The 144179-nt window shown below is 42.7% G+C and overlaps 1 protein-coding gene across 1 annotated transcript; it reads left to right on the top strand.

Annotated features, from left to right (window-relative positions):
- Positions 1–23771: 23771 nt before the first annotated feature.
- Positions 23772–135266, top strand: fto (FTO alpha-ketoglutarate dependent dioxygenase). The gene is made up of 11 exons (XM_026378333.1): positions 23772–23873; positions 43093–43170; positions 43262–44297; positions 46564–46689; positions 50077–50156; positions 50606–50749; positions 56266–56385; positions 72484–72608; positions 130684–130824; positions 131320–134262; positions 134846–135266. The coding sequence occupies exons 1-10, from the start codon at positions 23796–23798 to the stop codon at positions 131324–131326; spliced, it is 1935 nt and encodes a 644-aa protein (XP_026234118.1). The 5' UTR covers positions 23772–23795; the 3' UTR covers positions 131327–134262; positions 134846–135266.
- Positions 135267–144179: the final 8913 nt, after the last annotated feature.

The following is a 144179-nucleotide window of genomic DNA, read 5'->3' as shown; positions in this document are numbered from 1 at the left end:
TTAAGGATTTTGTAGCAAGGTTTATGCATCGGTTCTGTGAGTATGCATTATAGATTATATGTGTTCTCATGTAGCTCCTGCAGGAAGAGTAGATAATAAGTTTAGATGTATTAATTTAGAACATACCATGCATTGCTAAGTGCAACTCTGTTCCTATCCATATTTAAAGGAGTGCTACTGCTATGGCACTAATAAAACACTAACAACAGGTGATATCCTAACTTTTAGTTCCTCGAATAAGTTTCTCCAACTTTAGAGAGCTACCCCGAGAGCCACCGAAGACATTACGCAACAGGTTGAATGGCCAGCTGCTATTAAAGCAGATTAAACCGAATTAGCCTGTGTATTACCAGGATCTGGCAACAACCCCACAGGTTATAGGTTATCTGTGCAAAGACCGTATTGCAACCCACACCACTAGTTGTGTTTTCTTATGAGACATGACACTGATTTCAAAAGGTTGTAGTAATTTAGGTGACACAGAATAAAGCTCAGCATGATGGAACGACGTATGTAGGAGTTTGTTGTGTATTCTCTTGTTCAGAAAGAGCTCATTCTAAACACCGAATCACTGCTGTTTCTTAAACCAAGCCCGACCTTGTTCAACCTTTATCTAATAGGTCCAATATGCGTGTTGCATATTGTGCTGTGCTGCTATGGGTCATGACATAAATGACCTTCAAACCACTTCCAAACACAAATGCTTTATACACTCATTGACTAAGGCATTATAATCAACAACTTATTGGTTTATAGGATAAATTGTTGCTCAGATGACGAAATGAAGTATTGCATCCAATTCAAATATATTCATAGCTAATCTCGACAATGGAAATAGTGTTTACGAGACTGGAGAGAGAGAAACACTGTAATTAGACTGATAATTTACTAATCATCCCTTATAAAATGTGAAAACCATGACAGAGCTCACTCAATCTGTGCCCAATATTATGTATCAGATGCAGCTGCATGCTTTGAATAAACTATAATTCGGTGAAAAAAAAAGCATTTGCTCGCATAACTGATATTCACTGTACCATTACTGAGATGCAGGCAAGGCCACTCTTTTACTTTATGATGCAGATGTTTATCAGAAATGAGTCACTGCTCCTTGGCACTAGAAAGCAGCGCTGTGATGTACCGGCGTTATTGTCTCGTTGCCAGATGCGGCGGTCTCAGTTTAATGTTTTCATGACAACTGTTAAATCTCTGCGAAGCCACAGTGTTAGCATATCCCCAAGGTCAGCTGCAGACCACCGCTCCACAGTTTTCCACACAGGGAGTCACTTTCAAGATGTTTCTGTTTCATCATGAAATAAGATATCGAGTATTCAGTGCCTAACCTTGATCTGCTTGCCCACAGATCTGACAATAGGATGAACAGAATATCTGGAGAGAGAACCACTACCATGAAACCATCAAGAATATGTTTCTTTATTTTGGGGAATTTTAGATTGTATTAAAGTTTTTTTTAAATGTGTTTTCAAGATATTACATGATAAGATTAACACAGTGTTATTCTAATGTACCATGTGTTGATATACAGTGTGATATCTCCAAATGTAATATATCTTAGGTCAGGGGTATCTCACTGATTTACAACTTATCACTTCATGACTTCAAAAGGTTTTTCCTCAGCACTTTTTTTTTTACAATAACTGCAAAACAGCATGTTCACTACCACGTCATTACTGCTGCATCACATGTGCACCAAGTGATGTGCTATAAATCTGCTGTGCGTCGTGGTTCCAGATAGCATATCGATTCAAACACCACAAATCTGGGTGGCAGGAAGTATTCGAAACATTGTTAAGAGAGAGGTTTAATACGTCTATTTTCGCTAATTTGACACAGGCTGGAAAAGTGGTAAGAAAGGAAAGTAGTGACACAGGTGATGTCACTGTAGTCAAATAAAAAGATGAGCTGTCTCCCAGTCAGTGAGTTTAAAGGCACATAATGCACTAATTTTAATTGTGTGCTTTAAATCTTAATAAATTGGCAAGAACCTAGAAGCCAGCTCTTGTAATATTTCATCTAAGAAGTCGCATACATTCACAAACTTTAAATCACAAATGTTTTTTTGGATGAATACACTGCATGTCGCCATGTAGCAACTGGAAACTAATACACTCACACATTGTTTTCCTGCGCTGCAAGGTACAAGGAGTTGTAAACTAAGGAAACGATGACAGTGCTGGGAATATTGCTGTAAGTGAAAATCTATAAAAACAAACAAACTATAAAAGTACATGTTGCCATGTTGTCAGTGTTCCTAGAAGATGTTGGATGTACATGGAACAGGATATACAAAGGAACAGGAACCAGAAGCTCCAGAGGTCACTGGGGGAGCAGTGACAACATGCCACTCACCAAATCATCTCTAGTCTCTCTAATGTAAAAATTAACCATCCTCTTTATGCCGACCACAGTGGATTTGAGAGTGGCTGGGCTACATGGTTGTGCGATGCTTCCTTCGTAATTCAATAAAGATCAGTTTCACTGCAGAGAGTGCTGGCGTCAAGGAAGGGATATCTTTAGAGCAACACGACGCACAATCAAGTGCAAATGCTGGAGCTTGCTGAAAGGTTTCGATTTTGGTTGTCATGCGCTCTGTGTTAGACTTGAGGGTTGAGAGCATTTGGTCCGTCGCCTAATACGTTCGTGTTGGCACTCACCTTCTCACCAGAATGGGTGCCAGATGTTTTTTTTTTTTTTTTAAGCATGGTGACTCGCAGGGCCCGCGTGCTGCTCCAAAAAACCACCAGCAATGTACAAGCAAACTGGCACCATTTAATGAGTCATACAATTGCTTCAAAGTGAAATTACATCCATTTAAACCTGTCTTACACATCACCCAAAGAGGCACCGAAAAAAAGTGTCTACCTTCAATTTATAGCCGAATGAAAACCGCAAAGACAAAAGTGGGACATGTGCAAGTTATTATAGATACACTACATTCTCAGTGATGAGAGCAGCATGTATAAAACAGGGGGGGGGGGGGAAGGAGGGTGGCATAATCTTTGCCTGGCATATTTGTATGATACCAGACTTTGAAATGGAAAAATCAAGGGAAAAGCTTTTTAAAACAAAATGTGAGTTTTCTTGCAGTCTCCATACGACCAGACACGGTACCTAATCATCATTTCAGCTGTTGGTTCAGGCCATCAAAGGCTCTGTGCTCGATTACTGTATCACAGGTGATCACAGAAGAGTCAGCACACATGCTTGTTGAATAAAAGCAGCCCAGCAAAGAATACAGTGTGAGCTGCTGACAGAGTACAAAGAGGGCAGATTGCTTTGGCATGTAAGGCCTACGCTCACTTATATGTGAATATAGGGCTATAAAGCCTTAATACAACACTTGGGAGTTATGGAAAAAGTTGGTGCAGAGCCTATAGTTAGAGGCACAGGGCCACCGTGTCCTAACAGCTGTCCTCAGCTGTGTGGTTGACTGTAACAGTGGCAACAGCACCCACACTGCAATTGGATTTATCCGAGGTGGTTGTCAAAACCAGAACACAGAAATATACAGCTTAGGGTACTTTCAATAGCCAGTGTGCTTGGGTGTGTGTGTGTGTGTGTTGTGTTTGTGTGTGTGGTGTGGCGGGCCTTGGAACCAGCGTCAAAGACTTTTCCCAGAGGCAGACAACAGGCTACATGAATTTCTATTATTACCAACAGCTGAGCTAACATGTGAGAATACAAATGGGTACAAGGGAGCCAATAAATGTATTTATTATTCACTAAAATGTTGCAAAAAAGTAGACAGAAATAGAAGAGTGGGCTTTTTAGCCATTATAGAATTTGTCACATTACCAAGCAGAGTATAGCACTGGTCTCTCAACAAGTTTATTTCAGTTCAAACGGACTATGTTGCTCCTTCTTGACAAAGGAAATACTCTAATATATGTGCTGCTATGCTTTTGATTCAACTTATTTCCTGAGTCTTGCCGTGCTTTCATGTCAAGCAGCTGGGCAAGTGAGTTGACTTTAAGGCTAATGTCTTCCATCCCTCGGGTTGGTCGTGCAGCCCCCATCACTCCAGGAGAGAAGAGAGAGAGCCGTAGGAAGTAGCACCTGGTTCCCTGGAGCCCCTTTGAGGGCCCTGGATGGAGATCGGCCTGTGCAGTGCTACTCTGAGGGTCTCGGGCAGTGCTCTGCTTCAGCAAGAAGGTTGTTACGAGAACAGTCAGCTGAGAAGATGATCTAACACGAAAGGCACTTAGCAATGACATTTCAAAATCTAGGTGAGAGGTGGGACAACACGGGGAAAACTGTGCAAGTCTGTGTGAGTGTGTGAGTGAAAGAACGTGTTTTGATTGTGCGTCGGGACTACTGGGGTGAAATCAGGTAACCTGTCACTAATAAATCACTGTGTCCCCAGCATATGCTTTACAGACAGCCCATCTTTCTCTGGCTGTTGCTGTAAAACTATCAGCCGCAGGGAGGAAAGTCCGGCCAACACGTTCTGTGAAACACACACACACATATATGACATGCAAGTCGAAAATATTTGATCATGAAGTTGGTACCATAACACACACACAGACGCATGCAAGAACGCACCATGCCTGGCGCATCGACTTCACAGACTGTGTTTCTCTCCCACTGCGTTTAAAGTGGAACCACACCGCGCTGCACCCCCCCCCCCCCCCCACCCCACCCCACCCCATCCGCACATCTGGAGGTGCTGCTGCAGTAGGCCACAGTCCCCTCCTCCTTCTCATCATCGTCCTCGGCCCTATTATAAATCCCATCTTACTGTGTCTGTAATTATTCCACACATGCTTATGCAACAAAGCAGTAGCCAAGCCAAATGACAAACAGACCAGAACTATAAATTAAGACTTATTTCTTACTTTAATGGCTTGCACTCTCATAATTTTTGCCACTAATTCTTGCTGCAAAAAGTGGCAACAGTGCACTTTTTCTTTCCCGTGCATCCCTCTTATTAACAGTAAGACAGGCATGTGTTGAGATAGCAAAAAAAAGAGAAGTTTCCCCTTTGTAAATCATTTTCTGTGAGACAATTAAATAATCAAAGAGCGTTAAAGACGCAGCTACCCGAGCGATGTCGTTATAATTGGTGTTGTGAATCTTCATATACAAATAACGAAAATCAGTCATCTCACTTAAGAAAAGCAGCCAACACAAAAAAAAATTTCTTTGGGTAAATGGAAATAATTTATAATTCTATATCAAGTGTCACTTTCACAATTATGCTCAGTTACAGAACTCTACAGAAATCCTCCTGCTCAGTATTATACCAACCCTGCTCGTGCTATGATGTAAAGGCACTGCTGTATCAGAGAAACGCAGTCTTTTCTGATTGGCTGACGGAGTGAGTCTTCACCTACGACCCTTTGTAGAGTCATGGGCCTCAAAAAAAAAAAAAAAAAAAAATCAGACCTGTTCATTTGTTCTGTTAGAACAAACCTGACATGTGAGAGAGCACAATGAATGGGACATGGAGAGGAGTTCTTCCTTCCTTGTCACTCAGCCGTACCCAGCACTCACTTAATCAAGCAGGCATGTGGCATGGTGTGGCAACTGCCTCGGTGCATAAATACATGTCTTGTGGTTTGCTCTGGTTTAAGACAGGACGGATGTGGCACTAGTGGCAGCCTGTCTCAACTTGTTCCTGGTATGTTTGTTTTGACAGTCAGCTAAGACCCCATGGGCAGGCCCTCCTCGCCCTGGCTGATCCAAAAACATAATATATTTAGTTTTCCGAGACAGAAATAGAAGCCACATTATCCTTTAAATATGGAAAGCTGTTGCCCAGAGAAACATATAAAAAGAAAGTCGTCTAATTTGTTTTTTTTTTTTTTTTATCCCTCTGCCTTCTGGCTTTTTAAAATAGAACAGAGATACTCACACACACACAGACAGTGGAGCCTAGCACACCATATGTACGAGCATTAATCAAATGTTCTTGGGCCTTGCCTTTAGTGCCCGATTCACAGTATCACAAATGTTCTCCAAGCAGCACATCTGTAGAGGATGTCAATAAAGGACTTTGAAATGTACACCGACGCCAACACTCGGTAGACAAGAAAAGGGGGCTTTGAAACAGCTCCCAGTGGAGGTGCTCGCTGAAAGGAAGACCAGCAGGGTATTGAAAAGATGTCCGTTTCCCCAACTTTTTGTATATGTAAATCCACATTCCCCACGGGTTCCGTTTCTCAGCGAAGTATCTATATATGGAGCCACTTTATTACGGACAAATCCTCTTTAATGTTCTTGTCGCTGAAAGAACAGCTGGAGTGGAGATAAAAATGAGGAAGCAATCTGGACCAGCTGTTGAAGTATTAATACAAAAATTAACTACTGTGTGTTGGTTAATTGCTTTCTGCTTAATGTGCTTTCAAAAGCCTTGATTCCTCTTTACTGTTACACAATCGCAACTGCAGTGGGATATCAAGAGGCCTGTGAAATTAAAGATTCCATTTAAAGGAGCAGCCCTCCTTCTCCCCATTCTTCTCACGGCTCAGCGGTCATAATGGACTCATGTGTTGAATAACCAAAATGGTCACATTAGACACCTGCTACTGTGGTCTTGGTAGACACAGATAGGGAACTCTTTTAGACTGCAGCAAACACAAGTGTCGCTCATCCGTCAAGAGCTCATGCAAACATTTCCATAAGTGAGACTATAAGTTTATCGCACCCCGCTCTGCCCCATTCCAGCAATCACACGCCTACACAAGCGGCTGAGTGACGACGAGTGATTTCAAACAGCACAGCTGCTATATTCTCCTTAACTGCCATGCGTTTTATTTGCGTTATTATCTGTTGCCACCTCACTCCTCAGATCCACGCTGACTGAGGCCACATGGAAGCAGTTAAGAACGACGTGTCCCTTCACAGAAAACAAAGAGATTTTTTTTTTTTTTTCTGCTTCTAAAGGAGTCACTGCTCTCCTCCTCGGGGGCCCCATACATGTACGGGTCATGTCTCCAGCACATTTAATTCCATGCTGTAAAAACATTAATCAGAGCCAGATGAAGTGGGAAAAATTCGAAGACATTATGTTTTTATGGATAATTTGAGGTTATTTATGCAGGGTAAATAAGAAAATAACAAGCCCCAGACAGCAGTGCAGAGGACACTGGTTGCTGGACATTTATTCACTGCAATTACACTGCAATTACTCCAGGACTGAGCACTAATCTTTCTAAACTGTGTAAACTCCACATGGATAGATAGATAGATAGATAGATAGATAGATAGATAGATAGATAGATAGACAGATAGATAGATAGATAGATAGATAGATAGATAGATAGATAGACAGATAGATAGATAGATAGATAGATAGATAGATAGATAGATAGATAGATAGACAGATAGACAGATAGATAGATAGATAGATAGACAGATAGATAGATAGATAGATAGATAGATAGATAGATAGATAGACATGCTTCAAACCCAAATAGTTTCCATTGTTGTCCATTAGATGGCTTACTTGTACTACAAACTCCCCGCATATTCGTAAGGACGGGGGCTCATGGTTCACGATCAGGCCACGGTCCACATCTTCCAGGAAAACAATGCTGGATAAGAGCACTGTGTGACATATGAGAGGTCAGAGAGAGGCCTGCCACCGCAGAGCAAGAGCCAAGAGAAGAGAAAAGGGGGCAAGCCAATTTGACACACATTACTGGTCTTTCTCTCTCTCTCACTCTCTCTCTCTCACAATCTATTGTACTCATATGTTTGGCCCTGTAACTGTACGTCATGTACACACAAACACACAATGATCAGAAAATACTACTGGTAAGCTGCTGTGATGTGTATTTGTGAAGCTGTGTAAACTAGCACAACAATAAACAGAACTAAGAAAGTACTAAATCAGTCCTTTTTGTGCTGCTGCTGCTGCTGCTGCTGATATTAAGAATAGTCGATTAAGAAAAGTTAAGAATGTGTTAGACGCGAGGTGGATAGATAATAAAAATCTGTTTTGTATGTTCATCCCTGCATCGCGATTAAAATTATGCTAAGATAAAGAAGAATCCTAACCTCATCCCAATCACAGCCTTATCATACAGCACATTGCAACACTCCCCTCCTCCCCTCGGCTTTGATGTCACATGCATTGTGAACCCGGAGTGTGCATCTCTGTTCCAGCAACGCCACCTCAAACTGTCATTTAAGTGCATGTCCTCAGGTGGAAAATGACTTCTGTGTGTGTGTGTGGGGGGGGAGCTTCTCCAATGATAACATGGATTTGCTCTAAAACGCGTCGCTCCTCTCGGAGCGTCATGAATAAGTAAACGTTGACGAAAATCCTTCGCGTCTTCATTATTTTTCCTAATGCTTTTGCTTTTAAGATGCATATTGAGCAAGGCATGCATAAAACATCTTCTTTCTCCCCTTTTTCTGCCACCGCAGTGAACGATGGAGGAAACCCGTGCTCACAAAAACCTCTTTACGGCAAAAAAAAAAAAAAGGAACCAGATGAACAAACAAAACAAGTAAGTCTAAAAGTGTCCTAGGCCCAGTGCCGAGGCCTAAAACACGGCTCTCTCCTTCCGTTTAACCGGGGATTTCTGTATGAATAGTACTGGCGTCCCCAGAGTTTATCTTGGTTGAATGAACTCCATGTGATCTTTTAATTCATCCAATTGTCACTGCTGCCCTGGAAAACAGGGTTGTAATTTTGGCCCCGGCATTGATAAGTTTTTCACTTAGCATTGAGAGGATTAAATCAATTATGTTGATTCTGTATTTACTGCTTGCATGCCCACAGTCGTTTGTAATTAGCTTATTGCTTTTGATCTGATGTAATGTGATGAAATGCCTTGAAGCAGCTCTGGGAGTCAGCTTGGCTGGAGCGACCGGGGTGGGCGCCACATCCAGGTCCCCCCCCCACCCCTACCCCCACCCCCCCACTGCCCCCCGAAGCCTGTCCGATTGTCCAAGCCTGATGAGAGGAGGGGACCGGCGGGGAGGGGGGCGCGGAGGGCGGTTCGACTCGCGTGAGCAGCCGCAGACACAGAGGCAGTGAGATCGGTGTCAGAGTGGAGGGAGGGACCACCCGCCGAGATCGCAGCATCTTCCAAACCCTCAGAGTTATTACCCTCAGAGGCCTTTCCTTCACATGCATGTGTAATTACACCCCATCCAGCCCGGCCCCACCCCAACCCCCCCCCGCGAGAGCTCTCACAACACCTGATACCTGCAGGTAGAGCGCCACAGGGGGGCCTTTGCAGTGATAAGGCTCCAAGGCCTGAGGGTCTGCTTAGAGTAACTAGTATTCAACTTTGACCACCCACATCAATCAAAGAACCCGTAACACAGAGACTGATCATCTGTTTTGCTGAGAAAGAGCTGTTTATTCATGGAAAGCTAATTGTTCCACCTAGCCACTGTTCTGCATCCAAGACTTCACTACAAAGCACAACAGATGCAGGATTGGATTAGAAATAGTCCAATATATTTGGACTTGCCTGAAGGACTGGATGTTGCCTGACAGTTTAAGGATAGAGAATCCTTTTCATGTTAATTCTGTCAAGCTTCTGGTGAACAGACGGATGAAGTTTTTGGCTTACCTAATACAAGAATGAGCTGGACCTCAGTTAAACGCTGAGTTTCAAGTGCTGCCCATCTTTTCTCAAAGAGGAGCGGCTCCAGCATGACTTCCATTCAAACTCCCCCCGATGGAACCCCTCCCAAATCACCCCCTCTACCACCCCCTTCTCTTCCTTTCCCAAACGGGTGAAACAGACCCATGGTGCACTGCAGACTGTTCTGTTTATGAAAGAGGTCAGGGTGCCACATATGGCCAGCGCATTAAAATACACACAGCTCCTGCTGCGGCTGCTAAAAATGTATTGCGGCTGTCTGTACATGCAGGAATAAAATAAACTCTGAATGTTTCAGCAAGCAGTGCTGAGAATTTAATGATTGAGTATTTGAAACTATGGTCACATTGTACATGAAGAAGCAGAAAAAAAGTACACGTCTTTAAAAGTCCAAAGATATTGGGTTAGACGTCAGCAATATACAGAGAGTTGTTTGAGTTGGCAGGAGGGGATGCGCAGATTTGCCCGGGATAAGTGTGTGTCACACGCCATCTGAGAGGATAGCAGGGCCACAGTAAGCCATAGGAAACTAGTGGTGAAACTAAACACATGCAATGACAGCCACAGGCGGTTCAGGCGAGCCAAGGAGTCTTAGCTCCTAAAAGACTGGCCTGAGGGGAGAGGGAGCGATGCTACTGATAAGTGGAGTAAAACAGCAGAAAATATGGATTCTTTCCTCTTCAAAGAAAACCATTATCCACCCATCCATTGGCTGTACCCGGTGATCCTTGAGGGTCGCACGGGCGCTCCAGCCCATCCCAGCTGACACTGGGCAAGAGGTGATGGGAACACCCTGGATAAGTTACAGAAGCAATCTCATGTGCATCACTGAAGTCTGATTATTTTCCATGGAACTGTGTCGCCCATTTCTCTTGGAACACCTCTGATTCTCTAACAGATTTGTGGCTTTTATGTTTCACCCCCTCAGTAAATAGACTGCACTTAATGAGACAGAGGTTGGAGATTACACTGAAGATCGTGTGGGCATCGTGCTTGTCGTGCTTTTTATGATCCTCACTCCTTCAATAGTCTCCTCTGACACGATTTCTGACACGGCGCACTGGTGCAGGCGCCAAAAACAATGTGAGGAAAAGGTCAAGGCAGAATCGTGGCATGTCGCTGGGTGTTGTTCTTGTTTTTTTAATAACTATCACGCCTTGTGACTGGTTGCAGAGTCCTAACAGTGTACGGTTGCATGTCTGATTCACGCAAATAGCCAATCCATCCATCGCTGTAGAGATACGCCTACTTGGTCCAACTGGCTGCCGCTTCCAGACACTGTGGTGAAAAAGATCAAATTCATATTCCTAATTATAGTCCGTGATTAAAGTGCTTTTTATTTCATAGAATTTATTAAATTACTAAAGTTTGCCAGACAGCAAAAAACTAAACAAAAAAAAGCTTTAAATGCAAGTGAGGCGCCAGTAAGTGTGAATCCAAGTTCAAGAGGGCATCGCTGGGTGCAGTGTTGGGTGTTGCTCTCTGACACCCTGTCTTTATGAGATCAGGCCAGGCTTTGAATAAGCTGCTGTGACCTGTGGCGGGAACACTGTCCACCTCTCAGCTCTGTGATCCCGTCTTACACCTAACAGTTGTGGTTGAAAACCAACCATAATTCCATCTCCTGCTGTGCAATGAAAAACCTCCCCCACTGCTCTTCGTATTTTTTCCATTTGCAGGGTCATGTGCTAGCAAAGCATTGTGGGAAGAGAAGGGTGACTGAGGTGGAGGAGGAGGAGAAAAAGTTTAGGGATGTGGGTTGGGAGGGGGGGGTTTGCTAATAAAAAAAGAATAAAAACATGTGTAATGAGAAAACATGTGGTGTGTAACTATTGGAAGTCATCAACAACAGAAAATAATAATTAAAGTGCAAGATGAAGAAAAAAAAAACTGAAGCTGTCTTTTCGTGGCTGAGAGACCACTGTCATCATGTCTCAGGAATTAGGCAAACATATGCTGGTCTGCTGCTGTTGAAACCGAGGCGCCTCGCTCAGGCTGCGGTTTGGGAACATGAAAGGCTTTGTGGGATGAGCAGGAGGACTGGCCCTAATTCAGGGCCTCATTGCCAGGGAAGCTGGCAGCAAACTCCGATTGTGGGACAGGGAAAGGAATTTGGTTACATATTCCAGCGAGGACCGCAGCTCCAAACAAACTGAAGCAACAGGCTGCTGAGCAAACCATTCTGTCCGCATTCAAACCTCATCTCTTGCGAGAGGAGGTTCGGGGCCGAGGGACTCGCTCCCACCTGACTGATCCCAAGAGGAGGGAGAACGTGGGGGAACAGGAATGTAGAAGGTCGAGCCCAGACTTGAACTTGTAACCTTTCTTACCTGCTGAGATCAATCCCATTGCAGAGGATGCTGGCAGCAGACTAGTTTATTTGGATGGCGTGTTGTGGAAAACAGAGTAGGCCTTGTGCTGTTTTATTGCAGCCAATTAAAGTCTTAAACTCGATATCTATCTTTGACACAATGCACAGAGGTCAACCAGAGATGTTCAAGGGAAACACTTAACAGGTCTCAATAACCCGCAGGCTGCAGAACTCACTGGGTTAAACTCAGCGTGCCTCCATGGTAACTAGATCTGATGTGAGTCTTTTTTTTTTTCTGGCATTTTCAGACAAGCAGGGATTAGATTAATCATGTCTCCGTTCAGAGTACATATGATTATGGTTGACTGTTTACAAGTTTTCTCAGAAGTGCTCTCCATGCCAGGACATAGTGGTAGCACTCAGAGCCTGAAACTCATTCATGCATGTGGTGGTCTTGTTTCAGACCAAGCTACAGTGAAAAATCATTCATTTTTTGACAGTGGAAAATACACATGTGAGGCAACATTGGATTTTCACCTCCTTGTTAGCATTTATTTAACTTCTTGGACTTCCAGCTGGCTTTGTAATGTGAAGTATGCGAAAGTGATTTATTGCAGTTCAGTGACATCTGAAAAGTGTTGATGCTCTTAACTCCGAGCAGATTCACTCAAATGCAAAATCAATTACTTGCAATATTACTTAAGTTTATTTGTCTCTCAGGAGGAGATGTAGTTTGAAGAGACGTTAAGTGTCACTGTCGGTATCGTGCCCGACCAGTGGGAGGCAGCACAGACTGGAGGATGATAGAAGTGCACAGTATAATCTCTTTGCATGCGTGTATGCACAGAGGGTGAGTCACTTAAGCGGTTGAAAGTGACCGTATCACACATCTGGGGTGCAGACCCAAGTGGCCAGTGGCAGAGGAGAGGATCAGGATTGGTGGCCAGGGGAAGAGGTGACATGTGGCACGCAGAGGAGAGAGCAGACCGCATTCAGTTTCTGTCTGTAATCCTCTGCCTGAGAGAAATGTTTGGTTATGGTTAAAGGCACTGTTGTCCCACATTTTCATCCACTTCTAATTACAACATAGCTGAGGCTCCGTGGCAGCCAGCGTAACTGTTGTTGTTGTTGTTGCTGTTTGTTGACATTACATAGTCCTCCCCCACAACACACTTGTCACACGCACACTTTGAGACACATACAATCCAGACCAAGTCATTTACACCCATGTGAAACACCACTGCACACGCACAGACATGCACACAGGAGCACACATGGCGTATTTGAGGACCCTCAAACTCACACACACACACACACACACACACACACACACACACACACACACACATACGAGCGCTAGTGGCAGATTTTATGCGCAAACAAACTCACATCCGTCCACCGGGTGATCAACATAGTTGAGTGGTAACCATTGCCGAGCCCAATATAGAGACACAAATCTGTTTGGTGCCACTGGGAGATTAGTGCAACCACAGTTAAAACCAAAAAACACTATGTAGACATTTTGGTGGACGGGATATCACAACTTGTACATATGTGAGAAAAGTTCAGTGCGGTGAAGACGAGCGAGTCAGTTATTCACCACATACTAATTGTACAATGCAAATAAGTTACCTGTACTATGTAGCCAATTCAAAAAAGTCAAATGTAGCATAATCTGCTCTGCAGGATACACTATTGAGATCAATCCAGATGATGAACCCACTTTAAAATTTTTTTTTAATGGAATTTGGTCTAAAAGTCATTGCCAAAGGCTCATTATGTGCATTCATTACCCGCTAAGTTACAACACACACTCTGAACAACAAGTAGATGTCTCGATGACACTGACACTATCAGGACCAAAGCTACAGCTGCAAGTCTGTCTAAATACATACTGTACAGTACACGCCACAATTTCTCAGTCTGTAATTTAATGTTTGCAATTAAAAACTCCTGTGCTGTCTCTCGCAGCACATAATTTACTGAATCAACGTCTTTAAATCAAGCATTTCCTTCTGTGACAGACTTGTGTCTCCCGGAGGAATTTGCCATTCCAAACCACAGTCTGCAATCCCCACGTTGTTTTCACTCCCAATCACACACTTTATCTCCAATTGCTGACTAATTACCAAGAGCAAAGCGTTATGGGAAAGGCCCCAAAAATGGCAGTCTGATGTTTTTGTGGTTCAGCATTTGAATTGTTGCTTCTCTTTTGCTTTTTTTTATTTATAGTGTGTGTTTTAATTTAATTTACAGTGTGTGAAACTGGGGTCAGATGTGAGATGGGTTAAAAAAGGGTCAGCCTTTTTTTTTTTTTTTTGTCAGAAAGAGTCGCTGATGCACAGGCAATGAATATTCACAAAATGTAAAGTGAATACAAACACCGGGGGCTAGATTGTCCCTTTAGCATGGCTCACTTAGTGTTAGAGTAAGCTAACCAATGTAAATACGCAGCTCAATGAAGCAAATACTGTATCTGTGGAGCAGTGTAGCACAAGAGGTGTAGTCTTGGTGAGGTGGGAAAGCGTCTGTCTTAGGCTTGAAACAAAGAAATACTAAAATCCGGCTATTCTCAAGAACAAAACTGTGAAGCACAAGTTGGGAGATTTGCACGACACAGCACCCTACCCAACAGTGGGGAAAACTGTGTAACAAAGTGAACCATTGATTGGCATTATCAATCACGCTTTTTTCCTTTGTGATCTCAGACGGCGTGGATGAAGTAATCTGACGACATGCCATATCTCAGTTGATGTGCGTGCGAAACACCTGAGGTGACTGACTCATATAGAGGTACTGTTTGGTGTGACATGTACGATTCTCCGGAGAGAAAAGAGATGGGGGGGGGGGGGAGTGCTTAATGCCTCTGTTCATGATGAAGCAGCAAATTATGGAGACAGGGTGTGTCATCTCATTCTCTGCTCCTTTCATCATAATCTCCCCCACCACGTTCAGAGGAACACTCACTGGAGGCCATCAGCCCCAAACCACAGCCTTGAACATCACACAGACATCTACCTATGGCCTAGTTCAACAGTTCACTATTTAGACAGTTTGAGGATTTGAAGTCACCATCCTAAAGTTGGAGGTTTGTAAAGAAAGTCAACTGTCGTGTAATTGGAGTCCATGTGTTGATGGGATGTTGGCTACATGTGCGAGTTTCTGACCACTCGTACATTAGTGTCACCTCTGCTGTGCAGCTGCTGTTTCCTGCACTAAGTGACAACTGACAGACTGGATACAAGATATATATATATATCTCATACATACACAAAGGCACATGCTGGAAACACAGACATGATGTTGCACTTTATTTTGTTGCATATCTACACAGATACAGGTAGCAGAGCGAGGAGGGTGTGGGGGCTTACATGACAGCCTGACATGGATACACTGACAGGACAGCAAATTTTCTATTGCTAGTTCTCTTCAATTTAACCTAGTGATCTAGAGAACTTGTTTTTTTAATGGCCATTTGTTCTTTTTTTATCATCTTTCTTCCAAAAATGTGCTATTAACTGATGACTTTCACTATTGTTGTCATCGCATGTGTAATACACTACAAAGACCAGCCTACAGCTGCAGGTTGTCACAATTAGGGCTCGGTGAGAGGACTAGGCTAAACTAAACTTTTAAATCCAAGCTGACAAATAAAATATGACAAAAAAAGCAATTTTTACACACAAAATCACCTGTATGGACATGTGCATGCCAAAAAACCCTAATAACTTATTTAGAGTGTAGTTAAAGTTTTATGAGTAGTAGTAATTTTAGGGATGTGCAGAACCAGTGGTTCCAAGTGAGGCAGGACGTGTTAGGTAGGATGTGGATTTGAATTAAACATTTGAAAATACTGCCGTAGACTTCCATGTCTACTGTCATTTAGAGCTATGGGTGTAAACATTTAGGTGAGTTGTGCAGACATACAGTGGCAGAAAAAGTATGTGAACCTTTTGGAATTTCATGGTATCTGTATTAATTTGAATAAATATATAAAATGTGATCTGATCTTCATCTAAGTTAAAAGTATTAACAAATAAATAACAAATGTAATGTGCCTAAGATAATAACACAAAAAATTCCCATCTTTTATGTCTGTGCAGTCAGGTGTTAGCATTAGTTAAGAAACTAGACTAAGACTAAGACTAGAGCTATTTTGACTGACAAAACCCACTCTAACTTTTTGAATTTGCTCTGAAGAATACTCTTATGTGATCCATGCCTCACCAAAAGAAGCCTTCAGAGGATTTATGATCAAGAATAGTTGATTTACATAAAGCTGGAAAGAGTTACAAAGTGATGTGGAAGACTTGAGAAACTCACCAGGCTACAGACACATCTCCAAATGGAGACACTTTGGGACTGTGGCTACTCTACTCTCAGTACAGCCTCTGTCAGTGTAACTACTACAACTATATGACTGCCAGGTAAATGTACAAAATATCATTTCTTTCTAGAACAGGGTGAAATACTAGTATAAAGTAGCATAATAGAAAAAACCCAGAACTGTAATTGTACAAAGTACAGTACTGTAGTACATATACTTACAGCCGAGCATAAAACAAAAAGCTTTTTCCACTTTCTTTGTGTGCAACAGTACCTTTAGAGTGTAGCCTGAAGCTTGGCCACCATCCATTACAACAAAATTGTTGCCTGATTTTAACATAATTATATTTCTGCTGCTTTGATTCCAGTCTAAAGTAATAAAACACTTCTAACCCAAACCCCAAAATCTATCCACAACTTCAATTAAAGTTAAAAGTGCAGTTGTTTTATGATAAGAGCTGCAGGGTCTGTAGCCACCGAGCCCTACCACCTGCTTCTGATTGGCTAGTGGCATGTTATTTTCCCCTCACACGTACCCCAGCATGCACTGGGGTTTATTTATTAGGAATAAAAAAAAGGAGTCACTAATCTGTGTTCGGTTCAGACAGCGGGCTCCCCCTACACACTCGCACACTCAAACACACACACACACACACACACATCTGCGTACCAGCTGAGCAGGGAGCAGTCGCACTGTTAGGCTTTCACATATCAAAGAGCCTGGGGTGCTTTGGCACCGCTGGGATAGTTGTCCTTTTTATAAAAAGACAAACAAGCAAAGGGCTTGGGATGCGGTCCAGAGCTGCTTTTGACACCGTGTTGAAATGGGGGACTTGGCACTGTGGCATATAGGATCTACATGTCTAAAAAAGCTGTGGAGTTTTCTTCTTGACGTTGCCAGTCGCTTGTCCTCCGCCTATAGCAAGAAAATTCAAATCCTGTCTGTTAATGTGCCTTTCTGTGCCTTTCTGTCAGAGGTACATGGAAAGTGTTACTTCTAGGTGTGTGGTACTTCTGTGATATATGAAGTGCATATTTTCCAGGGTCAGGATGTTAGTCTGACACAGTGACATCACCAAAACATTGGTAATTACACAAACAGAGCGTAGTGAACGCCTGAGAGATTATCAATTGACCGGCATTATAAATTACCCTACACACTGTCACAAGGTCCCCGAGAGACTAACATTCCCCAAAAAGCTTCTTCACATCATTATTTGTTATATTTCAACAGTGGATTTAGTTGTTAATAATGGTAATAATTAAGCTGAGAAGACACAGAGGGATGCGTAAGATGATGAAAATGCATCTTCAAGTGATCTCGCAAGACATCAAATTTAACATGTAGAAACAAATCACAGAGGCCCGATCCATGTACCGCAGCGCAAATACAGAACACTATTTTCAGCAAATGGAAACTAGGCCCATTTAGGATCAAAGCATCTAATGGGTTCTGGATAACCAGAAGCTGCTGTCAGTTTCAGGCCAAACCAAACAGACATGCAAACACATGTGGCACTCCGTCCAAAAGATTTTCAATACTGCTCAGACAATTATAGCGACATTACATCTAATCTGATTCTTCCCCCTTTTACAAACGTATAGCAGCAGCAGCAGCAGCAGCAGCAGCAAGGAACCTCTCAGTCAGGACAGCTGCATGTGTGGAGGAATGACTAACAATGTAGAAAAATGATTTGAGTGTAGGCCCTGTGGCCCAAGTGCTGAATGAAAACAGTTCATCTACCATATTTTGTGGCGATGACGGCTATTTTTCAGACGCTTGCACTCATGTCGTCCTCACTCTGTCTCGAACTGCACCTCCATCCCACCGAGAAAGAGCAAAGGCCTGCGCACCAGCCTGCCATTCATCGGGGTGCGCGGTAATTAGACGTGAAAGTGGGCGCGAAGAGAATGTAAGAAGCTCTGTGTTCGGGACGTTGGGTGTGATTTAAACTTTTCATCAAGTGTAAATGTACCTGTCACCGTAAGCATGATCTGTAATGTCTACTAATTTGGAAGTGAGGAGAAACGTACGTGGATAAATAAACACACTTCAGTGTTCATGTCAGTGGTTCGGCTGACGGGTTCGGTCTGTGAGAACATTTCCCGATCGCTTGCCAAACTTGGGCAGTTTCTTTCATTAACCCAGAGGGGCTTTGATTTGATTTGCACATGAAAAGACCCCTAAGTGCTGTTTCTTTTTCCAGACTGTACTACCAGCATATTTCATGTCATATGTATGAACCTAACAATTACATTTGTACTCTTATGTGCGCCATGTGTCTTCTACCGAATTCAGCGATTGGTCACACAACAAGAGCTAAACCTGCTAACACTGACTCAAGGGGAAAACATGCACATTAAAGAGCAGAAAAGCCCTAATAAAAAAAAAAAGAGGCCTTTAATGTGAAACAGTCCCCATCAAAGAGATCCCTCCCAATATTGTTGAACTCTTACATATCATATTAATGCCATTTCAGCCATTGTTCACTCAGGCTGTGTTTGATCTGCAGGGCTGCTCTAACTCTGGGGTAATAGGAGCGCTAATGAGAGGAGTTGGCACTTTATAAACACTGTCAGGAGCAGGTGGTGCAAAGAGTCACACTGGGTCATTGTGTCCACCTCAGCTGGTCCTGTACAGAACCACTTCTTTCCTTAGATCATGGTAGTATTTTGACAAATCAGCATATTTCATGCAGACCTCTTAACAGACCAGTGAGGGGGATTTTATCATGCTGAAAAAATGTGCGATTAATGTGCAGCACGGTGCTGAGCGACGGGGCACAGGCCCCTTCAGAAAACAGGTCATCTCAGCCTCGACAGAAGATATCCTCTCCTGATAGCTCGAGAGGCCGGGACACACACAGACGACGCGTGCTTCTGTGCGTGAGATTTAAACAGGGGCTCTTTTCTATGTCTAAACCTCCTTTTTAATAGGTTTCTTATAAAAGAGCTTCGGTGATCGTGGTATTCAAATCACGGCAGTAGCACAACGCTTCCTCATTTCGGTGTCTGGAAGTGATCCCAGGCAAGGAGGTGTACCACATCTTAGACTGAGACTGCACGATCTTTCTGATTGCTAAGCAAAAGGGTCTTTCCTTTAGTGCTATACGATCATTTATTGAGGCTTAATCAACACAGTTTGAATGGTGCGTGCTTCTTTAGACATTTAAAAGGAAGGTAAAGAAGACACTATGACCAAAGCAACACTTGACACATCCTGCTATTATTGTGAAAAGTCTTACCAGGAAACATCCTGTTGACATTGATATTAATTTGATTAATTCCCTCTACATAATTAAAGGATTTCAAACCAGCTGGACTCAAGTAATTGCTCGAACACCTATAATTAGTCTGGTACTTGATCATCAAAGTGTTTATTTCACATCTAAAAACCCCATTAACAAAATATAACCATTTTTAATTGGCACGTCTATAATGCCCTCTTCACTGTCATCTGATCTGTTACATATCATAGAGCATGTTGTTGTTTAGCAAGTTCAAGTCTTTCATTTAGCTGAAAGACTGTGATAATAAAAAAACTCTCACAGTGAGGAAACCTATTGTTAATTTTACATATTTTAAAATTTGTGGCTTCAAAGGGAAAATGAACAGCTACACATGGGAGACTTTGCAAAAATCTGCCAGATTACACCCATTTGGCTGCACCAAGCTTTTAATCTTCTCTATCACTATTGTAGTTCCTCTTTTATGCCCTGTAACTAATAGGCCACCGGGTGTGAGCCACACAGGTACCCTGGTGCTACAAAGAAACTGTACAGGAGTGATGTGGGGGTGCTTCAAAGAACCACGGCAAAGGCGGTGGAGTCTATGGAATGGAAAAAGTCAGCAAGCGAAGAAAACCCTCTTCTGAACGAGGACATAATCGTTTGGAGGACTCCAGCACATAACCTAAATAATACATTTCAGGTTTTGATATAACTATTACTGCCTGTGAAGAGCTCTTTGATGTTAATTGAAACCACTGGACAGCAATCTGCTTTATAGCACTGACAAATAACAGTTTCCTAAGGCTAAGCACTGAATCTCAGCAAGCGGAGAAGGCGCATACTTGCTCCATATGCTCATTCGATATAAATAAAAATCAAAAAAGAGCATGCCTTCACGGCGGCGGCACAATATGCTAAGGACAGGCCCCGGACGGAGTTGCGGTGAGTTCAAAATGCTGTTTACAATTCTTAACGGTACCTTCACCAGAGGTCCCGTGTGGTGCAGGCCAAAGCTCAGCTGTATTGTTTTTCAGTTTTCCCAGTAGTTTGCTTTCTCTCTTTCATACAGAAACCACAGTTAACTTGATAATGCAATAATAAAATCTAGGTGGCCCAGTAAAAGCTCGGACATTGGGAAGATATCATTATTCACAAAGAAGTCTGTCTCTTGTATTTATGATTTTTCAGGCCATACAATAGTTTGAAGAATGGGAGAAAGATGATTGCTGGGCTGTGGGCTCTGGTTTTAATACAGACACAACACAATGGTCTCTGTCTTCCTTTACTGTGTGTTAGTACATTCTGGCACTGCGCTCTCCTCATCTTTTATTCGTACCCGGCTTTTTTAGACGCTCATTATATCACAAAAAGAAGCCTTGTCAAAGGGTCATCCGGAGCTGATGCAAGGCACAATAACAGAAAACATGCCCCCATTGTGAAGCGCAAACACATTGGCCAGATCAGCAGAGAGGACTATATGATGATAGAGGAAGTTCAAAGCCATTTTTTTTTCTCTCCCTCCATCCCATATGATACCACATCAGAGCATGTACAGGGATGACCCCGCCTTGTGCTGAACCCCACAGGTCAAACATGAGAGGAGAGGTGCCTGCTTTAGAGCCTGATTCACTGTAGGACAAATGACAGGCGTTGTTGAGGAAGGTAATTGGCTTGTCTCCATGTAAGGAGCCTGCACATTATGATTGTTCGCAGAGCCTTAAATCCGACCGTCAAGCAAAAAACATCCAGTGAACTTTGACATGTTCTGCATCACTGTGATTGACAGTGAGAACGTGTGAGTGATAATTTGACGTGCTAACATAACGTAGTGTTGTGAATTGAGTGGACTGGCAGCGACTTTAAACAGACTCTGACATCACACGAACAAAACGAAACCATATTGTACTAAGGGCGTTCTAAACATTAAAAAGTCACACAATCTGAAAATAACTTGAAACAATAGTTCAACACATGCTTTTTTACTTCACTCGTGCTCAGTTCTGTTACTAGAGTCTCTAGTTTGTCAACAAATTCTGATTCTGAAGTCTCACTAATTAACACATTAAATCTAGATTCTGTTCGTGCTATCTGTACAAATAGTGCAAAAAAGTGCTGATTATACAGTTACAGCTACAGTAACTAGTGCTAGTAACTGCTAACCCCAGCAAAACCACAACCTGTCCATGTTACTCTTCATTTTGTGCACATGACATACAGTATGGCGTGTTAGAGGTGCTGGTAGACATGTTTTGTAACTTTCAGACAGAACCAGGCTGTTTTCCTGTATCTGCTCTGTATGACAAGCTGAACTAGATGCCTGTTGCCTACTGCCCATATATTTATCCATCATCTTATTTTTTCTGTTTTGAAAAAGTGTCCCTTATCCCTGTCCATGCCTGAAACATTCTCACTCTCAAGTGCACATGTAGTGAAATACAATAGCCAATGCATACAGGGCGTATTGTGTACAATTCTGTACCCCAGCTCTGAAATGCTTCCACAAACCTCCATTACTGATACCAAACTATGTGATTTGAATGGTTTATATACTTTGTGAATAATTTAACAAGGCCCACCATGCACATGGGGGTTGTGAAGACTTTAACACCAACACTCAGCAGCCATGCTCCTGCAGGAACTATTGAAAAAGGTAAGTGGCCTGTCTGCCATTAAAGGTCTTTTGCATTATTCTTACTCAAAGGGTCTTAGATTTGACAAACTCAACCACAGAAATTAGGAAGAGAAGCCTCTCTTCCCTCAAATGTTACTCCAGCTATGAAGGTGACTGACAGTGAGAACATGTGAATGATGGTTCAGTGCATCAAAGGAACATAGTTTAATGAGGGATCAGTGTGAAGGGGGTTGAACGAAGGCATATTCTGACATAGATGATTTTTTTTACGGTGTCATAAGATATTTTTTTTCATAATAGTAGCTTTTAAAAAGGCACTAGGCCTACAGTCTAACATATGTTCACGTGAAAAAATACATGCATGCACATGGATCTAGTTTTCACAAAACGTCTGCAAGGATATTTTTCATACATTATCTCCGCTTGGAAGACCAGGACCGAGGACAGGAAATGTAGGTTATAAATAGGAATCAAAAGAACCCCTTCCATTTATTAGTAAGGGATGCCAGAGACACCCACGCTCACTTTGAAAGTGGGAGAGCTTTTGAGCATTTTACAAGACAGGTGAAAGAAACATGTGTGTTAAATCTGTGTTCCCGGCTCACTTGGGTCAGCTCTACCATAAAAGAACAGAGATTACAAAGGAAACTAATGAAGACACTGATCAAAGTCTGTAACGGTAATATGTAGCAGGTGTTTCTGCCCCCTACAATCCTCCCTTACGCCACCCCACCACCACTGCAGCCCCATGCGTGAAGCGCTCTCATGTATTTCACATGTGCTTTGATAAGAACAATGGACAGAACACATTTCACCACTATTCAAAACATGTTATGAGCAATCTGGAGGAATCCTTGGAGGGTACTTAGACTGTGGGTGTTACACAAAGGCAGCCCCATAGACGCTAGTGCATTTACGGTGCCCTTTCATGGTGGGGAGTGAGTTAAAAAAAAAAGGCTGACGTGGTTGAAGCCCACATTGTCAGAAAAGCACCTGGATTTCAGAAGCATGCAAGAGCAGAAAGAAAAGGCTGGCGGGACAGGAACTGGAGAACCTTCAAAGTGTGATCGCTATTTTTACACATAGTTAAAGATGAAAGTGGCAGTGCTTTGTTTTACAAAAAAAAAAGGGGGGAACACATGGGATATCCATGAGGATGAAAAATATTCACGAGGAAGTCTGCTAACAAAAAAAAAGAAAAGAAAATCCTCAAGATTCAAAACATCAGCGTAAATATTTAATACTACAACAACAACAATTACTACTACTACTATTACTACCACTCCAAATAATAGTATTTTTTTATAGATGTTTCTTATTTTTGTGCTTTTTAGGGTTAGTGTTTTTACGTCACAGCCATTTTAATAGAGCTCTAACACTTAAATCAATAAAATCACACTGACAGGCATGTCTGCAACTTGTAGATCTGTACCTGCGCTCAACCTGCGCAGCGCAACATCAAGACCGCGCCGAAGCTGCTTCCGCCGAGAGCGCGCAGCCACTCTGGGATTTGTAGTTCTCACCTTTGCGCGTTTAGCGTCTCCTCCAAGAATTTCCGCACGAAAAACATTTTTACTGGGAATTCATTCCCAGTTTCCGCATCACCGCGACGACACGAGAGGCTGCTCGTGCATGTGCGGCTTCTCATGTGAGAACAGCCTTATACACCATTTAGTCGTGCACTACAATAACCAACGTCGCCCCTAATGAAAGCGAGGCAGTGTAAACACAACTCCAGGAACATGAAAAGATCGGCTGACAGTGAGGGGGAGAAGAGAAGAAAGGTATTGATAGCGTTTTTCTCCGTTAGGTCTGGCATATTTCTAAGACCTGTCGCTCGTTGAATATCTAATGCTCCTTGTGTGGTGCTGCCCGCTGCATTTTGAAGGCTAGAGAGCCGCGAATGTCAGCGCATACCTCACCTTGCCTGTTTCCTTTATTGTGTTTTCCATTTTTCCCCCCAGTCTACCACAATGAAGAATTACAGTTGCATTCAAACGGTGTTTGATCCCGTGAATACACAGCTGAGAAGAGGCTGAGGTTTGCAGTGTAACGTCTTAGCCACACCCCATGTCAAGTGCAAATGCCATATAAATTACAATATGTGGGTTATTTAGGAAGGATGAGGTAAAGTCTTAGCCATCCTGTGGGGTAGTCATTAGGAGTTAATAAAAACAAATAAGACAAAAAAAAATTAAAATAAGAGTGATTTCATTTGGGTTGATATTCTGGTGTGAGGAGACAACATTGATTCAGTTGGTGCTTTGCTTTATAGCAAAGGAACAGCTCAGTGCAACGATGAAAACAAATGTAAAGTTGGTGTGGAGTGTATCACAGGTTTGGCGAGGTGCCAGTCCAGCAGTGTGCAGCTGCTGCAGCCTTTAGAATAAATACAGTGGTCAATAACTGGGGCTCTAATGTAGGCGAGGGGAGAAACCAGAACCTGATGGTTTAATGTTGTGATCACTGAGTAATCCCCTCTTTAAGTATGCCAGCTGGAGAACCTGCTAAGATATAAAACTGATGTGCGCAGGATTACTTTCACATAATGTGGAGAGAGTTGGGTGTGTTTATAACCTGCGTGGACCAATTGGTGTGTGTGTGTATGTGTGTGCTGGTGTGTTAAACTTGTGTTTCGTGCTGACCTGGGCTTAATCAGGCTTTCACATGCTGCATAATTGTAACTTTTGCGGTTTGTTGATATACTAAGGGAATGAAAGGAAAGGACTCGACTGTGCCCTAAAGCATCTGGGGTTGGCCCATAGCCACAGTGTCTGTCTGTCTGCCTTTCTGTCTGTTTCTCCTCTTATCTCCTGACTGACTTGGATGCTGTCTGCTGTGGCACATGTGTTTGGATCATGTTAGACAGCAGTGAAACTATGTAGGACGTGGATCCTCCTGTTTATGAAAGCAGCCATGGCGGCCAGATGAGCGGCTCAGAGAGAGAACTCATTCCAGCTGGCCGTCAGGCAGCCAGGCAGCACTGTGCAGACCTAATGGCTTAGCTTCTTTTCTCTTTAGATAAATAAAAAGATGAGCAAGAGGAACTGTTATCGCAAAGTAACTATATGACTGTAAAGCAGCCAAGGAACCATGAATTTTGGCCAGATTTTATAATATTGGTGGTTGTATAATCATAGAGTTATTATGATAACTAAGAACTTGGATATGATTCTCTTATCCAGTCAGTGATTTTGTCTGCAATGCTGCACAAAGTGAGAGATGCGCTGCGATAGGTCCACTGTCATTCTCAGTTAGTGAATGCAAGCACCAACAAATTAGTGCCAAATGAATACACAATCTCTTTAGACAATCTCAACACAGCAGGTCTGCATCGCATCCTGTCAGGTACAATCTTTTTAGATGAAACAAAATGGGATGTTTGCCTAGCTACTCAGGAAAAATAGCCACTCACAATAATTCACAATTTATTAAGTCAAGTTTTTAAATATAATTTTAGTTTACACACTAGTCAGACTACGAGATGGCTCCATCGGGCATGGTCTGACACAATGTTCTTTGCTGGTTTAAATAGACAAATTGTTTGCTATTTGTATGAGTTTAAGTTCTCAAGTAGCTCCATTTTTATGAGACGCTTCCACAAAGCAACATTCAGCCTCCCTGTGCACGCTAATGAAATGAAAACATTTCATTATGGTTTAACAGTGTTGTCATAACAGTATTGTCCATCATCATCATGGACCCTGTCCCTTAACCTGATGCTCTAATGCTGTCTTTGATTCAAGCTTGCCATTTGGACAGTGATGACAAGTATAAAGTGCTGTGTCGAAACAGGAAGTGTGTGTGTGTGTGTGTGTGTGTGTGTGTGTGTGAGCGGCACACTAAGTAATGATCACACAGGGTCACCAGATGTTGTGAGGTCCTGGGCTCAGCCCAGCTCAGCCCATTGCTTAGATCAGCTTCATTGGTTTACTTGGGTTGTGGCACCTACTGCAAGCTGTTTAGGGTATTTAATTTCTGAACACTCATTAAAATGGTTTGTGTTTCCCTTGGCAATTCTGTAAAATTAACAACCAGCGAGGTAAAAGCTGATTATGTGGCCACACATCCAGACATGGTTAATCAATTCACCCCCACAAAATGTTAGCTGGTGAATTAGTGTAAAGGAAACGATTTATGGTGACTAATGCCGACGTCCTGTCATGTCAGGCCTGGTGTTTTAGCAAGAGGGGGGTGTCATATTCAGCGCATTCAGCAGCTTTGTGCTCCTCCGGCCATCTTTTTCTCCCTTTTAACCCAAGCGACATGCTGCTTGCTCTATTAATGAGCCAATAATGGAGAAATAGTGCTAGGTGCCGACATAAAACGTGGGTATGGATACCTAAGGCATGGTAGCACATAAGCTCCAACAGAGCTAGATTTACACCTAGGAACTGTGTAGAATGGTAGGAACGGGAACACTCGGCATGGGGGCTCTCACAGCTTCATCAGACCCCCGCCGGTCGAGCCATGGAAAAGCCAGGGCCCAGAAAAATACGGCTATGGCAGATAATGATACCATTACACTAATGGAGCTGGCAAATGAAGGAGAACCCAGATGCCCTGCTTTATTACCAGAGGGGGTCATTTCCTCGCTGCATTCCTAATGGCCTGAGCACACAGTATTGATCAGCCTATCATGCTGCTAATCCTGTACAGAATTACTTATTGCTGGCTAGGTGTCGATCCGCCACATGCCCTGCTCTGGCTTTGCCGCTGGGCGGCAACTGTGTGTCCGGCAGGGACCCACTAGGCTGTTTATCTTACTGTGATTTAGGGCCAAGCAGGGATCGTGTCTGGGAGGTCTTCAGTGGTGGGTTGGCCAGTGCAATGTATAAAGAAAGGAGGCAAATGAACCTAACAGCTTTCATTTAATTAAGGAATGGCCAATGATGTGGTTCTTCCCTCTTTATGGCCTCATGGTCACTGTGGAGTAAGGGAAGCTGGGAGTTTGGGTGTTCCCATTAATTGTGTTGTGCTGTAAATAAGAACAAGCAGCTTTTGTGCCATCAACAGCAGCAGAACGCAGGATTTTCACTAGGCCACTGACCTGACTCGATTGCACTGTCGTCTGCATATTTAACTCTACTTCATTCTTGCTTCATTTGGAAGAAATTCATACTCTGAGATTTGTTTATTTAGATCTAACTGTAGTCGATCCACCAGTTTTATTTCTGATTACTGATTACACCAACAATGGTGTAGTGTGTGTGTGTGTATCATCATTACAAATGAATGGTAGCAATGGTAGCAAAGAGCACATTGCCCAGGGCTTGTGACCTGGGCAATCACCTTGGCCTCTTTACTATGCCCTGTATGCATTAGCATCCTTTGGCTATTGGGAGCGTGGCATCATAACATCAGCAGACCCCTCTTGTCACCTCTGGCCTTGGCTAATCAAAGAGTTTACCTTAAGGGTAAGCCCTGTTTGTTAAGGCCACTCCAGTAGCCATAAAGTAGTATTTATATATTTCCATCTGGAACAACCTGTCGTGGCTAGGGAAACTAGCTATTGATCCTGATATTTAGTAATTTCTTTCTCAACGCACCATCAATATTGTGCAAACATCTGTCCACGCGAGGGTTGACCTCAGCCCCGCCCTCTATTTTTTGTTCCCATTGGAGTTCAATGATATACTATTCTGAAAAGTAAAATCAATGAATGAATATGAAGTTTTGGTGTGTAATATAGTGCAAGCCCAAGGGCCCAGGTCTTTCATTGATTTGTTATGTGAGAGTTGGAGGGGGCTGATTAGTCTGCTGCAGAGCTGTTCCCCTACATGTCTTTACTTTGTATTTCCTATTTGATCTTTGGCTCATATATTTGGACTGAAGTGTTTACAGATCGGCTTGGTTAGTCAAGCCTATTTTTAAACCCAGTCAGTCAACATACTAAAACTGTATGCGCATCTTGACTTAGACTGAAGGTAATGAGACATGAGATGCAGCATGTTTCCTGTGATGGGATTGATTGTTGCATGTTTTGCCCACTTTATCAAATTAGTAAATTCACAAATTACAGATGATACAAGTGGTTTGGTTAGCTTCTTAGGATTGTGTGTGAGAGCCCCTGCACATCATTCCCTCACTTCCTATCACCTTTTTATAGCAATCTGTGCTCAGTGCATGACACTGTAAAGGTGCATGGCGACTACATTTGGTTTGCATCTGGAAGGATATCAACTTTTATGGCCCTGCCTGCATTGTCTCAGAGTACATATGTAAGATGACTGAACTCCCATATGGGACTGAGGACCTGTAATCTCACTAAACACCGAATACCAGAAAAAGCCTTATGCTAGGTGTGACTGTGGGATTGAACTCTATAGTGAGTCATAGTAAGGGGGTTGAATGCAGTGGTTTCCTCCAGCCACTCGCTGCCACCCACTCTCTCTGACCGGTTGAATGTGTACAATTATGACATTAAGCAAGATGTGAGTTAGATTTATATCAAAAGCAAAAGCTGAAATATTTTCACAGAATTACCACAGATATGACACAGCATAAAGAATCTTTACACTCATGAAAACAGTTTGAATTCCTCTGAAATTCTAGCAGCCTTACTTTGTGCAATTTCTTCTCTCAAAAAAAAAAAATTGAATACTGATTGTTTAAAAACATGGCGACATAAACCTTATATTGCTGTGTTTAATATTTACTACCTGGATGGTTTCCCCTATGGAAGCAGTCACTAGCATTGTCCAAACAGCCCTTGACAGCTTATGTGTCTGACAGGCCCTACAAAGCACCTCATATTACTGTTGAGGCGTTAGTCACAGATGTCAGTGTATTCGCAAACAAGCCCGCAGTGTGGATCATGCAAACGGGCCGACCAGATCAGCCGTCAGATTCAATAAGATTACATCGAATGTGACCTGCCCAAGTAGGGTTCATCTGTCATGCATGTTTCCTGTCACAAGAGAGACATAGAATAATCAGTTCAATCAATAGATGGTGGTGGCTCATTGGACTGATACTGAATAAACATGGGAATGACCCTCTCACCTCATACACAGAGGCTACAGCCTCCAGGGGATTCATTAGCCACTCGAGGCTATGATCCGGGCAAGTCGTTATTTTCCATTTCTGTTTGTTTGGCATGCTAGTGGCCGTGTGTGTCATTGTGTGTGTGAGACATGGGTTTGCATGTGTCTTTGGAAGTCTGGTTGCATGTGTGTATGCAGATATTCTTTTCTATAGGTGTGTGTGTGCCATGGCTGCTGATGTTGTGAATGCTAAGAGAGCATAACACATACATGATAAAAATGTTCAATGTTCCAACACCAACAATTACAGAGCTAATATTGTAGACTTTTTTTAGTTGAACATGCGAAAATTATAAACAGTATCTAGAATACACCATTGCTGCGCTTCTTGCTGCTAATTTTAGCTAATGCCAATAAAAAAGACTTTACCGCCTAAGGCCACCTGCACAGGACGGAGTCGTCTTCATGCTGTTTATTTGTGAATTTATTTTCCTTTGTAATGACTCACCTTTCCAATAAAGTAAAAGCGCCTACTGCTAGACTATTGCCCGACATCTGGTTTCAATGCAAAGTCTAAAACCTTTCATTTGCAAAAGCTGCAGGAGACCAGGTTCACAAGGCACATTAAATAGTAACTGTTAATTTGTACATCATAAGTTCTTTTCTATAAACATGAGCAATGAGAGTGTGTTAAAATACCTGGCATTTAGGTTATTGCTTTGTAGAGGCTAAACATACAGTAGGAAGTTCCTCTTTTAGCCAGAGCCAAGTTTTTAGCGTTTTTAGCCAGCTGGAAGCACATTTGACCCGCACTGCTAAACGTATTTAACAATACTGCCACAGGCAGTTCACACAAACACACTCACAATGCTATGTTATAATGCATTACTTTGAAAAGGTACACAGTAATGAGTTCAGGGATTACATTGTCTCTATGTTTAAGAGTTAGCATTGTCATGGTCAGAGTGCTTCCACAACAGGACTTTAGTCACCACACTAACTTCCAGTGTGAAATAGGTGTTTCTACTTATCCTGGATTTACTTCCATAGAGTATTTTGTATTGCTTGTTCCAGCATTTACTCTGCATCAAGTCTTTGAGAAGGGTCTGCTTACTTCAGGTAGTCTGTTCATGTCTCAGTGATCCCTCAACTGAGCCCCCCGTGTGTTTTTTCTTCATCAGCCTAACTTTTCCTTGCATATGCGAAAGGGCCAACGACAGCTTGACTGGCATGCTGTCAGACTGGCGATGCCTTTCCAACGGTGGAGCATCAACCCTTCCCTGAGAGCTTGTATGTGTGTGTTGATCTATGTGTGTGTGTGTGGAGGAAAGTGGGGGTATTGTCAGGACGTGACCGGCACACTTTGCATGTTCTTCTCGAGACAGGTGCTCCTGGGCGAGCACTGGTGCATGACAGTTGCCTTTCATCGCTGTCTTCTCTACACTTAACCCCTGACCAGCCCTCCCTCCTTCCTCTTCTTCCTCATCCTCTTCTTTTCTCTTCTCCCTCCCTCTCTCTTCCACGTCTGACCTCTTCTCCCCGCACTTCCCTCGACCATCCTGAATGATGGACTGTGAAGGCTGGTGGGCAGGTTGCGCTTTGTACGTGGTGGTGGTGGGATGCGGCAGCCTAACACTGTCAGACCATGGAAACCCAGCTGTCCAGACTGAACCAAACACACACACACACACACACACACACATACTCATGCCCACAGACACTTTTACCCACACCACAACTTTTTGTTCAACAGTCCGTAATTCCATCCACCGGCGCTGTCAAGCACTTGATCAAACGTGCATAAAGAAAAGAGCCCCTTGGCTGAATCCCATCTTCTCTCTTCCTATCATAATGTAGGCAGATTTTCCCTCCTCTGCCTGTTTCTCCAGCTCTGTTTATTCAGATGAGCCTGACTAGGGGGCAGCAGGTCACATCCACTTGCCTGGCTAAAATGGTTTTGAATTGAGGGTTGTCTCCAGTGAGATGGAGAGAGAAAAAACACAAGGAGGGGTTAGGAAGGGCTGCCGAGCGGTTGTGTCAGGGCTGTTTTTGGGGCTGTTTGTGTGTGTGTATGTGTGCCATAGTGGGGGTAGGGGTTAGGGAGTTTGAGGGTTCAGTTGTCAGCCCCTGTGTCATGCTTGCCCTGGCCCTGTTATGTAGAGGGCATCCACTGTCATTTGTTGCAGGACTGTTTGAAGTGGAGTGAGCCACAGAAGCATAAAAAGCAGTCAGCACACTGTGTGCTCTCAGGTGTGTTCAAGTAACACACATTAATTTAAAAATACATACTCTGCAGGAACTAATCCCTTATTAATTTGACACCCCGAAGTTTTTGTCGTATCTAGCTTGACTTTTCTGTGATTCTTTTTAGCGTTGCCCTTTTAATCTCTGTTGTGACTGTGTCTGTTGTCTATTTTTTATATTTTTTTGAAGATGGAAACTGATACAGATGTTTTCAACAGAACATATTTAGCTGTATGTTGTTTTCCCCTTTTATTCTTTGAGCTTCATCATGTTAAGTGAAGTTGGTGGATTAAAGTCATGCTTGAAGCCAACTTTGGGGGAAAACGTGCACTAGGTAAGCTCGTGGTTTTAATATAACAGTGACTTGGTTCTTTCAAGTTTTTTGAAGTTTATCCCACTGTGTGTGAATGTGTGTGTAGTTTGTGAGTATCTGTGTTTGTCACTGTAGGTGTAAATGTGTACTTCATCTGACATACATCTCCCACATTCTCTCCACTATGGAATAATAGCAGTGGTTAAGACTCCTTAAACTTGTTGTCGGAGTGTCACTGAAGACATGAGCACAGCGCGCGCCATGAGCTTAATCCAACAACAGCCCGTCTGCCATACTGTACACCCGCTATCTGCGAGCAAGTGGACCCCTTCCTCACAATCATTGTCATATATAGGGGGCATTGTCACATATGAGATGGACTCATGTAAATGTGATGACAGGCTAGTGTCTCAGCTGACTGACAGCACAGAGGGATTGGGCTAATCTGAGTGACTGATTCGAAGCACACAACGGCTCGGCTGTCCCCATAACTCCTGAGAAATAGACAGCTTCAGCAGAGTTATCAGTGTTTGTAAGTCCTTCTGCTGCACTGGGATGACAATAGGGATTAGTGCCAAGGTTCTTTAAACAGTTTTTTTTTTTATTTTATTTTTGGGAGGGGGAAAGGGGACCTCTTATCGGCGTCTCGGCAGGATGCTGCCGCAGCCAGTTTTCCTTGACTGTCAATTAAAGAGGGGATCATTAACTTCAAGGGTATAAATGTTCTAACACTGGTATTACGTTGGGAAGCTAAGTCGCTGACAGATGTTCCAACTTTAATTCTCCACTTGTTTTTTTGTCCTGTAATTAATTTATGTATCACTATTCGGGTTTTAAATATTTTTTCCCCCGTATGCTCTTTGTTAGCCTGTAATCTCAGTTACCATGGTAGTCGCAAAGACGATTGGGCCTTGTCACTCGCCTGTGTTTCATATGAGGTTCAATCGGCTAATGTATTCAATATCATCCAAACTAAAAGGTAAACAGTATCTAATGGTACGTGCGTTCCTGCACTGCCTAAATGCAGCCTGGGGGCGCTGGGCGGAAGGAGAACAGCAGGAAGACCAAACTACATAGAATGGTGCTTGATAAAAACAAAACAAGCGCAGCTTACATGCATATGTGTTGTTTTTTGGAGGTAAACAAAAGTAGTGTACTACTCTGGGTTTTTCTTATGGAAGCTTTGTTGGTGGTTGTGAAGCATGATATGACAACTGTGGATGAGATTTTCTGGCATAGAGCTTGGATGGGATACAGTGAGGCGCATACTGTTGGTAGCCACATCGAGGAAGAAAGAAAACTGCGGGAGAGATGGGAGAGGAGTGGGAGAGGGATTGGAGACAGAGACTGTTAATGGGGAAACTCTCTTCATCCATCGCTACTGCCATCACTACTACCACCCTGTTCTCTCATGACAGCTCTTTTCCTTTGTTCTCCCCCTCGGCCCACTCTCTGCCGGGGATTCGTGACAAGTTTTTGCAGGGCTGATCAAACGCTGCGGTGACACCTGATTAGGATATAGCGTGTGTTTACAGTCATGCATGGCGAGGACCCCCTCTTCTCAGACAACAAGGGAGACTTCACCTTGACTAATTAAATTTGCACCTGCAATGCCAGCTGTGACAGCCACTGGAGGGATGCATTTATTTATGTCACTCCATACATACTTCCTGTGATGTCCATTGAGGCTGAGTTTGCACTAGCTCCTCTGTTTACCTACAGTGTGGGTTTCTCAGCTAGTCATCTTTATTGTGTTTGTATCTGTCATGATGATGGGGGAGTGGGGAGTGGATTAGTCCTCCACTGTGGAGACAGGTGATTGTACCTGCACTTATAGAGCCACCCTAGGGAGCACTGTTGAGTAGCAATGGGCGAAGGAAGATAGATAAACTAGGAGTGTCATGAATTCCATTTTTTGGGCTTCTGGGAGATTTGGTTCTAATTTTTACTGAATACCTGCCCTTGTTTAGTCCACATCATATCATTTAGTACACATCATAATCACTGGGATTATGATTGCACACATTGTCATGGTGAACTAGATGATTTGATATTCATATTTCCACATATTAAATTAAATGATTACTGATATTTTACATGAAATAAAAAGCTAAACAAAACAAAAAGGAATACTTTTTGTTACATGTATGTAAGGAATATTGAAATAATTGAAAACCATAAACCAGCTATTATCCAATATCCATTCTTTGGGTTCAGCCCTAAATATAAAAACTAAACTAAAATTAACAATAAACATATTATACAAAAGTGTGGATTCTTGTGTGTAATACAATATTTTTTACTTTTTTAGTGTAATTTACATTTATTTGATAAATGAGATGATCAAATAAATGTGAAGTTGGCTAAGATATGACACCAAGTGGCACAACATACCATATCAGAATAGTTTTTCATATCTTTAACATTTAGATGGAAAACATGGAAACTTGTTAATGTGTTTTTTGTAACATTGTTTAGATCTTAGCGTTAGCCAGTGGATAGTGGATGGATACTTAATTAGGTCAGTTCTGCATGCTAACTAAAACAAATTTGATTCTGTTGTATCTGTTGTGAGTTTTTAAGAGGCCTTGTTTGAAATAATGTGATTTGTGTGTCCCTCCCTCAGTGTGCATGCGTATTTAGTCATGCATTAATGTCCGTACACGTGTGCTTGTACATGATGTGCCTCTCAGAGCGTGCGTGCATGTGTATCTATCTAAATCAGTGTTGAGAGTGTAAAGGGCCACAGCTAAAGTGAGCAGGACATCAGTCACCCAGCAGCAGGAGACAGGACCTGATAATTTGTGCCCACCCCCCCCAACTCTCTCTTGCTGTCTCTACACCCCCCACCCCGTCCTTCCATCCCCAATCCTTCCTCCCCAACCTCAAATTGACCAGGCTCGACTGTTGGTCATGCTGTATTACATGGGTTAGATGAAGTAATTATTTCTAGGCCACTGACTACAAGCAAGATTAATAGTTTTTGAAACGGCCATAATGGAGGGCTGACCCGCCGTGACATAAGCATTATTTCAAGCTCACCTCCACTCTCATCCTTCTCACCTCTGGGCACCAGCAGAGTGTGATTTATACCTGGGCTAATGAGGGGAGGGGACCTAGGAGCCCAGGGCCACCAGCCTACTAAGGGGAGTGTTACAGGCCTGTTCCCCAAACTTAACAGACAGTGGTTTGGTGATTTGACGAAGGCTTGTGGAGTGTTTGCCTGATTGGGCTTTTTAAACAAAACGTGAAGCCATTGAAGTCTGCGTTATTTTTGACTGTCATCAGGAAAAGGTTCCTACTCCCTGATGGGTCCTTGAAAGAACAGAACAATATCACCCTGACATTAAATCCCTCTGTCTTTGGTCTCTGCATCTGTCCGCTCCCTACCTATAAGGCTCTAGAGCTTAAAGGATCAGAGAAGCTGGAAAGTTGTCACTAGGTGGCACTTGGACATCATGTTATCAGATGCTCTCTCCCTTTCACCCCACCAGGCCCCTCCCCCCTCTTCCTCCCTCGCTTCTTCCCCTCAGTGCTAAGTACACCTCAGATGTCAGGGTGTTTTATTTTTATTGGATGAGGACAGTGTGTAATGCATTCACCTCCGTTCCTGCCAGCTGTTAAATGCCCCAGAACATGGTCTGGCCAGGCTCTGCCCTGTTAACCCCTCTGATTGGCTGTAATAATTAGTAGAAGTGAACAGTAACTATGGAACGTAGTGAGGGTTTGTGATTCTCTGATATGTATGTGACAGAATAGTCCATCCTGCTGGGACCTAAGCGAATTGAGCCTGGCCCAACCTGGCCACATTCCTCCTGATTCGAGTGTGTATTTTGAGTTTTAATATTAACCCTCAACTTAAACACATGCATGCAGTGTGGCACCAGCAATTACATTTTCAAATGGCTGGGTTTGTAAACCTCCAGGATGTTAATCTGTCACCATTCAAGCTACTGGGAAGAGTGAAAAGAGGATTAAGCTATTCAATTCCTAGTAGAATATTTCCCTTTGTTCAGAATGAGTGAAGGAAAAATAAATAAAGAAATGAGGTGGTCTCTCAAGCAAGACAAGTGCCGTCTGCTATACTTCAGGATTTGGCTAATGCCATTATAGCAAACTTATCTGTCTCAGGATTTCAGGAAGACAGTCTGACGGTCATGTAAACAGCCACAAATAATATTTGATCCTTAATTTAATATTAATCTAAGGTCACATCATAATGCCAGCTTTTCTGGGTCAAAGACGACATGACATTAGAATTAGTCCTGCCCTAGATGTTTGGTCCACATCTGTTTTGTGCCATATGTTTTTCTAGTGGCTTAGCTGATTGTCTGGATTTAAACATATGCCACCGCTAATGCCTGTTCATAATACGATATTCGAAAATTAGTTTCAACAAATAATTCAAGAACTTGTCTAAGCTGTCTGCAGAAAAACATAATACTGTTTAGTAGATATCAGAAAAGTAAAACATCTAGTCAATTTTGTGTCCTATTTCGAATATGCTCTATAATCTATTTTTACCCTCAATTGACTCATTTTAGATGTTGTAGTGATTGTGACATACAGCAGAGTAAAATAAGCTTGAAGCATTTTGCCAAGTAACATACACTATCAAATCTTATGTTTAGCCTAAGGTTATAATATACCACATGATTAATTGTCACAGCTGTCAGCTAGTTCAGCACGGTACCCTGAGCTTAGCCCCTTGTTTACCCTTGACTCCCAGCCCTTTGGGTCGGATTGCACATCATCTTTATCCCAGATGAAGCACCCGACTCTGTAGTGTCAGAATATGATCTAATATGGAGCCAAAAGGACACAGAGCTGGGAAATCATCGTCATTTGAAGAGGTTCCTTGTCACATGATGAGTTAGATCAACCTGTGCTGCTGTACACAGAGCTGGGTCTTTGCACTGTCTAACAGTGGTACTGGATTAGAGACACAAGCCACTTCCACTGTGATCAGTCACTCACGCATGGAGACATGCGGCAGGACTGAAATCCTCCTTGCGCACTTCATCCACATCATGTACGGGCTTCTTCATCAAGCCTACTGTATGGAAATGAGGAACATCGCTGTTGACAATGATAATACTGTATGTGCCGCTTCTTATTTTGAAGCCATTTTATATCATTTATTTTACAACGGCGTTGCATATCATAGATGCAGCTATATGTGTCACATGCAGTGCCAGGGTGTATAGGTCTGTGGCTGTCTAACCTGCCTGAATGCTACTGATCTGTGACATGTTGAGACAATGGCAGTGTGTGCGAGGAGCCCGGCTCTACACTCCTCACACTGTGTATGGCTAAGTGCTATTGAATAGTTTATTGTCACAAATCACAAACCTTTCAATGACCAGGTGCGACCATTGTACACGCACTCATCCATCCATCCCACTGCCCTGAGCGACGTGTTGGTCTGCTGGGCTCTGAGTAGCGTAACGTCAGTCTCCTGAGCAGGGGATTTTAAATGCTCCACCTGCTTATCGATCTCTTCTGCCCCACTGAGCCAGCCAAGCTTGGGCTATAGAGAGAGAGAGGGAGAGAGGGAGAGGCAAAAGACAGGATGCAGAAGGGAAGGGCAATCTAGCGGCCCCCAGTCCTCTGGTCCTCAGGTCTGTCCTTGACACTGCCAGTGGGACAGGCCTGGAGGACGCCTCTTGTCCTCCCTTCAAGCCCTGCATCCAGCCCCATACAGCAAGCCTGCACTCCCCCTGGGCCAAACGGCACTTTGCAAAGCCATATTGATTTCTTGGAGGGGCAGGAAAAGTGTGGCTGTATGGTGAGAGTGAATGAGGGAGGGAGGGGGAAATGGAGGGAGCTTTCTAAAGCACTGACTTCTCCTTGACTGTTCTTCGAGACGCGACAACCCTGTTAGAACAACTCAGTGGCCCTGGTGCCCTGCTGAAAACTGCTAATCACAGTCTTTCAATCAACACTCTCCTTCTGCTCTTCACTTTCCCCCCTCCGTCCCTCTCTCTTCCTCATTTTCTCATTCTTTCCCCCTGACTTTCCCCTTGCTGAACTAGACCCTGCCTGAATACCAAGGGACTGTGTCTGCATTAAAACTGGCCATTCCGCATGGAAAACAGCTGACCTCATGAAAGCATGTTGTAATTTGAAGGTGAAAACTAAAAAGCTTTTCTCGATCGACATAATCTTAATGGGAACGTTATGGCCTGGCCACAAACTAACAGTTAAGGTAAAATGGCAAATGCCCTTGCATATTGGTCCTCCTAGCAAAGAGTTCAGAGAAATGGGACATTGCATCTTGGGACTGTAATGCCGGTAGCTTGAATCCTGGTCATAAAACTCACGATGCCTTTGAATAAAAAATGTAACTCCTAGTTACTCCAGCAAAAACAGAGACAATTGTTATTGTTTAGTAGGAATCTTTCGTTGGGCTGGTCAGCTCCTGTGTGTCAGGTTGTGTAGGCATGCAACTGTGGAGAAGCTAGAATGTTTCTGATAAAGAGCATGGTCAGTCAATCTCTCCCAGATAAATAAAAAGGTTATGTAAGGCATACATCAACAGATCTCTTAAAATGCCCTCCTCTCTTTCTGTTCTTTCCCTCTCTTCTTCTGTCCAGATTTGACACTTGCTAAAGGTCACGGAAACATCTTTTTTCCCCTTTGAGGTGTAGATAAGTGTGTAATAGATGTTGACACCACAGACACATTGAAAAGCACTTAAACACAGTGGCCATGTGCCAACCTGCCTGTGTCTGGCTTTGTGCATTTGTAAATACTTTTGAATGATTGATCTGGAAACCTGGGTCTCTCTGTAAGCCTGTCAGGTGCAGTGAGATGAAGAGTTGGAGAGTTCAAAAAACAGATGAGGTCCGGTACTCTCTCCCAACCAAACCCCCAACCCACCCACCCACCCGCACCTCATGCCTTTCTCTCTCACACATAAGCACTGGTTTGCCTGGAAGAGTAGCTTTAAGTAAGTATGTGTGAGAAAGTGTACACATGACTCACAAAGGGAGACGAGGACAGACCTTTTGATGTGTAGTTTAATTGGAACACTGGGTGTGTGTTAGTGTACCTTCTCTAGCACGTATGACATTTTTCAAATGTGACTGGACGCTGATAAAGGTGCTCACGTTGTGTGTGTGTGTGTGTGTGTGTGTGTGTGTGTGTATTTGTGCGAATCTAATTAATGACTGGCAGTGGTCCCCCACAGCTCTGGTAATGTGCTTAGATCAGTGTTATAAACAGGGTGTGAAAGGTCTGACCAGCACCAGCCCTTTAAATGACTGGCCTCTTGTTCAGGTAGATGGATGGAAATGTTCTAATATTAATGATCAAGTCCCCCGCCGACCTGTCACAAGGTGAAATGAACAACGCAGCCTTCAGCCTCCAACAACAATTAACAGGCCAGAGCCCGTCTGTCAGCCATTTGTCGTCACTTACTCCACCTGTGAACCCCAACTGAACACAGTCTGAACTTGTCTGTCAATATTTACACAATGTTCACTTCATTGATTAAAAAAAAAAAAAAGAAATGCAGTGGTTAATGTCAAAACATTCATCCTCAGTTATTTCTGGGTATGTATTATGTTTTTCCTTTTTTGTTCCTGCAATGGGTCTATATAAATGAACTGCCTTGCATTAAATATTATTTCCAAATGTACAGAAGGCTACAGCCACAGACCACAAACTAAATGTGTAAACACATCTCAGGATAATACAGATTATCTAGCAAAAGTTTTATGTTAACAGAAAAGTAGCTGAGAGGACAAATCTTTTTTTTTTTTTTTTTTTTAGATGTTCCTGTCAACACACTGCTGGCTGACCTCTGGCTCGCACAGTGCCATTCATATTCATGGGCTGGTACTGTGCAGGTGTGGAGACTTGGGGGTTACACATTACTGATACTACCGCTCCGAGGTCAACTCCCACACATTCCAGTTAGCCATTTACCAGTCTGCGCAGTTAGCCATCACACTGAGTCACCGAGCTAGATTGCGTTGTTAAAATAAATGAATCCTCCACATGTTAGAAACAAATGATGAGAAGTGAGAATGAATGAAGTGAAGAAGCATTTGTAATAATTGTTGAAAGCTCCCTGCATTGTAACTACTACTGGAGCTGCTATTTTCCATACATATTTTTAGATTGATATTCTAAAATAAAAGTTTGTACAAGTGATAAAACTAAAGAAGCACTGCAGCATGTGGAGCTGTGCATGTTTGTGTGTTTTGGTGTCATGTCACATAGGTGCTGTGTTAGCACACTGTAGTTCAAGTCAATGGGATATGCATAAGATGAGGTAAACCTTGACCTACGCTGACTTTTATGGGACAAACCTGACTTTGGGTGTTACTTAAACTTGCCCTGTGTGCTGATTTTCTACGTTCAGAACAGACTTTGAGGCTCCGACAGACTTTCCGTGCATCACACTTGCAAACACAAATGTGCGAGTGGGATCGGCACTCCCTGCCCTCCTCTGCTTCACACCGGCTCCTCACATTCTTCGAAACTGTGCCACATGGAGCAGGGTGGAAGCACCTTTGATGTACACAGGTAGTCTGTCTGTTTGAATCTGTTTTGAGACGTTTTACAGCCGACTTGTCAAAACTGTTGATTCACCAACACCTTTTCAGAAGACCAGTTCTCAAATGGGTGTCACACAAGTACCAATGGTTTGCGGTTTAAACACAGAGCTCTATTACACACCTGTCTCTCATCACATCACATCATCTTTGGGGCTGCACAAGGCCTGTGTGAGAGCCAAGGTTTCCTGTCTGCTTGCACGCAGAAGCACCTGCATCAATGGACGTGCTGCCCTTTTTTATTTGGAGATCTGAAATACAACACAGTATAGCGCTTGTCTCACATTGCTGGGTACGAATCAAATATTGTTGCATAAATAAGCAACATAGGAACACATACTCTGAGTTCAACATATTGGTCGTCAAAGTGAGGATTTTTTTGTACACAACCACATGGAGCGACAGTTAAGTTGCCTTATAAAACTATCTTCAGGGCTTCCTCTGCATGGTTGCTATTATCTGCGGTTTATGCATCAGCTCAATCTAGACAAGCTCACTGAGATTTGTGTGTCCTCATTCAGCAGTTGTACCACATACAGTATGTTCCAGTGGACCCTGTGGGGCAAACACGAGTTAGACTGGAAGTGCTTTTATCCCTGCAGCAGCGGAGTTATCTGGCTATTTTGAGCTATTGATGCTAAGCGCTGGACATTAATCTACTCTACTAAGAACGCTTTGAAGAAAGTGTCCGTTGAAGTGTCACAGATGGGAAATAAATGAAATTAATAAATATATGGTACACAGTTTGATATCTGTTATAGGCCAAGATCAAAGCAAACCAATTGAGTTCTATTCTACCTAATATGTTTTTCTGTGATAAACAGTCCGGCTGAGAGAATAATCCCATCAAGGAAGAGAGAGATTAAAAGAAGAGGGAAAAAAAGCATCAGATATATCACTCAGTGCAGACGGCTGGCACGGCTACCATGAAGTATCCGTGTTATTATGGGATTATTATGGGATTGGTAATCCCATAATAAGGCGCAAAAAAAGGTCTGCGTTTCCACTCAGACCTTTTTTGCACCTTGTGGTTTTCCTCCTAGAATCAGGTGCAGACGCAGAGACAGGAAGACAGACACAGCGGTTCTCTGATACTGCAAGAGTCCATCTGCTTCAGAGGACTCCGGTAACTTCTTGTCTTTCTTTTTTTCTGTGGAATTTCTGAGTAGCTTGATGTATTTGACATGTGTGTGACAGCCCTGGTTGTGTGTGATTGGGGTTGAGGCATCATGCTCACTATCCCGGATGCACATTTTTCAGGAAGCACGTCTATTTATGTGTATCGGAGCCATACACACACACACACACACACACACACACACACACACACACACACACACACACACACACACACACAAACAGAGAGCTTGTGTACATAGTAGCGGTTTGCACACTGTGAGTAAAGCAGACTGCAATGATCTTAGTTACAGTATGTGCACACATGCACACACCTACAGTAGATGGCTGCACACGAGCACACATAAATCCACATACACACAGATGCATACACGTACAACACCAGCACAGAGCCTCGCCTTGATATCTTGAGCTTCTGTCATGAGTTCGAATTTGACACCAATGAATGTGTGTCAGGTTGTCAATTTCTTCCAAGCAGCCTTTTGAATGCAGTCTGGCCATGAATAGTGCATGTTGTTTTGTTTTTTAGATTCCAACTGTCTGCAAGTCTGTTTTTGTTTGTTCCAGAATAACTTGGAAGGCCTGTACGCTCATGTGCATCCTTTAAGAAAACTTTCAGCAGGTGTTGTGTTGTTTAGCCTAAGGTAAAGATTCAGCCCTGAAGATGAATTCACCCAGCTGACTCAGGTCTAATGCCCTCCCATATCTTTCAGCATCTGTTATTTAATGCACATACTTCGACCCCTTGCCCTCTTTGTGGTCCAGCCCCCCTTTGAGTTGGGACACACATCTTTTTATACCCGCACTTAATGTCAGTGTTTACAGGACATTTTATTTCACTCTATTTTTTGGCAGCCATTTTCCCAGTAGTGTGCCACATGAGGTCTGTGGCATTATTAGGGCAGACGAAATCTGAGATGCTTGTTGTAAATGTCTCTGAAATACACACAGTGTCGGCTCTCCCTAAACCATTGCCACTGCTTGGTGGTTGATGTAGAGGTCATTCATCCTAAACGTTTAAAGACGTAAAAAGACAGTAGCGTGTCGGTGACATTTCTCCCCTTTCCTGCAGGCGAGACGTCATGCAGAGGCTGTTTTTGTGTGCACCTGTGGGGAATGAAAAGGAGATTCTGAACCCACATACGCACACAGATAGAACAACTCCATGTATACATACATTCACACAAGTACATATGGGATCGGGAAAAAGGCTGGGTGGAGAAACAGTTGTGAAATTTATTTGGGCATATAGTTTTAATACCAGTTGCCGTTGGATTTACGGGTCAGAATGGAATGTGGCCCAGTGAAAGGTACTTTGATCCTTCCACCAGGTTGACGGTTTTATTAGAGGAGCTCTGAATGGCACAGGGCATCTTTTATAAGGTTGAGAGGAACCCAACGACAGCCTTCACAAAATCATAAAAACGTGAGACGTCAATGAAAATGACTGTTTACCAGGTTTCTGTTTTATCACAGTTCATTTTGAAAGCGTCCTTTGTTAGAAATCACTGATTCATGATTTTATGTTAATTAATGCAGGATGTTATTGTATATAATTGTAGCACTGCTTGTTTCTGAAATAAACTTTGCAACACCGTGAAAGATAGCGAAAGATGGATTCAGGTCAGCAAATGCTCTATTACCTCCAGGAAATGGCGGTCTTGTACTCAAACTTTATGTTTTCAGTACTTTAAGAGCACATGCTGTACATAGAGCATAACTGAACTCCTTATGGTACTTATTTTGTTGTGTTCCACAGAGGCGGAAGCTACTGCAGGAGTTGGGAGATCAGAAGATTCCCTTTTTGGGACCTTCAGACCGAGGCTTTCAGCAATTGGTGAGTAAGCTTCCTTTCCAGTTAATGCTATGATCTCTAAACGTCTTCTTCATAATATTGAGTCATCATGAAAATGTGTTTTGTTTCCCAGTGGGACTCCAGTTACTCTGGCCTTGTTCTGAGGAAATCGTGCTCGCTGCCTGCTGAGCTCCATGGACGGGTGCAGGCAGCTTTGCTCACCCTGAGAAGCAAAGGCTGCCTCCTGAGGGATCTGGTTCGTGTACGTGACCGAGATGTATTCACCTCTGTGTCACGGGCCCTGCTGGGTGAGCCGGGCCACACCTATCGCTATCTAGACACACGGCTCTTTGCCATCCCCTGGCACAGTGAGGACACTGAGGTCAAAGGACAAAGTTGTTGTGACCCCGATTTGAGAGCTGCTTGCAAAGCATTGTGGGAGCTTAACACCTTCTTGTGCTCTGACGTGTTTCAGCTAAAGGAAGGAGACAGGCTAACACAATGTGCAAAGGGGGAGGTAGAAGTCAAACAGAGTGAAGAGGGGGACACTGAGTCTAAACACAGCGAAGAATCCAAGAACAGTGAAGGAGGGGACTCAGAGTCCAGACAAAGTGAGGAGGGGGACACAGAGTCGAAGCACAGTGAGGAGTGGGACATTGAGTCGAAACACAGTGAAGAAGGATGCTCGGGGTCAAAACAAGAAGGGGAGTGGGAGACTGAGTCCAAACATAGCAGTGAGGAGGGAGAGTCATCCCAGGTGAAAACAAGTGAAACCAGTGTTGCAACAGGGTCTGAACACAGTGAAGGAAAATGCCCCGGCTGGGCACCCAAGGCCACCAGTGGTGGGGAGGCCGAACCTGTTGGGCCAGGGACCCAGGAGAAACCTGTGGTCCAACTAAAGCACAGCTTGTCAGATTACCATATTGAGGACAAGGAGCAACAGGAAAGTGGGCAGGGCTGTTCCCAGCCCAGTCCTCCACAGGTATGCACTGGTCCTGTCAAGTTCAATGTCACCTTACTCAACTATATGGACCCATCTGCTATGAGCCAGCTCAAAGAGGAGCCATATTATGGCATGGGGAAAATGGCAGTAGGGTGGCACCATGATGAGAACCTCATCATTCATTCACCAGTGGCTGTTTACAGCTACACCTGTCATGATGACAAAGGTAAGGGTATCAGCTAAAATGGCTTAATTGTCATAACTAATATTATTGTATTGAATGATGAACTGAGATCCTTAGATTTAATATATTAGAATATCCTATTTAGCACTTTGACAGTTTAATCCAAAGTGTGTCATGCTAGTCCTTGGCATTTTGTTTCTCAAATTGAGATTGCTTTTATTCCTTCACTTCAATATCCCATCAACTTATCTCAGTCTCTTTATGGTGGATCAGATGCAGCTAACCTTGTGTATTATGGCCCTGCAGCAGCACTGTAGCAGCTGTAGACATGGCCTCTGGTGAGGCAACCATCAGATCCATCTATATGATAGTGTAAGTGCATTATCAAATGTCATCATTGGCGTGCTGCTGACTGCCTTATCGCCAACTGTGCGCTGGGAGATCACAGACATTTGGATCTGAGCTCTTAACACACGCTCAATGGTGCAGTTTAACAAACAGGCCTTATCACACACACACATCTCATCTAAATCATTTCCCCAAGAAATGATCAATGTGCAATTATCTGATATGGAATAATGAACCCTGCTTTGATAAGTGTTCCTAGACTGTACTGTACGGATAATACAATGTCTCCTAATTATGGAATGTGCACTCTTTCAAGAGCTGATTGCATTTGCTGATTGAGTTGATAGAGGATCTCAGTGAGAGATGATTTTGCTTTCCAGAGCATCATATCAAAAATGATTTATTTAAAATAGTGTCTTCGTAATTTGTATGTCTTCTTGGTTTTAATTTCAAATTGTTTGCATAGTTTATGATACAATGTAAAATACATCCTTTTATTGTAATGCCTATTGAAGCTCCTCTCCTTTGCCATCAAAATAAATAAGTGTATTTTAAAATAAATGTCTAATATTGCTTGACCAGCTGCTTGTGAGATCATACCGTACCTTGCACCTTCCAAAGATGGAACAAAACATGATTTCCTGTTGGGGATGGAAACAAAGCTACAGCTGTAGTTCAGCAGACATACTGCATGTGTATTGTGCTGTTAAGGGTGAGAGCTTTACACACTCTGCATCTGGGTCTTGAAACTGTAATTTCACAGTATTACACAGGTGCACTGTCGACTGCTCTGACATCCCAACACACACAGCACACTTTACAACTGGGCGTTCTTCATTGGGGGGTTTCTTAACCAGAACCACCTGCTCCAGAGGCCTGCTTCCATAATTTTTTCTAGACTGTTTCAAGTCTGACCCTGTGAACATGGGCTTCAAACACAATGGCATGACACCTTGCAGTGCTTAGCAGCTGTGTCTTTTCTAGCTCTCAGTAACGTGTGTTAGAGCGAAAAGTCTGACTAGACCGCAGTTCTAGTGTATTCTAGCTCTAAGGACCAAGCTTATGAAGTTGTTACCTTGAGGATTTCTAAAGCTAGTCTCTGAGAGGAAAGAAGATTTTCTTAGATGTACCGAAACTAGATGTTTTGCATGACACCTACTTCATTTGAGAGGTTGCATCACCTTGTTTTTTTTTGTTCTTCAAACCAGAGAAATGTTCTGAGTTGTGTTTTTCCCAGCTGCGCTGATCCAAAGGAATCTGCCACGACTGAGTGTTTTCCGGCACGGCTGATGGTCTTCCACCATTCCTGAGGCCTTGGGGATTGCTGTCATTAGCTGGCTCTGAGAGCACAATGGCTGGAAATTAAGTTACTATTTATCCGTGCTGAGCAAAGGAAAAGGCAGCTGTGGGGCAGAGAGGCCCAGAAAGACTTTAGTATTGATTTTGCTGAAGGGTGTTGGCCAGCCAAGCCAAATCTTGTTTTCTGAGTATACCATGTAAGAATTGAAGGAGAGAGAAGAACAGGGAAGGTGGTTACAGTGAAGGGGTTGAGGAGCAGGAATATCATAGGATACATACTGTCCAATAACATGGTCTCACACATTCACTAAACAAAATAAAGGGCTTTTATCCAACTATTTCCTTGCACAGCATAATGACAGCATACAGATCCTGTGCTAACATCCAATATGATCACAGCAACACACATCATCTTTGCTCAGCTGTTTTACTTTCTAGAGACAAAGGCTTACACATCTGTTGTTTGGGTGTGGATTTAAACTTTACGCTCTGTGGTGGTAATACTTTTTTGCTTATTGTTACAGTTATTTTCCACTGTTTGGTGTATGTTCAGTTGCATTTGTGCAGAATATGGTTAAAACTTATATTTCTAGTAATCATTTAGTTTAAGCATAGTGCACTTTTTCACCCTTTACACTCGGTTACTGTGTATGACTGACAGGTGAGAGCAGTGAGGGAGGCAGCAGTGAGAAAGCATGCTGGAGGATCGGGCTCAAAGTAGCCTGGGACATCCACACACCTGGCCTGATGCTGCCACTGGAGTCCGGAGACTGCTATTACATGAGAGGTACTAAATCTTGCTCTATAGACGCACACACACGCACACACACACGCACACACACACGCACACATGCACATGTAAACATGTTGCTCCACACAACTCAACCACATTCACCACCATGTCTGACTGTGGAGGAAGGAGCACTTTTATTACCCTGTGTTTTAGTGTTTCTTGTTCTTTGTCCCAAATGACCCATGCCAGCAGGATGCACTTCACTCTCACTCCCGTGCTCTATTCTCTTTTTCTAACCCTCTCTGCAGGATAAATGGAGCTGAGACGTGCGTGTATGTGAGAGGGGTTACTTCCCGAACATGGAGCTTTAAGGTTCCATGAAATTGTGTGCATTAGAGAGGTTAGGAAAACCAAATGTTATTTTTTGAAGTCCTGTGACCCAGTGCTGACTATGTCTCTATGGAGAGGACAGACAGCGAGCCACAGGGGTGTAAATCATAGCTTAATGCTTTTGGCTGTAGCAGACACCTCCACCCTCCTCTTTATAGCCTCATGGGCCCTTCCAAGTGTTCTCATTTTGTGTGAGGACATTTATCCACATCACAGGAGAAGCTTGTCTTCAGATGTACAAGAAGTTAAGACCCTGGCTAGATGGATTGGGGGATTTATTCTTTTTTAAACACAGATATACTTGATCTCCTTAATGAAATACTGTACTGTAATTATTTTTTTATTCTAGTATCAGTTATTTAAACTGATTTAGCTCCTTTGGCTAGGTTCTAGCTTTTATTTTCGGGTGTATACACCTGGATCCGATTAAATCCACCAATTCCTGTTCTACTTTTTGTTCTATTTCTTGTTTGTTTAATTCCTTTGTAATTCAGTTCTTATTGTTGCTACTACTATTGGCAAATGATCAAGATTGAGACTCAAAGTACATCTTTCCACCTGCCAACTTCAGATTTACAATAGTATATCTGTACCTGTTTTTTATGTAGAAATCAACACACCAAGATCATTTTTTTATGTCTTAATTATTAGTGTGTTGGTATTATCTGTACTGCATGAAGTACATGTCAGGGTAAGGTTAAATATAAACATTTGATCTGGGCATCACTATACTAGCCTAGAAGATCATTTCTATTTATACTTTCACAAGCAATTGACCTTAGATCAAACACATTTTAAGAGAAGATATTCTCCATTTAAAGTATTTCTGTGACATTTTTTGTGATTTTGTTGAATCTCACTTTGAGGCCTTAGATGACACTAGACCACGAAGGCCTGTTCCGAATCCACCATAATACTTTCAAAAGCCACCAAATGTACAATTCCTCAAGAAGATGTTTGAATTGGCAATATGAAAAATGCTTTTTATAATGTATAGAATATTTAACCTCAGTATAAACACATCTTCTTGGACAAAGTCAAGCCACTAGATGATTATAACATGGCTGGTTATGCTTTTTGCTTTGTGACAGTACTTATATTGGTATAGCCAAATGTGGAAAGTTAAGCATATTAGTCAGTTTAAAGGCAAACAGAACATACCATCTAACAAACATATGAAACTGAACACTACTGAATTGACATTATTTCAAAGTGGCTAGAGCAGCTTTCAAACAGGCAACTGGCAAGTCTTGGTCAATGTAAATCATTTTTTGCTAGTAAGAAATAGGAAGGTTTTAATGAATTCCTGAAGTCTTTGAAGCCACTATGTTTTCATCCGAGAGCAGCAATGTCTGTACCTAATATTCAGCCTGACAGGGCTTGAAGCCGACCTCCTTTAGCTGGATAAGATTTACAATAGAACAGTCAGTTTCAGGCCAGCCATGATAATAGAGTGATGGGCTGTTGTGCAGACCATTCTAATGGGACTTGACTGTCGCGGATCAGTGGGGATTTATGCTCCACTTGGTGAGTACGCCCTTGAGAGGCCAACTGCTGCACAACGATAGCAGCTCACACAGTCCTTGGCCGTCTGTCGCTTTGTCAGTCTACCTGAATTAAATACTTGGCACAACGCATGAACATATACACGCATCTATAAATTTGCACATGCACGAAAGTACACACTGTCACACATGAAGAGGACGTAGTCCTGCTTTTTGGAAGCATGCATGTACACACAGACAGAGCACTGCCACCAAACCCAAAGTGTGAAAATATCTTGTACCAGTGTTTTAGTGACATACACCATATGAGAAGTAGTTTTGTGGTATTAAAAGAAAACTACAGTGGTGTATAACCACAGACACCATAATGTCTTTTCAGCACCATTTGTCCCCCGTTGGCCCTTTTGAACTGCTAATGTCTGAGCTGCTGGAGGTAAATTGAATCACCATCATTTCCACCCAAATGGAATTTCAGTGGTTAAAAAAGAACAATGCAAGTCTTGACACCGGGTCTGTTCAATAATCAGATTTCCAGCTCCCAATGCACAGGGGGGACTGGAGAAAAGAGTTGACCCAATATATTTAAAAGCCTGCTTCCTGGAAAAGGAGGACAAGTGGCAGCAGGCGCAGGGGTTGAAAGAAAGATAAATATTTATTACAGTTATCGAGTTTGCCTCTACTCCCTCTTGATCCCACTGACGCATCAGACGCGCCAAGAAAAGAGCAGATTGATGGAGATAATTTGTTATTGGATATAAACAGTTTTAAAGACGCAGAGTAATTCTGCCCAGAGACCTAATCCTTCACAATCTCATCAGGGTGAAGAAAACACCGGCAAGTTGTTTTGTTTGTCACCATCTTTTTTTCCTTCCACCAAACAATAATATCTTCCTCCCAAAGCATTTGGCTGTTTGACTTTCAAATAACAGGCATTAGCCAGTGTACTCTTGCTCAAGGCGGGTGTAAATATGCACATGTGCTGTGAATGACAGCTCTGTCATGGCTAAATTAATTATTGGTATGAGGCAAATAATGACAGAGCTGAGAAACATCTATACACACAAAGAAACACATGGAGGGATACACAGGAAACAGCAGTAAGGCCTCTTTGTAAAGCTCCTGTGATATTGGACAAATGTTTGTTGGTATGGCTCTTCCATCTTGACAGATTGAGTGCGATCTGGTTTTGTTTGGTAATTAAAATTATAGTACATTGCTGCTCATTCTATTTGATTGGTGCTGGACCAAGTGCAATCTGTCTGAGAGTACAAGCTGATTTAGTTGTCATGTTCCTCCACGCCCTGCTTTTCATCTGTTTTCTCGCTGTAATCAGCTCTTTTTTCTTTTTATTATCTCCTTTACTTTTTGTTATTGAATCACAAGATCAAAAATATGAGGCGTTAGCTGCTTTTCTTCATTGGTTTATTACATGTTACCTCTGGTTGAGGAATATTCTTGTCTGGTCTTCACTCTTTTTCACTTTCACGATTTTTGATGATGTCGGTGTGTTGTTCTCATTTGTTCACTCTCTCCGTGTATTTATCAGATGACCTGAACAGTACCCACCAGCATTGTGTCCTGGCTGGAGAAGCAGCGCGTTTCAGCTCCACACACAGAGTGGCTGAGGTAAGAAGCCAACGGGCTTAAAAAAAGAAAAATCCACTGTTTCTAATTTGTCGTGAAAATTATGTACCAACAGTCCACTCTGGCTTCTGTAAGGCCTGCTACTGGTATTTACACACTATTTTAGGGAGCGAGGGCGTAAAATAAAAACCTTGAACACTGTGTCTGGTAAACAACGACAAAATTATGTTGTTTTCAGTGAATTTCTGTGATGCCTTGCAAGCGGAAAATGGTTTATAAAAGCTTTTACTGACACCTAAAACCAATATATTAATGGTAGTAACATATTGTAGGCTATGATGAATTAAAAAAGATAATAAATTAGACCTCAAGACCTCTTCTAAAGTGTCTGATAATTGTAGTTCCATGGACTTTAAAACTTAAAACTGGAGTTTTGGCTTGTCTTCATAGCTGTTATGCGTGTCTGACTGGGCCTATCCCGTTCTTAACAGTGTTCTACTGGGACTCTGACCTACATCCAGTCACGGTGCCAGGAGGCCCTGTCCAACCTACGGACTGACCCAGAGACGGGCTCCCACAGCCTTTTGGCCCTGCTGCCAGCAACACTGCAACACTGTGAGGAGATTCACAATGAGGTGGGGACACGCTGGTGTGTGGTGACATATTAACATGTGTCTTTATGTGCACATGTTTGGATTACACACATATTCCATTTGTGTACTTGTGTAACTGTAACAATTACTTGTAAAGGCACTGCTAAGTCTCAAGTGGTGTTAACTTGAATCGTTTGTTATCTTGATTTTTTTATGCACATTAGACCTGGGAAATAGAACATGTGCCCAAAAAAGTTTGACAATGATATGGCAGTCTTTGAAAGCTTTGATATGTTTTTTTCTATGTTTGTTATGTTATGTGAACCTGTGTGACACTGTGTGATTCTATAATCAACTGCTACTTAAAGGAGGATAGAACAGTTATGATCCTCTAAATTTCATCAGGATGAAAACATAAAGATTTTTGTACCATTTAAATATGAATATGAATGAATAACATGGATCTCGTTACCAAATATCTAATCTAAGCAGTTCATGCTTGTATTTTTTTTACATATTTTGAATTTACACATCTGTGATTACACACTAGTCAACTAAATACTTATGTTCGTATGCTTTGGTTCAGGTTTTCATCTGGTGCTATTTGGTGGGATAATAGTTTAGAAAACTCTTTCATCAGTGTTTGGAGTAATTAGTTAGATTTCTTTTAAATGTCGTCCTCATCCAGTCAAGTTTGACCCAGTATTTAAATATTATAACATAATATAAACATAATGCAGCATATTTGCTCAATTTGGGGGGAACTGAATGTATGTGTGTGTGGCACAGTTGGACGTATAGATCGTATTTAGATCTGTGTTTTCCATTTCCTCTGCATCATGGGAGCTCCTGAATGGCAGTACTTTCAGAACTGGTCAAAGTAGACGGCAGACTGAGAGCTTCCTAGTTTTCCACCTTCTACTTACCTTGTTGTTTCCACTCAGGGAAATGCCTCCAATATGAAATCCAGGTTGTTCTCATTTGTCGTGCACTGTGATGGATCGTAAGGCAATAGCCTCTCCATATGTTATCTAAAGATGGAGTCATGCCCCTTTCCCCACCATAACCCCTTTTCACACACAACAATGAGTGAGGCTGACTTGAGGTATTGAGGGATAGAGCGAGGTCAAAATCGAGCAGCGTGAGCGGCCGTCTGTGGAGCCGCCAGCCTACTGTCTTAGCTTGCCGCCAGCCAGCAGTTAATATAGCACTTCACCTCTCCCCCTTTACACCCCTGGGCTCAAAACTCAGATCCTAGCCGACGCTAGCACCCAGGCACCTCAGCGGGACTTCGTGACAGATGAGTCTGACGTAAGGTTGTTTAGAGGCTGTAGACGATATTAATTATTCAGCGCTCCCAAACAATAGTGCTGTCTGCAGGAGGAGGTCTGTGCAAGTTCAGCTAGCAACACCTGCTAGTTTGCCGCATAGCGCCACAGGATTACCAAGCGTAGGCCCTCACCAGGAGGGCAAGGCAGGTTTATTTAGGAAAACAGGATGCTATTTATAAAAAAGCAGGTGTGAGTATGTATGTGTAAGTGTTTAAGTAAAGGTGGGGGTGCTCTCGGGGGCTCAAGCCTACCCCACATGGCACTTGCAATGATCGATGTGGCCATTTGTTCGGAGTTGCCCACGAGAGCAGAACACCCACTTAAATGATGTATTGTTGGTGGAGTTATTTATGATAGCGGCCCACTTTGGTGCTTGGCCGGGTGCATATTGCGCAGGTCGTGTTTGACATGGACGACCGAGGAGCGAACAAGCCTCAGACGTGCAGGCAGCCTGACCCGAGCCGTGCCTTATGGGCCTTTCCTTAAAAAGTACTAAACAGCGAGCTAGCACAGGCTAACGTGTCACACATGGTGGGCATTGTGGTGCAACGCGAGTGGAGTTTGACACTTGTCAGGAGATGTGGGCGGGTCTGACGACAATGAAGCAGAGCGTCTGCCATCTGAGTATGAGTGTTCGGGGACGGGGCGGGATGTCAAGTCGAAGTAGGGTTGATGGGAGACAGAGACAGAAATGAAGAAAACTGAAGTTCCCACCTGTTTGTTAAGTATGGTCCCTCTCGCTGTCTCTTTTTAATCCTACCTCCTGTCTTAGGTGGCGGGGGGGTGGTCTAACATAGCATTGCCACACGGCCCCTGTGTGCATGTTTGCCTTTGAAATGCTAATCCCAGATGCAAACGTCTTGTCTCATTTAAAGCCACTGTGTCACTTCCCAGGTGGGTGTGTGACACGGTGCCCTGAGGGACCCCCTCTAATGATGCAAGTCCCCCACAGTAAATATTGAAGGGAGGGACAAGGTTTTCGCACATGCCCTGGCACAAAAGTAAACTGTGTAGAAGCAGGTGTGTGACCTTCGTATGTCCTGTTTTCTAGACCAAAATGTGTCCCCAGGCTCTCAGATCTTTCTTTGGCATTAGACACATTAGCTGAGGGGGCGGGGGCTTATAGTGGCAAAATGATTGTAATCTTATATATATATATATATATATATATATATATATATATATATATATATATATATATATATATATATTTCACTTTTCAAAACATATTTTCACAGTCTGTAGTTCCTACTTTCTGCCTGCTCTTTCAACACTGATTTTAATTCATGTGAGACATTTTTTATTGTTCGTGTTGCAGGTTTATTGGTTTTTTAAATGTCTTCATACTTTGTAAGTTTGTTTTGGAAAATGCTACACAAATAAAGAGACACTCACAGGGGATAAAATGTTCCTAAAGTGAATGTGTACACCTGTGTGTGTGTGTGTGTGTGTGTGCTTTTTCGAAGTTCTGCATAATTATGATTTAGCCAGAGATCTAATTTAAAGATAGTAGTTATATTTATGAGATTTGTTCTTCGGCAGCACAACCTGTTTTGCCTGCATCCGTGGCCTTTGAAAGAGAAAACAGAATTGAACGCTACTATTTTATGCATATAGATAGAAATATATGTGGCAGTGTGTGCATGTACATTATAACCTAGCTTGTGCATGACCACTCTAGCAAGTGTGTGTTGATTGCATGTCTGGTCATTCACAGAGAGCTGGGGGGACCAGTTCTTCTGGCTGATGTGTGTGGAGGGCCAGAAAAGGTAAACAGAGGACGGCAGAGTGGAATCGATCCCACTCTCATCAGCTACCACCTCGGGGCCCTGGCCCGGAAATTGATTGGACCCTCTCAGGGAGTACCATGAAGGTGCAGAAAAAAAATTGCGCCTCATTAAATGGGAAAAAAGGGGGCTATGAGGCTTTAACTCCAGAGTTACCATGGTGGGCGGTCGGTCGACTAATGCAGGGCTAATATGTAGTTAGTGTGTCCATCACCTGGAGAGATGACAGCGACTGCCGCAGGGGAGCCACTAGCTCCCCTCTTGCTCCCCCGCACCTTCTCAGAGAAAAACTAGCCCTAACAACCACTCTCTCTTTCGCACACACTTTCGATCTGTCTGCCTGGATATGTGGCATTTAGTCAGAGTTCCCTCTTGGTAACACTCAGCTGGACGGCCAGACTGCAAATGCCACATGGCCAGCATTCCTCAGTCGCTTTAGGGGGCCTGCTTTGTGGCTGCCACTGGCCTGCACAGTGGGGGACAGGCAGCCGTGTCAGCTCAAAGTGGAGACACAGGTTGGTTTCTTCTCACTAAAGGACAGGCAGACAATCAGAGGGATGGTAGAAGGGACAGACAGAGAGAAAAGGATGTCCGATATCGGCGCTTGGTAGCTTTGTTGTGTGTTTGAGCAGAAGTGATCGAAGGGGAGTGGATTTGGAGAGTGTTGAAGGGACCATAAAGGATGACATTTCTTTGAAGGGTGGGTTGTATGGAGTGACTGAGAGGCCGCTGAGCAGTGCCACTGGCTGTGTATTCTCCCTGACATGCCCCAGTCCTTGCATGTCATGCCTGCTGTGATCAGAGCCTTTTGGAAGCAAATGGCAGGATGATTCTGTGCACAGCTTCTACCCAGGCCTCACTCAAGTAGTGTGCGCTAATAATTCTTAGCAAACTTTGTTTTAACTTGCTTGTGGGGCTGGATGGTAAGTTACACGCATCCTAACAAAGAGCAGCTATTACTCTTTTAGTTGTGTTTGAGTTCAGTACTCATTAGCCTGTGCAAATATTGTTTGAATTGCATTTGTCTGAGACAGGGTTAAATGGGTTTGAGTTGATCAGTGGCTCAGCCAATAATAATATGGCTTTATTAATGTACAGAATGCATTTGAGAGAAAACCATTTGAAACCTTTTGGTTTGTGAGACATTTTTGGTAGAACTAATATGTCCATACCTTGTTGCAACAATTTTTGATTTCACAGTTGCAAAAAGGGTTCAGCTGTTTACATTGGCTAATGCTCTGTTAGAAGAAGAGAGCATAGAATAAACAAAAGAGTTTTCAGACAGGGAACAATAGCACTCTCAGTCCCATTTGATACGAGACTCCTTTGTATGCAGCTGTATTTTGTGTTATACAGTTGTCTGCGTCAAAATGTGTGCATTTTTCTGAGTGGATGATGCTTTGTAGGGCGTTTTGGGGGAGGGCACCTCACAGCATCTCGCATTTACGTTAGTGGCATTTGGGGCAATCTTTGACAATCGTGTGCACAGACGTTAACAAAGCCACGCACACACCTATGTAGACAGAAAGATGCAAAAGCGCAAGCACGCTGATGCGCATGCAGGTACAGACACACAAGCACAGAAAGGCACACTTAGAAATAGATAGGCTACACCTGGCTACATGAGGCATCCTTGCGAGGATTAAATCAGCACTTCAAAAGAACAGGAAACAAAAACACTCCCAGTGGTGGAGAGAGGAGCTGCTCGGCAGTCGAGACTGTCATCACCAGACGGAGCAGGGGAGCGGGAGAGGAGGGGAAGGAGGGAGGAGAATGAGGAGAGAAGGAAGAGGGCGGAGTTTTCAGGCGTGCTAACTGGAAGGTGTGTGTGCGAAACATAAATATGAATATTTGTGTGCGAATATCCTCTGTGTTTCTTGTCTGTGAGTGTGTGCGAGTGTGTCTGGTGAGGGTGTGATTGCGCTCGCAGAGATGACCAGTGAACTATCTGTGGGACTACTTTTTCACATATGTAATTAAGAGCACGCTTAACTGTGTTATACCTTTTTAGAAACCTCCTAAAAATGACACATTTTGCTATAATTTTTATCACAAACACAGTAGGAAAATAAATGTAAAGCAGTTAATATTAACCTAAAAGGAAATTATCTTTATTTTGTGTCCAAAGTCACAAGGTACATTTTTTATTTCTCACAGGAAAAATCTGACATTTGTAGATATTTTAACATCAGTTTTAACAAAATGCAATATGACACATACTGATTTTAAAATATAACTAAAAGCTAAAAATGTTACATGATAATTTTACAATTTACTATAATAAAAAAAATCTTTAATCTTTAATCTCTTTCTACATTTAGTAATTTAGTAATATCTAGTTCTTTTAGACAGTTAAAAAAACAAGTCACTTTCTGAGAAACTTGTCTATTTAAACTAAGACGTTTATTCTGTGTGTGTGTGTGTGTGTGTGGGTGTGCAGGTGGAGTTTGAGTGGCTGCGGCAGTACTGGTTTCAGGGCCAACGCTACGCCCGATTTTGCAGCTGGTGGACCAGACCGATGGAGCAGCTGGAGAAGGACTGGAAGCTCATGGAGACCATGGTAAGGCCGCTCAGACACACTACTGGTCCAGCCTGTGTATGGCAGCATGTGATTATAAAATTAATTTGCCATTTCTTTTTTATCACAACTACTTGGAAAATAGAGTTAAACAAAGAAAGAAAAATAAACCAACCAATGTTTTAATTCATTTAGATTTGAATGTAGTGTAAGGTAAATAGATTACATAGTAGTATTACATATATTATTAATGTGAACACCAAACAGCAACAAAATAATAAAAATCATTTTAATAATGATTAGTTGATTCACTTAATTATAGGGGTTTTTCACCTTGCTAAATGCTCAACATGTCTTTGCTTGTGCTTCTTACACAAACTACAGAAACGATCTGCTGTCCAATAACTCTCTTCACAAAGGGAGGGTGTGTTCAAAATTACCTGATGGATCGCCCAACTTCGCACCGCGGTGCATTATTAAGGATGTGTCATGCGTTTAATCGCAGCTTCACAGAAGTTTTATTGGAGAGAACGTGGGCACGCAGCTATTAGTTAGAATGGAATCACTTAGTAATGTCAGACGCATAATTAAGTCACCCTAGTGCCTGCTCTGTACTGTACACATGTACCGCAGACACATACACACACGTGCGCACAAAGAGTACTGCGAAGAGAGTTTTTTCTTGTCCAGCTTGAGAGTCTAAAGGCAGACGGTGTTGTATGCAGCACTGATTGTAAAGTACCTTGAGCCAAATGTGCGATATTGTGATATTAGGTTATATAACTCAAATTTAGGCTTTTTCTAAAAAAGATGTACAGGACACAAAGAAACACTGATATGCGCTTGGTTTTGCATTTGTCTCCCCACAGGTTCTACAGCCGCTCTCATAGCTTGATTTCAAAGAGTCTGTGTGTTTATCTATGTGTGTGTGTGTGTTTAACAGCCAGACTCCAGAAGCAGCAGGGGGCACTCTTGTATCGCTGTAGCAGCAGCGGAGGGAACGAAAGAGCTGTGCTCCTCTTCTCCTCTCTGCTCTCTCTCGCTGTCTCTTTTCGTCTCTCACCCACTCCTGCTGTCTCTGGGAGCTCTCTGTCTCTGTCAGTGTCGAGCGCTGAGCAGTAATCACATCTAATGCTCAGGCGGGGATAAAGACAGGGGCTGAAGGAGAACAGTACTGCTGCTGCCGACGCCGCTCAGCTCCAGTCGTACTCTCTCTCGCTCCCTCTCTCGCACAGTCGAACAGCCTGGTAGAGGGTGAGGGGGGGGTGAGTTGGGGATCTAGCATACAGGGGCTAAACTCATCTAGAGCTCCACCTCTGGGCCCAGATGAAGTGTGTGATTTGGACCTGTATTTAGGAAAGGGCATCAGTGAAATGTGAGGTCTTTCCCTCTCTCTCTGTTGCTGTCTAATGGCAAAGCGAAGCGTAGCCGCTGTGTGTGTGTTTCTGTGTGTCTCTCTATTATGTGTCCACATGTGGATGTCCGTCATGCAGTGGAAACTTAAACAATACAGCCAAAAAGTTACAATCAGTCAATAAAATAAGATACTTAAATATCAGAATATTTTTTATAAATATGTGAAAATAACAACAATATATGTTGTGTCTTTTAGATTTTTACAGCTCCGATTACATCTTAGACGGTGTGCTTCCAACAATATTAATTTTATAGTCTATATTTTATAGTCTTAATTTCACTTAATCACATAAAGTCATATAGCACAAAAGCAAGTGTGTCTGCTCCAGAAATGCATATTGAACCCATGGAAAAAATAATACGCTGGTAAATGCATAAATGTAATGATTCACTATTGTGATGAAAGACAACATTATTGCTCTGGCAAGCAATATTTACATACAAGCATCGACCTGCGATATGCAGATGAAAAGCACTTTATAGATGTGACTTATAGATTTTCCCTTTTGGAGGTTTCGATAGCTGTGGCTTTTCCGCAGTTGGATTAAAACACATTTCTCTGAATTACTTTGAGTTATTTAAATTATGTGGGTCCCCCCTTTACATTCCTTTATTGCATATATTTTATATTTCCAAGCTGGGAATTGACAGCGTGGTGTGATTTAGTGAAATACGAGTGACCTACTGTGAGCAGATGCTGTTTGCCATTTATTTATTTAGATTTTTCTGTTCTTGCCTGTGGAGTATATTTTAATACAGCATTATTTTTGTCAATTTTTACATCACCATGGGTATTTTAAAATAACAAATATATGTCTCTTTAAATAGGCTTTATAAAATGACACAGTGTTGTTTTATACAGTGTGCTGTAGCAATAAAACAGCCTATTGTTTTATCCTGCTAAAATAGTAATACAAACAGCCAGCCCTCCTCTCTTTATTGTCATATTTAGCACACAGTGTTGTGGGATGCGCTGGGCTATGTGTGCGTTTGTTAGTCTGTATGAGGAATATTACAATATGGGGGGACTAGCTTCTGTTTATGGATACTGTCTCTCCCTGGGGCTCTCTCTCTGCTCCTCAGCCTGTTGTCATGCAAATACTCAGCCTTCCATTGGAAAGACATTCAGATTTAATAATTAAATAAATAAATAACAGAAACAAAACAAGTCCACTCGCCTGCTCACCTCGTTTTGGCAACTCATAAATTTGTGCGGTTCCTTGATAGAAAGAAAGAGACAGGCTGCAGAATGTACCTCTAGTGTAGGCATGTGTGAACGTACAGCAAAGGCATAATGTGTGCTGTGAGAGGCTTTAGCATGTATATGGTAAAGGTTGTCTCTGGAGGGGGGGTGTTGCCATTCCCATGTGATCCAGGGTGCTGAAGTCCTTTTATACCTGCCTGCCTCCTAGCTTTATGTTTCCCCAGAAGTCAGCTATCGTGGCTATCATACAATAGTGACATTTCCTTAAACTAGCAACAATGACTAGCTTCCATCTGACTGACAATAGAGAGAGAGACTTGGCTTTATGCAGAATATTTTAAATACTGGTGTGGTATTTTTCCTTTTTTTGATCTTTCCTCTTTTCATTGTGGGGGAGAAGTGACAGCGATAAGCCTGTGAGCACATCACCTTGTTTTTTTTTTTTTTTTTTACCTCTCGTGTCCTGTGCATGTGTGTTTGTGTGAGAGAGTCTGTGTGTGTATGTGTGCGCCATTGATGTTAATGTATGCACTCGGCATGACTTTAATTGATTTAGCAGCACTGCTTGCATCGTACAGCTTTTTCCCTAATTTGTCACTTTCCTGACTTCTGTGGCTGCTCATCTCACAACTTCAAAAGCCACCACGGATGCAAAGAGATTTCAGTGCACTCCGTCTCCCTCGCTCTCTCTCTCTCTCTTTATGTTCTTTCTTCCTCTTGTTCTCTCCTTTCCTCACTCCCGCTTTCTCGCCATATCTCTGGCTGTTTCTCACACTTTCTCCCTCATTTGACAGGAGAACGAGCCTTGTAGATGGAAATCTTTTCAACACATATCAAGGAAATTAATCTACTTTCATAATAAATGGGATCCACTCCGTTGAATACATTTGTATACTTCAAGATGTACAAAACAGGAAGTGGTTTCGGGGGCCACGTCTTGCTCTGCTCCGTTCACCCAGCCTGTCACTACAGTGAGAGGAAAAATTTCATCCTCTGCTGATTTTGTATGGTTGCCCACTGAAAAAGAAATTATCCATTTATAATTTAAGTTAGTTTTATTTTAACAGTGAAAGACAGAATAACTAAATCTAGAAAAACGCATTTCAAAAAAAGTATAAATTGATTTGCGAGTGAAATAAGTATTTGACCGCCCATCACTCAGCAAGATTTCTGGCTCCACCATGATCAAGATTGTAGACCTACACAAAGCTGGTATGGGCTACAAGACCATTGCCAAGCAGCTTGGTGAGTAGGTGACAACAGCTGGTGCAATTATTCGTAAATGTAAGAAACACAAAATAACTGTCAGTCTCCCTCAGTCTGGGGCTCCATGCAGGATTTCACCTCGTGGAGTTTCGATGATCATGAGAATGATGAGGAATCAGCCCAGAACTACACAGGATGATCTTGTTAATGATCTCAAGGCAGCTTGGACCACAGTCGCCAAGAAAACAATTACCACGTCATGAAGGACTGAAATCCTGCAGTGCCCGCAAGGCCCCGCTGCACGAGAAAGCACACGTAGAGGCCCGTCTGAACTTTGCCAAAGAACATCTGAATGATTCGAAGGAGAACTGGGTGAAAGTGTTGTGGTCAGATGAGACCAAAATCGAGCTCTTTGGCATCAACTCAACTTGCTGGGTTTGGAGGAGGACGGTGGGTCATGTACTGTCAAGCCTGGGCATTGAAAATGGGTCGTGGTTTTCCAACAACAATGACTAACATGGCATGGCCAAGGCAACAAAGGAGTGGCTCAAGAAGAAGCACATTAAGGTCCTGGAGTGGTCCAGCCAGTCTCCAGACCTTAATCCCATAGAAGAACCTCTCTCCAATCCTATTCAGTTTGAGAGGATCTGCAAAGAGCAGTGGAACAAAATCCCTCCTGAGATATGTGCAACCCTGGTGGCCAACAACAAGAAATGTCTGACTTCTGTTATTGCCAACAAGGGTTTTGCCACCGAATATTTAGTCATGTATTGTGAATGGGTCAAATACTTATTTCACTCATTAAAATGCAAATCAATTTAGAACCTTTTTGAAATGTGTTTTTCTGGATGTTTTTGTTCTTGTTCTGTTTCTCACTGTTAAAATAAACCTACTATTAAAATTAAAGACAGATAATATCTTTGTCAGTGGGAAAACGTACAAAATCAGCAGAGGATTACATATCTGTTTTTCAAATACAGTTTGGCCACACACATTTTCGGCAGCACACACAACACAACTGCATTTACCTGCTCTGATTTATAATGGAGGTGTGTGTATGTGCAGGGATGCGCTTGGTGACCGTTTCATCTCCTCCCCTCACTTTAATAACAGTCTTCGGAAACAATCTGGACTGCTGAAGAGGGCTGCACTGCAATCACACACAGTCTGGCCCTGTTGCCATCGATAGCTGATTAGGTTATTGACCTAGTACGTGGAGGGTGGATGCTTAGGAGGGATAGGATGAGGGTGGCGAGCTGTAGGGAGAATTTGTGGAGAGAGAGACACACACACTGGGAGTGAGACGCACAAAGAAAAGAGCGAGAAGGGTTGTATGTCTGTTTGGGGGGAGGAGGGTTGGAGGGTCAATGTAAATGTTATTGCTGTGTGAGCTCATTTGATCAAAGTCCTGGAAAGGTTAAGCGAATCCAATCTGGTTTTGTATGGCAGAGTGGAGACACAGGCGCTAGGGAAGAAACCCCCAGGACGGAGAATGGATTATCATATTGGCGCTTGAGTAGCAGGGGCCTCCGACGGACAGTTTACCCTGCCCGTAATGCGTTTAGACAGCAATTGGCCTTAATAACCTTTATTGACTTCAGCGGGTCAGTGCCAAGAATCTAATTATCAAAGTGTATCAATTTCATTGGAGTTTAGAGTTGCACCGCTCAAAATAATTATTTTAAGGTCGGGGCAGGGCAATTAATCCCCTCTCCACTTATTTGATGGCTTTGTAAAACATTATAAATGTTATGGTTTCTGTTGTGTGTTTCACCGTAAATAATTTCAGGGAGCAATTTTTTGTAATGTATTTTTTGGAGAGCTTGCCATGCTGGTCCAGCTGAGTGAAAAAGGCAGCACATTCTGAAAGCTGGAGGCCACAGCTGAATCATGTTGCAAATGTTTACCAGCAGTCATTTTTCTCTTTCGCTCGCCGTTTTACTCGCGCAGTCGCGCAGAGTTTTATACCCACTTTATATGCACATATGGAACCCAGATTAATTAGAAGTGTGAACCAAGCAGTAAACTGTTTAAAGACCATTTTTATTGCTCATTATGAAGCCATTTATTATCTCTTACATTAAATTACAGTGTTTATGCATCATATTGTTTTGCATTTCGAGCTCTGTGCTATGCAAATATGCTTATGCTTTTCTTCTATTCAAGTTCTTTGAGGTTCTTACACATATATACAGTATTTGCATGTGTGTCTCCGTGTGTGCATGAACGTTTGCTTGTGTCCATGTGTTTTTATGTGTGTGTCCATGGTGTGAGTGAGGGAACTAAATGTGAAGCGGCACAGTAGTTTTATCCTTCATTGACAGTCAATACGTGCTGTTACCTGGATAGTAGCAGCTGTTTTCCTTATCACACAACATAGGCTAGAGGCCTAATCCACACGTTCATTATTGCACGTCCTTGTTTACCCGCGGCTCTATATTAGCTTTCTTGCTTTGCCCTATTTAGACGGAGCTGTATAAAAAAGAAATTACTCAAAGATTATTGTTATTATTCATTTAAAGAGGAAATATATGGCTGATAATGCATTTTATATCGTGCAGCAGCTTGTATTTGAAAAATGAAAGGAAGCAGAAAGAGAGAGAGAGAGAAAGCAAGAAAGAGAGATTGGAGAAAATGTAGCGGTGCAAAGGTATTTGCAATTCTCTTTGAAGTCCCTATTCAACAGGGTAAGCTGAATTTTCGGCAGTACCTGATAGTGTTCTACGTAAATGCTTAAACCCCTTTAGAGAATTTTCATGGGCAGATACGCGGTGGCTTGAAGGGAGCGTTTATGTTACCTGGAGCCAATGCAGCCCGCAGCTTTGTACCTAAAGATGTACACTAGTGGTGAATGGAATCCCACAGAGGTTTGTCAATGACAGAATCTCACTGCAACATCGCTGTAAGCAGAAGCGAAGGGGGGAGGGGGGTACCGTGAACAGGTTTAACCCACAGAACACGGATGTGAAAGGACAAAAGCAATGGCACAGACACACTTATTATTAGGACATTTTGAAATAAAATTGGTAAAAGTTCTTATGAGCATATGCATTCATGAGTTTATTGTGAAGCTGTAATGTTTACTTTGATTGACACCCAGGGGTAATGATCATAATTGCTCTTGTTGTCATAGTTCATAGTGTTTTATCATGTATTACAGTCTGTTAGTGAACAAAACCTGACACAAGCTCATCTTTTCTATCCGAAGACTATTCCTAGTGGAGCACTTTCTCATTTAAAATGATTAAAATGATACTATGTACGTGTGTAATTATTTCTCAATAACAGGATGTAAGTCATTGTCCCCAAACCTGATGCGAGGAGAGTTGTTGCACTCTCAGTCGTACAGTAGACTCAGACTTGAGCAAACTTGTCTTGGGACTGCGGCTCATGACTGAATTTCAAATGTATTAGATGAACTTAGCCATCATTGAATTTGTGCCCGTCTTGTGGGTCATGTGGAAACCGCAGATGAAACCGTGCCATTGTTTTACGTCACCACCATTTATAAAAAAAAAAGTGAGATCATCATACAAAAAATAAAAAGCGAATCTCTTATTTCTTTTCTCCTTTGTAATCATGACTGGAGTACACCTCATCTTTACAGTGAGGGGGTGGGGAGTTTTATTGACAGTGGTTTGGATAATTTATTTTGTTTGTCTACGAATTGTGGTGTTGACAGTGTTTTACTGTATCAGCAGGCTTTGAAGGCGGCTTGTCTCGTCTTCTTAGAAAACAAATGAGCACTTCACAGAGACTGATCTGCCTTATCCGCTTAGCAGCTCTCTCAATCCCTGCATTTATTTATTTACTTACTTATTCATTTACTTACCTCTGTATGGATTTGGTTTGATTCCCCTACCCACCCACCCATAGCCACCCCCCCTTCTCTTCCTATCCCTCTCTTCATCCTTGGCCCCGATCAGCAAGATAAGCCTTCAGAGGAGGGGAGATAACATCCATTAAAGTGGTAAAGAGGAATTATGGGGCAGCCCAGATTAATCACTTCTCAGCTTAATCGCATTCAGTGCGGACGCCGGGTTGGCTGCGGGGCGCAGCTTCTTCCTGTGTCATACCAACAGAGGGAGAGATGCAAGGAAGGAGTGTGTGTGTGTGTGTGTGTGTGTGTGTGTGTTGAAAAAGTGCCTTGATGGGGGAGAAAGTATAAAGAGATGAAAGAGAGATCTCAGAGCATCTCATAGCAAAGCCCCCCCCCTTTATAGCTGACTAGAAACATTATTACTAACCAGCGCTTGACATATAATTATTCCACTACTTTGATCCAGGTGTAATTGTTTACTCTTGCAGGCAATCATGTCAAAGCGTTGGAGCAAAAAAAAATACCACAGACACAAGAAAACACATTGATTTGTCACTAACGGCAAAGAAAGTAACTTCGGCTCTTATTAAACTTATGTCGTTTTAGTGCAGCATTAGTCTGACTTGATATTGAAGACATGACCAGCGCTTGTCTATCACATGTTCAATATTTCTCATATTCAGAAATAGTGATATACACATTTACATACCGTTAACCCTGCAAACACACATTCAATAAAATCATTTGAATCTGAATCTTTATCCTCATCAGGTCCTGTGGTTAATATCCTTATTATTGTTTTACTGCACGTCAATCCAAATAAATTTAATTTCACATTCATTTGTACAGACCCACATCCACGGTCTCATAGGGGTTCGAATTGCCCACGCACAGTGGAACAATAAATGAAACCGGTTAATGTAAATTAAAAGAGCCTACACCAACTATAGATCCCCAAAGTGAACAATAAAAAAAGTCACGCTAAATCTGATTAGGGGCAAAAATAGAACAAATTGTCTTGAAGTTGAAGAACAGAGAGCCTAAAGGAAAACTGTAACACACAGGTGGGATATTAGATGTAGTGTAAAAATGATGTTATCTACATGTAGGTGACAAACAAAACAAAAAATCAAATATCACTGTGATACCACGAAATGCTTTACATGCTTTTGACAAAGGCTTAAGCATAAGGTTTCAAGATTTGATTTATAATCAGCCTTATTTTTTAAATGTGCAACTAGTACAGAGAAATAGCAAACACTCTAATTCTACAGAGTCGCTGAAGCAGTTATCATGTTGAGGTTTTTAGGCATAGAACGCCTTCCCCGAACACAGTCGGTGCAGAAAATGGGTTGGTCCTAAGAGGGAAGACGAAAGAGGTTTAAAATTGGCGGATACACTTGAAGAGGTGCAAACAAAAAGAATATGTATGGTAAAAGATTGTCAGTGATAAGTGCATAATTTTTGAGGGGATGTGAGGGGGGTGTGGCATTTTTAGAGTTGAGGGAAATGAAGAGATAACTGTGAAGATGTAAGTTGGAGTCAGACCATGTGTGAGAGATAGTGAAGCAGAAAGAAATGAAAAGCTGTTGCTGTAGACCAGTTGGTTTAAGTACAGTAAGTAAGTACAAGTCCTCAGTGTATTCTAGGAAGATGCATGGCTTGTTTTTTTTCACCTCGCAAAAGCAGGCATAGACAGTAGGAGGAGGGTAACACAACAGAGATCAAGCATGATATGTATGTTTTCTGGTAAAGCAGATTCTTTCCCTTGAAGACAGGAAGAAATGCCCAGTTTATTATACTTTTGACTGTTCATATGAATAATTATATTAACATTTTACTCTCAGATGTTAGTGAAAGTTGCAAAAACATTTACAACTGAGACCTACAGGCCACGAAATGCTGGTTGATGTTCACACTGATAAAGCTGTACGCACCCATTCCTGCAGGTAGTGAAATGTTTCCACCCTCCTATCCTTCCTTAGTGATCTGATGGGTGGTGTTAAATGGGTGAGATGTAGGACACTGTAATTAACGCTAGTCCTTTAGTGGGCCCCGCCTCGCTCCGCTGGGAGAGCCTGATATAGCGCTCATTAATTCCTATTTGTGTGTAATGAGAGGGTCATGTTGGATGTAATAAATGGCTCTTTTATTTGGGCGAGAGCTGCAGGGCGGCATCCTCTCCTGGCTAACAGTCTCATAAACACCCTTTAGCCACTCTCACCAGCCTCCCTGGATGGTGAGCAATTACACATCCACAAATGCATGTAACCCAATAGGTGGGCGGAGGGGGTGTATTATGAAAATATGTTGAAATTCAGGTGTGTTGTGCGCTTGGCTGCTGTTTGTAAGCGAGTGTAGGTTTTTGATTCATTACAATAATCAGGTACATGATCTCACCCAATCCAGAGTGTACAATACTCACTTTTAATTTGTAGTGAGCATATTAATCTTATGTTTTTTTATCGCACAATGTACAGCAGTGGTGGAAGAAGTAAGAAAAGTAGTACAGTAACAAGAAATCTGTTGAGCATCGGTAGATTTACAATTATACAGCATTTTATATTAAGAATCTGACTGAAATGTATTTAGTAACTACAGTTTTCAAATACATATAGAGTGATAATATGGAGTGTATTTATGGGAGGGAACCTGCAGTTTGGGAGATTTGAATCTTTCCTACATTAGACATTTTACTTTAAAATGTACCTCTATATGTAATTCACATGTGATATCAGATTATGGCCAAATAGTATAGAGGGGTCTGTTTGATTTAAGTAGAGCTGCCTTCAGCCAGATGCAAAAAGTGAGGAATTGTAGTCAATAAAAACTTTGGAGCATTTCGGCTGCTGCAGACATACTCCCCTCAGACAGTATCCCTCTATGCAAGTGTAGATGGATGGAAAACCGTTTTTATTGGTTAAGCATTTTTGAAGACCTGTATGGTGCAGTGTATATAACACTAACTCTGGGGCTTAGAAAGGCTGGCATTGGCCCGAGTCAGCAAAAAGCTTTTTACTGGCAGGAAAGTGAGGTGCTGATCACAATCTGCTATCTAGCTAGAATCTAGACTCAGCTTTCATATACTGAAAGAGAGAAAGGCGGTTTTAACAGAGCAGAAGGTGCTTGAGTGTCACGCTCATCGCAAACATCTCTGTCCAGCTCTGTCTTCATTGTTGTGAATTAGTCAAAGCGACTCTCAAAGCTTTCCTGTGATGGATGGATGAGGCATTCTTGCCAAGCCAGTAAGGAGTTTGCACAAGTGTGTGTGTCCAAGCCTGTAGGAGAGCTCATTCAGACTAAGAACTATGTGGTTTAGCCATTAAGGCCAACTGGATCCACGCTCCTTATCATGAAACAGAGACAAAAGCTTCATGAGAAACAGGCCGGTGAATTCTTATGTGGTATTTGTGAGCCCATTGGACTCCAACCCAACAACAGATTTGCCTTTTCTTTTTGCCACCAAAAGAGAACGCCACAAAAGCCTGTGAGTTCTGCTTCATTTGACCCTGTGGAAAGCATATGTCCTTCCATCCTGCCTGTATTCTGTCCAGAAGATAGACTGCTGTAGAGGCCATAGAAAGTATCCCTGCCCACTTGAGTGTGTGACAATGCCTTCAAACAAAATCACTTGTCAGGGGTCTACCCTTTTTGGGAGTGTCTCTTCTCTCCCCCAACACTTTGTCACTTCAAACATGTTACTCTGATATTTCAGACACATTTTTCTAATGTTTTACACTCCATATAATCTGCTGTGTGTAGTCAAGCCCATTTTACTGGCTGACATAATTGATGGTACCCACGACCTTGCAAGGGTCAAGCTGACAGAATGGTCTTAGTTTCTGTCACCACGGAGATCGCGAGAACACAATACGTACACACACACACACACACACACACACACACACATATAGGCATTCACATACACAGTTAAAGTAGGGATGACTTGTTTTAAGTTTTTTAAGAACTTTTAAAATTTTGTGTTCTCCTTATACTTTTAATGGGTTGAACATATATGTAAGTAAACTGTTAAATATGACTGAGTTAATTATAAAATGTATTTCTTATTCTATATCTACAAACCTTTTAGTTCCTTGAATTTAATGGACTGTACGTTTCAGTTGAAAGAACTGCTCAAAGTTGCACAGATAATTCAAAAGACAGACTCACACGCATATGAAGAAAAGACTTCCCTCAATCATCTTTGAGAGAACATTTTTATAGAACTTCCGTCTCTCATTTTCTTCCCTGTTTCGTCTTTGATAAAATCAAAGGCTGCTGGGCTTTCAGAAGTGTGGAAGACAACCCTGACCAGCTGTGTTGACACCTTTCACTCTTCACCTACACACACACAGACATTATCAACCAATCTTACGTAATGGAAACTGAGCAAATTTAATTTTAGATAGGCCTCAATTTTGACCCATCTATAATCATGTGATAGCAGGCAGACAGCAGGAAACACACCCACACCCACACACACAGCCACACACACAGCCACACACACACACTTTTTATGACTTAAAGTGTGATGTCACAGAAAAGCGAATGTGGTCTGGTCTTATTTCTTCCTGGGCTAATATAATTTTTCCACTGATGGAGAGTCCCCCCCATACAGCAAAGTAACTCAGCTGTGGCATGCAGCAAACGCACACAGATCCTTTGTCCAGACTGGAATTGGCCCTGGCAGGATCACAGTTCCCCAGTTGTTTATATCAGTGAGCAGAAGCTATCCATTACCCCAAGCAAGGTACCTGATGCCTTTTTCCACCAGCGGTCAAAGTAATATTGGTTTCTTGTATTAGAAGGGAGTGGGAGACAGCTAAGAGTCTGCCAAACTCCTACTCTCAAAACCTATGAAATCAGATGTCAGAGCAGCTGAACTTAAACTGTGGCAAATATCAGTGCAGTGTCTGGAGATTTGGAGTAAAAGATTAAACCGTACTTAAAGCTTGAGATACCGTGCAGGCTGTGTGGCTACATCATGGTAATACCAGTAATACCAATACCAGCATTAACAAAACAGAAACATTTTCTTTTCATAACAGGGAATATTTAAGGTTACCAGTGGAGAATTGTACTTAAATTTTAGGGTTCACACACAATATCTGTACTGCACAATTTTGGTTTCAGAGTTCCAGATTGCATAGCTGGTCAATGGCCACAAGGTCTCTTCTGCAGCTGAAAGGTAGATTATTCCCAATACACCATTCACATCATATTATGAGCAGTCTTGATTAGACTGGGTTCTCAATACAGTCAGTGTAATATTCTCCCATTTTTGTGGATGTTTTAAGTGTTGCGATGCCATAACTATGAGTTAAAGGCCCCAGTGGTGGCTCAACAGTCACAAACAGTAAGATGGACTAGTAGTTAGGGACATGGCTACTTCCATATGGGCACACAGACATGCTGGCTGACAGAAAGTCAAGGGAGTCTGCTGGCCTGTTTCTGGGCCTGCTACACATGCTCGTGGCAGGGAGACAGGCGTGGAGGTTGCCAATCTGACAGTCAGAGGTGCACTTAGGAGAGGAAGCACTGTGGTGGCAATTTAACACCAGCTAGCAGCCAAAACCCAGGGAATGTTTGGTGTTATTGGTGAGTTTGTTTACCGCCTACCTTTTTAAAGAACCATCCATAATTTAGGTAGTCTATTCTGGGCTGGAAATCACCCCTGTCTGTTAAAATACAAAGAGGAAAATGTTGGGATTTGTAAGTGTTTGTGGCCTGCTGACATAAAAACTGTTTCTTATATAAGAGACTGCCAGTGAGCTTAAGAGTGCACTGGGTCCCTGAAAGTACTGGCCTAAAGTCAGCTATGGCATTTCATGGGGTGTTAACTGTTTCTCAGACACTCCGGTGGTCAGCTTGTAGCTCTGTTTTATGAAGTGTAAACCTTTGGTTCTGCATGCATCCTTTTTTTAATCTTCCTCCCTTTAAAAGCCTTCTTCTTAGTTATTATGTGACTCGTTATAGTTCACCACCACCATATCTCACTGTGTGCAGCAACAAACAATGCTCGTATTTTGTTATTCTGTATTGAATGTCTGACATGTTGTTATGTGATGAATAGACAGATGCTTGTTGGTGTTAAGATACAGTCCTACCTCGAGGTGTTAGTGAGCCGCCCCAGGCTGCCCTCCAGTCAGCTTTCTCTTGGAACACTATCATCACTCCAACTCTCCAACCAACCAAAATACAGTACACCCTCTGCTTGGCTGGATGTTTGTTTACCTACCCTGCTTCAGCTTTAGTAAAAGAGATAGGTTTGAGTTTGGGGTTTAAGGACATGGAATGGCGGTTCTTCTTGTCCTCTACTTCACCTCTGGATGTGGCCTGGGTCAGGGGGACATCTGTGGCCAGAATCTGGTTGAGAGATGTGGAGGCTGAGGACAGCTACTGTCATCAAGGGATAAATAGAAGGGAAGCGGGAGACGAATAGTGCTAACACAGGCTCAGAGATAAAGGGCTGTGGTGTGGCTGAGGGTGACTGAGGCCCAGTTTGACCAGTAAACAACCAGTAGGGTATCTAAATGGCCTGGGGATCAGCCTGGGGCTAAACCTGAAGGCCTCTTTCAGCACTGGATCTTCTAAACACAAGATCATACACACAGACACTCTGGCGCACAAACACACATGGACACATTGTCAAGGATAGGAGAGCTGGTAACACATTCATATTAGCAGGGGCACACCTATACTCAAACAAAATTTGTGAAAAACAAACAGAAAAACAAATGTACCACACAAATGTACACACACTCACGCAAAGTGTTTGCTTCTGGTCCATGTAATGCGCTTAATGACTTGAATGTGCTGACAGGTGTTACTGTCTACTTTTAGATCTAGTTGAATTGGGAAAGTCCTTGTTGATGCATTTAGACCATCATCAAAACAAGGTGATGGATTTGTCTAATCTTTTCAGTATAACTTACTTTACTATTAAGCTTCAGTCAGTTAAACAGTAGGAAAAAAGTCAAAAGACTGCACTGTCTTTCCTTTCATGCAGCTTGTTCTTTTCCCAGGGAAGCTTTGGGAAGAGCTGAATCAAACACAGAATCACGCCAGAGCAGTTTTCACATTGACTATGAATGACTTGCTCTTAAGTGCTGTGTTTGAAACATTGAAACTGTGCTACATGGCCATCATGGCAATACAGTGTCTACCAGCTGAGATGGTGATACAGTCTGAATGCACTTTCTGGCTCTTTCTTTGCCTGTCACTCATTCCAGGAGGACAGGGTTTGATCCAAACCGAAAGGTACACTTTCCATAGGCAGTACAGCTGGCCCTGCTTCTTCCTGGTCAACATAATCTTTGGTGTCTCCTCCGAGTCAGGTGTAATCAGTCATACGCTACCACATGTTTTGACACCTGTCCTGTTTGCTGTGGTGGAAGTAAGCATATTACTCTGTCTGCAAATCACACTCCTCTCTTTTGGAAACACACACGGGCAATCAAACCTATCTTCACATGAATTAAGACAGACAGGTGGATTGTCAGAAAGGGATTAAAAAAGAGGCAGAGGAGAAGAAATGAAGGTTCCCTTACATTGTGGGTTTTTTGAAAAGAGGGTTGGATGACTCGGGAGGCGAGTGACTGTTAATGGGAAGAAATGAACGTGCTTGACTGGTGGATGTGACAGGAAGAGACTGTTCTTAACAAGGCGTCACAGTCAGTCAGAGTTACAGATCCATCACTTCTCAGAGGCTGGAAGAAAAGGAGGGGGGAGATATTTAAGGATATTCAGAGACGGAGAGACTCTGTGAAGGGTATAGAAGAAGAGGGAGATGGTGCGGGGAAAGAGGGATTTGAGTGTGGCTGACAGCACTGCATTTAATTTGGGCTGCCAGATCCTTTTTCATTTGACTCCTTCTCAACCAGCTTAGAGGCTGTGGAGGACTTGGAGGCGAAGGTTTGCCAGGATGTCTCAGATTAGCAGTGATGTGCCACGTCACACTTTAAGCCGGCCTGTAATTCATGTTCAACAGGGGGATACTCACACATTACACTGCGCTGTGCAGGACGTGATTAATTGACTCACACTCTAATAATGGGTGTAATTTGCCCATCCTCTGATGTGAAACTGACTTTATACTAGACTTACTGTATGTCGCTGTCCCAGGGATGTTATAATGGAGTCTTTGCTCAGAGCTGTGTAATTTTTAAACTGAGGATAGAAAGTCAAGGATGGAGGGGATTGCTTCAGGTAGTCTTTCCACTCCATTCTGTGCAGTTTATCATTCAGTGGAAGTTTTAATGGAGCCGTATAGTTTTGATGTGTGTTATTCAGGTGTTGGGGGAGGCAAACCAACCAAAATGATGTGAGTCCTAGTTACACAGACAGTTTTTAAAATGGAAGTTATAGTAAATTAACAAAGGATTTATTTTTGAATGGTGTTTTTTTTTTCCAGTTCTTGGGGTCATACTGTATTATTTACACATCTTTTCATGTAGTTCTACCTCATGCATCTACTTTTCATTGTATTTTTCAGACTATGCTCTTCCTGGCTACAGTGGAGGAGGAGGGCCAGGCAGAGGAGGGAAGGAGGGAGATGGCAGAAACCCTGCTGTCTGCCTTGACAGACAGACACCAGCAAAGACAGACGTGGAGAGACAGGTAACACAATGTACCATCAACATGGTACTTTCATTGGACACCGAAAAAGAGGTCCCTCACAGATGTGCAAGACACATAAAATAAGATACTCAGTAAAGTATAAACACTGCCTCATATTCAAAATGAAATCACCATCACACTGAAGTAATGTTATACCACCAAAAGGTTTCACCCAAGACTTTTGTTTTGGAGCTATTTACTGCTTAATATTTAAATATTATATGTTAAGTGCTTTTCAGTTTTTGGAGACAGTGTGCATTCATACATTTTACTGTTAGATGCTCCGAATATATGTTGCACGTAGGAAATCTCAAACATTTTTCATTACAACTTGCATGGCTGCAGTTGCAGTACATGTGCTGTGGTAGCCATGCTAATTGTAGCTAACTGTAGCCATTCTAATTGTAAAGAAAAATATTTGCGATTTCCTACGTGCGACATTCTGTTTCCAAAAACAGAACATGACGGAGAAATTGAGAAACTGTGACCTTGGAGGCTCACAGCCAGTAAATAACACAAATGAACGACAAACATTCACTCAAACTTTATTTTACTGAGGAAAAGTATATCCACGAGGACCCATAACCAACACAGGCATTTATTTAGTTTACTCTATCATCTAAGTCCTCCCCAATTAACAAAATGGAACTTAGTTGAATCTGGCTATACAAATGTTACTTGGATTCATGTTCAGTCCTCTTCAGTGAAGAGTTTGTATCTTTGATCAAATGCTGAATAATCAGGAATCATCACTCTAGCCCTACTTTAATTGAGTGTGTTGTGACAATGGTTCCTTTTAAAGAATTGATGTGAATTCAACAGATTTGCAGCAGTGTAGTTGGTGTTTGTTTGTAGCCCATGTGCCTGGCAGTTTTCACAGCTATCACAACGACACGTGTGTCTTGGATAAGCTCAGTCACTTCCTTCCTTCAAGATAAGGGCGGAGAGCTCAGGGATCAGAACACTGGCCATTCATTCAGATAAAAAAGGGCCTTACACACACAACGCAGTGTTATTTTAGCTGTTTATTCTCTCAGTCACTCTCCTCCTCAGCACTAGCAGGGAAACACACAAACAATGGCATGCTTGTGCACAGTTGATCCCATATGTTTCTCTGCTTATTGGCCTGATCACTAGAATGTACCTCAGTGTTACATGCATAAACATGTGCACGCTTCGGACCAGACATGATCCAGGGCCTAGAGAAAGCAGAGGCAGAATTCACATACTTTTTCATAAGTTTTGAAAGAGACATGTTAACGTCCTGCTATGTTGCTGCCCTCATCTTTTCAAGGCGCCCCTGTGTTTTAAGTTGTCTCCTTTAGTTGACCCTTAACTATTCCCAATCCAGATGAGCCTTGTAAACACGCTGTTTCCACACACCTTGCTTTGCTGTGTCGACGCCTGCCGCCTCACAACTCTGATGTAGGGCCTGCCCTGATAGTGCATTCCAGCTACAGGTGCTGAAAGCTAGAAACCATGTCACCACCCCAACCCCCAGCCGAACATCACCACAGTTCCTCACATCCCGAGTCTCCCACCACCCACAATGCAATCTTGCCACCTACTAACCATGTCTTGCTTAAGATACTGCTAGGCCCTCTCTTAGATCCTGACAACTAGTTTCACAAACCAGGACAGGAAATGCTCAGGCCTTTGTCCGCAGAGCAGACAGACGTTTACTCTATCAGCAGTGAAAGACTGATTAGATTATGTTTGGTGGAGGGCAAGTGTTTGAACTCCAGCTGCTCCTGATACCCCCTCTCCCCTTTACACACATTAAATATCTATCCCTAGCCCCCACTGCCCCTACTTACAAAAAAGCCAGAGGTCAGTGTGTCAAGTGGCTGTCAACAGATAGCATTTACACAAAACTAAACACATGGCTATGTGCAATGTTAAGTGGGATGTGCTGGCACTGTTTAGTGATTTGTGTCTGATGAGGGTTAGGGATTGTCTCACTATTTTTGTCAACCTGGTCTCCTAAAAATTATGTTAAGATAAGATAAGATAAGAAAACCTTTATTTGTCCCACAATGGGGAAATTGTATTGTTGCCACAGCACAGCCCAGTGTATAAGTACACAGCAGAGTGCCAAAAGTAGCAAAGATGTAAGATAAATAAGAAAGAAAATAATAAGAAAAAAATATTAAAAATACTAAGTGGAATAACATTATAAAGGTACAAGAACTATAAGTGTGTTCCTATACAACTAAACTGCAATCTTGTAATATGTCTATGGATTGAGAGACTCACAGCACTGGGTTAGGATCCGAGGAAGATTGTGGGCCACCTTGCTGCGACTCGCTTTCTGTTAATAAATGTGATGCTTTATTCATTCACGAAATACAATGCATCACAACGTGAAGATTACATTTGCTACTAAAATGTATTTGGATAGGAATATATATTTTTTTTTTGTAGAGAAAGAACAAGTTTATATTTCTTTGTGCATGCTACTTAGGGGCAGAATCACAATTTTAAATTAAAGACGGTAAATTAACTAAAAATTAAGTAGTGACTAAACAGAAGCAGACACGGGGTGAGAGAACTTCGGGCAGGCGCTTTCAAATCTTCATTATTTTCACAAAAGCATCAAAATGGGGCTTATAAAATTAATTTGCTGATTCATTTTCCTGCCTTTCATATATTGGGTGTCCTAATTACATTTCTATACAATATGCAACAGGCAAGCTTTTATCATAATACTGCCTTTTGTTTTTGTGGTTTCAATTTAGCACAAAGTGCTTACTAAAGGATGGAAAAAAGACAGAAAAAAGCATGATTGATGACTGTTGCTAGAGGCGCAGAAACATAAACAACCAGCACTGATTGATTAAGTTTCTCTCTGACATTTGTTTCTTAAACACCAGTTAAAGCAGCACTCTGAGCACTGCAGTATGAGACTGCTAGCTGCCATTTTTTCTTTTTTTTTTTTGCCTCCTGGGCATTTTTAGCACTAGCAAGAAGGAAAGAAAGAGGAATTGGACTCGGTGACCAGTGGTTCTTCACAAGTGACTTATAGGCACTCAGAGTGAGTGATGCCTTGACTTGCCTTGCTAGCAGAAGCAGTCCATTCATTCACTCTGAGCCAACAAAGTTATGAGAGCTTTTTTATTCTTATGAGCTTTTCTGGTAACTGGGTTTTCCTGATGCACATGGTGAATTCTTTGATAGATGCCGCCCTCCGTGTCCCTTTGGTAAATGCCCCATGAGTACCCTGGAAATAGATGGATTATTACAGTGTGTGGGTGGGTGACTGTACCGTAGCAGAGCAGCTGAGTATACCACACAGGAAGTGCAGATTGAAAAGTGAAGCACAACCTCCGGGGAACAGGCCTATTAGAATAGGAATTGGCACATCCCAGTTACTTCAGAATGGTAGTTATTAGGTTTTGAAAATGTATATGTCATGTTTCACAATTATGCAAATACAGGTAAAGAAGGATTCAGTGTTTTGCTCATACTGAAAGTAGGTACACGCAAAACCCAACAACTTATTAATGTCATTTTCACATATAAAAGTTGTACAATGTCGGAAGAATTGTGCAGAGTTGTGCTTTCATGCCTGCACAGCAGGAGGTTGTCCACGTCATGTGCATTCTCACATGGGGAGAAACTCTTGATGCATGATTTCTGTGAGGGGTGGCGGCGCACGCAGAAGGCATGACATGAAACAATGGAGATCCCATTCTGACATCTTGGACTTATCATAGGATAAATTCCAGGTAATCTTTGGGACATCTGACTTGTACCTTATGCGTTTTCTCATATACAATGTCCCCTGCAATGTCTATCTAGACATTGTTCAGGGTTCCAGTGCATATCTGAAAGCTGCTTGAGAGCCATTACTTGACGTAATGTTGTCCTAGGTTTCTATTCTTACTGTATGGTTACCCTTGAAACTCCTGGAAAAGATGAACTCATGTTGACCTTCCAGATCCTATAGGTCATTAGTCTGACCAATAGAAAAACAAAAACAACAACAAAAAACAGCTTTGTCACAGTCAGCAAGCAAACACTGAAGGGAACAGCTGTGAGTTTTGTACTGACCATGCAAACTGCTGTAGGCTTTGTAAGGTCATTATATGATAATGAAAATCATTACAGAATTACATGGGGGTTTAGGACATGAGAGCAGCAGGGAGGGGAGGGGAGGCCACATTGGGTTTGATAAATGGACTGTGAAGGTGCCCATCTGGCCCTCTCTATGGCTTTTTCTTCCTGCTCTTTTATCCATTCTTGTCCTTAACTACCCCTCTTTCATTCCCCACCTCTGTTCTCCATCGGGCCAGTTTAAAAGCGAACTGGCCTGTAGTGAAAGATTAACAGAGTGCAAACCTAACTCACCTCTGTGGAGGAGGAAAGAGGAGGGGAGATAGGCTTAGGTGTTTATGACCCAAAGCAGGGTGTGTGTCTGACTTGGCAAACCTATTCTCCCTTTTCTAAGTGTGGGCCAGTAGGAGGGTAGACAGGCATTGACCTTTGGCATCAGAAGCAGTTGGACAGCTCAGGATGTGTGAATCGCTGTGGTTTGGAGGCATTTAGGTGTTTGTTCGATTGGCTTTGGTGGTAATGCATAGCACAGTTCTGAAAAACGTTTTGTTTCAGACTTGCTACTCATCAGCACAGAGAGTAAATAAAGAACAACAATAAAAGTTTGTTATTAAAAACAGGTAAACTGCAGCAGTTTTGCAGCATCTTCAGTTTATATCAAGTGACAAGAGAGTGAGCAATTTCAGATGTTGGATTCCAAAAATAAATTCATTTAAGAAAGAGTATCTAGTTATAGTAGGTTTAGGTTAGGTTTTAAGAACTGGAATCTTAAATTTAAAATGGAAACCATTTAAATAGTTCAGTTACGTTATTGGCAAATATCTTTTGTTTATTGAACTATATTCCAAACATATTTCAAATTACGGGAGGTTGAACCACACCTTATTGCGTCACTCTAATAGTTGTTCGCTTATAATATGTGGCGTAGTACATCTGTTGCTCGTGTTTATTACTTTTCTTTGACTTGTTGAGAGTTAGTGAGGTCTTTATCCAGGGACAAAGGCAACATCAGCTGACATGGCAAGCAGCGTTAAAGAACAGAGAAGGAGGTCCACATGTCCACAGCTGCACTCATCACTCAGCTGTCCAGCTTGACCTGTGACCCCACAGGGCTGTCTTCCAACCTCTTTATGTTTCCTGCTATTGTCATCGTCTCTTGTTCTCACCTGGACAGGGAGCTGCTAAACAAAAGGCCCAGTCTGTCATCAAAACCAAGGGTCACCCTGGGCCTGCAGGAGCAATAGAACCGCAGCTGAATCCGTGCCTGGCCAAGGATGACCCCATCTCTGTTGTCCACTGTTACCAGTTGTGCCCCTGTCGAGTTGTATAGTGTTATAGAAAAAGAAGGAGAGAGACCTTCATTGGCTGGCACTTCATTCCAGGAGTGGTGACAGTTCTTTTGTGCTGTCCCTGACTGACCCCACCCTTACTCGTGCACTAGGGTGGGACAGGGAGTTAGGAGACAATAGTGGGACCCTATCCAGAATGCCAGTTGAAAAGATTGCCTGTATCATGTCCAAAATAATGATGGACAGAGCATAGCCTTGTCTAATGTAGCAAAGGTGCTCCTTAAAGCCTTAGAAATATGATTCCCATTCTTTAAGGATTGCAATGATGTTACTCTATACACTTAAGGCTTTGTTGGGTGCAGCTTCCCATACAGTAGTTCTCTAGTAAAGACATCATCTTCTACGCCATCTTTTCACAAGTAAGTGGGACTGGGTTCTCAGGTTTTAGGATGCAGGCCTATGCCATTACTATCATTCGCTATGTAGAATCTGAAAGTCAATAATGTGCACAGGTTTGGGAATCAAGGTTTGCCACTTACAGAGAAGGTGGCATTAAGCTGTTAAGTAGTTTAATTATCGAGGATGGTGTTGGTGTTTAAGCTGGCATCTCAAACCACCATTCTGGTTGGCAGAAGGTCGGTCCGGGCATGTTGTCAACCAGGCCTGTGAGATGTAAGTTGCAACTTGAGGTGACAGGTTAATCAGATCTCTCAGACAGCAGTGCCACATTTGCCTCTACACCACCCCACAACAACGTGTTTTGCAAGCAGAGCAGATAGGACTAGACAGTTTGTTTTCCTTGGCATCGGTTGCCAGCTAAAAGTTTTGCTGGTTGCGCCCTTGTTTCTCTTTACCTCAGGGGTTTGTTCACTTTGATGGTGGGTAAACACCTGTGTGTGGAACTCTCAGCCCACAATGATGTTCTCTGTCTTTTGTTCTGTGTGCTTTTTTCTTTGTACCACCTACTTTTGCCATCATCTGTATCATTGTGTTTACATGGTTCAAGGCATTGAAGGAGAAAACAAATAAGGACATGTCATCTGTCTCTTTCATCACCGGCCAACCTGTAATTAGCGCAAGCGCAGTGGTTAGCCTAAGACGCTGTAATCTAATTTGTCTGTCTTTATCTAAAACATGTCTGTGCGGTCCCTTAGACTGGGTACATGCTTGCAGTGAGATCGCTTGTGGCCTGGGTGTTTGTGAGGTGTGTATTTGTGTTAGCTTGATTGTAAATTATGAATTATTCTCTCATGCACCAGCCCCTCTTTAACAATCTTTCAGTTATGCATGACATGTCCTGACCTCAGTAGAACCTCACAGCTGCTGTTGTCGTTGCAGTTGTCCACCCATTCTGGTTAGCTCCCAGGCTGGAAAGTACATTTTGCAAGAATTTGCTTTGAACAAGATGACTGATGATGCTATTTCTTTACCTTCTACTTACTGTACAAACAAGTTCTACCCATGTAAATATGCACTTACCTCTATCTTGCCTGGTTCTCAAACAACTCAGTAATTAGCCGTTGAGGTACATGCTTTCTCTCGTTCTGTGGTTAGGTGTGGGAACAGAAGGTTTGCAACTGGCGAGTCCGTATCAGACTCTCTCTTTGTTAAATTTCATTGCAGATCCTTGACTGAGTCACAACTGCATTAAATTGCTTACGGGTTCAAATGGAAACAGTTATTTCATAATTATGCATTTCACAGCAAGAGCTTGGAAATGAAATGTGGCACAGAAATGGGAAAAGAGAGAGGTAAAAATGCCATTAAATGTCCCACAGACATTTAAACACACTTGTTGCAGAGACAGTTAAAGACCATTAAAAGCTGCTTTTTTTAATATTGAAACAAGATTTGTGTTTGGAAAAAACAATGTGGTAAGGAGAAGGAGGAGGGAATGGGTTTGGGCCTGTTTTACTGGTAGTCAGAGAAACCAGGACATTCTTTCTGGTTAAACCCAACATCCCAGAGAGCTGATAGAGCATGATTGGGTGAGGATGTGTGGCAGACATTTGAAACAAACAACAAGAACATAGCGTTGTGGGTCGGTGGAGATTGTGCTCACCAAAAACACTGTCACTACAGTTTATCATGTAAATCCTGAAATCCTGTTTGTTCTTGGTTGGATATCAGTTCATCTTAAAACAGTAAAACTGTTCCAATTTAGGATTTCTACACTGTTTTCTACATATGCATGTGTGCGGTAGATGAGCTATTGAGCACAAATGCTAATGTTTTTTGAATGGTTCGTTCAGTTCTCTGTGCTGGATCCAGACATGGTTTCTTTACAATTTATCATTAAAGTCTTAAACACACATGAATGTTGTACATGCATGTACACCACATGTTCCATCTTTCCTTTTTTTTTTCACTGCGTCTACCACAACCACCCCACCTTGGCCCACTCCTCCCACCCCATAGACACTCATCTTTCTCCCCTCCTCTGTTAATTATATCCTACACCGCTGGAACACTTCATTTCGTAGCAAGCATATTGTCTCTTCAAGGCTGGCAGGCAGGTCATAAATTATCCTGAAGGTGAGGATGGAAGTTGGAGGAGATAGTTATGAAAATTTCATCTGTCTGCCGTAACGGCCGCAGCTGCTCCTGTCACCAGCCGCGTGCTGGAGGAATTACACCGGGTCAGCATGTGTGTGTGTATATGTGTGTATGTGTTCTTTAGTTATATGCATAGGTACATGAATACATGAACAGTCCCAGTGTGCACATACATACACCACTCACACATGCACGTCTCTGTGTATCTCCGCATTTGTCCCTGTGTGTGTGTGTGTGTATGTACCAGCAGGTTGGCCAGGTAAGACCTGCCTGTCAGTGTGTGGAACATCTCTGGCGTCCCTGTCACCCCAGGGCCCCCAGCTCTGCCCCGAAGCAGGGAGACTAGAAGGGGGGACAAGCTTGCAGGGCGGTCCCCAAGCTGTCTCTGTTCATTACCACTACAGAGATGGGACGTGGCCGGCAGGTGGCTAGACCTTTAGTCCTTACCTACTGTGATCATCTGCTGCTCCACTGTGGGTGTGTAGCTGGGTAGGTGTGCAAGTGTGCTTAGAAATGAAGAGTCAGAGAAAAACCACAACTTATGTACTTGAGCAGGGAGGAGCATATTTTATGTTTGACCAATGAATCTGCGTTTGTGTTTGTGACAGATTATTGCTCCTAAGCTTTGTGCCTGTGCATGCATATCTGTAAATGGCCATGCTTACATATCCACAAATGTACAACAAATTCTGCATTTTGAGACTCTGGCATGCTGCGGTGGCACTTTCTTGACGGAGTGTTGCGCAGCTCTTCTCGACAGTCAGCCACTTCAAGCGGCAATTAGCAAAAAAAGAAAAACACAATAAAACTTCCCCCTCAACACCTCCTATGTCAATCTCCAGTTTCCTGCAAAAATTCTATTAGGGACAAAGTCTATAGATGTTAATTACAGTTCTAACTAGCTTGCCTCCTGACGAATGGATGGCTTCAGCAGTGATGTAGGATAAAAGGGATATCAGCGATTTCACTTCCCCATACAAAGGCTGCCTCTGAAATGGGTCATCAATCCCATAGTGATAAATGTCTGGTGGAGTAATGACTCTCTTATCGGCACCGGATTACTGCAGATATTTGTAATTAGTGTAGCCACACAAGTCCCCGACAGATGTTTTTGAGACGGCACAATATTGAAGCCCTGGTTTAGTGTTAAATGGGAACTTTCTGGAAATAATAGGGATAGTTAGAGCTATTGTATTGAATCTGGAGAACCGAGTTGCAGTTTTGTCAGTGGGAATGCCTGCATGTGTTCTCTTGCATGCACAAATGTATGGAGCCACACATACACACACACTTGAGCTCATGACCTGATAGCTAAATACACAGCCTGGGGTCCATCCTTCAGATATTGAGCTCTGTGGTCACATGACTGTGAGAGCCAGGGGCTCCTCTTCTTCTCCCATTCCTCCTCCTCCTTCTCCAGCCCTAGAGGTAGCCAATGCTACGCCAGGGGGAGTGAACGATTCACTTTTAACTTCCATTTCTCCTGTTTTGGGTCGAGATTCACTAGCCGCCCTGAAGTTTTTTTCTTCTTCCTCCTCTTCCAGCTCTCATGAAATCACAATGTGATGTATTCAGCCTGAGGTGTAGCTCTATTCACAGTGCAGTTTGACACTAGGAAGCCCTGCTCCCCCTCTGTTTTCACAATGCATCTGTACAGATGGACTGCTTATATATCTGTGCCACTAATAAAATTGTCTCAGCTGTAGTCGGCAGCTACTTTGACTAAAGATGTTTAATATACACTCAGAAACAGAGGCCTGTGTTTGATTCACTTCTATCTCACCTTGAATATGTGTATATAAACATATAGATATTGAGGAGAAGTGGCGCCTGTGTGTCTAGATATCATGTTGGTTGAGGCTTCTGTTCTGTTGCCAAAATATACAATCACCAACCCACCGTTCGACACACCCACAACCCTATACACACATACAGTACACAGCCTGCCCAGCACTGACAGACGTGTAAGCAGATGCAGCCAGAACTGGTAATGGCAGGTGATTATAAGTGGCACACGTGCCAAACTAATTAAACCCCTGGGTTGAAAGCAGCATTTGGTAGCACTGGCATTCTGGCCCGCTGGCATTAGAATAATTGTAGCAGCAGCACATTTCACCTGCGAGACTCCAGCTAACAACGCTATTTATTTAACAGGAGCTCAAGTTAGCTTGCTTTAGATTTGACATGCATGGCAACCTCTGGCAAAAATGGGACAGCTTTTATTTCAGTCTGTTTGAGCCATGCTTTGCTACTGTTTTACATGTTAAAATTATATTAAAGAAAATGTCACATTAATGTAATAGGATTTCTATAGCTGGAGTTTTTAGAAATCATTAAATCAGGACAGAATGATCCGGTTTAATATGTTCAGGCAGGTTGACCCAGCTCTGTATGTCCGCCGATCAGGACAGACACAGCAGGCAGGAAAGAGGCAAGGACAGGAGGACTCTAAGTTCAGTTACTTCTCAGGTCGTCACTTCTCCAGCTGGAGGGCTGGAGCCATGAGTCCTTCTCACAGAGGTCAGAGCTGTATCAGGAAGCCAGGAACTGCGCCTGGAGACCCACCTGCACACATTCTGTGCACCTCTACATGTACACACACATACACGGACGCACATACAGACACACACCTGGACGGTTGAGTAAGAATTTTGAAATACCTGTAGTTCTGTGGAAACTAGTCTGGCTGTAACCAACTTGACTGATTCATGTTATTGCCTTATGCTATGCAGCAGGTGTGGCTAGACCAGGTGCAAACTACACTGCATCATAAAGTCAGTGTGTGCACTGAGGGTAAATCTGATACAATTTCTGTTTGTGTGGGTGTTATGCAATGAATGTAAGCTGACTGCATGTATTGTCAGATTTATGGGCTAGGGCACAGCATATCATACATTTTGATGTGAATTCCAACCGAGACCTTAAGCAGCCTTTCTCTATATTCCCATGGTGTAAAGAACAGTGGTAGCAAATAAAGGATATTCAGCTCCCACATGTTCCCCATAGGCTGCACTGTCTTGTCACGTTGCACGTAATTGCTTCCTTGCTCTACAGTATATATCACTTGCTAAAACATCACTTGCACTTTTCAGGTTTTATTGCACATGCACAGCCTGTGTTCACTCTTGATAGCTACTATGTTAAGCTGGTGGTAGAAGAAGCGAAAAATCAGCTCTTTGAAGGCACAAGTAAGTGGCCGATGGCAGTTGATAGCTGGGGCTTAGTGGATCCTCATTATGTGCTGTAGCAAGCCGATTAAAACATTTGATTTGTTCTGTGTGTGTGTGTGTGTGTGGGGATGTGTGAAAGAGTAGGTGTTCTGACTGCTGCAGTGTGTTATCAGTTTTTTCAACCTTGTCATACTAATTACAGTCCATATTTACTTACATCTTCTTTTTGTTTTCTGCCCTCGATATGCATCTGTGACCGCTTCTGCCTTGGCTGTTCTCATTAACAAACTGATGATGTGTGATAGGTCTATCGAGCAATGATACAGGGAGCTTTTCCAAAAAAGAAAGAAGACAAAAAAAAAAAAGACGCCATGATACAAATGCCAGCTTTTTGCAACCACAATAAATCATGTTCTTGTTATGTATGATGCTGTGATTGCAATTTTATCAGTATATGTTATTGGGGAAACAGTCCATGTTCAAGTCAAAGCCAAATGAAGACAACATTGTATCATAACATTATTATTATCGCCCCATCACGATCTGTCTTCTTTCCTCTGAAAAAGTTGATAGACAGTAGACGTAGCATATAGCATGGCAAAAAGATGACATATATTCCTATGCTTTCACTTATTTATTTTAGATCACTGAGTCACTCACCATTTTATCAATGATGACCTTTGCGGAGTTACTGATCATGTTCACTGCATAGGTTTCTCACTACGTGTTGCCAAAGCAAACACGGATGTTTCTGACCACACCCTGATGCAGTTGCTTGGAATCGTTGTTTTTGATTAACCAAGCCCCTTCAGTTAATTAAGCTTGTTAGAGAACAGTCAACAACATCATTATGCGAGTCTCTCTCTCTCTCTGTGTGTTAGAGAGGCACAGACAAACCTACAATAGGATTTGTAAATGGTTAAACTGCACAGGAAGCTCTGTGAGGGTCCATGGTGGGGTGAGCGGGGTAAATCACTGCCAACAGTGTTTTATATGGCAGAGGTGGGTGGTAGGGTGTTTAGGGGTTGTGAATGGTTTTATATGAGTGTGGGTGACTGATTCCCAGACACAGAGCACAGGGCATCCTGAATGTGTAAATGGCATTTATTCAGCCGGTTAGTCTGGGAAAACATATGGTGCCATTTGGAGGCCCAGACTGGTGCACGCTGTTCTCCTGTAATTAGACTGGCCCAGCAGAGCAGCTACATAACTGTTTCATGATAACCGCCCTACTGTAGCCTACAGTGCTGCTGCCACCCAGCCCTGGCTACAGCACAGGACCAGCACACCGCATTACACATCCTGTTAACACACTGTTCAACACCAGTGAACACCAGTGACACCACAGGTTTGGCAGCCACACATGTGCACCGAGGGCCAGATTTGCTGTGTATATTTGATGGCACAACAAAAAATATGCACTGCACCTTTTATTCTATTTGCGCTAACAGTATGCATGACGTGTAATGTACCATATCACCAATGTGTGTGTATGTGTGATTGGTGCTGCAGTCTCAGAAGAATCTGAAAGTAACCTCTAAAAATGTGCAGTTTGATTGTGAGATTACAGAAATGTCCAGTGGTGTCTGATAAAATTGTAACAATTGTTTAACACACTCTTTGCCTTGTCAGATATTGCATCCTGTTATTAATATAAACCCTTTTTTCTTTTTCTACTTTCAAATTATGTGCTTCAATCCCTTCAAAAACTTAATTTCTAGCAGACAGGACTGCCCTGTGATAGGTTAAGAATGTTGACCTATTTCTGCTGAGCACACAAATTCAGTAGAAAGCACAGTAAAGCACTTTAAACACATATTTACCCACCATTTGTGCATTGATGCCTTAAGGGAATGCTCCACTGAAATGCATCCCTTGAGTATCATGCAGTATCACATACTTACCTATAGACCCTTGTTTACTTTGTGTAAAAGGCTTCCATACCTTTCCTCTCTGTATTTTTCTTATGCATTGTCTTATATTGTCATTGTCTGCTCCCTTTCTTTTAATCACTTCCCACCCTCCCTCCATTAGGACAGAAGCAGATTGTGGGTCAAAGCAGTGGGTTGTGTTGGCAGGGCTTTGGGTTGGGGGCGTCAGCTGGGCTGTTGTCCCGTCAGGGGGGGAACAGGCTGGCAGCCTGGCGGGAAGGCCCTGTTAAAGACACACTGCTGGGAATCGGACTGAGCCAGCGCCTGATCCAAACCAACCACACACACACATATCAATACACACACACACAACGAGTTAATGGTAAGGAAAATGGTGGGGGTGTCCAAACCTGGAATAAAGACATTTCCCTGCTCATTTATAAAATCTGACACCACCAGTCTGCCTTCTCCTCCTCCCTCATCAACATCCCTTGACAAAGATCAGTGCTGGTGCACATAAAGTAAAAAAAGACACAGTCTAGTCTTTAGCTACAGTTCCTCTTATATCCACTAGATGCTGGGTGGGAAAAATTGCTTTATGTCTGGCTCAATAAAACATATTGAAGGATGAATCTTGTGCAGGGTGGGTTTCTACCACTTCAACTGCAGCCTTCTCTGACTAAATTTGTATTGTGGCTCTGTAAGACCATTCACATGACCTACAACAATTATTCATATCCTCCCAATATGAACGCAGTTATATACTGAACTGACTGTCTAGAAAGGGTCTGTCTATGTGGCATACTACACTCTTGTTGTCTGTTTAGCAAGTACAGCTTGTGAGAGCACAGCCAAATTTGCATATGCCGCCATGTATATTTCAGCAGCGTTTAAGACACACATCACCGGCAGTGAATTATGCATGGAGCTGGTACAGTGAAGGTGCTTGTTTTATGCACTTGTGAAGGGACTGTGTTTTCTTTTGCTCATGACGCTGAAGGCCCTAGGCCCATTAAAGTACACAGAAGAGGCAGCCTCTAAATGGACTGGTGGTGCACATTGTATTCCCTCCTAACAAAGGATGCCTGGCATAGGGAAAGGCGTCAAACAGGTTCTGACAGCAATGCAATAGGATTCCCACCTCTCCAAAGGAACTGACTGAGGTGCTGTTGTTGTATCCTTGTAGGCCAGTCTGTCTTTTTATATGAGAATGTGCATATGTGTTTGTTAAATGCGGCGGTGTGGCAGAGATGAGTGACTGAATAATTCAAAACTGGCATGTCTCACAAAATGATGCAAACCCGTGCATGGATTGTCAGTGGGAGGAATAGAGTGTTGCAGTAAACACAACCTAAAAGGCTCTTATGCATTATAGACAAGCCCTTTGAAACAGTTTTCTCATATGCAAATGGAACACACAGAGCTGCAAAGGCTTAATATGAATCTCTCCCATTCACTGCAAATCCAAATGAGGGATAGGGCTGTTTATGTTTATATTGTGCATGCAACTGCTAGAAGAGGATGGAGGGGTGTTGGTCGAATCACATGAAAGGCAGAATAAAGGACACAATTGTGCAGCTATCAGTGTTTATTTTAAAGAATGAGTAGTTAGAGCTGTGGCTTTGCCATCACCCAGCAGTTGTGTTCTCATAAGCCTCTTCTGGACCGAGAGAATAGACTGCAGAGGATGAGCATCATTAGATATGTCATTTAAGACACCTATGCCCTCCCACTGCTCTATATTTATCCACTTGCAGGTCTCTAACAGGCCCTCAGGTCAACACATTGTGTCCCTACCTGTCAGCTCAGCAGTGGACGGGACATATGTGGTGGATAGAGACAATATGAAGCCACCTGCTAGTCACCCTGCCTTCTCCTTTCCTCTCAGCTCTCCTCCTCACTTCTACTCCTTCTCTGTTCTTCACCTTTCCACTGGATGAGTGTGTTTACCTTGTATTGGTACCAGTGAATCTGCTATTTATAGAGTTAGTTTTAGCCACCTTCATGTGGTAAATGATGATAAGCCTAGCCTGTAATAAACAGTCTCATAAACAACTCCACAGCTCAGCCCTTAATGGCCTTAGGGGCTTGTAAGAGCTTTATAACACATTTATTATCTCTTTAATAGCCTAGGAGCTGTGAGACATAACATAAGCTAACACTAATTTCATTTCTTGACATATATTGACTTTAGGTTTTTGTTATTTTGCTGTCTTGATTGATTTCATTCCTAGTGCCATTTAGGGCCTTGCTTAATATATCGTGACACTAAAGAAAACTATATTCAGCACATGCCTCAATTATTTTGCCACTTGGTATTCAGAGTCTGGTAAGAGATGAGGAGAAACCATTACTTTGTTAGCCAAAAGCGCACATCCACTCAGAACAGACAAAAGGGCCAGCATGGGGAATAGAGATATTTGATGTTGAATCTCCCCCTATTTACAGTAGGATGCCTGAATAAACGCGTTCAGAAGCTGGAAAGCAGCATTATGACCCATAACCCCGAGGTATTTGAAATGGAACAGCAGGACTTACTTTGAAAAAGAATAGGAGATGTGCTCTGGGCTCACCGTTTATACCTTGATGTGATTTGGACTGAAATACAAAAAAGCCTGTTTATCTGTTCTTTCTCTTTCGTCCATGACTGAAAATTGTGGGGTTTAGTAAAGGGAGGCTATTGAGATACAGTGCACTGCTGGCAGTGGTTGGGAAAAAAAAAAAGATATTGTATCTTGTTTTAGGGGTGCCTTGAGCCGGTAGAAAATTCAACAAGCGTTTTCTGTATGGTACTGGTAACTATTTACCAATTTTCCCATCATTTCTGTTCAGTGTTCAACACAATCTTATTAGTTCAGTTTTGCCATTGCAATTCTCATCACCATGGGATTGTATTTGAAGTATTTGATAGGTAAGAGTGGACTGTTTTATAAGCTACAGATTTTCCATCACACAAGTGCCCTTTCTGCAGCATTTTCCCATTATGGTTTATTAAACTAACTCTTAGGTATGGGTATCTGCTTTTAGTTTCAGTGTTTCTTTCTTCAAACACCAATTTCAGCCCTCCCTAAATTATTCTTTTGTCTGAGAAGAAGTAAGGTATCAATCTTTTATGTTTTGGAAAAATCTGATGAGTGCTATTTGCCGGACCTCCTGCTCATCAGAGATTGTGGAGCTGGCATGGGGAGAACACGAAATTGCAGAGTAAATCAATACTCGGCCAGTAATGTTATAGCAGGGATGCCTTTTCAAAGAGCAGAGCTGAATTTGTACGCCTTGTGTTTTTGATCTCTTACTGTACTCATTTCTTTCAAGACACAGTTGTTATCATAGTTGCTGTTGTTTGTATGTTATTTTAGCTCCTTTCCCAAGTAGCTATTTTGCAATTTGGACAACAATACAATTAAAGGTCCATCTGTTTCCCATGGTCCTAACATCAGACAGATGGGTTCTGTCTATTGAAACCATACCAGAATCCTGGCAAGTTTGAGGTTTTGGTAATGAACATGCTAAATATGCGACCGGTCTGATTCCATCATAACAAGACTTCAGTGGGCTGGATTGTGAAAATATTCTTTTTCGTAGAGCGAAAAGCTGTTGTACATTAAACTTGGCTCTGGTCTGGAAGAAATACTGGACTCATGTTTATGGGTAGTCGACCCTAGATGTGTACGTTTCAGTACATTTGAGACTCACTCATGCCGTGCTCAAATGAGCTGGTGCATTCATCTTTTTTTGTTTATGACCCAGGATCTGTACAGGACTGAAAGAAAATTTGTCTCTAATTCCAAAGTGGCAATTTCTCAGTGTATGATGATAAAAATACGTGTCCATATACAATAGTATATTGTCTGTTCCAATATTGTTTTAACTCGTGAACAGCAAGTTGTTTTCTTGTTTGCATTTTTATGTGTGTTATTTTTCAGCAGGACACATCAGATTACTATGACACATTTTCAGCATGAAAAGCCCAGGTCCTACTTGTGCCCACAACCACTAAACCTGACACTGTTCCTTAGTATTTTGTGAGACATGCACATCCTGATTGCGGGCGAGCTATACTAGGCCACTGTGAAGGCCACAGTACTTTAGATATAACTACAAATTTTGAGGAGTCATGGAATTTGTCACATGCTTTCACTTTCAAACTCCTCACATTAAGCTTCAAACCACCGAGCCTGTGCTTGCTCAATTATAAATGTCAAAGGAAATCTAGCAAAACACATCACACTGATTACTTATGCATAGCGAATGTGTGTAAACAGCTTGGCCACAATCCTGTGTGCTATTGTAGAGTAGGCTGATCCTGTTTATAGGCTGCTACAGGACAGCGGTATTGAGTAGGAACAAAGAGAGTACTTTTCTGGCACTTCCTAACTCCTGTTTTAGATACAGTGGCTCCTGGAACTTCTACTACGCTGTGCAGCAGTAAACATGCAATTTAACAGATAATAGTATCCCCTACTGACGGCTGTCCTGAAGTGTTTAGGTTAATTGTAACAAATACACCGCTCCACCCTTTTCTGGTTGTGGGCAGAGGAGATCAGGTTTTCCAGGGACTGAGGCAGGGTCTGGGATTGAAGGATTACACTACACTGAGTCTGTTTGAGTCTGACCTGACCTGGACTCAGGTCTACACTTACAGGTCCAGGCTCTAAGAGCCTGCCCACTCCTCTTGCTTTCCAAGCATGCAAGCATAAACAAATCACGCAATTCTTTTACCTAGAAACAAGCCCGAGGGCTCTGACCAAAACACTTCTAATATAGGAAAATTGAGCTGCTTTGAACTTTGGTGTTTTTGATAACTACTTGGTATGCTTCCTGGAAGATAACCCTTGGGCTTGGCTTCCCAAGCATTAATCCCTTTGATTAAGTGCCAGGGCAAGATAGCTCGACACTCAATAGGCCCTTTACCTTCCTAATATCCCCACAGTCAGCTGTCCTGTGCTTGAAAGCACCAATTCTTTAAACTCTTAGTAGGTAAGTTTTGAGCCCTCCTTAAACTCCTCTGCAGATATAGTAGTTGTTTTCAAAGTTTGGGCCAATAACCTTCCTGTCTGTGCCCGCTCTCTTGTCGCTCATCCTGTTTCAGGTCAAGATGTCCTCTGTTCTTTTGCTATGTTTATGCATTATGATTCATAGCAGCAAGGGTGTACGTGGTACAGTGCTACAACTCCTTTCCTCCCTTTTGGTGACAGAGTGGAGCTGATGGCACCACAGCCTCCACAGATTAGCAAAGCTCAGAGGAGGAGCACAGTTGCAGGGGTAATTGGGCTGAGAGTTGTGGGCTGACAGATGCAGGATGAGTCTTGGGCCTCGGTTCCATACTGGTGGATCAACCCTGGAAAGCTGCAGCTAATTGTGGGAAGCATCCATGGTCTAGCCCACCCAAGACCCCCTTCATCACCATCATCTATAGGTCATAGCTATGTTGTAGAAGATGGTGATGGCTTACTGTTTGTTTGTTTTTTCATTTTTCTGGCCCACAACTGCACAATTTGAGACCAAATACTTAATTACAAATTGAATATTGACTATTGGAAAAGATAATGTATGTTTATAGCTTCATTATTCTGTAAGTATAGTCACTGTCTTAAACCCATCTCACTCACGTGCTCTCTCTGTTTGTCACAATACTGTCTCTGTTTGTGTTATATCGTGAGTCTAAAACTAAAATATTTTATAACCATTTTCAGCTGTTTTTTGTGAAATTGTCATAAACATTCAAGCTAGAAAAGTAAATGAGCTTGTTTGATAGGAGAAAACCTCAAATGTCAAATAAATGCTCATATTTACTGCACCTAGCTCCTGATGCCAGATTTGATTGGCTCAGTGTTTCTTGTTTTTATTTTTATGTATTTCCCTGCCATGGCCCAAAGACATGGCCCATTGGATTTAGATGCAGATATAAAACAAGACACTCTAAAATTGGCTGACCCTTCCCAGCACTGTATAGCCTCTGCTCCCACTGCAGAGATATGAGTACTGTGACATACTTCTGAGGCATCTTTTGTTGTTTCTCAAGGGTAAATTCGTCCCCGTGTTATTGCCTGTGCCCCTCCCCAGGCACACATTTGCACACTTGACCAAAAGGCTAGTCCAGAGTGTTGCAGTTTTCCTTCATATAAATCAAATATAGTATAATAAAAATATAGTACAATATAACACACACATATATATGTGTGTGTGTGAACAATAAGAACGACAGCTGTAGACACTGCAGAGCTCCTGTTTACTTTTTCACAACAATTTGCTATTGCACAGTATAAATAACTCTGCTGCTGCACTGGTGTACTAGTTAGATATACTATACTAAAACAAATGACTACTTTCCTGCGGATAAATGTAGAAATGTCACTAGGCTGAAATCTTTGTCAGCTGTAGCACCTAATGTACATATGGCATACATTAAGTACCAACAAAACACTGCCATTGCTTGCACTGTATTTCAATCAATGTCAAATGATTTGGCCAGTGTCACATAAATAAGTGATTTTGCAAGATGTCCAATGTCCCATATTAAATGGATTTTACAGTTTAGAACTACCTATGATTTAAATAACCAACCCAGGTGTTTCCGTAATAGCCTAGGAGTTCAAACGACGAGCCAGGTAGTATGTTACCAGGTTAGACATGTACAGCAAGATATCAGGCCTGGTTAACCAATAGCTTAGATAGGAGCGTGTGTGAACTCCTTCTGGCATCTCATTTACTATAGATCCACCATCTTATCAACAGCTATATTAGTTCACTTTGATACAGACATAGACTTTGCTGGCCTCTCAGTAGTCTCTTCTTTGGCACTTATCCTGTGCCATGCGCCCCCTTCCACCCCCCAAACACCAAAGCAATGTCCTACCATCTGAATAATGAAGAGGGTTGAGTCATCCACCATGGCAGATAGCAGCTTGACTGCATGCATGTGTGTATGAGTGCTCATTTGTGTACATGCCAGTGTACATAAATATGTGCAGTACTGGAGATGGGCTCCATTACTTCTGTAGCAGGGTATCTCCTAACTCCTATCTTTTTAATTATTTATTTCACGAACAGTATATATATATTTTGTTGGGGGTTATTGGGGCATGAATAAGCGTGTGTCACGGCCTTTTCACAATCCCTTATGAGCAAATCCCACCCCCATCCCTGCCTTGCCCCCAGCAGGCCCAGCTCAGAGTTCTTCTGATAGCCATGAAGGGATTTGGGCTGGATGGGCACACCCTGACTGGGCTGATTGCTTTGAGTGGCACTGGCTAAAGCTGCCTTTGAAAGCAGGGGCGTTGATGAGCGCCTCTCAGAGGAGCCTGTGTAGTCACTGCCTCTGGGAGGGACCCTCACTAATACCCCCACATAAGATATACAGGAAGAGGCAGGGATCACCAGTCACCTCCAGCCATACACACACATACAGTACGTGCGCACACCCACTTGCAAACAGAGAAATACTTCGAGTAAACTTTTTGGCTTTTACTTATGTTGCCTACTAGTTGTTGGATATGTAAGTAATTCAAGCTATGTTTCATGAACTATTTTGTTACTTTATATTATTTAAACCTTTGCTCCGTTTGATGAACTGCACGCTACACACCTTTGCTATTTGTGCCAAAGCTTATTTGAAAGCTCACTCTGGGCAGCTTGCAAAGACAGGGAGGATTTCCGGGGGAGTATGTGGGCTGGCTTGTTTTGTTCGCTGTTTCACCTTGTCCTTTTGCACTCATAAAACACCTTGAACATGAGAGAAGACAAATTACAGCTTCACACACAGGTGTCCTGATGCATTTTTTAATCTCCCAGGCCCTCAGGGTACATTAGCTGTGTTCCACGGGGCTGAGTATGACATGGGAGCTGTCCCTGGTGGGGCCCCTCAAGCCCAGGCTGCTACTTAAAACAGGGTGGCCCTCTCTCTTTGAAGGCCTGTCCCCCAGAGCATGGATCTCTGAACTTAGCACCAAGCACCCAGGACTTCTGACCCTAAACCCAGTTACCCATTGAGTTAGTGGTAGTGGGAACAGACATGTCCACTATAAACATCCTTGGTAATTAACTTGAAGACAGGCTATACAGCTTGATACTCATTACAGTTATTGTTGCAAGTTGAAGCATGAATACACATGAATCTATGTTCTCATACGTATGGAAAATTCCAAGGTAATACTTGTTGATGTCAGTAAACCTTGTGTCAGAGTCAGAGAGTCAGGGATACGTGCTTGTCTTCCATAGCGGTTGAATGGCTTCAGGCGAAACAAGCTCATTTTGTGAGAAAGATAGAGAGAAAGAAGGGGAAAAAGAAGTAGCAGTAAATTACTGATAATTGACAGGGAGAGCAGCTTATCATGTGACAGCATCAGTATGGAATGAAGGCCTGGTGTGTGAGTGAGTTAACCCTTTGACACATCGGATGGTGAGTTGAAGGTGAGTAAAATATGGACAACCGTAGAAAGAGAAGAGCAGGAGGGGGAAGTGGTGAAGGGCAGTGGGTGGTGCATGCAGCACTCCTAGCCTTATTTCCAACTGCAGTTTACAATTTTTCATGGTCATGTCTCCCCTGCCTGCTTTTCAAAATAATTGGTTGTCGGTTTTTGCAAGTCTGGTCGCCTTTCATTTCAGAAGTTTGTCTTTGAAAAGGTTGCTATTATAGCCAAACGGTTTCAGTGCTTCTCTAAACACAGCAAGGCATTAGGCTGGGCTCTGGTTTCAGGGCCTGGCTCGTAATGAGAGACCCAATCACACAGAGGGAAAAGACAGATCAGTCTTGCTACACCAGACCCAACTTGCGGTTTACCTCTTGAAACATGACCACACTCCTTTGCTCTCTGACACCCCCTGCACCCCACCCCCATTTCTTCCACTCTGTCATTCCCCTCCCTCTTCTCATGCTTCTTTTCTTTTACAGCCAAACTTGATCAAAGTTGATTGTGCAGCTGCACCGGTAGGCACAGATCTGTAAATAAATAGATTAACACCAAGGACAAAATCTGGCCTGAGAGCTTGCATGAGTTGCACTCATAGTGCTAGAATACTTAGTTTCACCTCATATGGGGGAGAGAGATTTTCCTCTTCAGCCACAGACAGCGACTGTGAGTCAGAGCAGTGACAGCTTGAAATGCCGTATAAATATATTTAGAATATGTAGAACAAGTTGTGTGATAGACTGGCACCCTGTCCAGGGTGTACCCTGCATCTGACCCAATGACAGCTGGGATTGGCTCCAGCACCCTCACGACCTATAATAGAAAAAGCTGTTAGGATAATGGATTGATGGATGAATATGTAGAACAAATGTACAGTTTGCTGCTACATATATCTTGAATGTCACTAAACAGTCACCGCAGGTGTTTTTAGAAACATTAAAGAAACATTGAAAAACTGTGTGTCTTCCCACACTCGCAATAAGATTGAAACAAATTTAGATAGATGTTTTATTTTTTTTCTTTCGATTTTTTGTGTGAATGATTATACAAATGCATTTCATTACTTTTTCCCCAAATTTGAATCATGGAGTCAGTGTTATTTCCCTCTAGACTCTTGATGTCCTTCTCAGTTGTATAAATGTCACGATGTACTGTAACGACACATAAATATTGGATAATCCCAATGTTTTTTTTTTGCATGAACAGACACACTGACCATACTGACGAACCTGTGCATAGTAGCTACACTATGGTCCCAGCTTCTGCTAACCTTGTGGCTGTCCTCAACTCTTCCCCCAGTGCGCATAGAACTCTGCTCTATGTGCTCTAAGGACGTTGTCTGTTCTGCATTACGGAGTCACAAGACCCTGTCAGTAAGACAGTAGCTTTGACTCCCATAAAGTTGTAGTGGATGGAGGAGAAGAAGAAAAAAGACAGAGAGCAGTATGCACAGAGAGTCTTCTGTCACTGCCAGACACTCTTCAGTCTTCTTGCAGTTGGGCCTATGATTTATGGAAGAGTCTCCATGTTGTAAGAACCTGAGCAGGATCACTCGCTTCTGCAGGAAGAGAGAGGGGGAGAGAGCAGTCTCCTCTGTCCCTGGTGCTTCTCTTACCCACCTATCTTAGTGCTTCTTATTTCAATTTCTGTTTATAGTTTTGACGGATTATAAAAAAGCAATGCCGTATGGATACCTTCTCTTTTTTCTCTTCTGTTCTTTTCTCTTTTTTTTTTTTGTTTCAAAGTGAGTGATTGTTAAACAGTTTATGTATTCTCTTTCTGCCTGCGTGTTTATTGGAGGTAGTGAATTAGGTTTGAAACCATCACCGGAGGTTGTGTTTGAAACTTGAAAGGAAGCCCCGTAGCAGAGGCCCCCCTCCCTCGCCCTCCATCTCTCTTTCTCATTCTCACCCTCTCCCTCTCACTCACTCACTCACTCACACCGACGCAAACTCACACTCTCTCAGCACAGTTGTCACACAGTGGCGCCGCTATCTGCACATTATTAGTTATTACTTTATCGGCTCCCAAAGCTGTCAGAAGACACCCTCCTGGAATATACAGCAGGCATAAGCCATCAGTCCTCATTACGCTACACCCGTGTGCAATTTACACCCAGCTGCCGCTCATACATCCATGACAGGCTGCTAATGTGTATGTGTTTTTGTGTGTGTGCGTGTACACTCCTATGCAGATGACAGGGCTGCACACACATGATATGAGCACACCTTTGAGGGAGTGCACTCACATGTATGAATGGGGCAGAGCTAATGTGCAATGTGATAAAAGTATCCACCAAGGCCTCTATGTACGCGTTTGAAGTGAGCTAAGGCTTATGTTTTTCTATGCTAAGCGCTACTGCACCGAGCCATCAGGAGGTAGGGACAACACTGAAAATGGCTGCTCAGGATAGCTCAAGTCCTATTCATCACACAGGTGTGCGGTAAAAGCCCCGGGGGCACCTGAGACAGAACAGGGCCCAGCAAGTCAGGCTGGGTGAGTTATTGCACATCCCAGAGATAGAGATCAACGCAAACTTCACTTCAACTGAAAAAAGAACCGCTTGTGACTGTGTGTAAGGTGGGGGTGGAGGGGTTGTAAAAATAAAAAGAGCATCGTATCCACATAATGAATTATGTTTTGATTCAGCCCTTGCATATTTGCCCGAGGTGGCTGTCATGAACAGATGTACAAGTCAGATTCTCGTCATTACTGTTAGCAATGGAGTATGAAGATTGTGCAAATCAGACCTTCTGCACTGACATGTCGTTGGAAGCTGCCCTGTTGCCAGTAACTAACCTTTCTACCATTTGATCTTGAAAAGTGGCCACATTAGCACTGACTAATTCCCTTGGCTGTGGGTTTGGAAACAGCACACGTTCCTGAGGCCTGCTATCACACTGTGATTGTACGTCTTTGAACGCCCCCCCCCCCTCCTTACAGGGCTTTTTAAGAGACATCAGTTGAGCACAAGCCCTCGACAATCTGTCAATCACAGGGCTGTCATCCATTTTTGGCATAAGTAAGAAGTGGGTGCATGTCTGTGACTTATCTACAAGGCATCATCCATGCACAGTAGAGAGAGTTAGTAGTGACCTTTCTGATAGAAATCATGCATATTTGATGATTTTTGTGTTTTATTGAGTAATATCAGCTTCAGTTAATGTTTATGTAGTAATAAGTTATGTTGTTTTTCTTTGACAGTCATTCTGTAAGCCCTTTTTCTAGATTAAGTAAAGTACAATTTTTATGGGCTTTCTGTGTAGCTTTATGGAGGATACACTCTTAAGAAGGTCATGAATAATAACATTGCTGCATTCAAGCCTTTGAAGCAGCAGTATCTCCAGTTTGGTTATTGCAAGAGACATGTCCCTATTTGTCTAGTTGTGCTTTATCAAGAGAATGCAGAAGTATGGATGGCCAGCAGCAACAGGAAGGATTTACTAAGTTGCTCTTGGATAGCTGAGACTCCATCCCACATAATGCTAAACATAATTATGCAAACTTTTTTTTTTTTTTTAAATGAGAACAACGCAAAATAATGGCTTTAATATATGCCCTCACCTCCAGCAAGTGTTTTGTATGCAAATTAGGTGTGATTTCAGGGACGGAGAGGCGGAGTGTCTCTTGCATCCATCTTTTGTTGCCAGGCGGATTAAGGGAGATCTGTTATGGTTTGTTAACATGAGAGCTTTTGATTCAGATTGAAACGAAACCATGTGTAGAATTAGATTAAAGACAATGTGTGGTGAGTGGCGGCTCAGGCATGCGCTGGACTTCACCCGTCCATACACCAGCACTCATCACTGTGGTCCCATTGTTTGGCCCAGCATCTGTTGTGAAGTGGGTTTTTGTCCTGTTTTTGTTCTGTAATGGACTATAATAACTTATATAAATCACAGTGACTGAGCCGAAGCACCACAGTTTGGGCTTGGCATTGATGGAAGGCCTGGTTCTCCAGAGGACCGGTGAGCAGAAAGTCCTGTGTATACTGAGGGAAAGTTTGAAAGTCAGCAGGCTTTAGATTTGACAGTGTTGTTTTGTTGTGAAGGAAATCAGCCTGAGGTTTTCTTCTGGGGAGGAAGGTCAAATAAAGAGAGAGGAAAGCTTTGATAGTGATCTACAAACAGTGTGTTAGACCAGAACAGGTGAAGATATAAAAAATATAAAAGAGAGCTGAAATTGTGTGAATTTCTTCCCTGTCTTTTGCCTTGCCTGAAGGGCCTCATTTGATATCAAAATGGAAATGAGAAAAAAAAAAGTGCTGGATTACAATATCAGGGAGCTCTCATTGAAAAGGGCACACAAACATCAACAAAAGGAGAGAACATAAATAATGTGTTCTTGAAAACTTGTGCTGTGGGTGTGTTTCTAATGTGAAGCGATCATACGTGAAGGTTGTGTGTTTGAGATAATGCGTGGGAATGATAAATTAAGGAATCAAGAATTAGTTAGAACCCTCACTGTGTTCATTACTAGTCAGTGATATTTTGTCAATAGCAGGACGCACATCGTCTTGTAAGCTTTGGGCGGTGCATTTAGTTACACTGCTGGGAATTGTCCATAACCCCGTTTTACACTCAAAATAGCCCAGAGGAAAAGGGGTAAGAAGAAAACAGAGAAGGGGGTGTAAAGAGTAACCACTGATTAATTATGCACATCCCTGATTGTGACATGCTATCTGCTGCTATTAATGTGCAAGGATAATCAGTCTGGATTGTAATTGCAGCATCTGGCTTCAGAAGTCAACTGTGTCCAACACCAGTATTCATAGGAAACCCCACAATTTGGAGGAAAACTTTATTTGTGATCGTCTTTGTTGTTGAGCCTCATATCAACTCATTTTCTAAGAAAATAAGTCAATTATTAAGGAGAAGTGGGGGCAGAAATAGTAGAGAGTTGCTTTAAATGGTGTCAACCATAGACATGCAAGTTAGAACAGGAAGCTGTGATATTACTATACACTGCTTCAGGTTATGAAAAATAATTAGAGATCTGGGTAGAAGGGAAAAAAAAAGCGTGTTTTGAGGTGGCATATGAAAGTTTTCACATCTTTCATTGTTTGAACTTTTAATTCAGCTCTAAATGAGAATCATTATTCTCACTCACACATGGTAGTATTGAGGAGAAAAATATACCAGAGCTTGGAAAAAAAAAACATATTAAAATGGTAAATATGAGTTAATGAGAAACTAACACTCACCAACTGATTTTTAGGCGTAATCAAAACTGCCACAGAGCCACCTCAGGTACAGTATTTGCTATGAAATGTGCTTCTGTAAATGCACATGTCTGTTTTATGTCATGTGCGTAATAACTCCGACTATTAGAGGGAAAATATAAAGATAAATGGACAGTTTATTTCCCATTTTATCCCATTCCAGCACTTTTTTTTTCATTACTAACTCAAACCTTATAAAAAAATAAAGTGAAATTGAGCCCAGCTTCTTTTTTTTTTTTTTTTGCCGTCTCCAAAAGCTTCTCTGGCAGTTTGTCTAAAAGCTGAAATGAAACGAAGAATGTAATTAGAGGGAAGGGAAACTTTTAGGGGGAATTTCAGAATGCCGAGCAATCAGAGCCTTAAAAGCAGCTTTTGGTCCCCCATCAGAGAGTGTCCTGCCCAGCCACAGACAGTGTCGGTACACAGTGTGTAACAAGCCCCTTTCACAGAGACGCAGCATTTGACTGTTTTTATTCTATCTTTTATGGATGTGCTTTGCTGCTGTCACACCTTCCTTACACTAACCTCAATGTGTGGCTTCCAGATCCAAGAGGAAACCATAATATACAGGCTTTCTCCAGCTGGAAAGACAGGAAAGAGAGCATGGTGGTGGGTAATGGGACAAAAGTAAGAGATAGAAAAAGTTGGGGAAGAGAAACCAGGTGTGAGAAAGGCAGGGACTGGGTGAGAGAAGTGCATGAAAAATAGCATAAAAACCTCTGTCCTTTGGTTCTTTCAGGCCCATTGGCGAGGCTAAACAAACAGCGAATGCTTTGGAGAGACATTAACTGTAACTGCCCTTGATCTGGCAGTGTTTAGAGTGCTGTCGGCACGGCTAATAAACACTTCATTTAGTTTTAATGGTGCCGGCGCCTCTCCGCAGCCTTCAAAAGTACCCTTTATTTGGGTCATTTACGGCTCTTCCTCGAGGAGCACCCGAGGGACGGCAGATCCAGTCCACATCTCTGTCTGATGGAGCACTCCAGGCCTGGGGAAAATTAATAGGGCTATCTGGGAAAAATAAATAAGTGATGGGCTTTACCCCTGCCAAACAGCCCTGAGAGCTTATTAAGGCAAAGTGAAGGGAGATGGGGCAGCAGAAAAAGAGATTTTAATATGAATTTTGCACCTTTTAATGTAGGGCCAGACTAGTTCTTCTCTCAGTTCCATCCTTGCTCTTTCATTCCATTTTCTCGTGCACACTCTTCTATCTTCCTATTGCTTTGCCACTGTGTTCCTCTTCTACAGTAATTGTAAACACAGCAATTATGGATTGTGTGAGACTTAATTATAGCTTGCACAGAACCCTGGGGGAGCTCTGGCAGAATGTTGTGGCTGATAAAAATGCCAGCTCATCAGCACCCCTCCAAAGGTGGCGAGTCCCAACGAGAGTGGACCAAAGGGAACCTTTCCCCCGGGGCCCTCCCAGCCGAAGGACCAATTAGTATTAGGCGGGAATTAATCTTAACGGGACGCAGCCACTCAAACAGGTCCTCCCAAGGTGAGGAAGAATTAATGTGGTTGCCTTATTGGTTATTACTGCTGTTGTCTTTTAGGTCGTTCCCCACTTAGTGCATGGGCTTAGAAGTCTCAACAGACCAGATTGGCCTGTAGCTGAGATGTGTTCTTCTGCGTGTGCCATATTGAGACACAAATTGGGGAGAAGCTCTTCTTGGTTTGGAATAAGAAAAGCTAAAAACATGAACAAGAAAAAAAATGCATAACACATTTTTTTCTTGTCCATATTTTCTGTAGCTCCATTCATCCTTTTCTCAAAGCTTTTTCACAAAGTCCCTTAGAGGTGGAAAATTTTTGTTACGCAGCAGCCTTCTGGTAACTGCGTCTTGTATTTAGACATTTAAAGCTTAGCACTGTTGTCAGACCCCATCAGGAAGGGGCTCATATAGTGATCCATGCACAGTTTGAGTATTGATTTCTGGGGAGCATGGCTCCATTAAGGTCCTGCCCGGGGGTGTGGAAGGGTCAGCGGGGGAAGTTGTGGGCTTCCGTGACCCCAGCTGCAGTTTACAATCGATTAACTCACTGGGAGGGAGAAAGTCCTGGGGAAGTGAACACCGCACCCCACACGCGATTAGGCTACATTAGCCCTCTGGTCAGAGCTGTTCCAGAGGTTGCAGTAAGTTAATTAGCACTTTCTTATGATATCAGTGATGACAGAGCTAAAGCAGCTAGCATTGATTCAGCTTTACTCCATTTCAGCCTTGGAGACCAACCACCAAAGCACCGGATACTCCCAAACCTCCCTTTCTCTAATCGAGCACAACATGCATTGCAATACCTAGAAACGATTAGTAAGCACTAACCCGTTATGGACACTAATATGCAAACTAACAATAAGTGTTCATGTCCTGCTAGACTGAGTTGTGAGAGCAAGTTCCCTTGTTGCCTTTTTACTGTAAACTGCTGCATCCCTTTTTATAACCAAATCCTGCTGTATTGGTGAGAAGGTGGGTCCTTCCTTAATGCAAAAAACACCCTTGATCCCATTCTTGTTGTCCTGCCATTTCTTGTCTCTGCTCTTGTGTTGTTCTTCTTAGCCACGTCATCTTTCTGTCTGTCTTGTTCTGCATGTTTCTCTGTTCTGGTCTCACAGACCTTTTGTTAAATGAAAGGTTTGCCAACAGATCACTTATGAGCCTTGTTCTTCCTCCTTTACAGTATGCTGCTCTCAATATTGTTTGTTTTCCCAGCAGCTAAACTGCATTACACCTTCTTATTCTCTCTGTCTGTATCTCTCCATCTCCGCCTGTCTGTTTTTGCTTGGGGCCCAGCCAGGCAAGTGAACGGCGACAGATGAAGCACCTTGTCTGTCAGCAGTGTTGGAGGGAATTAATCACGATTCAGTAAGTGCTCTGATGAGGATTCAGAGATGCTTGTTAGAGATAGAGCCATCAGGTGTGTCTGATCCATCATGCACTGACAGCAGCCTCGGGCGGGACACTGAGCCAGGTATTAAGGCCTGTTTAGGGCCCAGTCCTGCCCTCAGGTGCTAGTGGTCAGGTGTGCACAGGACTTAAAAGTAGCACCCGCCAACCCACCAAATGCCAGTTAAAATGAACTGTGGCAGGTAGTATAGCAGAGGCTGAATCTAATTGCAATGTCCAGTACAAAATCATGTGCAATGTCAAAGCACAGCTGCCATTTATTTATATACAGTGCACTAAATATATCAGAGTAATGGGAAATATATGTTAGAGAAATGGTAAGGTACAAAATTACTGCCAAGTGATTTGACTTTAACTTTGCAAACAGTGTTGTCTATTCATATAATATAAAATTATAGTTATAAAATAACCACACCATCAATCATCCCATACATTAATAATGTCTGCAGTTACTCACTCTGTAGCACAAGAACACTTTTTATTTACAGTACTTTCTAGTATTTTTCCAGTTGGCTTTTTTTTAAACATATTTTTGTATTAATAATTTGTATTTATGTAATGCTGTAATTTAGAAAAATAATGTGCCGATGGATGCATTTAAACATATGTTTTGCTTGTGTATCTAATATTACCAATGCACACACAGCTCTACTGAGTAACAGAGAAGCTGCTCTGCGTAGTATTGGCCATACTGTACTGTATGTGTTCACGTCTTCACATGCCGAGAAGTGCTTCACCTCCTCTGGAAAGTCAGAGTGTTCATTACAAGTTTGTGACAAATCTCTGACATGACACAGTAATCAGTTAAGCTCAACCCTGAGGCCAGAGAGGGCCACTGGGACAAAAGAACAAGCTGAAAAATAATAAATATCTCTAAAATGCTACAAATTATAAGTGTTTCGCTATTAAGTGAGTCTATGTCATGTGCTCTTTGTGTCTACGCCCAGTTGCACATTCCTCAGAGTAATTTACAACATGGCTTCGAGCAGCTTGTTTAATCTCAGCGCCCAAATGAAAGCATTTGTGGCATATTGGCATATTTTTCCTGTTAAGCAATGTTTAAGGTAGAGATAGACACGGCAGTAATTGCAAGTTTGACTGAGAGGCTAGGAGTTGTGTAAGCAGACATCAACACTCTCCATTCTTTGGGAAAAAAGAGAATAAAAAGATAATGTTACAGGTAAAGCATGATAGAGGTATGTTGTGCACTTAGCTCTATCGCTGTTTGGGGGGACTCGCATGGATCCTGCTGAAGATGCAAAGTAGATTCAAAGTATGAGCAAGTCAGGAGAAACATCTGAGGCGAAGATAAACAAGGAAGCAAAAAAAAGTAACTGGGACAGAAATTAAGAATGAGGACACATCAGCCTGTAATAGCAGTAGCATAACAAACACAAGCCAAAATTAGTTTCTCACAATAAACTGACAGGGATATAAAAACAAGCCTGCATACATGATGTGAGATTATAATGAGGCATTGATTGTTTGTCCTCAATTTCCATTTCAGTTCCCTCTCAAATTAAAGGCAGACACTTGTAAACAGCCATACCTTTGTCTTTGCTGTTCTCATTAGCGTTTCTTTTCATTTTCCACACACAGTATTGAGCTAGATCCACACGAGAGAGCGTGTGTTACTTCCTGTTTGTGGGAGTGCTTCCTGTTTTCCTGATCGTGTTCTGGTGGCCTGTTCCTGGGCTGGTGTTTATCGCCTGGTTTGCAACCATCTGAATGTTGCAGCCGGGGTCCTCTGGGATGTTTGTTTGCGCTGTCTTTTATTATGCCATTTTTTTTAACTGCCATTGTGGCAAGACAGGAATGTGCCATTGCTTGTTGTTGGCTGTTGGAGTGGGAAAGCCCAATTACCATGGGTCCCAGTGCCTGGTTACAGTTGTATTTGGGCTGTGTGTGTGTGTGTGTGTGTGTGTGTGTTGGGGTTCTTCTGGTGAGCAGCTGTCCCAGGCCCCACTGGCAGTGATGGCAGGGAATGGTTATAGTTAACAACGGTGACAGTGAGGAAGAGGAAGAAGCAGACAGGCTTATAAAGGACACCTCACGTGTTGTGTGCTGCCACCTTGGTTCTGCTCAGCAGCTAGCTCTGGCTGTCTGTCTCCCCACCACTTTTAACTGCTGTCTGATGTTGTAAAACCTCGTATGTGACGCTGCGACTGAAGTCACGTGCCCTTCTCCTAGTTTACACATTATGTGTGGCCAATTAGAGCTGGGGTTATGAGGCTGATGTATGGATTATAGTCTATTATTCTTTCTTCCCTAATGTTGACCATTAACTGCTGTGTCATTAGTTACTTTACCAACTGTGGCGGTGGCACAGTCAGGCACACAGTCTGTCATACACATTTCTCTGTGGCTACATGGCATGGGACATAGGAATGAGCCACTGAAATACAGTGACAGTATTTCAGGCAATTTTAGCAGAATAAACCGGGAACCACTTGCTATGGCTGCCATCAAATCTAAATAAAACTGCAACTATATCAATTTGACTTTTAAATTGGGAAGAAAATAGACATTCTTAAATGGTTTGTAAGCCCTGCAGAGTCATGAAATGTTCATCTTCAATTTAACAAGTCAAGCAAATGTATGGATTGTGAGATTTTCAGCGGTAAAGCTGCAGTAAATAAAATAGTATGTGTGCATGATTCTCCTACTGTGTCGCTCCACTGTGGGCAGTGTTGTGTGTGACACAGCACTGACTTGCTGTCTGTCTCATATCCAGTGTGGCAGCATAGTGAGCGGTGTCTAATGGAGCCTCTGATGAATAATGAGTCCATACACTGGTAATGTTCTGTGCCGGGTAACGGCTGCATTGGTTTCTGTCCTGTTAACTCCGCTGGTGTAAGATTGATTGTGGTATGCTCCGCAGTCATACAAAGACACTTCATTGCTTGGCAATGAAAATAAAGCTTCTCCCACTGAAATGAAGAGCAATGGCACTAGGGCAACAGAAACAGACCAGCGCCAGGCCTGGAGGCAACCACGGCCCTATGTCACCAGCATGAGTGAGTGACACACCATGAAATAGGAACTGCTTCAATAAGGCTTATTTGTTTACACATTGCTTTCTGCTAATTGAGGTGTGGCGGAGTTTATTTTTGCCTCAGTCGAGATGAACCTTAGTGGCCCCGATTAGGCCTCTTACTGTACTTAGAGATCCTCCACCAAGACTCTCCTTCAAATTATACTTGACACTGTGAAGAAACATCTAATAGAAGTGTGTAATGGGCTCTGATGACAAACTACACGGTTGGAAGACCATGTAATCTTCCTGCAATTAATTAAAGTGCGGCCTGTGCGTATGTGTGTGTGTGTGTGTGTGTGTGTGTGTGTTAGCAGTTTTTTTTTTCCCTCACTCCCTTTCTCTCACACCCAGCCTAACCAGATGCCACCAAATAACTGAAATAACATTGCCTGTCAACAGTAAAAAATGAAGACCCATACCCTAACAAAGAAAGGTACTTAGAGCTGGCAGAGGGAGGCAGATGCAGAGTTATTTGTGCTCCAGTGCTTCTCAGTGTCCCGGTAAGGGTCCTCCACAGCTCAACATCTGTACCTCCACCCGCCTAATTACCCACAACACCCTTGCCCAACCGCTTTCTAGTCTGTCACCACCTCAACGATTGCCGGAGAGGAGAAGGAAAAGGTGAGAACACCGTTACCCCTGGTCGGTACACTACTGTGTTTTTTCCCAGTTTAATATTTTCTGTTTACGAGATGATTAGTCACAATGTTTGACTGCACATTGCTTAATGAACACTGTGTGTTTTACATAGCAGTCCTGTCACTTTTACCTGAAATGGTTTGTCTTGCTGATGAGAAAACATTTGAAGGAGGAGTTTATTTGCTCTCTTTCCTGCTTCCTCGTCACTCTTTCCACATTGTTCTTATACTTAACTTTTGTTATTTATCTGTTTATTTATTTCCCAACAAGTATTGATTTCAAGATAAAGAACAATTAGGCCCATTTTGGGGATAATTCCCCTGCCTTTACTTATTTTTATGAGTAAATTGGAAATTTGCCATGCCTTTTGTAAGTTTTGATGGGAGCTATCAGTTTGGAGTTTCTTGTGCCATTGATTTGATTAAAGGCATTATGCATTGTCTAATGAGTTTTACACATGGCTGAGTGGTGAATAATCACCCAGTGATTTCTGACCCAGAACTCTTCTTCACACCTCCTCCTCCTCTCATTTTTCTCACTTTCTCTCCTTCTCACTCTCGTGGAGCAGAAGACCAGACGCTCTGTGGTTCACAGAAGAGGTAACGGAAATCAATTGAGACTGTGATTTGAATTTTTTCCTCCGTTTTCTTCCTCTTCTCTCTTGAATTAAATTGATTCTTTTGCTTGTTTTGCTTTAATATTCATTTTAGGCAAGTGTTCAGTAAGTGCAGAGAATGAATATGAATATTAGGTGTCAAGCCTCTTTGCATGAGATCAGTTTTTAAAACTATATGTTTCACCCAGCTGCAAATTGTCTGGCAATTAAAGCATATTGTGTATAATAAGCAGTGTCTCTATTGGGTGTTTAGCTTTATCGAGCCTGTCTGAAGATAGAACTCATACCTGCTGCACTGTGAATTGCAGCACATAAAAGATGGACTGAATATGTTCCCCGGGAATATTGCCCTCTCCAAAAGACCAATCCGTCTTGCTTAGGGAGGCAATCTTAGGTGCGGTAGATAAACTAATATTTGTGTATAACCTCAGTCAGACAATACAAATGATCGGATGATTTTTCATCTCCTTATGCATACAGGGAAATATGAAAAATTGAGGTTTAGAAATATTTGCAGGGTCTATGAGGCGGCTGGCTGGGCCGCTGAGTGCCCTGGGCCACGCTCCTCACCAATGACTGCAGAGTGAAGAGTGATGAGAATATTATACCCGTCTGTTTCCCGTCACTCCCCATCCTCCCCTCCCACCTTCTTCATTCTCTCCTCTCACCACACTAATTCATATGGCCACAAGATGGAGGGAGAGGGAACAAGTGAAGTAAAATGAGAGTCAGAGAGCAGTACACATGCCACCCCTCTGGCTTGCAGTCTTTGACTTTCACCATCTGCCCACCACCCATGATTGACAGTCACACTGACATAATTCTGCCGCTCCCCTTACTTGCTTTATTGTCCATCCCATCCTAAACCAACACCCCCGCCACCACTGCCAGCTCCTACCGCCGACACATACTCTCTCTTTATCCTCTGGCCCACTGCTCTCATAGTGCTAAAAACCTCTTATTGGGTAAATCTGCTGCTGAACCCAGGCCAAACTATTCATCACATTTTAGAGCTGGTGGGCAGATGGGGGCACAGTGTCATTCCTAGTGCTGAAGTTTGGTCATAGTGGAAGTCATGTTTGTGGAGGCTAAGTGATGATATTAAGGAGACTACAATGGTAATACCCCATCTGTGGGTTATTCTAACATGGCATCAGTGATCTTAAATCCCAGATACCAACAATGAACTATGCTTTATGCAGTGGGTGTGTGTGTGTGGTGTGGGGGTTGTATGTAAATAGAAATTGTGTATATTTAACAACTCACATAACTATTAGGTTTGTTGTATAATGAGCAGCCCTTGAGAGCATGTGTTCTAACAACATCGGTCAGGAAAAGTGCAGTTGGTTCCCTTCCAATATAACAACCCAGTGTCCCTTTCTATCTTTTTCCCTGTTTTGAAGAAAGTGCTGAATCCCACAGAATCCAGCCGTCAAGTGCAATTCCCCTCACCACCACTCCCTGACATGGAGATGGTGACATTTACCCCCAAGCTCCCCTCTTCTTCTCCTCAGGTTTGGGAGTTTTTATTTTTAGTTTATTGTGTTGCCTCACGCCAAAGCCTCCGTGTTTTCCTTTGAAAACCTTTCTGTTTGCTCCCTATATTTCTGCATTATCTGGCTCTGTCCACTGCTTTTCAATACGTCTTTTTTCTCCCCGCCTTTTTATTTCATTTTCTTTGCATCTCCCGCTGTATGCCCCTCACTCTTTATTTTAGCTTTACCATAGTGAAAAAATTCTCCCCTCCCCTGTTCATGATAAATCAAGGGTCTGAGCGGTGGCACTCAGTTGGAGGCATCAGTCGTGAGGCTGATGAGATAAGCGGTCCTCATCTCTTGGCCCTGTATGGAGATTTATTGGGCTGGGATAAGCAACAAGCTAGCCATCACTCTCAGCCAAATAGACTCCCCGCCTGCATGTGTTTATTCTTATTGCACTGCCACGACCACTGCTGCTGTCAGGGGTGGAGTAGCCCCTGGAGGCCTGCTCTATGGTAGAGGAAGCCTAGCCCTGCTCTCTGGATCATTACCTTCTATTAGATCAAGAAAACAAGCCTACACAATGGGGCTTTGAGTGACGTTGATGGCCCAATTTCTCTCTATCTCTGAGGACACATAGGCATATATAAAATAAGGTTATTGTATATATTGGCTCCTCACATCTGAGTGTCAACAGTGTTGTCATTCTTTCTGTTTTTGGGGTGCAACCTTTTCCATTGGTGCATTGTAATTTGTAATTATACTTGTATCTACCTAAGACACATGGAGTCAGGTGTCAGGGGACGTTCAGGGGCACATAAGGTTTGGATGAGTGTACACATTGTCTTTGCTGATGATTAGTGTGTGATCTTTAGATTTTTCCACATGGGCTAAAAATCCACTTTGTCTGACTTTGATGACTTGACAGTGTGGACAATGAGATAATAAATATCAAGTACAAGGCTAAATTCACAAGACAATGAATGCACTAGAGGGTATAAAAACTGGCATGTTGTTTTCCAGTGTATATATAAACTGAGCTTTTGCAAAATAATAATAGAAACTACTGTACCAAGGGTCAAGGATTTTATTCCAGTGAGGTTAGGAAGATGACCTTTAGTCACCTCTAACATTTTGTATATATTTTGTTGATTTTTCTCCTAAGGATAGCAATGTGGGAATGGCTTCATACTATTTTATATAGAATCTGTAAGTAGGACTAAGTGATGCAGCCAAAAGAATTATTATCATCAATATGTTATTGTCATATTTACAGATATCAATATTTCTCACATTGAAATAACAGCTGTGTGCTACATAATCTGACAAATCTCATTTTTCATGAACTAAATGATCCAAATACTGAAGTTTTGAGTTGAAAAAAAAAAAAAGTAAACAGAAGAATGTGGCTCCTTCCTGGTATTACTCATCTCCAGTAAGGATGTATCACTACGCTTGGTTTTCTGGAGATTGATTGTAATGTACAGCACAGTTGACTCAGAATTAGAGCATTTATAGACTGAATATTCTCATCAGTTTATTATTGTTATTGGTGGAATTTCTATCACAATAAAATCTGGCAACCCCTACTACAGTATATTGTGACTTTGACCACAACAATTTAGTTATGAGTATCTCCCTTTTTTTCTCCAGCTCCATTTGACCTAATTCAGAAAAGTTATTGGTGTATATGCAAACTATCTTCAACAGAAGTTACAATGTCTCACTTCTCAGCTCTTTTTCCTCAGCTGCTGATGACAGCATTAATTTCAGTGTGACACATTTACTGTTGCCCAACTTGTGTCAGAGAGCTGAAGGCCGGTCCTCCCTCCGCTCCTTCCCTGGTACCACAAAAACATATACTCCACTCACCCAACAAGTTCTCCACAAATTGCTTTTACCCTCCTCACCCATGAGTGTACTCACACACACACACACACATGCACACACAAACTTAGGCCTGAGCATGGTAGTGGGGGTTAGTTTTTCAGCACTCCAGTTATATTTAATCATGGCAGGCGGATGAGGAGGCTTTTCTCTTTATGAAAGGTATTAGAGGAGCACTGTGTTTTCACTCAGCTTTACACTCTGCCCCCATGCTTTTCTTCCCTTGACCTCTGTTACCACGTGCCAGGGAGGAATTTGATAAAGTGACACCTAGCCCCCACTATCTCGTCTTCTCTCTTCATCTCCCATCTCTGTCTCAGATTGTAATAGTGCGTCTGGCAGGTCTGTACCACCTCTCATCTCATCAGTGGTGTCACACCTTTGGGCTGCCCTAGCTCCCGCCGCCCCAGCACTTGGCTTGTCATTTATTTTGCTGCTGGAATGGCCAGTGAACCAGCAGGTATGATTCAATCTCCTACATTGTCAGGCTGATGTACCCGACAAAGCAAACCATCGATAGGCCCTTGCGTCTTCTAACTTCCATGCTCTCCTCTCATTCGTAGCTCCACTGAACCTGAACCTTCTGGGAGGACTTTCTTGTGCCATGCATTGTTAAAACACACTTTCGTTAGTTGAGGAATTGCACTCTGACAGAATAGTCTATGATTCAGCTTTCCCTTTGCATCTTTATGTGACCTATCCCAACCTTAGTTGATCTGTACTACTTCTACTTAAGGGCCCTATTCTCTTTGATCTAACCAAAGTTACAGAGGAAAGTGAGAAGCATTGGGAAAGCGCCAGCAGGGGGGTTTACATGTACTTTCAACACTTTGAGAAGCAGGGGATGCTCTCCATTCTGCTTCATGTTGCACCCAGGGACTCTCCCCACTTCTCTGGCATGCATCAGCAGACACTTGGTCATTAGTCAGATTGACAGTGATTGTCTGGCCTGGAGAGCTGAGGCAGCCTCTGCTCAGCTCACATGCCTGCTTTGAAATGCACACATATAGATTTTGTGTGGGTGAACAGAATTAACAGAAAACGTTACAAGCAAAGGTAATCGATAATGGTGTGAAAGATGCGGCAGACAGTGTGGAAATCACATTTTGGACAGGTTGCTACTTCATAATTGATTGGGTGAAGCTTTAAGCTGCAGCCATTTTTTGTAACGTAAAGTTAGATGGTCAGTGCCTCACTGCTGCTCATATCGAAAGCACTACAGCACTAAAGAAGGTAAAAGGTGAAAGGTGTGCTGTAGAAGATGGTGTAAATCAAAAAGGGAGGTCCCTTCTGAGTTAGATTTTCTGCCTTATAGGTACTCTGACAGAATACTCTATCTTGATTGTTGTTTTTTTTCCAAGGGTTTGGTTACTCCTTATTGTGAGAGAGCAGCGAGGTTGTATGTTGTGTTAGTTGGGCATGTTGAACAAAATGTTCCAGTATCTTATATCTCTCCTGCTGGATGCAGCACTAACTGTTGATTTACAGTATACTTGCTGTTGTTCCCTGAATTTGTTGGAGGTCACCGATAAAATGCATTTGACCCTTGAGATTGAACTGGATCTGGCTCCTGTGCTCATAATCCTGCATTATCTTACCTCTGTGTGTTTTTATACCGCATGTATGTGTGCAGAGAGGACAAAAATCTTGATGAGGTTGGGGGACTGTCTTCTATTATTTATCAGTGTACTGAGTGAGAGGAGCTGGCAGCATCTGTGGACTTATTGATCCTATCCTCTGGTTTCGTGACTCATCTCCAGTGGGGGAAGAGAAGAAGGTGGGCTCAACCCAAAAGTCCACCTCTTGTTTGGAGCTTAGAGAACATGCCCAACCCCCTGTTTCTCCATCTTGACTCGCTGGCCACCTGGCACTGAGCCATTACCGTCTCATTGTTTTGGACTTGGAGTGCCGTGTCATTTCAAGGTTTAGAGATCGACCAAAGAGTCATATTGTGATGACATTTATGATTACTAAAGAGCTGTATTTTATTGCTGTTGCTGTTCTCTCTACATGTCTTTACATACTCTGGACATGTTTCCCAAACTCCAGATGTGCTATAAATAACATACACCTCCAGGTGTGTAATTTATTATTTATATTCAGATTTATGGTATATGGCTAATGAAATATGAGACTTTTAGAAACTAAATAAATGTGCAGTAAAAATACAGTATGTCAAAGTTTATAGGATGTAAAGGCCATTAGGCAATAACCCTGAGCTGGCCTGTTGATCATACAGGCCTTGCAAAGGCCTCCCTCTTATTTACTATGTGCATGTATTTAACCTACCCCACCCATTTTACTGCCTTAGTGCACAAATGCAAGTGGGCTGAATTAGGCCAACCCCCTCTTAATACCGCAGAGAGGGGAGAAGCAGCCATTATGAATTATCCTTAATTACAGCCATTTCCTAAACTAATAAAGCTGCTAAATCTTTACTGCAAAGGTTAGTTTACCCAGCATGCATTAAAAACCACTTCATGTGTCTGTGCTTGTGCCTCTGCCTGTGTGAGTATGTGTGTATGTGTGTGTGTGTGTGCACATGTAGGTGTGTGAGTTCATGCATTCAAGCATACATACTGGTGATTGGTGTGTGTAAAACGTGTGTGTATGTGTGCGTGTGTGGGCGCAGGAGAGCTGGCTGGCAGCACCCATATTCCCATTAATTTCACGTGGGCTCCCTATCACCAGTCACAGATGCCTATAGACACGTAAATGAGTCTCCTGTGAGTGGTGGGCCGCCTCAGCCAGCCGGCTCGGACCTAATGGGCTGGAAAGCCAGCGTATGTGACGGCAGGAGATGAGGGCCTTATTTACACTGGCAGACATTAGTGGATGGGCGCTGATTCACTGATTAACACGTCACCCTCCCCGCTACCCCCACATGCCTCCAGCAGTTCTCTTCATCCCTTCAAACCTCCTCCTAGCCTCACAAATAAACATGGACATACAAAAAAAAAAAAAATCCCCACACATGCACACGTACACACAGTATCATCTTGTTGTTTTCTTGCCTTTCTTCTTTTCCTTCTCATCTGAACTACCTGCACAATTCACATGCCCATGATACTAGACGTATACACACTAAAAGACACACAAACACACACACATGCACACAATATCCAGTGTTGGAAATGCATGGTGGCAGGCTGCTGAGAAGAGGGAAGCCATCTGTGAATGATAGCTCCTGTGGAAAGATAATGTTTCTCATGCAGCGCTGAGTGAGGCGCTGATGGAGGAAGATGACTTTTTGAATGGTTAAGTGGGTAAACGTTAGATCGCAGCCACAGCGCTTCCCATTTCCCTGACCCACCATCAATCCCTCCTTCTTTCTTTTTCTTTCTCGCCTGCTCTGCTTTCCCTCTCTTTCTGTCTACTAGATTGTTTATTGAAAAGGCACGAGGAGGCCGGCGATAAGAGAGGCAAGGCTAATGCTATGATTTGTGTCAGTCACGCCGTACAATTTGTTACAATTGCGACACTTATCACAATATAATATGTTTATTCTGGTCAATTAAGGGGTGCAGAAAGGCTCCTGCATTTGAAGTGTCACATGCTAGATGGGATGGGTTGAGGGCGATCAAAGGAAATGGAACTAATCTAATTGTACAGCATCTCCCGCTGCTGCCACCTCCATAGCCATTGTCATCAACAGTCAGCCTATAAACTAGTGCATTTTGTGAGAATAAAGGGACAGTGCAGTTCCAGCGATAGCCAGGTTCTGCTGTGTTAGAGTGGCGCACGTCTATGCATATAGACAAATGTATGCACAATGTAACTCAATCTTTGTATCTTACAGAATCTTATTATTACGTATGAACATCTTAAGTAGGACAGAAGGAGGAATGCACAAATAATTATCCTCTGCAATTGCATTTATGCACTAGTACAAGCCTTTGGACAGGTGTATTAGAGTAGGTGCATTTACTGTTCTTCTGTAAATGCAGAATAAATGGGTACATCAGTGCACTGTTTTTCTTCATCTATACCCCTGTATGCACACATGACTGCCCGCACTTGGACACATTGCGGCCTGGCCCAGCATGGACCCCAAAAGAGTATACATAAAAGCAGGCTAGGCAGTCGAGGCAGGCTGTGTAGCGGACCAGTGCTTCCTATCGATCTGAAAGGGTTCATTAGGTAAGTGCTGACATCACAGATTGATGTCTCTTTAAACCAGTGCCTGTCGAGGAGCTGACAAGGAAAATCAGCACTATTGACTCTGTTAGTGATGTGTGTGTGTGTGTGTGCTTGTGTAGGCTTTTGCAACATTTTGTTGTGTGAACACAAATGCTTACGTATTTGAGCGCACCAGTGTCATTGTGAACATATGTGCCAATAAAATAAACACCAGCATTTGGCACACAGATGTGTGTCTTTCTGTGTGTGTGCGTGTTTCCCTAGACGACACACTAAATACTGTTATCTTTGATGGGCTCCTTGGGTGTAGGTGTTCACTAATGTTGCTAGTTATACACTCAGCCATGCGGCTAAGGAGCCTGTCAGGCTGTTTCTGCCTTTACACCACCATCCATCCATCCACCATCGCAGAGTAAGGAAGAGATGGTGTGGAAAATTGAGATGAAGAGTAAAGGAAAGAACATAGGGTGAATAAGTCAGAGAGGGATTGGATAGAAGCTCTCTCCATCTATATTTCATCAGCCCATTTAGGAACTCTGTTTTGTAATTGTGTTGTGCAAGTTTCTGACAAATTTGGAATCCAGAGAGAAGCTTGGTTTGAGTCTGTATATGTTTCATACGAGACGTCAAAGCTGGTTACTTAAAATTTAACATTTAGGACTTTTTAAATTCATGTTGTGGAAACAGGGACTGAATGTTCTCTCTTTACATAAACCCAGTCGCCTCACCTTCTACTTGTCGATTGATTCGAGATGTCGTTTGTATCTGATGTGTTTCTCTAATTAAGATCAGGGGAGAATCATTGGCATCGAGCGGCTCCACATGCCTATCGATTGGAACGATGAGGGAGTCAGTGTTTGTGAGCACAGTGTGGACAGGAGTGACAGGAATCCAACTGGTGGGTCGAGCCATGGTCAGAAAAAATGTCCAGTTGGAGGACTATCGTTATGTTTTGTAGATCATCTCAGATGCAGAGATGGCTACATTTAGCAAACACAGCGCCAAGCTGTGGAGATTGTTTCCTCTTTCCATGTTTCACATGTAACGATAGATGGAAATCACTACAATTTTTTAGCTGGTATGTTTTATTGTGCTCATTACATCCACAATAAAGAGTGTTCAATAACTTGTATTAAATGAACAGAGAGCATTGATAACTCAGGATCAGCACTTCATATTCAATAGTCTAAAGCTCTGATGGCAATACAATAAACTATTCTTACAACCATGGCAACACATTCTTTTGCTTTAAGTGAGCCATTGATCAGCTCCCTTGGAACATAAACAGGGTGTCTTCATGTCCAGTTGAAATGTCTTTAAACGACCGGTAGTCTAGAGAGACAAAGACCAATTCACTTATCTGGCTTTCACTCAACATGGTGTATTTTCACAAATAAGAAAAAGTAAAACAATTTAGAAAGTTTGCCCGCACTTTATTTTAGTCTGTGCTGAGCATAATGGAATTTAAGTGTTTGGTTTGTGAAATGTGCTGAACTGAAGGCATGAATCCCTTCCAGGCCACCATCACTGGAGGCACATCCCCATTGGCTGCCTCCAGGAGATTAAAGAGAATAATTGCCAGCTGATTGGCTGTTTAATTTTTCATGGACCTTTGATGCACAGGGTGTTTGTATTACCTTTATCAGCAGGAATAATAATGGGATAGAGTTTGACACACTTAAGTAAAAAAAATGTTTTCCCACAGACTAGAAGAAGAAGAGCTGCTAGTCTTTGAATTAGACTCCTAGCAAAGCAGAAACCAACTGACCACACAGGACAAAACACAGATTTATATTTTCATCTTTCCTATACTGTTGTTGTAAACTGTTGTTTATGTTATTAGCTTGGATTTTGTTGGATTTTATTCCCAAAATATTCTTAACACAGTGTAATACAGTGCAATAGTATACTACTGCACAATGCAGTCCTAAATTGTGCTGTTTCAATGGATGAACTAACTAGATAACATCACAATAAAAATGCAACACATATAATTTCGCATGGCTACTGTATTCAGTTGACTCTACAGACTGTACGTGCTTCATTTTCCTTATGATTAATCATATGTAAAACAGTATCTATTCAAAATGAAGCGATTTTATCCCTGCACAGTCTCTCTTTAATTTCTGATGTTGAGAATCTTCTGCTCTTAACCAGCATAAACTGTGTTTTACCGCCTCTCTGAAAGCTAATATGAAAGTAAATGAAAGTTAGTTGTGCCACCTCTTCGCAGATCAGGGACAGCTGCAGTTGACAGTGCCGTGTTCATTCCTCTACCAGGTGACACTAATCTCTTCCTGTAGGTGACCTACCTCCTCATTCCCAATCTGTCTGTGCGTGTAGATGTGTATGTGTTGTGTGACGGTTGCAGCACATGTCTCTTCTGTGGTTCCGCTTCGGCGGTCCAGGAACGGTGAGCTTCTCATGGTTGTCACTTTGAGGTGGGAGAGCAATCATTTCCTTGGACAACAGTCCCATCCTCATCTCTGCTTCCCGCCCGCTTGGATTAGTTCCTCTCGCTAAGAAAATTTGCATCCAAAATATTTTCCCCTTTTTTTTTTTTATATTTCTTCTCTCTTTTTCCTGTTTGCTTTACATCATCTGTATCACTGTGTCTCTTTTTCTCTGCCCTTCTCTCTTTCCTTCCTCCTTGTTTTCCCCTGGACGCTGTTGAGCATTTTATTACAATTGTCAGAAAGAGTAACAATTCTATTGTGGGGTGATTACGATAGGGTGTTTTACCCACTGATCACCAGAGCAATTAAAATCTGTAAATAAGGCTACCCATGATGCCTCAGTCTAAACAATGGAGTCCCGTAGGAAGTGTTTGTTTGAAGGAGAACTGTGGAAGAGAGAGTTTCTGTCTCTTTGACACTCTCTCGCGCTCTCGGTCTCTCTCTCTCTCATTAATTAGGAGATGCTCCTTCAGCCCGACACGGCTGTGTCCATGGGCAGCTTTGAACAATCGCAGTGACACATATTTCAGACACAAGATGAAGTTGTTTACTTTTGTGTACGTCCTCACATTACACTACTTCACTTTGTTTTGCAGCATGGTAAAGATAATGCAGACCTAATTGTGCTAGCTGCAGCTGTTAGGAATAGGAAACAGAGAGGGCTGCTCCTGTGAATTACACTCGAACGTACAGGGCTGATTCGCATGCATACAAAATGTCCCATCTTGAATGTGACGAAGGAAAAGATGAACAGTTAATGTGGTAGGAGATAAGATATGATGTAGATGAAATAGCAAAATAATGGTGGGATTTTGTTTGACGCCCTATAATTATCAGAACTCTGGTTCTGAGCTTTTTAAAGCTCGTGGCTAAACTTTTGGCCTGACTATACTTTTCTAGTCACAGGCAGCGTATCACACCTGTGCCCTGGAATAACCACACGACAGTTCTGCCTAATAATGTCATACTCCTTGAGTAAATGGTTTAATTTGAGCCTTAAGCTCTCCATTAGCAGAAATGTTGCTTCAAATTTGCTTTAACTTCTTAACAGGGACTATGTACTACTAACTACCTGGTTCACAGTAGTTCACAAAGTGAAGCGAGCACACCGAACGCCTCAACCACTTTATAATGTTTCTCTTTTCTTTGTAGAGACAAAAGGGCTCTTTGTAGTTTCGTTGGAAGACATGTGGAACATGTCGTGTATTTGGTGTCAGGATGTGCGCGTACCGCTTCCGCAATCACCCCCACACTGCTTCATAAATTACTCACGAGTGGAGTTTGGGCAGGTTGGAGCAAAGGAACCAGACAGATAGAAGGAGGGACCGTGGGAGTACAGCAGTTCAACGCAGTACTGCAATGATGCCAGGCTCTGTGGGCCTGACCAGAGGCTATATGCCTTACCAAGATCCTGTTTACAGTCAGCCAAAGAAGCTGCCAGCCACCCATTTCCATAACGGCGCCTGCGGTCCTCTGCGGAAACTAATTTCTCTTTGCCGGAGATGCACCATGATGCTGCCTGTTCTGTACCTCTCTCACTTTGCATTCTGTGTCTTGTCTTTCTCTCTTTTGTCTCCATCTGTTTTTCCTCCCATCTCATCTTTACATCACTCCTCATTGCTGTGTCTCATTTTTTTCCACTATCTCCTTCTACACATTTCTTCCAGCCCTATGCACTGAATTCAATCATTGAATTTTGTCCTCTCCTGTTAATTCTAATCAGTGATTGTTGCTAATATTAGACAGCACATAGCATTTGTGCTTTTCTTTTTTGTATCACAAGTATAGTGTTCTATAAAGTGTGTTTCATTGTATAGTTACACAGTATTAGGTGGTTTACACATACTTTATATGTTTCTGCTCATTAGCTTGCAAGCATTTACTGGATCGTTTTAATAATGGTACTTCTAATTTTATTTTTAATATTTTACACCCATTTCATGGTTTGGATCTTTGGATTTGTCTTCCTTTACTTATGTGCATGTCACCGTGTCACGTCCATTCTGCTGCGTATTTACGGTCATGCTTCTACACTCAAACACATCTCAGCGTGAGTCTGCCATCTTGAGCTTTTTTCCCCTTGCTCCTTTCTGTCATATGTTTGTGCAGATTTTTTTCGGCTTCAGCCACTTGTGTAGTTGCCATGTTCCTGTGCCTGTACATCAGTGAGCATCTGCTCTTTCAACAAGGTCCCTATGGCCTCAAATGTCAGAGCAAGCAGCTGCCAGACAAGTGCATTGTGCAGCAAGCTTGTGTTTCTCCTCCTCCCATCCCTCCACTTCTTGTTCTGTGATGTTAACTGTGATTCAAAATAAGTAGGCAGCAGACACTGGAGGGGAGATGAGGGGAAGGGTCTCTGATTTTTACAGCATTGGATTCCTGCTGTTTGAGGGAGTACTGCTTTTACTGCTGCTCAAGGCCCGAGTTTTCTCCAGGGCTTTTGGGTCAGGTGGAGGGACGTGTACTGTTGTGCATTAGGTAAGGCCTCCTGTGACCTCTTGTGTGAAAGACCACTACAATAGGATGCCATTTGTAGCTTGTCCACATTGTGGTCCATGTACTACTGGACTGTGTGTGTGTTGTGTGTGTGTCCACATATTTGAATTCACTGGTATACCTTTCACAAATCTGCACCTGCAATATAAACATTGTAGACAATGTGGATCCCTGTTGCACTTCAGAGTATAGATGCTGCTAGAGGATGTCACAGCATGCCTGGTTTTATGGCATGTGTGTGTGTGTGTGTGTGTGTGTGTGTGTGTGTGTGTGTGTGTGTGTGGACAAGTAGTCACAGGATGGGAGCAGTGAGGCAGAAGAGACGGCGGCCGAAGAGACAGGCAGGTACCCCCCAGGAGGGGCCCGGGGGGCAGCAGGCCAGGGGTAGCCCCTCTAGCTCCCCCCCAGCACACTCTGCTCTGCTCTCAGACACAGCTATTGATTTGTCCAGCTAAGACCACAGGTTAGCTATTCTGCTAAGTACTGCTTTTTCACCTCCCTTTTGCCTTCAGACAAAGGCTGAACATATGCTCCATTTGATGTTAGACAACATTATTTCTGTGGCACTACTTTTTCTAGCAACACCACTCACCCTACCTATACATTTCGTCCCTGGCACAAAACATGGATGAACCATCAGGGGGCACTGTTAGACTCACTCTTACACCCTGTGCATGACCCAACCCAAACCTGGCATAGTTCCCCTTTATCTTCTCCTGAGGCTGTAGGAAGCCATGAGTTCACAGCTATGGCAGTTCTACAAGTTGTGTGAAAAGACACTTTAGGTGCCAGTCAATCCTTCACCTTCATCTCCAGATCCCAGAAATTCTGTGTTAATTCAAGCCTAGGGTAGATTAGTCCAAAGAGCAGCTTGAAATTTTGCCTCAACTTTGCTTATATATGATCAACATGTGTAGTGAAGTGTAAAGTTTGAAGCCGACAGATGTAGATGGAAGCCAAGTCAACTTTCAAAACTTTTGATCAGTTTGTGACAGTTCATCTCATTGCCAAGTTCGTATGTGATCGGAAGTCAGTCAGCATTACCTCTGTGCTTACTGACAGATGGGATGAATGGAGTCTTCAAAAGGCCTCATTGGTGACACATTACCATGAGCCGAGCTTCCTGCAGGACTGAATTGAGAGCTGTCACAGGTGGCAGATGAGATAAAACTACTATGCTGCTCTGCTTGTTTCGTAACATAACCCAACTCATGTTGAGAAGAAAATTGGCACCGGTTTGACATCTATTAAAAAGCGGTTTCTGAGATGTGAAGGAGGGTTGTTGTAACATGTCTTGTATTTTTAATTAAAACAACCTCCTCTGAGTCATCAGAAGCTTTTCATGTGTCCGAAATGAGAACAGGTGTGAAGGTAAAACAATGAACAGTGAAAGACGAAACACCACTAGGGTGTGGGTGTAATACAACTTCCCACGCTATAATTGCAAGCTTGTATGTCCGTACAAGACATTGCAACATGCTTTATCATTGTTAATTAGAGAACGGCAGTGACAACACAATACCAGCTCGTCATATTGTTTGTTTTTCTTAAAGCACTTTTTATGTAATTTATCAGGCAGACAGCCACACTTGTTAGTCTATGTTAAACTGGTCCTCTGTCAGATGAGAAATTGAGGCTATTACCAGCTATAAAAAAAACGAATTCATTCCAGACTTGTGGTTGCATGCAGAATTTGTCTGAATAGAACAGTCATCTTCAAAGATAACAATAGTTTTAAATGGCCAGAGTCTTAAGAGGCATCACAGCAGTGGACGAACATACACACACACGTTCATGGTAACCGTTGAGTCTCAACACATTCAAGAATTTCCTAGTGACAGCTGATCAGCTGATTGTTGTCTTGCACAAGAACAAATAGATCATGCAATTTAAACATTTCAAGGAAACTCCAAAATCGGTTTATCATAAAGGCAAATACAGCTCAAAATATGAGTCAGAATGAATTCCAATATTTTTTTTTTCTTTATCCGTTTGACAGCTAACAAAGAGGTTACATCATCTGTGCCCAAAGTGCAGGTGCATATGTCGAAACAACAAAAGAATTACTATGTCAAGACAGCAGTTTTCTATGCCTAGAAACAGCAGTAGATATTGTGAAAATGCTATGAAATGACATGCAGTGCTGTAGGGTGTAGCATTTATTCATGAAGGGGTTCTGTCGCCGTGTCTACCTTGTATACAGAGGTTGACTGATTGATTAATTTGTGGTAAATCTGCGGAGCTGCATAATAAAATATGGAAGATGCCTTTGACTTGAACACAACAAACTCCAGGTACTTTTCAACCTTCCACCCCTTGCCTGGCATCTAGCCACTCATGGCTGTTGCTGTTTTCATAGCAACCAATACCACTTACCTGCGACATGAACAGGGAGGACAGGGACTAATTGCGGGGACAAATGTTCCCGACTGCGGGGTTTGCAGTTGTCTGGGCCTGGTCCAGGCCTTGTTTATCTCAACCTCTGTTGGCAGTCAAACACACACCACACACGCTATGCTCTGATTTAACCAGAGGCAAAGCCCCACCAGCCCCCACTCTCTCATCAAAGATTCATAAAGGCAAGGTTCTCAATGATTTTCTGTCTCTTCCCGTATTCACAGCTTGTTGTCCTCACCCTCCCTGTCTCCTACCAGTCAGACAGCGGAAGTCAGGCGGAATTACTGCTGAAGTGGCCGCTGGCTCCAAAACTGCGTGTTTGTACATTAGTGTTTGTGTGTTTGCGGGGTGGGTGAGTGGTTGCATTTGTAGAGACACATGGACATAGGACATAGGCAGTAGGGCAAGGGAATGAATGGACAGTGACATGTTGATGTTGTATTAAAATGTTAGGAGCCCCCGTGTGGGGAAAGAGTTAGATCCCCTCCTTGCTCGTCTCTTCCCCTTATGCAGACTTTCTGCTCTTCTTTGTCTTTCGCCCCAACCCCTGAGCCCTGTGCATCGTGGCAGCTTCCACACTGGATCTAAAACTAGCTCAGTCAGAGCCCCAGTCACCATGCCCAGGGCACACCATCTGTAGCCCTCTGAGTCCTTCCGTGTGTGTTTGTGTGTGTGTGTGTGTGTATGACTATGTAAGTGTGTTGTTTATGTGTGTCTTCATTTGCGTGCAATCATTTGTGTGTGCGTCTGAAAACCCAAACCACCATGCCTCAGCCTGTTAGTCTTGCTGCTTACCAGGCTTAGCCAGATGAGGGCCACTCAGCCTGGATCTAATTCCTTCGACTCTGGCAGCACTTCACTCCTGGCTCTTTTTGCCTCTCAAGTGTGCATCTGTGACCTTGGCTGACATCAGAAGGGGTTAAACTGTGGACTTGGAGATGTGGCCAGAGTGATTGAGTTGTAAGCTAGTTCTTGGATCAGAGCTTCTGCATAGCCATCTGGGCTTCTATGGGACTTCGAAAGAGGTTATCCCTCTCTTACTCCCCACATCTGACCCTGGATCAGCAGTAACAACTGAGAATTTAGTAAGAATCATCCTTGCTGGGGTTGGTAGTGCAGAGTGTGTATGTTTGTGGAGTGAAAAAAAAAACATTAATAGAGGAAGTAACTAACAGGGTTAAATTCAATTCTTCATTTTTCAGTTTTTATTATGTGGAACTCTGTGACTGTTTCGGTAGCCAAGCCTGTGTCACCTTTTACTTTGATTTATTTTTTGGCTAAACAATGAAAACCACCCCATACTTTACTTACATTAATATGAATATGAGTGCCTGTGGCACTGCAGACAAAGGGCTGGGTTCTACAAAACACAGTGCTCAGTTATGCTGGTATTACAGTTAAGTCCTAATATTGTCACTATAAACAGAACATTATGGAGTACCTGTTAAACCACAAATAACTTTATTGTCAACACCCAGAACAACTTTAAATGAGAGATTTACACACACACACACACACCTTCAAAAACACATACAGCAACCGATTTGCATAGGTAGGTAGTTACTGCATGTGCTCATTCACACACACACACCCACACACACCATTATACTGCGTTCCCTGGCTCACTCTGTGTACTTTTTGCATCCTGTTTGGTGCAGCACCTCAGGGCCTAGCCTGGCTGCTCTTCCAAACAAATTGCTGGCTGTTCACAGCGTTTTAAATGCTGAAGCCCTTTAATTACACTATTTACTTAATAGGGTGAAACAAAACTCGTGTTCACGCAGCAGGAGCACCAGGTGATGCAGAAGTTCAAACACCTGGCGGAAAACTCTCTTTTGGCATGGACGCACAGCATACATATGTATACGCATGGACGCATACACATTCACACACTTTCATACTGTAGGCAAACTTTACCCAAGCTCAGATAAGAAGCTTCACTGAGGTGGGGACATTTTTGTCAGTTTGTTGGAAAAAAATTAAATGTGATTAGGAAAGTGGGACTTATAAAGTAAGTTATTATACACCCAGTCTGACATTTTCATATTTGGTTAATCCTGTACTGTAAATTAATCCTGTAACTACAATTAAAATAACTAATGGTAGTTTGATTTGGTGAATTATTGTTATTACCTATGTGGGAATGTGAACATCGTCTTCTGCTATGTGCCACTCCTTTGTTTGTTCATTCAGAAGGTAACAGAGAAAGAAAGCAGCTACATTCCAAAAGCATGCAAAGTACAGCAGTAATTATCATCACCATCAATCATCTGCCTGATATATTTTATCATGTGATATTTCTTGTCTAAAGGTGCAAAACATGCCTGACTGGTGGCACTAAAGGAAAAGTCACTAAAATATCTGAGAATCATTATTACAAAAATGAAAGTCTTGTGTTGTTGTGTTGTGTGTAATTATTTCCTTTATTAATATGGTCAAATGTTATTTGGTTTAATAGCAGTTGTACAAGGATTTTGTTGCTTGTCAAATTTTAACCTATGCTTGCTCCTGTCCAATTCATGGAGTCAAAGATTTATGGCTTTCTGAGTGGGGTGTGTTTATTATCACTCGTTTGCCGAGCCTATTATGTGATCTCATCGTGACAAGCAGTGTTGACATAGAGTTGACATTTTGTATGCAGTTTCAGCTTCATATTCTGTTCATTTCTTTCTCTTTTCATGTTTTTCAAGCAACAGCAAATTCAGTGTCTCTTCTTTTCCAGTAAAGAAGTTTAATATACACGTTTTTTGAAACCCAATATCTGTTGTGCAACAGTTTAAAGCTTCTATCTCACAGTTTAGCTTTACACAATGGCTTCAGAACTTAACACCCCATTCCCTGGAGCTAGAAAGATGACTTGTAACCAGGCAATTGAAGTTACAATAGACTATAATTAGCTAGGCCAGCTTGACCCAGCCATTGTCATCTGAAGACAGGTGGGAATTGTGCCCACGTTGGATAGACCTTATCATGTGACTGGGGTCAGGTGTCGTCCAATGGTTCTGCTATATAGCTGTCGAGGCAAGCCTCATCCATCACCAGCTTTATTGCACCATTCGAATGATGCCCACAAGGCACTGACACTTGGCCAGGAGGGAGGGGGCATGCGATGGATGGGAGGGATGATGGTTAAAAATGATCGTTTTACAAGAACACTCTCAAAATAACAACTTTTCACAGCAATGGCGTGCCTTGGCCCTAGAAAACTAAGAGTTAGTGCTCCCAATGCCACAGTAACCCTCTTCCTGATTCCTTAACAGCAGATTTACAGCCTTCAAACACCACACTGTGAAAAAGTGCAATCACTCTCAGGCTCATAACCTCTTTACCCGCGCCATCAAGACCTGTTATTGCTCCATTTTCTCTCTTGGGCTTTATAAATAAACGGCGTCATCAGGAAAAACTTCAGTGTCTCTTCAGAACCAACTCTAATTAGTTTTCACTGTATATATCAAAATGTTTCACTCTGGTATTTGGCCACGTGTGGCTCATTTGGGACGATGATTGAGAGGGTTGTTGTGTTGATCTAGGCAGCCACCCCTGCTCAGTGTTGTCTTTGGGGTGCCCAAAGTAAACATTTGTTTTCTGTCTTTTTTTTTTTTTTTGCTTTGTAACATAGACATACTGCTTCTGCAGAACTAGCCTTTAGCTGGGCAGAAGTTGCTAGTAGACCAGAAGTCACATCCACTCTTATTCCTCCCATCAACCAGAGCATACACACACACAAACTCTCTTACTCTTTCAAATACACACCTGCATGCTCTCTCACTCTCTCGCTCACACTCTTTCGCTATTTCTCAGACATATACGCACTAACATATACAGATCCAGAGCCTTAGGGGGTGATCTGTCTCTCTACCCTTTGTCGGAAGGGTAAATGGCCAGGAGGGCCCTATCTGTTTGTCCTTTTCCTGCCTTTTTTTTTTTTATTAGAACCTGATTGCATTTGAACAATAGTTGTCTGCTCGTAAATTTTGCGCCTGTGTTGACATTAGGCCACATTCCATCCCATAGCCTGGAGGAGAAGGAGCAGGCCAGGGTGTACGGTAATTTGTTACGCTGTTAAGCACCTAATGGACGTCCACCTGTTTTTGAGAATAGTAGCTATAGTTCAGAGGCTTGCTTCCTTTGCGCTGCCAGACTACAATAGTGTTTTATTGCCTCCAATTATTAAGGCTGTTTAGAGGCTGTTTTTCTGTTACATCTGATTCCCCCTGTTCTACTGGGGCAGCCAGCAAAACCACATCAAACAGTCAGTATGTGAAACAGGGAGGCGATGTGCAGGTATAATAAACCTGCTTTGTCTCAGCCATAGACTCCAACTAACTTTGTGTACAGTTCATGGACTTGATGAAAACTTGCAGGAGTCCTGCATTCTTAACTGGCTGGTGATGCCAGTAATGAGCCTTATTTGTTTCATGTGGTTTAATGAGCAGCCAAGCCTGCAGCTGGCAAAGGGAGACCTCACAGCATCTGAGGAAGCAGCTGCCCCACCCAAAGGTACCCATGCTCAGCAAAGTCATGGTGGCACGTGGACCGGGAGAGGTGTGTGTGTGTGTGTTTCTGGGGGTGGAGGGTAGTGGTGGTGGGGGGGATTGTTGAAAGCACCAAGGAGTACCCACTTTGTCTCTTACCCCCTCTGTTGCCTATGCCTTTCAGTGTGGTTTCGACAACCATTAATTAAAGGAAAAGGGAGTGCATCAGATGTTAGTTTTATTAGCCCGGGCTCCTTAGAGGGAATCAAAATTAAAGGAACATATGTCATGCATTTGATGATGCCGCCTCCATCTCTCTCGGTTTCTCTCTCCACAATTGCCCAGCTCACTCACTCACAAAGTGTACAGTCAGCAGCTGTCTGCAGACACAATAGCATTTGATTGATCCTGAGGAAACGGTTAAGACGCTGCCCTGCCCACTCTTTCTGCCTGGTTGGCTCACATTCTGCATTGCTTTACATTTATTGCTGAATGTGGCAGTGATTGGGATAATGGGAGCTGGGATGGCTGGTGGGGATCTGATCTGTTCTTGCTCTACGGAGGAAAGCCCTGAGAGGAGGACTTTTTTAGGCTTGGGTGGTGCAGGATGAGATTCAAAGCTTGACATTTCACAGGTTGGGCCTTGTTCTGAAGACTGTCTGTTAAACTGCCCTCTACATGACATCACTAATATCTTGCACAATACGGCAGAAAGATAAACATGTTAATAACTTCTGTCTTTCTGCCTCTGTCTTAGCCATTATATAAATGCAGGACATACGTGCTCAATCACTCGTTTCCTACACAACTTTGCATAGACACAGAATGTACATGCATAATATACTTCTTTCTTTCGTCTCTATGTATGATTGCATGCCTTTCCCTCAGGGCGGGCTGATTTATGAGACACATGTCTGTTTTTTCATGACTTGTTTGATTGCATTCTCAGCTATTGGGCACTCAGGTTGCCAAAACCATAAAATTTCACACCTGCACAGGATTGTTAGAGAGTTAGATGAAGCACAGCCAGAGCATGAGGAAGCAGGTGATCCGGGGTATTTTCGCTTCCCTTGATCAGCACAGGCGTACAATACAGCTCAAACTTGACGAGAAAAAATTGATTAATGTTCCACTTCCCTGTATCTTTATATAGGATCTAATTTTCTGTCTAGTTTAGCTAATGTGGCGCAGCACATCTTTCTTACACTTTCCCAATGCACTGCCCACATTCATGTTGTAAGCAAGTACTATGACTATGAATCTTTTATCAACTGTTTTGTAAATTTGTTAGGCGGATTCTGTGGCTTTTCTCACAGGACTCAATAATGATCATTTATAAAAGGACACACTTTTCACTTTTTTGCACCAGCAGAGGTAATTTGTAAGACTCTTACGCATAAAATATTTAAACCTCACCAAGATATCCCAGCCAGTGTAAATCTTTTCCAAAAAGCTTTTCCTCAGTACAGCGTGACTCCACCCTTGTCCTAACATGATGTCCTGAGTCAAACAGTCCAAACTGTCTAGTCCCATGTGGTTACAAATGACCTCCTGTAGCAATAATGCAATAAGTGTTATCTCCTATCTATGTTCTCTGGGTTCTTTTTCACTTGGCCTGACACAATTGTGCATTTATCAGTGTAATTGCATGAGTCGGAAGCACTGATGTTGTCTATTAGGCGGATTTCCATCCTGTTAAGAGCAGAGGGGCTTTTAATGTATGCCCCTGCTTGAGTGTACTGCTACACAATTACACACCAGCCACAGATTGAGTGGTTTTCTGATGATGGTGATTCTGGTGATGGTTGGGATGGTGGTGATGACAGTAATAATACTGGACTGCCCTGTACTCTTCGAACAAGCCTTTCAGAGAGAGACGGAGAGTGAAACAACAAAGTGAAACCGAGGTTAATCATTTTATTTACTCGTTTTTCTCTCTTTCTCTTTCTCCTTCCCCTACCTCTCAGTCTCTCTCTTCCTTTCCTTTGTTTAACCAAGTGATGGGGCCTGGACCATGGAGCATGTGGGAAGGAAATCGATGGGGAGCGCATTACAGTAAAACGTATTGATTAGGAAACCTGTGAGCAGTGTGTTGGTCGCAGAGATGGTGGAATGATGCAATGCTTAAAGGAATTTATCCTTTGACTTTTACATTAACCTTTTATTGACTGCTTTGCCTGTCTATAATTAACACTCACTTTAGCTAAAGTGGTTAGTTTAAGCGCAAAGGGGGCTCCGGCCCTTATTGCAGTGAGGGCCGTGGAACTCCCGCCCCAGCCGCAGTTCAAGTGCACTGTGCTGCATGAAGGGAAAGGCCTCTGTGGAATAGAGGCGATAGAATCCTAGATACCTTTCACATTAGCATACCATTTGAGCGGGGGCCTGGCAAGCTATAAGGTTTCAGGGCAAATTGAAATGAGTGATTGTATTGCCAATCTCTCTTGACCGAGTGCCAGATGGGATAGTTAGGCCCATATCTGTCTGGGGTTAATCCATTGGAACAGCTTGGACTCACAAACACATTCTCTCCCTCCTCTGCCCCACCTCCCCACCCCCCCACACACCTCTTTGTCTTTGACCTTAACTTTAAGGTGGGCTGTTCTACCATGGGAACGTCTTTTGGTGAGCCTTGTTTGTACTCTACTGTGGCTTACACTGAAATTCTAGCAAGAGCCCTGGAGAGCTTAAGGCACCTCGCTTGATATTGACTTTTTGTTTGGTTCCATTTTAGCAGTCAAGGGACAGTACTCTGTGAACAGTGGTAGATTGTGTAAAAGTGTGTGCTGAATTACCTCTACTATATTATCTTTGATAGTCTTCCAGTCTTGATATCTTTTATATCTCTGGTAAACCAGGAGCCCTCTATTTGCAAGCTAATGTTGCAAGATCCCTTGTCAGATAAATGAAGTAGCCCTGCTGGAGGCATTTGGTCAAGTTTGTACGGTATGTAGCCTTTCATTATGAGTCAGGGCAAGAGAAAAGAGGAGAGTGTTTTCTCTCATAGCTCTGCTGAATGAATACTTAATCAGAGCAAATCAAAGGCCTAGGTTCCCTTGGCCTATGGTGTCCTCAAGCTGATGTCAGCAGAACCTCACAGTGTGTGTGAGTGTGTGCTGTCTGATTCGCACCGCTCTCTCGCACACTCTCTAGATACAGTATGTATGCTAGCCATGTCCTCCTTTTCCTCCTCCTCCTTCTCTGAAGTGGCACTTCCTTTAATTCACACCCTAAATAAATGATGAGAACATTTAAACACACGGCTCGTCGCAAAGCCTCAAGGTCGCCTAATCGTATTATTTATGAAGTGATGTGCTACATAATGGTACTTAGTGCATGTTAACAGATGCTATTATCAGGCCCTGATCCAGAGCGCAGAAGATATATTGGAACAGTGGATGTTAATGCTGCTCCTCACCACTATAATACAGCAGCTCTTTAAAGGGCTAACCGTACCAAAATGTAGCACTTAGGCCGAGAGCCAGTTGAACATTAAGAGGCTCTAGTGAAAATATATAACCACAAATTGTGGCAGCCCCTGGCTGTCCCCTGACAACTTTAACATCCCCTCATCTCATCCATAACCGACCCCCGTACCCTTTTTTGTGGCTCTCTCTATCTTCCTTTAGTCGCTGGCCACAAGGTGGTGGTGGTCATGTGTGAGGGGGAGTTGTTTGAGGTTTTTTTAGTATGTGGATGGGGTAAAGGGGTATGACAGACACTGGTATAATGACTGAGTGGGGAGTATAACTGGCCTTGTGGCTCTAGAAGGAAATTCTTGGGCCACCACTCACAAGCAGACATGCTACACACACACACCACACAAATGCCATCCTCCACCTCTCCCTCTTGCACCTCGAGGTCAAAGGTCACTCTCATCTGTCAAGAAGCAGAGGGAGTGCAGATTTACAATGACAGCAGAGAGCAACACCAAGTCACCGCAGTAAATATTTACAATGGTCTGACAAAGGATGTGGCTAAGGTCTATGGGGGTTCCAAACATGGTGGAAACTACAACTAACCCCAGATTATTAATCATATAAAAATCATACGGTGACAAGAAAAGGCTTGATTTCTCACTGTGTTGTCATGATTGCGACAACAGAGAGTGATGTTCTTGTGAAAGCACCCTGCTGTGTGTGCCTGTATGTGTGTAATGAATGGTGCATTAATCATGATACACTCTACGGTGTCTCATCAGCTTGATACTGTTACAACCATTTATGGCTTTAGAAAGACTTTTCCTGACAAATCATTTTCTACCAGTCACTCTAAGCTTTACTGCTTTAAAACCTTGAAAGTATTTCAAAAGTGAGAACTACAAACTGCATAAATATACTTAAATATATGCAAGAAACCAAATTAAATTCAAATCTTTTATAGTTTCTTGTGTACACACAGACACTCTTACTCTCTCATATCCTGGAGGATGTAATTGGGGCCAGTATAATTAGGAGTCATAAAAAGGAGAGGAAACACACAAGCTGACTGCCTTCTGGTCAAACACACCCATTGTGTGTTTAGGGACAGGTTAACACATACACCACTGACTAAACAACTTGACATTTGTGGGACTGACCACTTTAAAGCCCCCAGCAGTCAATACTTGGGCCAGATAGAAAGATTTCATTTTATGTCTATCGACTGCACTCCCAATGTTGTCAATAAGCACTAGTTACTGTTCATAGGCATCAAAAGGAGTACCCCGAGTTTTTTAACACCCTCTGTAGTTACAGTTATTACAGACACACATTTTTATGTTGTAACAACAATATAGTTTTAAAAGTGTTAGTAACATCATTTCACTATAGAAAATCTTATTAAAACAATAGCCTCAACATCTAATGACTAAAAACAGTGGTGGAAAGTTCTGACAACAACCTAGGACACGTGCTAAAGCTAATGTGCGTCTACCAGTTGATTTAATTGGAAGGAGGAGTTGATGGGTGTGTTTGTTCCTGTGACTTGTCGCCTCAGGTGCCACTCGAGTCTGGCCCAGACTTTACCCCCTGAGGAAGCCCCAGTGGACCGACCCTTCTGGGGTGTGGATGACCCTAGCATGCCGTTGCCCTTTGACCTGGCTGACATCATCAACAGAGTGGAGTCACTGCTCTGGAGGTGGGCCCAAGATGGAAATGTGTTTATGTACACAGATACACATATGACGCAGGCAGCATGCATTTATTTACAGGTGGTTAACTTGTTCGTTTGTTACTTCCCCATGGTTTAAAATTAATTTCATTATTATTATTATTATAAAATTAATGCATAATGGATTTATTCTCACAACTCACGCAAAGACACAAGTACTGATTTAATTAGGACTAATGTGCGAAGAGAATAAACTGGAAATGCAGCCAGTATTTATTTATGTTGTGCATACCGAGCAACATAATTTGGAAAGTTGTCCCAATGCATAAGGAAACCACCTTCTTAATATATATCCTCATATATATTAAGAAGGTGGCACCTTGTAAGTTTAGTTTCCGTGTTCAATAGAGAATGGAAATACCGTGACTGCTTGTGTTTGCTCAGTCTAGAAATATTTTAGGTCACTTACCATTCATATCCAGTCATAAGGTTTAATCATTTATTTATTTGTTTCTCCAACAGGATGTGAGCTACAGATAAATGAAGTAAAAAAGAAAGACAGGAAAACCCACCAGCTTTTCTGAATGCCCTCCATATCAGCTGAGGGGACAGACCACTGAAGACAGCTCCGTCGTTATCCCTCCAAGATCAATTTTCCTTTTGATTGGGGCACCCCTGCCCTCCCACACACACACTCACAGACACACACACAAACACACACTGACACTCCACCCTCCACTACCCCATCTGACGCTGGCATCTCAGTTTGGATTTGGCTGGAAGGAAACCAGACCACCACAATAGAACCAGCCTAGTGCTTCAGTAATACGCTAACAACGCAAGCTTAGCGACGAGCTAGTAGTGTCACAATGGTCTAACAAAACATAAGTGGAACCTGCATTTCAGTGTTAGCATACATTGTGTTACTATTTATTATTTCAGTGTACTATGTTACTTAATTTCATGTAACCCAGTCATGCTTTTATCAATGGATTGACTCATTCTCAGTAGTCGCAGTACAGTACATACATATATGCTTTCTATTTGTCACACAGTGTTATAATACAGTATAGAATGGTAAAAGAAACTCACTTTGCTCACATGGTATTGCATTCTTCACTTGTGCATAGTGTTTCCCCCTTTTGCTTGTGTCCCGAAATGAGCTGTAATGCGCTTGGAGAGACCAAAGAAAGACAATGATAAGAAAGTTGTGAATGTCACCTAATGAAGAACATGAAGAATGTGTTGTTCGGTGCTTACGGTGTGATTGTGTGCTTGTGCCATATTGATGTCTGACAGTGTGTGTGTGTGTGTGTGTGTGTGTGTGTGTGTGTGTGTGTGTGTGTACGTGTGCATTTAGCCATGCGAACATACATGCGATCACTCGTTGGCCTGTGTGTTTGCGCATGTTGCACGCTCACACTCCCACAAGTCTACATGAAGCCACGTGTGTATGAGTGTGATAGTGTGTGTGAGCCTGTAGGCAGCCTGCCAGTTGTTTGTTCTTGAAGATGTGCATACGGAGAAACAGAGACTAGCAGCGGGGCCCCTCTGCGTCTGCTCTGATGAAAGGCAGCACTGATAGAATGACCCGGAACACAACCGCCGTTTCTCATAATTACAGCTGTTCAATCGCTTTTAATTACTCTTAAAGTGTGTAGAGCACCACGTTCCCCTGTAATGCTGCAGGCCATCTGAGAGAGTGAGAGGAAGATCCGGCGCTTCTGACAAAATCCACTTTCAAAAAAGCTAAAAAGGGTGGAAAAGGGGGCCGACGTCAAAGCAGTGTAGCAGCCCTCCTCGTTTGATTTCTTTCTCTATCTAGTTCATGATGAAGTAGAGATGCTGTTTACTATTAAAAATGCAGAATGCACTCCTTTTTTTACTTCTGAAGTTTTTTCCAAGATGTTAATGGTTGCCAAATGCTGTTCTTCTTGCTTCTTCTTTTGCTGCGCCTCTGTTGTTTGTTGTTGTCAGAGAGATTTGTTTGTAGATTGGCAGTAGTGTTGACTTGTTTGAATCACTCTGTGCTCCCTGCGCCACAGCTTGTCTGTCTGAAGCAATAGGAATGGCAGTAAATAAAAAACAACAACAGTGTTTTATCCAACAACCTGCATCCCTCTGGTTTTTTGAGAGCCATTTTTTTTATTCCTGATGGATGTTGTTGTATACATGGTCTGTGATTTAATTTTAATGTTACATTTGTTTGTGTTTTTTTACCTTAAACCTAGCTAAGCATGCAAGCATAGGTCTCTTTCTTTCCCACTGGGATGGTAGTGAGTTACTGTGTTTTATATTAGCCTCTGCCAAAAATAAAAAGGACATCAGCAGAGAACGATCCCTTATTTAGCGGTGTAGCTCACAGACAGGGAAATTGGCAGAGACGGCAGACCAAGGTCATAAAGTGCTTAAATGCACAGTAGGTCTACACATGATTTCAAGTAGGCTATTCGAAGCAGGTTACTGTTATTACCAGGAGGCTCAGGTGTATTGCATTAGGGCAGTTTACAATTCAAATTCAGAAAACTTTATTAATCCCAGAGGGAGAATGTTTTGCCTTGTCAGACAGAAAGAAAAGGAACTACAACCAGAAATGGCTGACTGGTCACAGTCAGTCAATGTCAATGTTAAATATAAATTTCCTGGTCATGATTCCAGCGATGGACTTGTCTTCTATGAGATCAGTTGCAATGAAACTTTGTCCAAACATTCTTGAAGATGAATGCTAGTAACTTTGGTGACTTTAATTTTGATATACATACATTATTTAATGCCATCAACTGGTGAAAAAATGTACAATGCAATTCTCAACGCTATTACCAAAATACAAAACTGTTAATAGTGATACAAGCCTTTGTTGTACTTGTTAATAAGTACTAAATGTTCCATCCATGGGAAACATCATCATGTCAGCATTATCACTGTGGATGTGTTAGCAAGCTGATGTCAGCGTTTACCTCCAAAGACCACTTCCAGAGTACCTAAACACAAGGTGATATCTCAACTGATATCTGGAAACAAAACAAAACCCTGCTGAACAAATAGTTGACTTTCGATACTGTACAATGAACAATACTAACGTTTCAAGCATCTGTTTCACTGACATGTGCATCTGATTTTTGTGCCAGCTGCTTCTGTCTCTGTTTTCTCTAAACCTCAAAGGAACTAGTTGGATTAGCAGAGCAAACAGTTTCTACGACAGATTGATTGATGGATTGATTGATTGAGTGATGTCACTCCCAGTGATGAAGTGATGGCTAATGTTCAGTGTGTCCCTCCAAAACCTCAGCTCCACACCCCCTACCAACAGTGGACCGCCATCCCAGAGGTCGCCCATGTTAACTACTTCCTTTAGTGGCTGAGTGACTGAGTGATGGATGAGTGTGGAGCGCTCTCCCCTCGGGGGGCGACTGGAAAAGGGCCTCACTTGAAGAGACAATTACACAGCACTGGTGAGAGGCACAGGTATGCATTGTTCTGACTGGGGTCAGCCGCTAGCCAACCAGCCAAGCCACCCTCAATTAGGCCAACAATAGGTGCAGGGAGAGATAAAATAACCAGGTGTGTTGTGAGGAAAGGTATCGGTTTGGGGTCATATCCCAGTCAACTGTCTCGGTGTGAGTGATTATTGGGATACTAGTGTAATTTAATGAAATCATAAAACTGATTTTAATCCAATGTCATTATGTTCAGTTTATGAAAAGATAATTAAGTATTATTATGGTGGTGAATACTGATCACACCCATGTCAGTGAAGGATGTTTTGACTTTATACTGTAAATGGAACTAATTAAATCTGACCTCACCGCAGGTGTCATACTTGGTATGAACTGTCCTCGTTTTAAAGCCGCGCTTAGTGAATTCTTCTGTGCATGTACAACAAGTTACTTTGTGTTCCGAGTCTGCAGGAATGAATACATGTGTAAAGTTGTCTCTGAACCTGTTTTTTCACAAATGAATAGACGTGTGTAATGTATTTGAGTGTGTGTGTGTGTGTGTGTGTGTGTGTGTGTGTGTGTGTGTGTGTGTGTGTGTGTGTGTGTGCCAGGTTCCTGAGTGCAGGCTGGTGTTGGAGGCCCTGGGGCCAGAGAGGCAGCAGTAATTGTAGAAGCAGGCTGAAGAGCTGAAGATAGCATCGCAGCTCTGGGGCGGCTGTCAGCAGTGGGATGGGCCACACTCATTTGTCACCAGCACAGACAAACACCACTCAGCGCCAACAAAACACTGACTTGATTGACTACATGTGAAGCAACACCAGCGATGTTTTGCAACTGTCAGTTGCACCACAGATCATATAAACGGCAAGCCCCAGAAGTTTCACATCAGTGTAAAAACGCCGCAACATCTGCTCTCTGATTGTAAATTACGCTAAAGGTCACAGGGATGTAAAGGTCAACTAGAATGTAAAAAGAAAATACCATCTTTGTTTAATGTTAAAATATTTTCCGACTTTAAAAATGTAATATGATAATTACTTTATTATTATGATTTATTATTATTTATTGAATTTAAGACATTTTGATGGAATTCACAAAATATATTATAAAAAGTATAATCAGGACAAAACTGTGTGCCGTCATATCTTAATATGGATTCTGTTTCAGGTTTAACCAGCTGTTAACAGGCATGTCTTTCAGCAGTTGTGTTAGTTTGTCATGCCTTAGTGTTATTGTTATTTAGGCGTGGATTAGATAACCTAATGTCCTGTCTTAAACAGGCCTTAAACAGAACAAACTTGAGTCTTTAGAGCTACAGTTGATTTCTAAAATCTGAAGGGTCTTCTCCTGCGAAACATCTGTCCTGTCTGTTAGTAGGCTGATCACGACTGACGGGCTCACTGCCCCCAGTTCACTTAGTATTAGACTCGGTAGACTGCAAGTGAAGTGATGCTAATGCTGAGCAGCTCTGATGACTGCAGGGTATGGTGTGATATGTGGGTATAGTTTATGCACGTGTGTGTGTGTGTGTGTGAGTGTGGAGCGGGTCTTGTGGGATAGAGGCCTTACAGATCAAACCGCAGTTTGATCAAATGTGGAGCATGTTTGTGGGTCGTTGCCGCAGCCCTGACTCTAGTGACCAGCAGCCCTGTTATCATCTGTCCTACAGGACTTCGCTCTCCCTTTCTCATTTCCAATTTGAAGTGACCCATTTCCTTCACTCACTCCTCCTTTATCTGATTCTTTATGTACATCTCTGATCAAATGGGCCACTCCGTCTTCTGTTAAGTCCCAACTAAAGGCCTTCTTTGTCAACATTGTCACCTTAATTTATTGTAAAGCTTGCAAACATTTCACATTATGCATTTGGACACGTGTTATTTGATCTAAAAACAGAAATTAGAGAGATTGAATTGGGACATCATCGTTTCAATTTTGAGAAATCAAAGGGTGGTAAACATTTTACCTCCTTTTTCCTGTCTCTACACTGGTCCCAGGGCCTCGCTGCCACGCCACATACACACTGAGCCCTGTTCAGCAGAGTGACGCTGAAGGATCTCTGCTCATACCTGTCTCGCTGTCTTACCGTTGCAGTCCCTGTTAGTGCCCTGCCATTCATATCAGGGGTGATTAAATGGATCATTTACCAGCTTTAGCAGCTTCTCCGTGAAGTGGTCTTGATGTCAAGTCAAGCATAATTGAGTCATCTGCATCTCATCTAAAATGGATGAAAAGACTTTTTGATATCATCAGCTTCTCACCACTCCCCCTCCCTCCCTCCCAAGCACCCTCTGTACCCAGCAGGAAAGCTGGAAGGTCTAGACTAGCATCACGTCTTTGTAGAAAGACAGAACAGGAAAAGAGGAAGAAATCCAGCAGGTGTCATCAACCATCACCACTTGTTAAATGATAACAGACGAATGTGCGTTGGACCAGTGGGCACAGAGAGGGAAAGGTCAGTGCAAGTACTTTTAGTTTAGACAAGTCATTTCAAACAGACTGTTGGTTTCTCAGCTCCCTGCCTAAAACTTCAATTTGTGATGCGAAAAGCATCAGAACACATCGCGCTCTAATGCTGGCCACTCAGATAAGTTATTTTAAGCTATTTCCACAAAGAACCAGAGAACAAAGCGACATCGAGACATAGAAAAGAAGATGAAGTGGAAAAAACATTTGTTTCCTGTTTAAAAAACAGAGTGAATGCACGCTGGCCTTCGTGGAACAGTTAAAATCATAATCAGTCAGGATAAGAGCATTAACCCATCTTCATTTTTAAACTCCGCTGTCGTGTTTTATGTTTCTGCAGGAGGCGGTCGAGATAAACTCGTGGATATTCGGCTAATGTTCAGATGATCCCACAGGCACAATAGAAGAGGAATAGGATAAGTAGAGGAGGGGTGGAGGTGTAGTTTATAAAAGGTAATAAGCAGAGCAGGAAGATGCTCACCTTATCTGCCCCAACCTTGAGGAAGAATTGCTATCCAGCCCTCACACACACACACACACATACACCCGCAGCCACCCACACACACACACACACACATATTTCCATCACCAACGCCGCTGCCCTTTGATTGACAGCTCTTCAAATGAGTGTCTGAGTAGCCCTCCAAGTAAGTGGGCCGTCAAATTACATCCAGAGGACCGGCTGTCCCCCTCTCCCCTAGCAGAGGAGATCTATTTATTTGTCTGTTTATTTGCTCGGTTTAAATATTTGGTGGGGGAAAAATATTGAATTTTTGTCCCCCGTCCCCTCATATTTAGTTAATAAAGAGCAGAGGAGGTTGTTTGCCCAGAAAAGTGCAGGGTAGGGGACTTTATTTAAGGGAGTCCTCAGAGAGAGCTGGTGACCTTTCTTCTCATGGAGGAGAGGGTTGTGTACACTGTGCTGAGATTCACTCTCTCTGCCATCCCTCTGTGTACTCAGACATGTTTCCTTCTGTCTTTTCTCCAGCTCTGCTTTCATTTTCCATCTATTTCCTTTCTTGCAGCATCCTTCTCTTCTCTTCTCTTCTCTTCTCTTCTCTTCTCTTCTCTTCTCTTCTCTTCTCTTCTCTTCTCTTCTCTTCTCTTCTCTTCTCTTCTCTCCTCTTCTCTTCTCTTCTCTTCTCTTCTCTTCTCTTCTCTTCTCTTCTCTTCTCTTCTCTCCTCTTCTCTTCGTCACACCTCCTCCTTGCTCTGAGTTTAAGTCTCCCTTCCTTCCTCCTGTCTGTCTCTCTTTCTGCAGAGCCTTGCTCTATTTGACTGGAGCCTCTCTCTGGATTCCCCGGGCTGCATCCAGGTTAAACTCTTAATTGCCTCGGCAGTGGGTGGTTTAAGGCTCTGGCTCACTGCAGCTCAGCTGGTCCCTGTGCAGGGGGCTGCAGGGTTATTGCGGGGGATGAGTTGTTCTGTGTTGGTTTGCGGCTGGTGCGTGTTGGCAGATAGTGCTCAGAGATGATAAAGACTTATTAATAAAGATGATGGAGATGACCTCTGACAGCAGCTCTACAGCAAGTCTCCGCAGCACATCGGACACAAGACACACTCTCTGCATGCTCCATCTGTTGTTCTTTTCCTTTATTCTTCATTCCTCGCTGCTGCCTCTCCACGACTTTTTTGTCTCCTTTTATCTGCACCCTCTCTCTCCATTATTTAAAACATGGATACATTTACTCCGCACACACGGACCCTAACCAAAATCAATACCCACTAGTGGGATGAATTTAGATGGTACACGCTGTTAATGTTAATTTGGACATCTACAACATCTGTCTCCAGTCCTGACTACCCCATACCGAGCGTGTTTGTCCATCAGTCACTCCGACAGCTACAAGACCCTCCCATCTTGTCACATACAACCACAACACATGCCAACTTCGATCCAAGATGTAAGCTATTGCAGAGCTCTGCAGCGCGCTAATGCTTTCCTGTCACTAAAATAAAACCTGCAACAAGACTGCTTGGCTAATCAGTGGGATCGATGGTGTCTTGCATCCACTTGCACAGTGAATATGTTGACAAGTGTCAGGTCCTGTAAGTCACCAGTAACGTCACCTTCTTCCTTTTGCTATAGCAAAACAAAAGAGTCTGGATATTGTACTGTTAATGGCCTTTGCAGACTGAGAAAATCCAGAGAGCTACAGAAGCTACAGCCCCTGTGTCTTTTCATCAGGCTGCATTAGCAAGTTAATGCCCCCCATCTCAGTGCTCCACCCCTGCCATTGATTTCTGTTTAAAAGGCTATGGGTAGTCGATACCACCTCCTCATCACCATCTGTCTCTATTTACTAATAAATAAAGTGGAGAGCATTGACTGGTTTGACCAGGCCTGTAAAAGCATGCATGCTAATGAGAGCTGGGCCACCGCGGCCGACGGAGGAGGTGGAAGCTGGGGATACTCCACCTTTCCACTGACTCTCCGACTCGATGGCTCTCACAGAGCACAGCACTCCAATCACGGTAATTGCCCGCTGGTCCGGTTGTTGTTTAACATCGCTCATCAGATGAAGTGCAGTTTCATTTCAGCCGCATAGATTTTTCTCCCAGGCTCGCTTGTATGTTCATTGTGTTTTTTCCACCCTTCTAGTTGTGTGTAGGTCAGCTCTTAAGGTCGCGGCTAGTCGTTTGTCAGATGTGGCCCATGAGCGTTGCTCCACCACACTCTGTCACACTGATCAATTATGGATCATACAGATGGGCTCGTTTGGAATGGCCCCCATGACGCATTTGTTCTAAAAGGTGCTCAATCTTTTCTATCCACCTTCCTCCTCCCATTCCTCTTCGTTTTGTAATATCTACATAGGGAGAAATTAATGTTTGTATTAACAAAGATGTGTGGAGAGGGAAAAAAAAAATCAATACGTGGCATGAAGACGGACTCCGTGCCAACCAGTACAAACACACACACTGACTCATACACAAATGTAAATTATTACAACTAGCATCCAAATAACTATGATGACAATAACAATAATAATTATTATTAGAAGAAAAAGAAGTCCCATACAGATTTACACACACACACAAACATACACATACACACACGCAGGGCCGTAGAGTCCATTTGGTTTGACACTGATTTCCTGAGTGAAGGGGTGGTGCTGATGTGTGGGGGCTCTCATAGCTCAGCATAACACAGTACTGCTGTGTCAACTGCGACCCCAGCGACCCCGCAAGAGCCGGAGAATGGGCTGCAGGGTCGCTCTGCGACTCAGGTGAAATGAGGGGTCAAAGATCAGCTGTCCAGTGTGTCAGGCTTGCTGATCAGGAAGTATAGCCTCTCGCTTCAGGGAGTACACAGGGAGTGTCATGTTTTGGACACATACTCGCACTCTGACATAAATCTTCCATGCTTACAAGGAGTGGAGCTCCCTGCTAAGTCGAAGCTCTGCAGGAAAGAGGGTGGAAGATGCCAGTAACAAGAACTGATTATTGACTGTTTTACTTTTCAGATCACCGAAACCCACTATAACCTATTGAATTCTTGATATGTGATTTTAAAACGTATATTCCCTGATCCTCTACCAGTGTGATTGATTTGCTAGATGTAGTGACATTTGGCAGATTTGGATCAAATGATCTTACAGTAACAGAATAAATCACGCATATTTTTAAAGCAAAAGAAAACAAAAACCCCCCTCACCCGACATTGGGTAAATCTCACCTTTGAAGAAAACCTCCACCTCAAGTATTCCAGTATTTTTTCTTCCATCTCTCATTCAGAGTCAAACAGCGCAAAGGTTCATGTTTGTTTCTCCCAACCCTTGCTCTCTATCTGTAGCTCACTCCCATTGTAGACACATCCAAACTGACCCCCTGCCTCTGCCGCAGCGAGGCAGTCCTTCCTTCCATACTTAACCCAGAGTCTTGGGTGAGAGCGCTCACTGTTGTTCTGAGTCACCCCAGCATCCTGGTAGTGCTATGAAGGGAAAACAACAGCGCTGCTGCGGAGTTTCCTTCCCCCTGTCTCATCTGAAGCAAGCTCTGCTGGCTGTCCGGATCAAACTGGCCCACGGTGAGATGCAGGGCCCTGTCTGCAAACAAGATGAGGCCCATGCATTAAAGACTCTCCATGGGGGTACGCGCCCTAGACGTTTTACTCAAACAACACTGGAGAGGGTAGTATTACACGGAAGGTGTGTCTGAGTGAGTGTTCACATATGGTTCAAGCTTTTTCCATGTAATTTAGAAAAACTCTAAATATAATAATAAAAACTTTTTTAAAAATCAACACTGGGTGCTGGCTAACATACTTTACTTAGTGTGCTCATTGCTACCAGAGAAGGTTAGAGAAGAGAGCTGTTAGAAAGCAGAAGGGAAACGATTGCACAGCATTTGACACAAAGTTTGATTTACAGGTATGAAGCACCTTCACAACCTAACAAAGCATCCCAAGCCAAAAACGCATTGTTTTGGAGAATATTGCTGCAGGGGTTTGTGTTCTATTTAGTTCATTTTTGTCAAACATCATAGAAAATGTATAATTACAATGTATTTCCAGATTATTTTTACTGCTGTCTACACTTCAAGAACAACTGGAGTTTGAAAGTCTCATGTCTGCTTCCTTCATTTTTGTTCATCTCCTGCTTCTGACAAAACACGAGACAGCCACTCTTCATTCTGTTATTTCAGTCTTCTTGTTCTCTCCCGTCTCCTCTTCTCGCCCTCCTCTTCCGCTCACTCTGTCCAGGGAGTCATTATTGCATTGGTAAATATTTCATAGGCCTCAATACCTTTGCACACAGCCACCTGCCAGCCACATCTCCTCTCACACACAGACCGTGGATAGACAGATCAAAATGAAAGAGGGCAAAGTGAAGGTGGAGGCGAGAATGAGAGAAAGAGAAAAGAAGTGTGCGCTTTCTCAGTCTGCCTCCATTTACATTTTCAGAGAAATGGGGCTCTCTGCTCTGTATCCTGGCTTCATAACAGACTGAGGCCTTTCAAAAGATGGGAAAAAAAATTCCCTGGATGTTGTCAAATCTGTGCCCAACAACGTTTTGTTTTCTGAGGCCCTTCCTTTTGCCCTGAGCATTTTTTTTTTCTCTTTTCACTCAGCACATGAAAGGTGGTGGTTTCATTTCCAAGATGGTTGTGCTGGGGAAAGAAGGAGACACAGAAAGAGTAAGAGACGAAAGAATGAGCCGGCACAAGCTCAAGACAAGACACAGAGAGAGAGAGAGAGAGAGGGAGAGGGAATGCTAAGCTTCTCCTTTTTCTGACCTTGAAGAGGTCTGTGAGCAGCACCCACTCTCCCTCCCTTCCCTTTGTCGTCCTTCCACTTTCCCAGCTCCACCTGTTTACTTTGACTGGGTTAGAGAGGGGTCTTGCATCACCTGCAGTGTCCTATCTTTCTTTCTATTCTCTCACTTGCCCTGTGTCATTTCCCTTCTTTCTTACTTTGAAGAAGACTCAAAGGAAGGAGCGATGCAAGGATGAAATATTCAGCTTGGATATAAGCGCTTTAAGTTGTTTCAGAGTGGATAGCTTGTTGCCAGTGAGCTTTGACTTCATAAATAAATGGTCAACAGTGGCCTCTTCGACTACCCTGTCTCCTGTATATATGGCTGAGTTGTTCGTGTGCCTGGGGCTAAGCTCTGCCAGTGAGTTCCAGGCCTTAAATATGGATAAGCTGTGAAATGCCTCTGGACACACTCCTATGTAGTCAGTATAATTTAAAATAAAGCTTCGCTGTACACATGGTAAGACAATAGTAAATGTAAAATCTTTATGCCATCTTGGGAAATGCAAGGCTGTTAGCTGAGAGGTGAGCGTGCAATGAGGAATATTATTTTAGATGTGCTATACATTCACATTTTATGCTTGTACTCAACGCCAGCAGGCAGAGATACAGCACCCAGCGTTGGGCTCCTCTCATTTCCACGGCACAAATGGATCCACTGACTCGAGTCACCGAACCACTCCAACCACTAGTTAACCATGTCACCACACATTGTGCTTTACTTTGCATTCCAGCCATATCAGCTGACCGTTTTCCCCCTCCTCTCCTCACTTTTTTTTTTTTCAAACCCCAACCCCCCCTCTTCAAACCATTTTCCCCCCAAATGGCTCAAAAGCCGCTCCTGTTTCTGTTGAGGGAAAAAAGCTTGACGCTCGGTTTCCTTTGAGCTTTCCTATGTAAACCTGTGTTCTCACATTTGCCTTGCACTGTCAGGAAATTTCTACGAGGAAATGAAATGAGTCCGTAACAAATGTTTTGGCTTCTGTTGAACTCTTTAGTGAACAGTGACTTGCCAACTATAGCAGCGTGTTTGTGTTCCCAGAAACCCCCCGGGACGGTGACTCCCTGAGCTTCCGGATGGAGGGCGAACGGAAAAAAGAAAAAGACGAGAGAAATGTCAGACAGAGTTGCATAGGTATTAGGATAAGAGGGATTTAAATAAAGATTTCCTTTTGTAGATATATATAAGTCCATTTGTATTTCATTTGTGTGAATGGAGATACGGTCTTGGTCTAGCCAGGCCATTTAGACTTGTGCGCTAATCTCCAGGTGAAGAGGACGGCGAGTGTGATAAAGGCGCCCTTGAAGACAGGTCTGGCTACTTCTGGCGTAGCAAGTTGAGCTCAGGTCATGAACAATTTATACTTAGTTGAATTTTGGTGTGCCTGAGTGTGTGTGTGTGTGTGTGTGTGTGTGGGCACACTGTGAGAATATGCAGTATGCTAACACTCATGAACCTTGTAGACATAAATCAGCTATGGGAAGTGGTGTGACAAAGGCTGCGGGGGCCCCGTTGATATGGATTGGAGCTATAATGTGCCCTGTTTAAGATGGAGGAAGACATCAGCTGCGCTGATCTTTACTACCCTGCAGGGCTCTGGAGATTACCGCTGTACAAGAAGAAATATTATTCAGGTCACTCAGATGGTAAAAACTTTTCCTTTCGGCATTCATGTACCACACAAGCTCGCTCCTGTACAGTGTGCTTTGTCGAAGCCTTGACAATACTGTACTGCTGCATGAATGATGAGCTGTATTCACTGTTTGTTCAATGTGTGCCCACAGACAACAGTGTTTGTTATTCTGTCTGTTTGTTGCAGATAGAGACTGGGTCTTGTTAGCTGTCAAGCTAGGCGTCCACAAAGCTATTCTCTCATTTATTGATGGGGATCCACTAAATTACAGGCTCAAACAAGAAAGGAGGCAGCAAAAAACAACCCTTGTAAAAGTTTCCTAAGAGCCCCTCATATTTCAGCATTGTGTGCGTGTGTGTGGAGAAAAAAGAGCACGAATGTCGAGAAGATCCCCAAATGCATTTTTCTTTATTTCGATTTCTCTTTTCTTTTGGCTGTCTTTCTTTGGTCAGACCCTGTCTGGTCTTGCTATTATCCTGGGGCGTTATCAGTGTGTAGCTGCCTCTTCAGATCAGGCCTGTGATAAGGGCTAAATAAATGGAATGCTTGGCTAGTGGACATAGGTCAAGCCGTGTTTCACCCCTGCTT

Source organism: Anabas testudineus, chromosome 3, assembly GCF_900324465.2.
Source record: "Anabas testudineus chromosome 3, fAnaTes1.2, whole genome shotgun sequence".
In the NCBI taxonomy this organism is placed as follows: Eukaryota; Metazoa; Chordata; class Actinopteri; order Anabantiformes; family Anabantidae; genus Anabas; species Anabas testudineus.
Note: the sequence above shows the minus strand (reverse complement) of the source record. Positions and strands in the feature narration are given on the sequence as shown.

Bases quoted from the DNA above. Each gene is read 5' to 3' on its own strand.
- fto (XM_026378333.1), top strand. From the start codon at position 23,796: ATGAAAGCGAGGCAGTGTAAACACAACTCCAGGAACATGAAAAGATCG. The intron at 46,690-50,076 runs GTACTAAATCTT...TGTATTTATCAG, and splicing joins AGACTGCTATTACATGAGAG to ATGACCTGAACAGTACCCAC. The intron at 72,609-130,683 runs GTAACACAATGT...TTGTCGCCTCAG, and splicing joins AGACAGACGTGGAGAGACAG to GTGCCACTCGAGTCTGGCCC.